Source organism: Lepus europaeus, chromosome 8 (assembly GCF_033115175.1).
Source record: "Lepus europaeus isolate LE1 chromosome 8, mLepTim1.pri, whole genome shotgun sequence".
Lineage (NCBI taxonomy): Eukaryota > Metazoa > Chordata > Mammalia > Lagomorpha > Leporidae > Lepus > Lepus europaeus.
The window spans coordinates 94,386,449-94,530,627 of NC_084834.1; the positions used below are offsets into that span (position 1 = coordinate 94,386,449).

The window sequence follows — 144,179 nt, forward strand, 5'->3', positions numbered from 1 at the left end:
AGTAAAACAATAAAAGTTGTTACCTATTTTACACATACACTAATCAATTATAGGTGAAACACTTTACTATGAAACACTTAATTGATCTTTAGAAGATACTAGAGGTAATTATGACGTTGGGATAGGAAAAAATTCTTCAGATAAAAAAAGGACTCATTTAGATATACTAAAATTAAGAATATTATTTATAGGGGCTGGCGCTGTGACTCACTTGGTTAATCCTCTGCTTACGGTGCCGGCATCCCATGTAGGCACCTGGTTCTAGTCCCGGTTGCTCCTCTTCCGGTCCAGTTCTCTGCTGTGGCCCAGGAAGGCAGTGGAGGATGGCCCAAGTGCTTGGGCACCTGCACCTGCATGGGAGACCAGGAAGAAGTGCCTGGCTCCTGGCATTGGTTCCACGCAGCGCCAGCCGCAGCAGCCATTTGGGGGGTGAACCAACGGAAGGAAGACCTTTCTCTCTCTCTCCCTCACCGTCTCTGTCAAATAAAATAAAATTTTTTAAAAAAGAATATTATTTATAATAAAAATCAAAGTGAAAAGACGGCCCACAGGGGTTGGCATCTGGTACCGCAGTGAAGACGACAGTGGGGATATCTACATTACCAGTTACAGTGTCTGGGTTCAAGTCTGGTTTTCACTCCCATTACAGCTTGCTGCTAATGGGCACTCTTGTGGCAGCCATGTTCGCTGAGCACCTGGTCCCTGTCACCCAAGTGGGAGACCCGGAGTGAGCTCACAGCTCCTGCTGTCAGCCTGGCCTCGTCCTGACTGCTGCAGGCATCTGGGGAGTGACCCTGTGGAATATTTTAAAGTACAAACTAGGAGAAGTTATGTGCAATAAAAAATGAAAAAATGAGTATGCTAAATACTATAATGAATTCTTATCAAGAGAAAAAAGACAAGTGAACAAAAGACGTATTTCACAGAAGAAACAGGGTGACTAATAAACAAACTGCATTCAACTTACTAATAATAAAGAAAATGTAAATTAAAGCCACAATAAAGATTTTTTTTTTTGACAGGCAGAGTGGACAGTGAGAGAGAGACAGAGAGAAAGGTCTTCCTTTGCCGTTGGTTCACCCTCCAATGGCCGCTGCGGCCACCGCGCTGCAGCCGGCACACCGCACTGATCCGATGGCAGGAGCCAGGTGCTTCTCCTGGTCTCCCATGGGGTGCAGGGCCCAAGGACCTGGGCCATCCTCCACTGCACTCCCGGGCCACAGTAGAGAGCTGGCCTGGAAGAGGGGCAACCGGGACAGAATCCGGCGCCCCGACCAGGACTAGAACCCGGTGTGCCGGCGCCGCAAGGCAGAGGATTAGCCTGTTGAGCCACGGCGCTGGCCAAAGATGCCGTTTTACACCTACCAGGTTGGTAAGAAGTAGACTCACACTAGCAAGTGAACAAAAATCCAGACTGTAAACTGGCACAACCATTTTGGAAAACCACCTGGAATCATCAATCAAAATTGTTATAAAGCTGACGCCACCCAAAACTTAGAAACCAATAGCTTTGTTTCTAAGGATGTACTCTAAAGAAACTCTTGGACATGTGCACCAAGGAGCCATATATGAAATATTTATTTCAACACTGTGAAAGCAAAAAAAAAAAAAAAAAAAAAAAAGTGAAAACTACATGCAACACATTAATGGTCAAAATGAACCTGCTGAATGAAAGTCAAATTACTTAATATGACACATCGTGTACTATATTTCAAAAACTCACAAACAAAAGTAAACAATGCATGGCTCAGGGATATATACATAAAAAACAAAAGGAAAAGAACAAAAGATGATGGATTCAAGACAGTGATTATCTTGAGGGAGAAGGGTAGGCTGGAGACTGGTACATGCGTGTTTATTATTTTGCTTTGTAATTTCCACATTGCCTTTCTTTTATATACATATCAAATTTAATATAGAAATACAGTGACCAGTAATACTTCTATTTTTATACTGTTAATGAGAGTACAACATAGAAAGTCATCTAAGGTTACCTTCAAAGATGCAATACAATTCCTTCACTGATGTTACTATACACAGTATTAGAAATCTTTCACTGGAACTGTTTATTTTTGAAGACATGTTTGCCAGTGAAGAAAATGCTCTACATGAATTCTTTGTGAGTAGATTTCACTCACTGAAATAGCCATAAAATATGAATCCTGAGTGAGTAAAGTACACTGGCCCATAATTTCAGATGCTGCTCAAAATGAATGAATGAATATAGTGAGACTAATTCTCAAGTGACTCCTCAAGCTATTTTTTTAATAAAAGATTTATTTATTTAAAAGTAGAGTTACAGAAAAAGGGAGAAGGGCCAGTGCTGGGGAATAGCGGTAAAGTCCCCGCCTGCAGTGATAGCATTCCATACGGACGCTGGTTCCAGCCCCAGCTGCTCCACTTCCAACCCAGCAGAAGATGGCCCCAGTCCTTGGGGGCCCTGCACCCATGTGGGAGACCTGGAAGAAGCTCCTGGCTCCTGGCTTCAGGTCAGCCCAGCTCTGGCTGTTGCAACCATATTTAGGGAGTGAAGCAGTGGATGGAAGATCAATTTCTCTGCCTCTGTCTCTCCCTCTCTATGTGTAACTCTGCCTTTCAAATAATCTGGAAAGAAAAGAAAGGGAGAGAGGGAAAGGTCTTTCATCCACTGGTTCACTCCCCAAATGGCTACAACTGCTGGGTCTGGACCAGGCTGAAACCGGGAGCCAGAACTACTTCTGGGTCTCCCATGTGGGTGGAGGGGCCTAAGCACTCTGCTGCTTTCCCAGGTGCATTAACAGGGAACTGGATCAGAAGTAGAGCAGCCAGGACACAAACCAGTGCCCACATTGCAGGCCGGCGGCTTAACATGCCATGCCACAATATCAGCCCCTCCTCAGGCTTATTTTTTTAAGATTTATTTATTCGGGCCAGCGCTGTGGCATATTGGGTAAAGCCATCGCCTGCAGTGCCAGCATCCCATATGGGCACCAGTTCAAGTCCCGGCTGCTCCACTTCTGATCCAGCTCTCTGTTGTAGCTTGGGAAAGCAGTAGAAGAGGGCCCAAATCCTTGGGCCCCTGCACCCACATGAGATTCCCAGAGGAAGCTCCTGGCTCCTGGCCTTAGACTGGTGCAGCTCCAGCAGTTGCGTCCAACTGGGGAGGGAACCAGCAGATGGAAGACCTCTCTCTGCCTCTCCTTCTCTCTCTGCATAACTCTTTCAGAGCTCCAGAGAGAGAGGCAGAGGCAGAGAGGGAGGGAGGGAGGGAGAGAGAGAGAGGTCTTCCATCCGCTGGTTCACTCCCCAAATGGCCGCAATGGCCAGAGCTGGGCCAATCTGATCTCTGGAGCCAGGAGTTTCTTCTGGGTCTCCCACATGAGTGCAAGGGCCTAAGGACTTGGGCCATCTTCTACTGCTTTACCAGGCCGCAGCAGAGAGCTGAATTGGAAGTGGAGCAGCTGGGAATCAAAGCGGCGCCCATATGGGATGCTGGCACTGCAAGTGGTGGCTTTACCCGCTACACCTCAGCATTGGCTTCAGATTATTTTCAAAGATGAGTTTTAGAAAAGGTTTTGGCAATGGTAACACTGCTTTAAAAGGGGGGGAGGGAGGGGCGCTGTGGCGCAGCAGGTTAAGGCCCTGGCCTGAAGTGCCAGAATCCCACATGGGCGCCAGTTCTAGTCCCAGCTGCTCCTCTTCCAATCCAGCTCTCTGCTATGGCCTGGGATAGCAGAAGACAGCCCAAGTCCTTGGGCCCCTGCACCCGCGTGGGAGATCCAGAGGAAGCTCCTGGCTTCTGGCTTCGGATCAGCACAGCTCCGGCCAGTGTGGCCATCTGGGGAGTGAACCAGGGGATGGAAGACCTCTATCTCTCCGCCTCCCTCTGTAACTCTGTTTTTCAAATAAATAAAATAAACCTTAAAAAAAAAAAAAGAAGAAAAAAACTCACCTTCACAAGGTTACACCTCAAAGGACAACATTCATCCCCACACATAAATTCATTTCTGTGCAGTACAAATCTGAAATTACTGAAGCGAAAATTCCTTAAGATTACTTAAAACTACCTACATATCAGTTGCCTTTGTTTTAAAAATTTGGTTATTTATTTGAGAGGCAGAGAACCAGAGAGTGAGACAGAGAGTATTCCCATCTGCTGGTTTACTCCCCAAATAACCTGCAAAGGCCAGGGCTGGACAGAAGCGGAAGCTGGAACCAGGAACTCAGTGAAGGTCTCCCGCATGGTGGCAAGAGTGCAAGCGCTTGAGCCATCACTGATCCTCCCAGGGTCTGCAACAGCAGGAAGCTGGGTATCAAACCCTGGCACTCTGAGAAGAGATGCGTGTGTCTTAACTGCTAGGCCAAGTCACCTGCTTCCAATATTTAATTTTTGTAAGAATAACAAAAAACTTTCTATTTTCAGTTAAACACAAGATCCCTTTTATAAGGAGAAAAATATAGCCAATCTATTAAATCAATTTTGTATTTGAGGGATGAGAATAAACAATTATGTACTTTGAGTAAGACTCTAAAGAAGCAATCAAATGAGAAACAAATTTACACAGACCTTATAGAAAGAAGTGCCTGTTAATAGATGCAATGTGTTTTGAATTAATAAATAGTACTGATGTGACCCCAACTCTTTGATGTAATAACACAGTAGTGGCCGGCACCGCGGCTCACTAGGCTAATCCTCCGCCTTGCGGCGCCGGCACACCGGGTTCTAGTCCCGGTCGGGGCACTGATCCTGTCCCGGTTGCCCCTCTTCCAGGCCAGCTCTCTGCTGTGGCCAGGGAGTGCAGTGGAGGATGGCCCAAGTCCTTGGGCCCTGCACCCCATGGGAGACCAGGAGAAGCACCTGGCTCCTGCCATCGGATCAGCGCGGTGCGCCGGCCGCAGCGTGCCTACCGCGGCGGCCACTGGAGGGTGAAACAACGGCAAAAGGAAGACCTTTCTCTCTGTCTCTCTCTCTCACTGTCCACTCTGCCTGTCAAAAAAAAAAAAAAAAAAAAAACCACAGTAGTATATATGATTATTACTTTAATGTCCCAAAGTATTATAATACAAATTAATAAATGGTTTTAATAAAATAGAGAAGTTATATTGGTATTTGTATTTTCACAGGAAGGAAAAGGGACATACTCAACAACATCCCAATAATTTCTTTAAAAAAAGTCTTGTATGACAAATCACAGAAACGTTCGCAAATGACAAAACACAAACTACATTTTGAAATCATCCTGTCCTTATTAAGGAAGACATAAAGAAGCAGGAAAGAAAATTCTCAAGTTTAAAATTAGTAAGAAGAGTTTATGCTATTTCAACAATCCCTTAATCTATACATTTAGCATCATTATCAAGAGAATAAATAATACTCTTTAGAGGAATACAAAGTTCATTCAAACATTTTAAAAATAATTAGTTACATAAATATAGTGAAAGTAGTTAAAAAGTGATTTGCTTTTAAAGTGGTAAAGTGATAGCATTAATGACTAAATGGGAGCAGAAGAACCTAGGAGTATTTCCTAAAAAAAATATACATTTCACAATTGAAGTATTTATCACTTTTTGATAGTGATAGTGCTATTAACATCTGAGGCTACAGTGGTAGACAGACCTCAGAGTAAATGAGCCATCCCTGAATATTTCAAATCTTCATTCTTATGCATCTAAGAATCTCAATTACATGATTCCTTCAGCCTGATTCTCATTTCATATCTCAAAGAATGTGTTTTTGCCTGTAAAGAGACTGCATATCGATTCTATCTTTTTATATTATGGTCAGGTTCTTCGAGGCTGTACTACTGTCTGCTCATAGAATGTAATAGTCACATGTTACCTTTACTTCTCTGGAAATCCCTTATGAGTTTTTCCTATTTTATGGGTGGCTAGAGAATAAGCTTAGATGACCACTGTACAGAAAAACCCAGAAATGTAAATGTAATACCCTATGTCCCCTAAACCCTCTATACATACAAAGGCAGAAATACGTTAAAGGGGTCGGTGCCGTGGCTCACTTGGCTAATCCTCCGCCCAGCGCCCCGGGTTCTAGTCCCGGTTGGGGCGCCGGGTACTAGTCCTGGTTGCTCCTCTTCCAGTCCAGCTCTCTGCTGTGGCCTGGGAGGGCAGCAGAGGATGGCCCAAGTGCTTGGGACCCTGCACCCGCATGGGAGACCGGGAAGAAATACCTGGCTCCTGGCTTCGGATTGGCGCAGCGCCAGCCATGGCGGCCATTGGAGGAGTGAACCAACGGAGGGAAGTCCTTTCTCTCTGTCTCTCTCTCTCTCATTGTCTATAACTCTCTCTCTGTCTCTCTCTGTCTAACTCTGCCTGGCAAAAAATTAAAAAACAAAAAAAGAAATATGTTAAAGGAAAGTTTTTAATAATCTTAGGAAAAAAGATCCTCCCGTTCCAAATAAACATATTAGTAGGGCCGGCGCTGCGGCTCAATTGGCTAATCCTCCACCTTGCAGCGCCGGCACACCAGGTTCTAGTCCCGGTCGGGGCGCCAGATTCTGTCCCGGTAGCCCCTCTTCCAGGCCAGCTCTCTGCTGTGGCCAGGGAGTGCAGTGGAGGATGGCCCAAGTGCTTGGGCCCTGCACCCCATGGGAGACCAGGAGAAGCACCTGGCTCCTGCCATAGGATCAGCGTGGTGCGCCGGCCACAGTGCGCTGGCCGCGGCGGCCATTGGAGGGTGAACCAACAGCAAAGGAAGACCTTTCTCTCTGTCTCTTTCTCTCACTGTCCACTCTGCCTGTCAAAAAACAAAACAAAACAAAACATATTAGTAACTGTAGCTAAACACACATTATAATACAAGAATTCCATTAGACATAAGAAACAACTGGGGTCAGGTTTTAAGACTTATTCTTCACACCCAGTCAACTGTAGCCAGTCTAGTCAGTGCTGTAAATTTCTTGGACTTCACTGAAATATGGCTACTATTACACGAGAGCATTTGTTTAGATGCAAAAATGATTTATGAACTTGCCAACAGGCTAATTAAAAAGAGTAGCATAATCTGGGAACTTTTAAATCTGCCAACTTGGGTTCTCTTAGATGTTTTCTTCTGCTTTCTTGGTTTTATATACTCAGTAGGCACTGACTTTAGTAATGTGGCTTTCTGCTCTACTATATTGACAAGCCCAGGATCCAGCTTAACGAGGACCATGCAAGCTATTTTGATGAACTTCAGGGCTCAAAGGATGAGGGAAGTGTTTTTTACAGCTTACTTGTGAACCAGATCTAAGCAGCAGTGAACTACAATAAATTCTGAAGCATGTATAAAGGAAAATTTAGAAAGAAAGATGCCAAACTACAATGAAAATACAGAATGGGATATTTTAATATTAATAAATACTTACAAAAATACATACATATGAAGAATAGGCCATTTATAGTGCTGGTTAAAATCATGAAGAGCTGCTAAATCAGTAGGTAGATCAATATCTCAGCTTCAAATTAATGTAAAGAAATATTTTCAACTAAATTTCAGTAAGAATACTACAGGGGATTAAAAATAATGAGAAAAATAATAGTTCCAGTGCTTCTTATTTTCATCAATGATTTATTAATTAACATGGATCTGAACTAATCAGCAAACAGCCTATACAGTGTTTTTATAAAAACGCATCATTTTCTGATAACAATTAAGTCCAGATTCTGCACAGTCAGGAAACCAGGACTGTGGCAGATAACAAAACAGAAGTAAACAAATCCTGGGCTCACAAACAACTAACCAGACCAAAGAAGAAAGGTCAAGGTGTGTTCAGATTCCTCTCAGGAGTCATGTCCTCTACAGCATTCCTGCTCGAGGGCTCTCAGCGGGACACTAGAATAAATCAAATTTAAAGCCTTCTCTAATATCTCCTCTGGCTCACTTTGTGTTTATCATGAAACAAACCCTTTTTACAAAAAATTAAAAAATGAAACTACAGACTCAGTTTGATGAAACTAACACAGCTAGGTCTTTTGATGTTCTAGTCAAACTGACATTAAGGGTTCTTACAGCACTCCTACAAGCTTCTGAAAGTGCAGACAAATGGCACTCAGAAAGACGAAACATTTTCTACTTCTGTAAATATCCAAGAAATCGAAAATTCAACACCTAGGAAAAAAAAATCAAGGCATAATTCATCAGCACCGAGTAGAAATGGGAGCAGGTCCTTATGTGTTCTTGTGTTGATGAATAGGTTCATATCTCCCTCTAGAAAAAAATCCACTGTCTGGGGTTAACACCTTTAGGTTAAAAAAAAAAAAGTAAAACTCAAAAAAAAAAAAAAATCACAATTTCAGTCTTTCAAATTTAAAAAAAAAGACTTCAAAGTTTTGGCACTACTTTAAACATTTTTCAAAGCAGGTCTTATTTCAAGTTTGACTGTCTTCCTTCCCTTCTCCATTATTTACTAAAGCAGAGAATATTAATAATTCTTCAGCTCTCATTCTTAAAGTTGTACTTGTCTTAATTCAACAGTTAACACTTAAATAAGACTCTAGTTATAGTTAAAACTTCAAAGGTGGTCCTATCAAAATCTTGGTTGTTTTTCTTGACCATCAGATAGGACTAAATTGTTGGTGGGTGGAACTCAAATCACATACAGTCAACCACATTACTGGACCCATGACCTACATCTCGGATTTGGCTAGTTAAACAAGCACACACAGCTACGCCTGCTCCAGCTCTGCAGTGAGACACAGATCCCACAAGCTCCCACCTGAAAAGAGGAGAAAGAATTTTATCTTAAAACAAAGCATGATTTATTTACTCAAAATCCTGATCAGAGACAAAAGCTCCCTATCATGGGACTGGCTTTAAAAGACAGCAAGCTTCCAGAGAAGACAAGCTATCCCAAAGCCTTGTGTTAACAGCCATGAGCGGCAGTCCAGTAGTTCACCTTCAGCTGCACTTTTGCTTTCCACAGTTTCAGTTACTGGCGGTCAACCACAGTCTGGAAAAATTAAATGGGGGATTCTAGAAATAATTCATAAATTTTAACTGAAGCCATTCTGAATAATGTGATACCTCAAGCTGTTCTGCTCCAACATACCCTGTACATAAGTCATCCCTTTGTCCTGAGGATCCATCCACATTGTATATGCTACCCAGTTAGTCACTTGGTAGCTGTCTACATTATCAGATTGTCTATTGAGGTATCATAGTGTTGTGTCCAAGTAACCCTTATTTTACTGAAAAATGGCTCCAAAGCATAAGAATAGAGATGCTGGCATATTTATTCAGTATACTGTTATAACTTCTATTGTATTAGTAGTATTGTTGTTCATCTCTTATTACACTTAATTTATAAATTAAACCTTATCACAGGTATTTATGCATAGGAAAAAACAGTGTATACATAGCATTTAGCACTATCTGTAGTTTTAGCCATCCACTGGGGGTCTCAGAAGGTATCCCCCTGCAGATAAGGGAGGGCTACTGTATTTTAACACCCTGGAGGAATGTATTACAAGAATATACCATCAAAGGATAGAGAAAACATGTAAATTACCTATTCAAAACTGGATCATATGCTTCTACTGTATTTAAGTATGCATTGCCATTATGACCACCAACTGCAAAGATTTTGCCCATCACTGTTGCGATCCCAACTCCACCTCTGGGAGTGGTAAGTGCAGCCACGTAATCCCACTTGTTGCTTCGAGGGTCATACCGCTCAACCGAACTCAGAGGTGAATTATCATCAAAACCACCTAAATGCAGAGAAGTATTTTTAAAACAGCAATATGTCGCAGAAATAACTACTACATTTCAGTAACTTCTACAACCCAATTTTAAAAAATCATTTTAGAATGGTTTAGAGAAAATGAGAAAAAAATTCATCCCAACACCTATCTAACATCATCATCAAACTACTACCAGACATTTTCTATAATTCAACTTAAGATAATTTTCTATTTCACTGCAATAGAATTAAAAACCTTACATTAAGGGGCCAGCACTGTGGCATAGTGGGTAAAGCTATGCCTGAGATGCCAGCATCCACGTGGGCGCCATTTCGTGTTCGGCTGCTCCATTTCTGATCCAGCTCCCTGCTAATGCGCCTTGGAAAGCAGCAGAAGATGGCCCAAGTGCTTAAGCCGCTGCCACTTGCATAGGAGACCCAGAAAAAACTTCTGGCTCCTGATTTCCGCCTGGCCCAGCCCTGGCTGTTGTGGACAATTTGGGGAGTGAACCAGCGGAAGGAACACATCTCTCTTGCAGTGCTGGCATCCCATACGGGTGCCGGTTCCGGTCCTGGCTGCTCCTCTTCCGATGCAGCTCTCTGCTATGGCCTGGGAAAGTAGTGTAAGATGACCCAAGTCCTTGGGCCCCTGCACCCACATGGGTGACCTGGATGAAGCTCCTGGCTTTGGATAGGCCCAGGTCCGGACATTGTGGCCAATTGGGGAGTGAACCAACGGGTGGAAGACCTTTCTCTCTCCCTCTGCCTCTTCTCTCACTGTGTAACCCTTTCAAATAAATAAATCTTTAAAAAAGAAAAAAAAAAAAAAAGAACTCAAAGCAGAGGAAGGAAAAAAGAAAAATGCAGTTAGGTTGTTACACATGCCCATACCTTTAATTTTTTTTAAATTCACTTTATTTATTTGAAAGGCAGAGTTAGATAGAGAGGGGGAGACAGAAAGAGGTCCTCCACCCACTGGTTCACTCCCTAAATGGCCCCAATGGCCAGGGTTGGGCCAGGCGAAAGCCAGGAGCCAGGAGCTTATTCTGGGTTTCCCACATGGATGCATGGGCCCAGGCACTGGGGCTGTCCTCCACTGCTCTCCCAGACACATTAGCAGGAAAGCTGGACTGGACTTTGAGCAGCTGGGACTCAAACTGGTGCCCATTTGGAATGCCAGCGCTGTAGGCATTGGCTTAACTCACTATGCCATAACACCTGCCCCTAAATTTTTTTTTTTTTTGACAGGCAGAGTGGACAGTGAGAGAAAGAGACAGAGAGAAAGGTTTTCCTTTGCCGTTGGTTCCAATGGCCACCGCGGCCAGCACATTGCGACCAGCGCACCTCGCTGATCCGAAGCGCCAGGTGCTTCTCCTGGTCTCCCATGGGGTGCAGGGCCCAAGGACTTGGGCCATCCTCCGCTGCACTCCCGGGCCACAGCAGAGAGCAGGGCCACAGCAGAGAGCTGGACAGGAAGAGGGGCAACCAGGACTAGAACCCGGGGTGCCGGTGTCCCGACCGGGACTAGAACCCGGTGTGCCAGCGCCACAAGGCGGAGGATTAGCCTATTGAGCCGCGGCGCCGGCCTCTAAATTCTTATTATTCAAATCAGTTGTGGTTGACTTAAGTAGGACTTACAGAACCAAAAGCATTAAAATGTTCAACTTGATTCATTCTTAATTTTATCATGTTTGTACTCACTATACAGGGCCAGAAGACTTAATACTATAATAGGGCTATTGACACAGGAGCATACGTTAGTCTCTATAGAAGACAGGGAGCTTTGAAAGGCAGCAACAGAATACTTTATGAATTTTGGATTTACATAGACCCAAATTCAAATTCCAGCTTTTTCACTTTTTACACATGTTACTATGAGTAAACTATTCACTCACTCTGAATATCTGACTACTTTATAGAGCTGCTGTGATAATCAGACAAAATCTAGATGTCAAACATGTTATTCCTCTTTTTCTGTACTACAGATGAGCACTGGAAAATTCAGCATTACTTCTAGTTGTATATACTTATATGCTAACAATACTCCCATACTCTTATTATCAAGAACTATATAAGCATAAGTAATATATGTAAGTGTAACATTCAAAGCTACTTCAAAACATTCATGAAAATGGTATTAGAAGCTTATTTTGGTGTGAAGAAATTTGAAATCCATGCAGTTTTTTTTTTTTTTGACAGGCAGAGTTAGTGAGAGGGAGAGACAGAGAGAAAGGTCTTCCCTCTGTTGGTTCACCCCCCAAATGGCCGCTATGACTGGCGCACTGTGCCAATCCAAAGTCAGAAGCCAGGTGCTTCTCCTGGTCTCCCATAGGGTGCAGGGCCCAAGCACTTGGACCATCCTCCACTGCACTCCTGGGCCACAGCAGAGAGCTGGCCTGGAAGAGGGGCAACCGGGACAGAATCCAGCGCCCCGACCAGGACTAGAACCTGGTGTGCCACCGCTGCAAGCGGAGGATTAGCCTAGTGAGCCATGGCACCGGCCCACAGTTCTTTCAAAATGCAAATTTTCTGTGAAATGTTGGAGACCCTGCATATGCTGCTGACAACCTCTCTGAACTAACTGCCTCCTCTGGAAAGGAAGGGGCTGCTAATCAAGACACATATCTGCATTTACTGAGTAACTGGAGATGCTTCACATATATAAAATACTTTTAAAGGTTCATGCAAAATGCATTTTATAAAAGAACTATGCCTAGGTTTCAAAGTTTTCTGGCATCAAATTAAGGCTACTTTTTAATTGCCTTTTTCCATAAGTTTCTTGAAGTACTCTCACATCATCTCTAATTCTTAAAGCAATTCTGAGAGACAGGTATTATAAACCCCACTTCATATCATTTAAAGCGCTGCTACAAATCCATGGGGCTGTTAAAAACAGAATATATGCCTATCCTTTGCAGTATAAGATTTCCAGATTATTCATCTGTATAATAAAGTTTAAGAAAGTATTACTCTGCTGTTCCTTTCAACCCATAATTAAGTAAAATAAAGTTTTGGGGTTTTTTTCGGCCGGCACAGGAGGCCGGAGCCGCAGCGCTCGGTGTAGACGCTGCACGGCTGGCCCTGGAACAGCACGAACGTCAGGCAGCAGCTGCAGCCCGGCTCGGGCACCAGCTCGGCACACGGGGGCGCGGTGGGCGGAGGCGCGCACTGGGCCAGCGCACCACCGGGCCCGCGCCCACTGAACCCATGCTACTAGCGGCCCGCGGAGCAGCGCCAGCGCAGTCAACACTGTGACCCAGAGCACGATGGCACGCGGAGTGGAGCTGCGAGATCAGGGAAGGTCACGGCCGGCTCTCCGCGGTGAGTGGCCGCACTCGTGTCTAAAATAAAAAGTATTAATAAAGACTGACACAGCCTTTATTCACATGAAATAATTACCAGCTTAAGTATTCAACCTAATTTCCTTTGAAATGAAGTTCAGAAAAACAAGTCTTAGACCTTTTAGGATTTACTATCACAAAGCACTTTTTTATAATTTGACAGGTAGAACTACAGACAGTGAGAGGAAGAGACAGAGAGAAAGGTCTTCCTTCCATTGGCTCACTCCCCTAATGGCCGCTATGGCTGGGGCTGCGCTGATCCGAAGCCAGGAGCCAGGTGCCTCCTCCTGGTCTCCCATGCAGGTGCAGGGCCCAAGCACTTGGGCCATCCTCCACTGCCTTCCCGGGCCACAGCAGAGAGCTGGCCTGGAAGAGGAGCAACTGGGACAAGAACCCGGCGCCCATATGGGGTGCCAGCGCCACAGGCAGAGGATTAACCAAGTGAGCCACGGCACCAGCCTCACAAAGCACAATTTGTGCCCATATGTTTTAAAACATGTGTGTTATTTAAATTTAATTCCCTATTTTAGATCTATTTACCACTCCTAGAAAAACACAGAGGTACAAGTTTTAAACATGAAAGATAAAGATTCAAACAAAAAAAGATGAATTCAAAGGCATGGAGTGGGCATTTGGATTAGTGGTTAAGACACCCAAGTCCTGGCTCTGGCTCCAGCTTCCTGGCAGTGCAGACCCTGGGAGGCAGTGGTGATAGCTCAAGTACTCGGGTTCTCATCACCCACAAGAGAGACACGGATTGTACTCCTGGCTTCCAGCTCCAATCACAGCAACAGCAAGCATGGGAGGAGTAAAGCAGGGGATGGGAGCTAGCTAGTACTCTCTCTACTTTCTTTCAAATATGTAAAAATTTAAAAAATCAATTCAAAGTCATATCTCAGCATTGATCCCACCTGAGGTTAAATGAATATACTTTTTGTTACTGTGTTATTTTTTGACACTTGTCATATATCTGATATACCAAATTAGAAAAGCACCATCCTGGGACCGGAGCTGTGGCATAGCAGGCAAGGCCGCCACTTGCAGCGCAGGTATCCCATATGGGCACCGGTTCAAGTCCTGGCTGCTCCACTTTGATCTAGCTCTCTGCTATGGCCTGGGGAAGCAGTGGAGGATGGCCCAAGTGCTTGGGTCGCTGCGCCTGCATGGGAGACCCAGAGGAAGCTCCTGGCTCCTGGATTCAGATTGGCCCAGCTCCGGCTGTTGCGGCCATTTTGGGAGTGAACCAGCAGATGGAGGTTTCCCCTCTCTCTCTCTCTCTCTCTCTCTCAGCCTCTGCTTCTCCGTAACTCTGCCTTTCAAATAAATAAATAAATCTTAAAAAAAAAAAAACGAGAGAAGCACCATCCACTCACCAACAACATATAAGCAACCATGAAGTTCACTAACTCCATTGCCTGCTCTTCGTTGACCCATTTCTTTAACTTCTATCCACTTGTCTAGATGTGGATCATACCTCTCCACACTAGATAAAGAAGCCACTCCATCATTGCCACCTACTGCATAAACATGGTTCTAAATGAAGAAAATCAGAAAACACATGACATTAGATTTTGAATGGATTTACATATTGTCCTAACGGTAGGTGACTATATGCAAGAAAGCAGTATTTCATGAAATAGTATGTTATACACTAGTATCTGCTTACTGGTGATATTAATATATCAGACCTTTATTTGGTTATAGATGAAATGCAATGCAATTCACTGGGCAAGGTGCCACGTAACTTTACCACTAGAGCCACAGAGCCAACTCCTCCACGGGGTGTATTCATTGGTGCCACTGTACTCCACTGATCTGATTCTATATCATATCTCTCCACATCACTGAAGCAAGTATTATCATCTAAACCTCCAATTGCATAAATTGGGCCTCCCAAGGAGGCCAAGGCAATTCCTCGCCTGCAAAGAAAAAAAAAAAAACAAAAAACAAAAAAACAACTCAGCACCTCAGTTTGTTTCTGGGAAAAAAGCAAAAATAACTGTGCCAATCCAAGTCATTTATTATCTTTACCATCAGATGGTACAGTTTGTTATTTTTAGACATATCAAAGCTTCTGGACAGTGTCACCAAACTGCAATTTTATGTGCTACTGTACCTTTACAGTTAATGGCATACACAGATTACTTAAAATCCAGATTAAACAGCACCTTGTAAAGTAAAACTCAACAATAGCACTAAGGAGGGGCCGGCACTGTGGTGCAGCAGGTAAAACCGCCAACTGAAGTACTGGCATCCCATATGGGCGCTGGTTTGAGTCCCGGCTGCTCCACTTCCAATCCAGCTCTCTGCTATGGTCTGGGAAAGTGGCAGAAAATGGCCCAAGTCCTTAGGCCCTGCACCCATGTGGGAGACCCGGAGGAAGCTCCTGGCTTCGGACTGGCGCAGCTCCAACCACTGCAGCCAATTGGGGAGTGAACCAGCGGATGGAAGACTCTCTGTCTCTCCTTCTCTGTTTAACTCTTTCAAATGAATAAATAAGACTTTTAAAAAAATAGTACTAAGGAGTTCAAAGTTTCAGTTAGTATCATACAGGTGTATATTGGAGAGGTCAATGAGTTGACAGAGAATGGTTTGCTGAAGTCAAAAGCTAATATCATTTCTGAATCCATGTAATCTATGCACAGCTTTTCCTGATAGGGTTTTGCTACACCAAGCAAAACAATCTCAATTTCTATATCATAAGCTTTATATTTCTGCAGCGCATTTATTTCTGTTATGGGAAAGGAAGACACTTAGACCTACTTAAAAGCTAATTAATTGTAACAGTAATTAGAAAAAGTTAATCCAATTTCTTACAAAACACACAGGAGTAGTCGAGTTGGACTACATACTTTAAAATCTGTCACTAACTTAGAAACTTAAGAAATGTATTTAATATGGGGTCAGCGCTATCGCGCAGCAGGTTAACACCCTGGTCTGAAATGCCAGCATCCCATGCGGGTGCCAGTTCAAGACCTGGCTGCTCCATTTCCAATCCAGCTCTCCACTATGGCCTGGGAAAGCAGTGGAGGATGGCCCGAGTCCTGGGGCCCCTGCACCCGTGTGGGAGATCTGGAGGAAGCTCCTGGCTCCTGGCTTCAGATTGGCCCAGCTCCGACTGTTGCAGCCAATTGGGGAGTGGGCCATCAGATGGAGGACCTCTCTCTTTCTGTGTAACTCTTTCAAATAAATAAATCTTAAAGAAATGTATTTTGTAAACCTTTACTAGCTTTCTTCACGTGAGATACAGCTCATATTAATGAGTTAACAAAGAGAAAGCACTTAGAAAAATGCCTCGCCCATATTTAGTGCTGTCCAAGTGTAAGTACTAGCTTTTATTATTACAGGAGGAATCCGTTGCTTTTCAAATTCTGACTCCAAGTTTATAAGACAACATCCTAGAAAAGAATTCCTAAGCATTAATGGTAACATTCATTTCCATTTTCATTTCCTTTACTTCTTTCTCCTGGGGATAGAGCTAGGAGATATAAAGTACTGTGACACAGTAGGTTAACTCACTGCTTGTAATGCCAGCATCTGATATCTGAGGGCTGGTTTGAGTCGTGGCTGCTTTGCTTTGGATCAGTTTCCTGATAATGTGCATGGGAAGGGAGCAGAAGATGGCCCAAGTGCTTAGGCCCCTGCCGCCCATTCAGGAGACCAGGTTGGGACTCCAGGCTTTGGCTGGCCTAGCCATGGCCATTTGCGGAGTGAACAAGCAGATGGACGATCTCTCTCTCAGTCTCCCTCACTCCCTGTCACTCTACCTTTCAAATAAGTAAAATGAATATTTTTTAAAATACTGTGGTTGTGGAAAGTATGTGTGAGCATGTGCATGTGCTCTCGATAAATTCCAGCACAAAGTAAAGTAAGCGTGCCTAATGATGATTCTCCCTCCTCTGCCAAGCCAGACGACGTTATCGGCTGTTTCCTGCTCCTCAAAATCTCTTGTCAGGATGATGTCACATCACACATTTGACGTCCCTCCCACATCTTTGGCTGGTGTTTCCCAGCCTCCTTTATCAGTGCATGCTTTAGTCCATAAAGTGCTTCATTAAGTTATGAAGTTCTCTGAGGACTCTTCAGATTCTCTTTCACAGAGCAGTCTCATTCCTTCCACGGGTTTATAACTCAAAGATATTCTTTCAGGCATATATCCAATTTCTACCTCAAATCTGCCTTGCTGATCCTTCCACCTTAATTTTAATATGAAATAAACTGTCCAGCTCTGTGTATGGAAGGCAGAACTTGAAGGTAACTCCTTCCCACAGGCTTCATCCCTTGGTTTTAGGCCTACAGTTATGCTACTTTATACGAGAAAAAGGAAACTACCTGGGTAAGGCCAATTGAATCACACAAACACTTTTAAAGTAGGGGGAGCCGCAGGAATTTGATGCAGCAGTTTCGATGTTGCTTGGGAAGCCCACATCTGGTATTGGGGTGCTTGGGTGGAGGCAGTTAGAGTACTGGCTCAGCTTCAGATTCCAGTTTTCTGCTAATGTGAACCACGGGAGGCAACAATGATGACTCAAGTACTTGGATGCCAGCCACCCTTGTGGGTGACCCATACTGAGTTCAGGGTTCCTGGCTTTGGCCTGGCTTGGCATGGGTTGTTGCAGGCATTTGGGGAGTGAACCAATGGATGGAAGAGCTCATTGCGCCTGTCTTTGTCTCTCTGCTTTTCAACTAGAACATATATTTCAAAATTTCAAAATAGGAACTGGTGCTATGGCACAGCAGGTAAAGCCACTGGCTGTGGCACCAGTATCCCATACGGGTTCCGGTTCGAGTTCTGGCTGTTCCACTTCCAATCCAGCTCCTTGAAGATGCACCTGGGCAAGCAGCACAGAAGGCCCAAGTCCTTGGGCCCCTACACCCACAAAGGAGACCCAGAAGCAGCTCCTGGCTCCGGACTTTGGCCCAACTCTGGCTGTTGCGGCCATCTGGGGCAGTGAACCAGCGGATGGAGGATTTTTGTCTCTCCCTCTCTCTTTCTGGAATTCTGACTTTTAAATAAATAAATCCATCTTTAAAAATAAATAGAAGCAGAGAGATTTCTCCAGTCAGTAGTCAGAATACAGTATATTCAGCACACTGTTGCTTGTTTAAAACTGTAAGGAGGCTGGCGCCGCAGCTCACTTGGCTAATCCTCTGCCTGCGGCACCAGTACTCCGGGTTCTAGACCCAGTTGCTCCTCTTCCAGTCCAGCTCTCTGCTGTGGCCCAGGAAGGCAGTGGAGGATGGCCCAAGTCCTTGGGCCCTGCCACCCGCATGGGAGACCAGGAGGAAGTACCTGGCTCCTGGCTTCGGATCGGTGCAGCATGCCGGCCGTGGTGGCCATTTGTGGGGTAAACCAACGGAAGGAAGACCTTTCTTTCTGTCTCTCTCTAACTCTGCCTGTCCAAAAAAAAAAAAAAAAAAAAAAAACCTAAGGAAAAAGGTGGAAAGGGCCAACTGCCTCTAAAAATCAGAAACTCAGTCCTATAACCACAAAAAATAAATTCTATCGATAACCCAAATAACCTTGGAAGCAGCTACTTCATCAGAGTTTTTGGTAAGATCCCAGCCCAGCCAACAGTCTGATTCAAGTCTTGTGAAACCCTAAACAGACCAAACCCTGAAAATTCACAGAAATTCTGTTCTGTGAGCTAATAAACAGGTGTCTGCTTTCTATTTATAAGGGCATTCTTTTTAGGAAAAATGTATTTAATTTTATTTATTTGAAAGGCAGAGTGGCATAAACAGAGAGAGGTTATCTATCCACTGTTTCATTCCCCCCAAATGCTCACAGTGATCCAGGCCAAAACCAGGAGCCCAAAACTCAATCCAAGTCTCCCACATGGGCGACAGGAATCTAAGTACCAAGTCCTCACCTACTGCCCCCCAAGGGTGTGCATTAGCACAAAGCTAGAACAGAAGCAGGGCCAGGACCTGAAGCCAGGCACTTGAATAATGGAATGCAGGCATTCCAGGTGGCGTCTTAACTGATGCACCAAACATCCTTCCGTAAGTGTTGACTTAAGCTGCTAAATCTGTGGTAATTTGTTATCTAGCAACAGAAAATTAATACACTCCCCATCACAAAACAAAAATTTTATTCTGTATAATATCATCTTACTTTTCCCATCTCAGAAAATAGCACCTCTCTCTCTCTAGTTACTTACGTCAGACACAAAAGAATCAACCTTGTCTCTACCTCCTTTTATTTTTTTCTTAAATTGTTTATCTGAAAGAAAGGGAGAGATCTTCCATCTACTGGTTTACTTCCCAGATAGCCACAACATCTGGCGCTGGGCCAGGCCAAAGTCAGCAGCTTTATCCGAGTCTTTAGAGTGGGTGGCAGGGTCCCAAACAGCTGGGCCATCATCCACAGCTTCCCAGGCTATCAGCAAGGAGCTGGATCAGAACTAGAGCAGCCAAGACACGAACCTGTGCCCATATGGGATACCAGCATTGCAGGTGGCGGCTTTACCTACTACACCACTACACCAGCCCCATCTCTACCTTGTTCTTTTTCTTTCTCAAATCTTTTTTTTTTGGACAGGCAGAGTGGACAGTGAGAGAAAGAGACAGAGAAAAAGGTCTTCCTTTGCCGTTGGTTCACCCTCCAATGGCTGCCGCGGCCGGTGTACCGCGCTGATCCGAAAGCAGGAGCCAGGTGCTTCTCCTGTTCTCCCATGGGGTGCAAGGCCCAAGCACTTGGGCCATCCTCCACTGCACTCCCGGGCCATAGCAGAGAGCTGGCCTGGAAGAGGGGCAACCAGGACAGAATCTGGCGCCCCGACCGGGACTAGAACCCGGTGTGCCGGCGCTGCAAGGCAGAGGATTAGCCTAGTGAGCCGTGGCGCCGGCCTCTTTCTCAAATCTAATCATCATGAAGTCTTATTAACAGTACACCTCTGAGACCGCTCTCAAATATGTCCTTTTCTCTATCTCTATTTCTACCCCTTTAGTTCAAGCTACCACTATTTGTTGACTGAACTAGCACAATAAATCCTTTTTGTTCTGCCAGACTGTTTTCACTGTGGTCATCCTCAACTCCCTCCTTCATTTTGTATGCAAAGGATCTCTAAAAAGAGAAATCTGACCCTATCAGCCCCCCTGCTATTTAAATAAAATATATATGGAAAGTGTATATTACACAAATGTACCCTGATAAAATATTCTTGGCACAACTAAAGGGTTTCATCATTTGCTTACTCTATCTGCCTCATTTCTTTTTTTATTTTTAAGATTTATTTATTTTCTTTCAAAGACAGAGTTAGAGAAAGAGAGACGCAGAAACAGAGAGAATCTTTCATCTGCTGGTTCATTCCCCAAATGGCCACAATGGCTGTAGCTGGGCCGATCCAAAGCCAGCAGCCAAGGGCTTCTTCCAGGACTCCCAGGTGGGTGCAGGGGCCCAAGGACTTGGGCCATTTTCTCCTGTTTTCCCAGGCGCATCAGTAGGGAGTTGGATTAGAAGTGGAGCAACCAGGACTCAAACCGGCCCATATATGGGATGCTGTTACCATAGCCGGTGGGGCTTTACTTACTACAGCACAGCTCTAGCCCCCTCTGCCTCACTTCTTGATACCTTTTCCCTTGCTATTGCATCCACAGTGGACTTCCATCATGCTCTTTCACCTCCAGGCTTTTGAAAGTTCATCTCTCTCCACCCATTTTACCCCATCTATAACACATAACCAGGTTAAATTGTGGGACTTCATTAAGATCTCTTCTCAAGCATCCTTTCCTTATCCTATGCTAACATTGAATATACTACTACTAGTAATGACATATAATTTGTGTCTTTATTTGTATCATTCCTTTTAGAAAGTAAGCTTTACAAAGGCAGAGACTTCGGATATATTATTTATTGGCAGTACAGGTTGAGCATCCCTAACGTGAAAATTCAAAATCTGGAACTTTCAAGCATCAAAATACAAGTGGGAGGTTCCACACCTGACCTCATGAGGGGTCATAATTAAAATGCAGAAACACTAAAAATATTGCATAAAATTACTTTTAGGCCAAGATATATGTAAAATAAAATATGTGTACAAGATATATGTAAAATAAAATGAAGTTTATGTTCAGACTTGGGATCCACCCCCAAGACATCTTAGTATTTAAATGCAAATATTCCTCACAGATCTGAAATTTGAAACATTTCTGGTCACAAGCAATTAAGATAAGGGATATTCAACCTGTAACAGCAAACAAAGTGCTTTCCTTCTTTACCACTTAATATACCTTAGGTGTTTTTTTTTTGACAGGCAGAGTTAGTGAGAAAGAGAGAAAAAGAGAGTTACAGAGAGACCGAGAGAAAGGTCCTTCCTTCCATTGGTTCACTCCCCAAATGGCCGCCATGGCTGGTGCTGCGCCAATCCGAGGCCAGGAGCCAGGTGCTTCCTCCTGGTCTCCCATGCAGGTACAGGGCCCAAACACTTGGGCCATCCTCCATTGCCCTCCTGGGCCACAGCAGAGAGCCGGACTGGAAAAGGACCAACCAAGACTAGTACCCAGCGCCCCAACCAGGACTAGAACCCAGGGCTCCGGCGCCACAGGTAGAGGATTAGCCAAGTGAGCCATGGCGCCTGCCCCTTAGGTGGGTTTTAACTTCTTTTGTTAAATAAATAAAGCAACTCCTAGACACGCTCTATTAGGATGATGTGTTTCAATGAAATGAAAGCTTGAACAAACACCAGCAGCTATTTTAGTAGAAGGATGAAAAGCAGAGGAGGGGACAGGCCGCACTGTAGCATATCACATTAAGCTGCCACCTGCAGCACCAGCATCCTGTACAGGCATCAATTTGAGTCCTGACTGCTCCACTTCCAATCCAGCTCCCTGCTAATACATCTGGAAAAGCAGTGGAAGATGGCCCAAGTGCTTGGGCCCCTGACCTAGATGATGCTTCTTGCTCTGATCTGGCCCAGCCCTGACCATACGGTCATTTGGGGAGTGAACCAGTGGACAAAAGACTTCTCTTCCTCTGCCTCTCCCTCTCTGCAAATTCTACCTTTCAAATAAATAAATAAATCTTAAAAAAAAAAAAAAGGAGTAGAGTGGGGGAGAACACTGGAAATCTTGCATATAAAGATGATCTTGATATGCATACTTAAAAGATTATTTATAGGAATCTAAATTATAAGCAAATAATATGACAAGATCATTACAACTGTTTTGTTTTATATAGTCAGCTAGCTTTTGGAATGTTTAGGACATATTTTAAATGATTAAAGAAGTTGAACTGCTATTTTGCTAGAGAAGTTTCATTCAATCCTTGACTAAAAACTAATTTAATAGTACTTTAAGAGGCAAGGGTGGGGATGAGCATTGGCAGAGTGGTTACTGACACCAGGTTTAGAAGTGTGTCCCGTATCAGTATGCCTGGATTAAATACTCAGCAACAGTTCAGAATTCAGCTTACTGCTAATGCAAATCCTGGAGGCTGTGGTAATTGCTCAATTGCTCAAGTCATTGGCTTCTTGTCACCACATGGGAGACATGGATTGATTTACGGTCTCCCAGCTTCAGTCCTGCCCCAGCCCAGGTCATCACCAGCATTTGTTGAATGAACCAGCAGATGGGAACTCTAATAAATTTTAATTCCTTTTTTTTTTTAATTAAAGAGGTAAAGGTATAAAGAGTTCTGATCTACTTCGGGATTCTGCCCCATTTTAATCCAAGTGTTAAAATTTAAACTACCTCCCGCCTAGTGGTGCCGGCACACCGGGTTCTAGTCCCGGTCAGGGCGCCGGATTCTGTCCCGGTTGCCCCTCTTCCAGGCCAGCTCTCTGCTGTGGCCCAGGAGTACAGTGGAGGATGGCCCAAGTGCTTGGGCCTTGCACCCCATGGGAGACCAGGATAAGCACCTGGCTCCTGCCATCGGATTAGCGCGGTGCGCCAGCCGCAGCGCGCCGGCCGCGGCGGCCATTGGAGGGTGAACCAACGGCAAAAGGAAGACCTTTCTCTCTGTCTCTCTCTCTCACTGTCCACTCTGCCTGTAAAAAAAAAAAAAAAAAAAAAAATTAAACTACCTCTATAGGTATAAATCAAGCCCATTAAAGTATTAAAATGTCACTTTTAGATAGAAGGCAATAGCACATTTTAAGACTAGCTTTTTTTCCCCCTAGGATTCTCACTCATGAGGAAAAAATGGCTAAAAAATCTCTTCAGCAGAACTCTCTCCACGTTTCTATATAATCTTTTATACTTTCACATATGAAGAATACACAGTTAAAAATACTTTACTGGGGGCTGGCATTGTGGCTCGGATTAAGCCACTGCCTGCAATGTCAGCATCCTATATGAGCATCAGTTCAAGTCCTGGCTGCTTCACTTTCCATCTAGCTCCTTGCTAATGTGCCTGGATAAGAAGAAAGGATGGCCCAAGTACTTGGGCCCCTGCCACCTAAGTGGAAGACTCAGATAAAGTTCTTAGGCTCCTGGCTTTGGTCTGGACCAGACCCAGCCACTGTAACCATTTGGTGAGTAAACCAGAAGAACAATCTCTGACTCTCCAACCTTGTAATTCTGCCTTTCAAATAAATAACCCATCTCCCCCAGATTAAGTTAATCAAGATTAGAAGGGGCCAGTACTGGACGGCGCCGTGGCTCAACAGGCTAATCCTCCGCCTAGCGGTGCCGGCACACCGGGTTCTAGTCCCGGTCGGGGCACCGGATTCTGTCCCGGTTGCCCCTCTTCCAGGCCAGCTCTCTGCTGTGGCCCGGGAAGGCAGTGGAGGATGGCCCAAGTGCTTGGGCCCTGCACCCCATGGGAGACCAGGAGAAGCACCTGGCTCCTGCCATCGGATCAGCGCAGTACACCGGCCGCGGCGGCCATCGGAGGGTGAACCAACGGCAAAGGAAGACCTTTCTCTCTGTCTCTCTTTCTCACTGTCCACTCTGCCTGTACTCTGCCTGTCAAAAATTAAAAAAAAAAAGGGGGGGGCAGTACTGTAATATAGCAGGTAAAGACACTTCCTGCAACACTAGCATCTCAAATGGGCACTGATTCATGCGCTGGCTGCTCCACTTCCCATCCTACTCCCTGCTAATGGCCTAGGAAAAGCAGTGGAAGATGGCCCAAGTGTCTGGGTCTCTGCCACCCACATGGGAAACCCAGATGAAGTTCCTGGCTTTGACTTTACCCAGTCCTAGCCATTGCAGCTACCTGGGAAGTGAACCAGAGGATGGAGGATCTTTCTTTCTAATAAATAAATCTTTATTAAGAAAAGACTAGAAAATTATGTAACAACGATATATCCCCGTGAGTTCAGTTTTAAAACTGTTCAGTTTAAGTAATTTTTTAAAATTTAATATTTATTTATTTGAAAAACAGAAAGAGACAGTCAGAGGAGAGATCTTTATCTGCTGGCTCACTCCCAAAATACCCACACAGCCAGGACTGGGTCAGGCAAAAGTCAGGGGTCTGAAACTCAATTTGGGTCTCCCACATAGGTGGCAGGGACCCAAATACTCATACTGTCACCTGCTGTCTCCCAGGGTGCAGCTTAGAAGGAAGCTGGAACTGGAAGTAGAGCAGGAATTTGAAACCAGGCACTCCACAGATGGGGGAAGCTGTGTACCCCAAAGGTTGTCTTAACCACTATGCTAAACCTCTGCTGCCTCAAAAGTCTTTTTTTTTTTTTTTTTTTTTTTTTGACAGGCAGAGTGGATAGTGAGAGAGAGAGACAGAGAGAAAGGTCTTCCTTTTTGCCGTTGGTTCACCCTCCAATGGCCGCTGCGGCCGTCGCATCTCGCTGATCCGAAGCCAGGAGCCAGGTGCTTCTCCTGATCTCCCACGCAGGTGCAGGGCCCAAGGACTTGGGCCATCCTCCACTGCCTTCCTGGGCCATAGCAGAGAGCTGGCCTGGAAGAGGGGCAACCGGGATAGAATCCGGTGCTCCAACTGGGACTAGAACTCGGTGTGCTGGCGCCGCAAGGTGGAGGATTAGCCTGTTAAGCCACGGCGCCGGCCAAAAGTCATTTTTAACTCTTATAGAATGTTGCTATAGTTTGCAAACCACATAAGCCACAATTTCTCAAGTCAGATTTTGTTAGTTTTTGCTTCTTCCAATAAAAGGGCAGTTTGATAGTCTAGCTTCTAGTTTCATGTAAATGATTAAACTAAATCTTTCAAATCCTCATCCTATTCACTGACATTTAAATTTGGAAAAAGCAGTAACATGGGACTTACACTGAGAGGAATTATAGTATGCTACATTGTTTTTATACCAGTTTTTTTTTTTTTTTTTTTTTTTTTTTTTTTTTTACAGGCAGAGTTAGAGAGAGAGAGAGAAAGGTCTTCCTTCCGTTGGTTCACCCCCTCAAATGGCTGCCACAGCTGGCGCGCTGTGCCGATCTGAAGCCAGGAGCCAGGTGCTTCCTCCTGGTCTTCCATGTGGGTGCAGGGCCCAAGCACTTGGGCCATCCTCCACTGCCTTCCTGGGCCACAGCAGAGAGCTAGACTGGAAGAGGAGCAACTGGGACAGAATCCAGTGCCCCAACCAGGACTAGAACCTGGGGTGCCAGCGCCGCAGGCAGAGGATTAGCCTAGTGAGTCACGGTGCCGGCCTGTTTTTATACCAATTTATAAAAAATATTTGTTCCTTCTCACTAAGCAATATATACATCTTAAAATACCTAGATTCTCCGTAAGGTCTCTCATTTCCAGATCAAAACCCTTCAGTGATGTTTCCTTACTTACATTCATCCCAGGTTATCACCCTCACTTTGTGAACAACATATTTTTGTACACCCTTCACTGCAAAGTCCTTATTTTCAACACTTATTAATGAACTAACAGGTAACATCCACTCAAAATAACTGGTTTTTAATGCATAAGAGCATAATTTTTATTCTCATACCCCAGATACGTCTCACACTTCTAAACCATGGCTATTAAAGAATACAATTAAAATCACCCTCTACCTAATGCTATACTACTTCTACTACTGGCAACTATAGCATATTTACTTTTTGCTTTTTCCTTTTTCATAAAGATGTGTTTCACATTGGTTTCACTTGTGTTTCATTTATTTCACATATAAAACATAATCACAAACCTGTTTTCCCACCATGTTGTACTGGTGTAACTGAGTCTTTTTTTTTTTTTTTTTTTTTTTTTTTGACAGGCAGAGTGGACAGTGAGAGAGAGAGACAGAGAGAAAGGTTTTCCTTTGCCGTTGGTTCACCCTCCAATGGCCGCCGCGGTTGGCGCGCTGCGGCCGGCGCACCGCGCTGATCCGATGGCAGGAGCCAGGTGCTTCTCCTGGTCTCCCATGGGGTGCAGGGCCCAAGCACTTGGGCCATCCTCCACTGCACTCCCTGGCCACAGCAAAGAGTTGGCCTGGAAGAGGGGCATCCGGGACAGGACCGGTGCCCCGACCGGGACTAGAACCCGGTGTGCTGGCGCCGCAAGGCGGAGGATTAGCCTAGTGAGCCGCGGCGCCGGCCGTAACTGAGTCTTTAAAATACTTAAAAGGCGGCCGGCGCCGTGGCTTAACAGGCTAATCCTCCGCCTTGCGGCGCCGGCACACCAGGTTCTAGTCCCGGTTGGGGCGCCGGATTCTGTCCCGGTTGCCCCTCTTCCAGGCCAGCTCTCTGCTGTGGCCCGGGAAGGCAGTGGAGGATGGCCCAAGTGCTTGGGCCCTGCACCCGCATGGGAGACCGGGTGAAGCACCTGGCTCCTGGCTTCGGATCAGCGCGATTCGCCAGCCGCAGCGGCCATTGGAGGATGAACCAACGGCAAAAAGGAAGACCCTCCTCTCTGTCTCTCTCTCAGTATCCACTCTGCCTGTCAAAAAAAAAAATAAATAAAATAAAATACTTACAAGGCAGGTTTAATCTATAACTCTAATTTTAATATTTTTAGGTTTCGTCTAGAGTATATTTGTCTACTCTCTTTTGAATCTTAATTTGTTCACATGATACTGGCTATCCTTTCATCTTAAAATATGTAAAAATTCAACAGTCATTAATAAAAAATGTGAGCAAGTTAGCATACTGAATCATGTTACCCAAAATTTTTAGTTTCTCTTTAGACTGATCCACTTATTATACATTTCAATTTATTATATGTGGGAATTTAAAACATTAATGATGAAATAACAAGAATGCAGAAAATTAAGGATATTTCTGAAACATGATAAAATATGAGAGATCTTCAAAAAGTTAATGGAAAATGCTATGAAAAACATGCATTTCAAAAATTTTTGCACCAAACTAATCCTTCAATTCTATTTTTTCCCATGAATTTTTGAACTCCCTTTGTGTACACATATGCCTTATTCCCAAAGTAAGTATTTTAATTAATAAACACCAGAGACATTTCTACGAAGATCAAGAACAAGATAAAAGCACCTACTGTCTTTGATATATTCATACCGTATTATATTGTTAGCCAATATAATACAATAAGAAAAATCCAGGTAAGAACATATAGGAAAATGGTAAAAACTGAATGTTCTACAGATTAGTAGTACTGTTATCAATGCTAATTTTAATCATTATATTTGGTTGTGTAAGATGTTAACATTATGGGAAGCTAAGCGGAGGGTGTATAGTAAGGTTTGTATACCCTGGCACTATTGTCAATTGGGGAAAGAATATTCTTTGTTGTGGGGTGCTGTCCCAGTGCACTGTAAGGTCTGTAGCAGCATCCCTGTCCTCAACCGAATTAGATACTAGCAACAACCTGCCTACCTTCAATCTGTGACAACCAAAAAGGTCTCCGGACACTGCAAGTGTCCTAGAGAAGACATAAAAATCACCTTCAATTGAGAACTACTGTACAGAGGAATTCTTAATTATTTGCTGCTTCTTTGAAAAACCTAAAATTTCAAAATGAAGAGTTAAAAAAAAAATCAATGCTCAGATAAGAGAAAACTACTATCATAATTTGTGATTTCACAAAAAAAGGTGATCCCATTTTCAATTAAAAAACAGAAAAAGGTATAACAATTCATCATTTTGTATGCTGTAACAAAATGTGTTTGACAAGGCATTATTGTCCATCGTTAATCCAAAACAGAGTTCCACGCTGATCTACCTCTTTGTGTTCATTGATGCCTTCATCATCCATTTATTAGTGAGAGGATCAAACATCTCCATGCTACCTAAATGTTCATTTCCATCATGTCCACCTACTGCATACACTTTACCTGTCAAATAGAGAAGTATTTTCATTTGATTCAAAATAATAGTAATGCTATTTATGTATAAACAATATATAAAACTTAAAGATCATAAATTAGTTTTCAACAACTGCTGTTCAGTATGATGATAAATGTTATTTCAGTTGTCAATAAAAAATCAATGTAATCTTTCACTAAACATGCTGTTCTACATAAAGTTGTTTAAATGCTCCAACACTATCCTCCATTTAGGTTCCCCAATTTTTAATTACTTAGTAGATTAAATCACTATAATTTTAAAGAACAATAAAGTGTTCTTCTTAATATGTTAACAAAGTACAAAAGTATTAACACAGTATTATTAAACTTTTTCTATGTCAAACGAAAATACATACAGGAAAATGGGAAATATTTCACTCTAGAATGTTAGCTGTGACTATTTATGGGTGTTTGGGTTACAGATGATTTTTAAAGTATGTTCATGCTGTGGCACAGTGGGTTAGCTTTGCCTGCAACTCCAGCATCCAAATCGGAGCAGCAGTTCCAGTCCTGGCTGCACTGCTTCCGATCCAGATCTTTGTTAATGTGCCTAGGAAAACAGCGGAAGATGGTCCAAGTGCTTCAGCCCCTGCCCCCCACAAGGGAGACCCAGATGGTGTTCTGAGCTCTTGGTTTTGGGCTGGCCCTGCCCAGTCAACCATGGAATGGAAGACACACTCTCTCATCTTTTCCTTCCTTTCCTTCCCTCCCTTTTCTCCCTTCCCTTCCCTGCCTTCCTTTTCTTTTTCTTTCTCTGCCTTTGAAATAAATATTTTTAAAATGTCTTTATACTTTCCAAAAAGAGCATTTGTATTTTACCAGAAAAATGAATTTTTAACATTTTCTAACAACTTATCTATGCTTTTGCAATTAATTTTCAGGAATGAATTTTTTAAAAATCTAATTTCAGCAATAATAATTACATGGGTAGAGAAAAAGCTGATACATACATTATGATTTGAGTTCAATAAACTTTTTTTTTTTTTTTGACAGGCAGAGTGGACAGTGGAGGGAGACAGAGAGAAAGGTCTTCCTTTTGCCATTGGTTCACCCTCCAATGGCTGCCACGGTAGGCGCGCTGCGGCCGGCGCACCGTGCTGTTCCGATGGCAGGAGCCAGGTGCTTCTCCTGGTCTCCCATGGGGTGCAGGGCCCAAGTACTTGGGCCATCCTCCACTGCACTCCCTGGCCACAGCAGAGAGCTGGCCTGGAAGAGGGGCAACCGGGACAGGATCGGTGCCCCGACCGGGACTAGAACCCGGTGCGCTGCGGCTCAACAAGGAGGATTAGCCTGTTGAGCCGCAGCGCCGGCCCAATAAACATTTTTTTAACTTGATTTTTTTTCAAACATGAAGGGTCGTCAAAAAGTTCATGGAAAACACACACTATCTTTTAATTCCATTTTTCCATGAAGTTTTTAGAAGTACCTCACATAACTCAGGACAGTTTAACTCTTCATCTTCCTTTTACCTGATACTCATCTTCAAATTGTACCTATGAGTATATGCAACACTGAACATCTGTGGCCACAATGCAAGTAACTAATCAATATCCAAATATTTTATTGACATATTATTAAAATTTTGCAATATTCAATGTTCCTACATAACAGAAGATGCTCAAAATTCAAATATTTTAAAAGAGCACTGTGATCATGTGATGTGATTTTAGACAATAGTGGACCCACCTTCCACAGAGATTACACCCACATGTCGCCTTCGGCTATTCATTTCTGGTCCAAAGAACCAACTGTCTTTGTTGATAGAATAGCATTCAATACTGCGAAAGGGGTCACCAGATCCTCCTCGACCACCTACACAAAACAGCACGCCTACAGGGAAAATCACAAAATAGAGTATATCTGCTGTGCCTGCTTGCAACATTTCTTTACAATATGGTGCTTCATAGTCTCACTCACTCTGTAAAATTGCTCGTCGTGACAAAATCAGTTACCTCCTATTTCCTATTAAACATAATTGCATTATTTGATATGGAGCTCATCCTGTTTTCTGAGAAATTCCTTAGTTGCTTGATTTCTGTAATATGAAATCTTTTGTCTCTAATCATTTTCATGTTTTTCATTTTCTATCATTAGTGAATTGCTTGCATACATTATACTCAACAGGAAAAGTTCATCCCTTTGTTTTAAATTCCTTCTGTGGCATACATTCCAATCCATATTTCCACATGATGTATCACAGGCACCTGAGAACCAACATGTTCCAAAGAATTTCCCTTCCTTACCTACCTAAACAATCTCTACTTTCCCCCCACTGTCCTATTTCTCCCTTTCTATTCCCACTGCCACTGTCTCAAGCCCTCATTAGTTATCACCCAATCATAGTACTACAAAATACTGTCCTCTTATTGCTTAATGATCTTTTTTGCTATTAAATTATCAACATAGTAACCTAATTAAAAGACTCTTTCGACAGCAATTACCTACATCAGTAGTTCTCAAAAACTTTAGGGAAAGCTGGGCAGGTGTTTGGACTAATGACTAAGATGCTGCTTGGAACACCCATTTCCCTCCTGAATCCAGCTTCCTGTTAGTGCAGATCCTGGGAGGAAGAATTGAGTTTCTGGCTCCAGGCTTTGGCCTGGCCCAGCACAGGTTGTTGCAGGCATTGGGGAATAAACCAACAAATCTGAGTTCTCTGTCTATTCCTATGCCTCTCGAATACATAAAAACTAATTAAAATTTAAGAAAATACTTTAGTGAATTCACTGAATCGGACACATAAAAATGATTAAAATGGCAAATTTTATGTTATACATCCCACAACTAAAAAAAAAAAAAAAGAAGAAGAAGAAAACACTACAGTGTGTGATTCAGGAGGGCCTGACTCCCAGATTTTTGACTCAGCAGGTCTGGAGCAGGTCTAAGAATTTATATTTCTAACAAGTTCCCAAGTGAATGCTGATGCTGCTGGTCCAGGGGTGAACACGTCCTTCACACTCTGAGAGGTACTGACTATCTTAAAAGGGAAAGCCCAAAAGCCCTAGCTTCCAGGATCTAATCTCCTCTCCTCTCTTTTTTTCTCTCAAACATGATTCATGTTCCTGCAGTATGCCCAAAACACTTATCCTTGGTGTTCCTATAGCACTTTTGGTAACCATCATTCACTTAGCACATAGAATTTTGCAACGATCTAGTATGCTGACATCTGTCACCAAAGTTTAAGCTAGTTCAAGACTGTGTTTGGGGCAAGTGTTGTGGCGCAGGTTAACTCCCCAGCCTGTGGCACTGGCATCCCATATGGGTGCCAGTTCTAGTCCTGGCTGCTCCTCTTCCAATACAGCTCTTTGCTATGGCCTGGGAAAGCAGTGGAAAATGGCCCAAGGGCTTGGGCCCCTGAACCCATGTGGGAGACCCAGAAGCAGCTCCTGGCTTCAGATGGGCTCAGCTGGACCCAGCTGTTGTGGCCATTTGGGGAGTAAACCAGCGGATGGAAGACCTTTCTCTCTGTCTTTCCCTCTCACTATCTGTAACTCTACCTCCCAAATAAACAAACAAAATCTTAAAAAAAAAAAAAAAAAACAACTGTGTGTTAAGCATTTATGTGGTAACAAAGGTTAACACAGTGCGTGGCATGTATTAGACATTCAATAAATATAAAATGTACTGAGTACTCCTTTTCCTAACTGGCACTCAGAAGAACATCTATTTATTATTCAAAACTAAGGCTGAGGTCTACTTTTTTTTTTTTTTTTTTTGGAAGATTTACTTATTTATTTGAGAGGCAGACTTACAGAGAGAGGGAGAGACAGAGCAGGAGGACTTCCACCTGCTGGTTCACTCCCCAAATGGCTGCAACAGCTAGAGCTGAGCCTATTCAAAGCCAGGAGTCAGGAGCTTTTTCCAGGTCTCCAACATGGGTGCAGGGGCCCAATCACGTGGGCCATCTTTTGCTGCTTTTCCCAGGCACATTAGCAAGGAGCTGCATTGAAAGTGGAGCAGCCAGTACTCAAATGATGTGATGCCCATATGTGATGCTAGCACATCACATATGTGTATATGTATATGTATATACACACATATATACACACACACAATTTTCATGGGAAAACATAGCCTAAAAATAGTGGCAAATTAAAGTGAAACTGCAGACTCCTTAAAAAAAAAAAAGAAAGAAAGAAAGAAAGAAAGAAAAAAGAGCCTTAGATTCTAAGAATTTAATATGGTTGATTATACAAATGTTAGGATATTTTAGTAACATTCTTTTGATCTGGAAAAATGCAAAAATATTTAGGGGCAAGCATGTGGTTCAACAGTTAAGGTGCCTCTTAGAACATCTGCATCCCATTTTCGAGTCCCTGCTTCCAGCCCTGACTCTGCTTCCAATCCAGCTTTCTGCTAACGCACCATATGACGGTTCAAGGACTTGGGTCTCCGGCAAGCACATGGCAGAACCAGCATGAGTTCCAGGTTCCCGATTTCTAGTGCAGCCCTGCCTATTGCAGGCATCTACAGATTGAACCAGTGGATGGAAGTCACCACTCTCTCTTTCTACCTCTCAAGTCCATACATAAGATTTAAAATAAATATTTAATCATGTAGTATGTATCAAACTCCAACACTTAGCATTAGGAATACAAACCTAAATCTAAATATACTTACCTGTGTTTGAAGAACTTAAGACACATCAAATAAGTACTAGAATACAATATAAGAAAACAGTTCAAACAAATTATTTTTTTTATTTTTTATTTATTTATTTATTTATTTATTTATTTATTTTTTGACAGGCAGAGTGGACAGTGAGAGAGAGAGAGACAGAGAGAAAGGTCTTCCTTTGCCGTTGGTTCACCCTCTAATGGCCGCCGCGGTAGCGCGCTGCGGCCGGCGCACCGCGCTGTTCCGATGGCAGGAGCCAGGTGCTTATCCTGGTCTCCCATGGGGTGCAGAGCCCAAACACTTGGGCCATCCTCCACTGCACTCCCTGGCCACAGCAGAGAGCTGGCCTGGAAGAGGGGCAACCGGGACAGGATCGGTGCCCCGACCGGGACTAGAACCCGGTGTGCCGGCGCCGCAAGGCGGAGGATTAGCCTGTTGAGCCACGTTCAAACAAATTATTATAAAAGCATAAATAAAAAGAGGAGTTAATTCTACCAAGAAGAATTGGGGAAGACCTCATACAGGTCCTGTTATGGCTTTCTAATAATGTGGCTTCTCATTAAAATAATCTAAATAATGTATAGTAAGAATTATGAATATATATAAAACCTTAATTGACAATTATTACTTTAAACCAATCTGATACTAATTATCCTACAAGTAAATTTGGGCACGCATAACTAATCCTCAAGTAAAACAAAGATTCTTCCAGCAAAGTCAATAAAATGAGTAATTACCAGCAGTATGCTTTCTTGGGGTAGTCCGAATGGAGTATTCAAAGTCGGGTACTGCTCTGCTACTCAAATGAAGGTGGTAATTTCTTGCTTCATCCAATAAATCTCTGCATTTTAGATTTTGCTTCACAATCTGTTCTTTTGCCACAACACCCATAAGAAAGTCAACCGGCAACAATGGCAGACGAACCTATGATCATGAATAGTTATGAGATAAAATCAAGGGGTAATAAAATAGTTTATTCTTTCACCAGAGTTAAGGTGTAGTGGGTAAGGCCACTGCCTGCAACATGGGCATCCCATATGAGCACTGATTCTAGTCCTGACTGCCCCACTTATTTACTTACTTACTTATGTATTTGAAAGTCAGTTACAGAGAGGTAGAGGCAGAGAAAGAGAGAGTGAGAGAGCAAGAGAGAGAGAGATCTTCCATGTGCTGGTTCACTCCTCAGATGGCTGCCAACGGCCAGAGCTGCACCAATCTGAAGCCAGGAGCCAGGAACTTCCTCCAGGTCTCCCACAAGGATGCAGGAGCCCAAGGACTTGGGCCATCTTCCAGTGCTTTCCCAGGCCATAGCAGAGAGCTGGATCAGAAGTGGAGCAGCCAAGACTTGAACCAGCGCCTAAACTCGATGGCGGCTTTATCTGCTACACCACAGCACTGGCTCCCTGCTCCACTTCTGATCTAGTTCTCTGATAACGGCCTAGGAAAAGTGCTTGGGCCCCTGCCACCAGAGTGAAAGACCTGAAAGAAACTCCTGGCTCCTGGTTGTGGCCTTGCCCAGCCCTGGCTGTTGTAGCCATCTGGGGAGTGATCCAATAGATGGAAGATCTCTCTCTCTCTCACCCTCTCTCTCTGTAATTCTGACTTTCAAATAAGTAAATAAATTAAAACAAAACAAAACAAAGAAACCTTGGTTGGCGCCACGGCTCACTTGGCTAATCCTCCGCCTGCGGTGCCAGCACCCTGGGTTCTAGTCCTAGGTTGGGATTCTGTCCCGGTTGCTCCTCTTCTAGTCCAGCTCTCTGCTGTAGCCCGGGAAGGCAGTGGAGGATGGCCCAAGTGCTTGGGCCCCTGCACCAGCATGGGAGACCAGGAGGAAGTACCTGGCTCCTGGCTTCAGACCAGCACAGCACGCCAGCTGTGGCAGCCATTTGGGGGAGTGAACCAACGGAAAGAAGACCTTTCTCTCTGTCTCTCTCTCTCTCTCTGTCTAACTCTGCCTGTCAAAAAAACCCAAAAAACAAAAAACCTATTCTCTACTTTCACTGCAGTATTTTCTTTTTAAAATGTACTTATTTCACACACACACTCTATTTTTATGATTCAAATATATAAATCTTAGAAAATATTTCATATTTTTTCTTTCTAATATGTTAATGAAATTCAATTTATCAATTTTAAAGCAATTTCCAGTACCAGTCTATATAATGAAATCAGACTATATGTTATGTACATTCACCAACTTTAAATATAGATTTACATTGGAGAGGGCATTTTGCTTAGCAGTTAAATCACTGGTTGCTATGACCATGTCCTGGATCAGAGTGTCTGGATTTGATACTGCCTCCAGCTCCTGACTCTAGCTTCTTGCTAACACAGACCCTGGAAGGCAGCAGCTCTGGCTCAAGTTCTTGGGTTCCTGCCACTCATATGTGAAATTCAGACAGAGTTTCCAGTTCCCAGCTTTGGTATAATTCCAGCTCTGGCCATTGTAGGCATTTAAGGAGTGGACTAGCAGACAGGAAAGCAGACTTGAGTGTTCTCTCTGCCTCTCAAATAAATAAAAAATAATTAAAAAAAATAGATTTAAGTATCACAAATAATTCAATTGTTTCTATTCAAATTACTCACTTCCAAAAACAGTACTAACATAATCATAAGGCCCCTTAGCTGCTAAAGGAAAGGGTCATTGATAAAACTGTTCTGCTTTGTTCTTTTGCCTTTTTCAGCTAATATAGAACATATGGAAATGTGATCTATTTTGCTTTAAAAATGCATTCATGGGGCTGTTTCGAGTCATGGCTGCTCCACTTCTAATCCAGCTTCCTGCTAATGTGCCTGGAAAAGCAGAAGATGGACCAAGTACTTGGGCCCCTGTACCCATGTGCAAGACCCAAAAGAAGCTCCAGGCTCCTGGCTTTGGATTGGCTCAGCTCCAGCTGTTGCAGTCACTTGGGGAGTGAACCAGAGAAATGGAAGACCTCTCTCTCTGCTTCTGGGTAACTCTTTCAAATAAATAAATAAATCTTTTTAAAAAATGCATTCACATATGAAATAAATGTTATTTTCTCCAAATCCATGCTCTTTGAAGGGTCATACAAGTATATTTCAGAAAGTTTGTGGGAAAATGGAATTAAAAGTTTTGTTTTGTTCAATTTTTATTTTCATTTCATTTGAAAAGTATAGAGATTCAGATCTTTCAGCCCCTGGTTCCCTCTCTAAATGCCCACAAAATTTAGGGTTAGGCCAGGTTGAAGCCATGAGCCCAGAACTGACTCTGAGCCTCCCAAAGAGGCGGCAGACACCCAAGTTCTTCAGCCATCACCTGCTGCCTCCCAGGGTCTTCATTAACAAGAAGCTAGATAGAAGTGGAAAAGCTGGGACTCGAAACAGGCACTCTGACATGGTTTTCAAAGTAATTCTGAGATCCAAAAGTGTTCTAAACTTTGACAGTCATATGAATGTACTCTGACATGGGATACAAGCACTCCGAGTTGCACTGCACCAAATATCTGCTCCAATAAGTTTAAGTGCAAAAAAATTATGAAACCCACAGAATTGTCATAGCATTTTCCATGAACTTTTTGAGAACCCCTACTATATAAAGGATGTATCTATTCTCTCAGTACAGGCACTCACCATTCTTCTCTTAAAGATGCACTGATTTCCTAGTGGATTAACGGGATGATCAAGGCAGATAGTACTGTTTTGAGTTAAAAGCACACATACATAGGAGGTTGAGTCTGACCTCTTTTCCCCACTGCAAGACCCCACTGCAGTGGTTCCCTTACCTATCACCATGGCCCCCTTGAATGAAGTCTCCCTATCCTAAAACAGGAAAAAAGAATACACATTCAAGTAAAATACAGCTGCAGGAAAATGAAACTATGGTTTTGTTAATAAACTGGTTTTCAAAGTAATTCTGAAATCCAAAAGTGTTCTGAACTTTGATAGTCATATGAATGCATAATTATTGCTATATGTGCTTTAAAAATAAATCAGACTCATTACAGTCATACTTTGAGTAAGTTTACATCATCTGAAAACACCAGCAATTAAAAACAATTTGAGGAGTTGGCACTGTGGAGTAATAGGTTAAGCATCCACCTGAGGCACCGGCATCCATATAGGTTTCAGTTCGAGTCCCGGATGCTCCACTTCCAGTCTACCTCCCTGCTGATGACCTGGGAAAGCAGCAGAAATGGCCCAAGTGCTTAGGCCCCTGTACCTGAGTGAGAGACCTGGAAGAAGCTCCTGGCTCCTGGCTTCAGATCATCTCAGCTCTGGCCATTGGGGAGTGAAGCAATGAATAGAAGCCCTCTCCCTCTTTCTGTAACTCTGCCTCTCAAGTAAATAAATAAATATTTTTTAAAAATTTGCATTCTTAGTATTTTAAAATTTTTGATACTATGAAACTACTTATATTATTGAAAATCAGCATAATTATCACCAATTCTATCAAGTACAGTTTTAACAAATCATTTAATTTTGAAAAGTTAAAAAGAATGATCCTTTTTATATTTTTAAAATATATATATATATAAAAAGAGAACACTAGATTCCATTTGCCATCTAATCCCCAAATGCCTGCAACAGTTGGGACTAGGTTAGAGCTGAAGATGGAAGCCAAGAGACCCATCCATGTCTCCCACGGTAGTGGCAAGAACCCAGTTACTTCAGTCATTACTGCTGCCTTCCCCAGTATTAGCGGAAAGCTGGAGTCAGAGGCAAGACCCAGGAATTAAACCCAGGCACTCCAATGAAGGATGCAAATGTTTTCATCAGCATCTTTTTTTTTTTTTATTTTTTTTTAAAATTTTTTTGACAGGCAGAGTGGACAGTGAGAGAGAGAGAGACAGAGAGAAAGGTCTTCCTTTTGCTGTTGGTTCACCCTCCAATGGCCGCCGCGGCTGGCGCGCTGCAACCGGTGCACCGCGCTGATCCGATGGCAGGAGCCAGGTGCTTCTCCTGGTCTCCCATGGGGTGCAGGGCCCAAGCACTTGGGCCATCCTCCACTGCCTTCCCGGGCCACAGCAGAGAGCTGGCCTGGAAGAGGGGCAACCGGGACAGAATCTGGCGCCCTGACCGGGACTAGAACCCGGTGTGCCAGCGCCGCAAGGCGGAGGATTAGCCTGTTGAGCCACGGCGCCGGCCTCATCAGCATCTTAATCCCTAGGTTAAATGCCTGCCCTTACTCCTCTTTTAAGTATCATAAAACTTCTCAAGAATACATGAAGAGTGGGAATGACATTGCAGCACAGTAGTTAAGCTGCCACCTGCAACACTGGCATCCCGTATGAGTGCAAGTTTGAGTCCTGGCTACTCCACTTCTGATCTATCTCCCTGCTAATGTTCCTGGGTAAGCAGGAGAAGATGGCCCAAGTATCTGGGCCCCTGCCCCCTACATGGGAGATCTGGATGGAGTTCTAGACTCCTGCCTTCAGCATGGCCCAACCCCAGCACTGCGGCCATTTGTGGAGTGAACCAGCAGATGGCAGACCTCTGTGTGTGTGTGTGTGTGTGTATCTTCCTCTCTGTAACTCTGTTTTTCAAATAAATAAATAAATAAATCTTAAAAAAAGAGAGAAGGAAGGGGAAGAAGAGGAAGAAAAACGAGAGGAAAATGAAAGATAGACTCCAAAGGGTGTATTTATTATCTCCCTATCCAAGTAGTCCCTGTTAACAGTCAAAAACATCAAAATAAATAATACAGAAACACACTTTTGATTTAAAAAAAAAAAAAAGTCAGACTCTGATGAGGGGAGAAATGGAAAGCAGTATCTTATGGTTCTTTCCAGAATAAATCTGTATGCATTAGCAAGCTGTACTTTCATTAACATTAAAATTTAGAACTTTATAAAACAATTAATATTATATTCATTTAGAGCTATTTCCTCAGGACCATGTTCTATCAGCATAAATAAAATACCCCTTGCTATTATATCAATGGAATACTGTAAATATCCAGGTTAAAAAGCAGACAATATTACTAATTCAAATGTGACAAATTTAAACTGACCCTCCTTATATAGAGTAACAATACAAAAGTAAAAGTTAAAGCCATTTTCATAATCGTACCATATCAATGACTTCCATAATCCTTAAAACGATTTCCACTTTTCATATAAATTCAACATGTTGATTCGCTTCCCTGTCATTTCATTCTGCACGTAATGCTATCTCAGCCCTACCTGTGCCAGTGTTTCATCCAACCATTTGGAATGATGCTGAGGATTAGCAAGAAGCCACTTGATGGCAGCACTGTAGACTTGCTTCTCATTCTCAATATTCAGGTCACTGGAGGACAAAAGCTTGTGCAGGTGCTGAGGGGACACACTTACGAAGTCTTCACACTCCACTACTTCAGGAAAGTGTTCACAGGCATACTGATCTGCCATGTCCATCAAGTCTATGCGGTTGTGACTTTCTGCAAAGGCTCTGACTGCCAGGCAGTTGGAGGGATGAAAATGTAACTTCATGTATTCACAACAAGCTCTGGCCACCAGCTCTACCTGCAGAATACAGGCTGCATATAAGAGAGGCTGGACGTTGTCAACAGTCAGAGTGAGCCGTGAAGAATAGACAAACTTTACCAAGTCCTCTATTGTGTCACCATCAAAATCTCTGATCTCAATCAACGTTTGCTTGGCTTCAGCCATTTCAGAGAGAAACATAGCTCTGAAATAGGGAATAACACAAGCCAATACCAGTCTGTGACAAGAGATGAGCTTTGAACCAACCTGTTCAAAACAAGACAGGACAGTTTAATATAAAAATCTGCTTTAGAACAGCACAGAGCATGTATCGAAGCAAGGACAAAAACTATATATATAGACAAATTTATAGAGCATTAATGTTTTAATAATTTAATCTTTTGGTCACTTACTTTTGGTCTAGGCCAGCTGCCTAAAAAAGGCCATTTTCATCTTCCAAATGAGCTACTTCTGTAATATATCAGGGTATTTCAAAGTTCACAGAAAAATGTAATTAAAAGATAAATTAATTTTGGTGCGAAAGCTTTTGAAATTCACAGTCTTTTCATATACGTATTTTCTAAGAACTTACTGAAGACCACCCCTCTATGCATGGCTTTCAAGATTTTTTTACATTAAAATGAACTTTTTAATTCCATTTACTATGATCTTTTTGAAGTACCTCTGTTATGTACAATGAACTATGATTTTTCTATATTACCTCATATTTCTGAAACATTTTATGAATTAATGAGAATAGCAACATACATTCTTTTGTAATTATTGTGTGCAGCCACTATTTTAAACAATTTTCATATCCTAATTCATTTAACTGCCCCAGTACCCCTACAAATAGGTACTAGAGGTTGAATATCCTTTATCTGAAATGCTGGAGCCAGAAATGTTTCAGAGTTGAGGTTTCTTTTTTCAAGATTTCAGAATATGCACAGACTTTTATCAGTTGAGAATCCTTAACCCAAAAGTCCCAAAGATGAAACTGAAACTTTTTGAGCACTGACATTATGCTCAAAAAGTTTCACATTTGGGGGCAGGCCTCTGGCACATTAGCTAAGCTGCCACTTAGGACACTCACATGGATCCAATATCAGAATGCCTGAGTTCAAGTTCTGGGTCTGCTTCCAATTCCAGCTTGCTGCTAATGCACACCCTGGGAGAAAGCAGATGATGGCTCATGTACTCGGATCCTTGCTACCCACGTGGGAGATCCAGATTGAGGTTCTGGGCTCCTGCTGTAGGCTTGGTCCAGCCTAGACCATTACAGGCATTTGGGGAGTGAACTAGCAGATGGAAGATCTCTATCTCTTTCTGCCTTTCAAACAAAATAATTTAAAAATATATATATTTTTTCAAGTTTCAGATTTGGAGCACTTCAGATTTTCTCATTAGAGATGCTCAATGTGTATTATTATCTGCAACTGACCAACTGAAAAACTAGGCACAGAGTAAATAAATCAATATTTAATATTTACTGAGTTTGAGGATTTTTCATTTTCTAGTTATTTTGAAATGATATACTTTGTATAATAAAAACATCTTGAAATCTCACAACCTTGGTGAAAAATCAAATTGCTTCCAACAACGTGCCATTACAAACAACACAGTAGTGAACTTTTTGTAACTTAATCTTTATTAAGTTTGTATAAATACAAATGCTCCTTCAAAGTTAGATACAATGCAGACAACACTGTCAGACTGTCCACTGCTGAATTACTTTTTTAAAATCTTGTTTTAATTTTTAAAAACATTTATTTTTAGAGAGAGCACACACGTGCAAGATCTTGTATCTGTGCATTCATTCCCGAAATGCCAGCAATAGCCAGGGTTGGGCCAAGCAAAAGCTAGGTACCCTGAACTCCATTCAGGCTTCCCACGTGGCTAGCAGGGACCCAAGTTCTTGAGCCACCATCTGTTGCCTCCCAGTGCGCACACCAGTACAAAGCTGGAATTGGATATAAGATGAGACTCAAACCATCACTCTAATATGGGATATGGGTGATCCAAGCAGAGGTTTAACCACTGTGTCATAATGACCACCTTTGCTGAGCTACCTCAAAGTTATCTCTACCAGATCCTGAATGTTAACTTCAGAAATTGTTGCCAATCTGATGAATAAAAATATTATATCATTGTATATCTTTTTTACTAGTCAGACTGAATCATTCATAAGTTCTGGGATTCTGATCTTCAGTGAACTATGGATTTTTCTAGGTTATTTGTAAGAACTCCTCACACATTCAGAATATTAGGCATTTGTCTATATATTTCACAAGTCTACTTTTTCTTTTATACTTTGCTTTTAAATTTTATTCTCTGTATAGATTTTTATGTAATTAAATCAATCTTTATGATTCCTGCTTTATGTAGACTGCTTGAAATAATTAATCTAATATTCCATAAATGTTTACTTCTCATATTTTTCTACTATTTTAATGGTTTTATGTTTTATACTATAATATCCTCTTTTGATATGATTATCTAGTTTTCCTGTTACTTTATATTTTGATTATATAATAAGCTTATATTTTAGTCTCATTATTAGAGATTTTAAAGTGAAAACTTCAGACATAAATGATTTTGCGTCTAAATGGCCCTGCTACTTTGTTTTTTCATTAATATAGAAGAAGAATAGCTGTTACATATTTCAACAAGTACAAGATGATCATTTCTGCCTGTTACACCTCAATAAGTTTAACAGAACTACATGGCAGGATTTAGATTCTATTGAGACTCAAGTTATAATGTAGACTACAACATAAGGCTTGGCCCATTTTCAAATTCACTTCGGCCCTAAAATGGGATCTGATCTCTAATACTAAATACTGTAAACACAGTTTAAAAACATCCTTTCAAAAATCATCTGCACATTCTACCACTATGATTCATTTTCTATGCCTATATTTGTAAAACTTTTGATATAAATTTCTTCAGTTAATAACCTGCCAATACTCTATTATATAATAGCACTATAAAATAGGGCTCCACAATTTCCAGATGATAATTATTTCACTATTGCCTTCCCCATCCAAGCTGTACAAACCAATGGCTAACAGGCTATTTTCATTTTGCTTTTAATGAAACTCTACTCCTCTACAACTCAATTTTTCTCTCTCAAATAAACTAAAATGTGGTTATTTAACAAACACTTTGATGTGTCCTCTTATAGTATATATTCATCTTAACTTTAAAACAATGTTTGACCCAATATATATGAAATATACACATTCAAAAATCTGTTTGGTATGTTTGATCCCATCTGAAAGGCCATAGCTTGCCTCATGTGCACTTTCTTAACTTACAAGAAAAGGCAGTGTCAGAGCATGCCCATGACTCTAGACTTCTAGTTCTAGCCACCTCTGATATTAGAAAAAGGCCCAAATAACAGTTGCTTTATGCAATGATCTGCCATTAAGGAGACCCAACAAGTCCAGTCCACCCCCAGATAGCAGCACCTCCTTTCTATGCAAAAAGCCAAAGCATTGGACAAACAGCTGTTGTGACAGAGGCTGGCTTCTCTGACCACTCTGCCAAAAAACCTGGCCACTGGGATCAGAATCCCAAAATCTGTTGGACCTTCACTCAGGCCAGCATTATCACTGAGGGATTGGTCCAGGGTCATTGTTGTGTTACAGGTAGGATCATAAATTATTGTACTCTTCTATTATAACCCCCTCTCCTGAGATTCCCCAACCTTTTATGACTTCCAGATACTTTTCTAGCCAGACAGACCCCCACCTCTAGGACACTCAGTATCCTTTGGTTGTCCTTCACCATACCCCCATAAAATATCCCTTAAGGACCGCTTTTCATTACAAATTAACCCAGGGGATTGGGTCTACATAAAAACCCTCCACCTAAAGCCACTCCAACTTCCACTCCAAACCTGTTGGAGTAGGCCTTGTTTGGTCCTTTCAACTAACTCCCACCACTCAGCTGCCAAACTGTTAGGCTTTCCCTCCTGGATTTATTCTTCCAGATTAAAGTTCACATGGACCCAGGAAGACAACAAGGGAGGGGCTCCAAGGAGTTGGTGGCAGTCACAAGCCCTCACCCCTCTACCTCCCTCTGTCTCAATGCCATTCCAGAGGATTTTGAAGAGGAAGACATGCCTGTTCACAAAACTGTAAGATCCTCACAATGTCTGATCCTGGACAATTTTATGATCTTGTCCTGACTCTTCTTAAAAGCTGCCATGCTCCTAACCAAAGGGAACAGAAACACTTCACTTTGTGTGGGACTATCTCCTCTAGGGTGACTTCGTTGATCACACTTTTGAGTGCCATTCTGTTTGAGCTCTAATAAGTCAAAAGGATTTTCTTGCTGTTTCTCCTGGCTACTGCCCTGTCTCCCTCCTGCCTAGTCCCCGTGCAGCATTTTCTTACTACATGTCTCTTAGAACACACACTCAGGGCCAGAGCTGTGGTGCAGTGGGCTAAGCCTCCACCTGTGATGCCTGCATCCTGTGTGGGTGCCAGTTTGTTTGTATCCTAGCTGCTCCTCTTCTGGTTCAACTCTCTGCTTATGGCCTGGGAAACCAGTGAAACATGGCCCAAGTGCTTGGGCCCCTGCACCACACGAGAGGCTTGGAGGAAGCTCCAGGCTCCTGGCTTCGGATTGGCTGGGCTCTGGCCACTGTGGCCATTTGCAGAGTGACCCAGCAGATGGAAAGATGGAAGACCTCTCCCTCTGTTAACTCTGCCTCTCAAATAAATAAATAAACCTTTTTTTTTAAAAAAGAACACTCAGTTTCCTCACGTTTAAGTAACACACACACAAATCTTGCTAACGACTGCTGGCTGTGCCTCTCCTTCCTCCTCTGCCTGAACTGCCTGCCTTGCCCCACAATCCACCTGAGTCAACACCACGCACACCTCTCAGTTAAAACTCTCAATGTCAATGTGGTTCCCCACAACCAATTTCTACCAATTCCTCTAACCACACATATTCACCATAAGAGCTGTCATGCCAAGGTTCCAGACCAAGTCAGTCAACTCCTTGGCAATCACACAAAATCAACAAGGCTCGAACCTGATAACAAGGGGAAACAAAACAAAACAAACAAACAAAACCCAGGAGGTCTCTATTTATTTATTCCTAGAGGAAGAATGCTGTTTTTATTTCAATCAGGTCTCATTCTGGACACTACTCAGATTGGCAGACAGGGCATCCAAAATTCAACAGCAGTTGTCTGAACCCTGGAGTAACTGGTTTCAGAAACCCTTCTGGATACTGTAGCTTGTGCCTCTTCTCACTCCACTCATAGTAATTTTCCTTCTTGTATCTTTAGGACCATGCCTTCTCCAGCTGCTGAGACAACTCATCCAATCAATGGTTCAAAACTTAACTCAAACCCATGTCGTTAATATTCTCCTGTTAAGGGATGTTCAGTATCAACCACTGCCCTAACTCTGCCAGCACTGGGACAGGGAGGAACCACTTCCCTAACTATGTCCCTTCTCAGCAGGAAGCAGCAAGTGAGACTGCCTCAGTCTCTGTTCCCCAGTCCCATCCCTGATCCAGGGACGCAGGACCCTTTTCCATTCAATATCCGAAGTTTTTTCCTTCTCTTTCTTTATACATACATACATACATACACACACACACACACACACATACACACGAGACTGGATATGTGAAGACTTGCTAGATTGCTGGGACACAGCTAACTTTACACCAGGCAAACTGAGCCCAATTAAAAACCCTGAAGTTGTCACCATGGAATTCTATGACTAAGATTCTGCTCTGTATCTCACAGCCCTAGCTAGGAACATCCAGAGCTAATAAGACCCCACTTCATAAATTGCTGTCTTTGATAAACACAAAGGGCATCCTGCCTGGTCAGGCCTGCCTTATTGCTGTGGACCCAGATATCTGCACGTCCACACGTCCCACTCCCAAGAAACAGCATAAATAGGTTGTTGCTCCCTGCCTAGGGATTCCAAATCTCTTCAAAGACCACCACCACCCCACCCCACCCGACCCCCACCCCAACCTTTCCTCTGCTATCCTGTTTTCGACTTATCAGGGCATAACACCCACTCTCACTCCCCCAAAACCTAACACTACATTCATTTAAAAACCTATACAATTGAAACAATCTAGCTAGGCATTTTCAGTGTTAAATAAACAGTGGCCTACAGATAGAAATATTTGAATACCCCATTCCGAGCAACATTAAAAAGATCAAAATACTGATTTCCCAGCTGAATGGATGAAAGCAAAGATGATCATCATTTAATGCCAAATCCTAAAGACTTTTTTTTTTAAGACTTATTTATTTGAAAGAGTGAAGTAGGGAGAGATGGAGTTGTGGGGGATGGGAGGGACACAGCTCTCTCATCTACTCGTTTACTCCCAAATGGCTGCAAAGACTGAGACAGGAACAGGCCGAAGCCAGAAATCCTGAACTCCCTCTGAGAGGGTCTCCCACATGGGTGACTGGGGCCCAAATACTTAGATCATTATCTGTTCCCTTCCCGGGGAGCTGGACAAGAAGTAGAACAGCTAAGACTCAGAAGGGTACTGCAATTTGAGATATCAGGGTTGCAAGCTGCAGCTTAACTTTCTGCACCTCAATGTTGGCCCCAAGACTAATTTTTTTTAACGTTAACGTTTTCTATTTATTTATTTCAAAAGCAGACTGAGACACAACACACGCACATACAGGATGAGAGAAATCTTTGATCTGGTTTGCTCCCCAAATGCCTATATCATCTGGGGCTGAGTATGGCTGAAGCACGGAGACTGGAACACTATGCAGGTCTCCTACATGGCTAGCAGGGACCCATGTACTACAGCTGTTATCTGCTGCCTACCAGGCAGCTGGGAAGGAAGCAGATGTGGAACTTGACCCTAGGCACACTATATGGACATGGGCATCCCAAGCAGGGGCTTAACCCACTGTGCCACAATGCCAGCCCCAGGACTTCTTAATATAGAATGTTTAGGTGTTAAATATAGGCTCATGTTCTCAATGATTTCTCTTGCATTAGATTATGACTGTGCTGGCCGGCGCCACGACTCAACAGGCTAATCCTCCGCCTGCGGCGCCAGCACACCGGGTTCTAGTCCCGGTCGGGGCGCCGGATTCTGTCCTGGTTGGCCCTCTTCCAGGCCAGCCCTCTGCTGTGGCCCGGGAATGCAGTGGAGGATGACCCAAGTCCTTGGGCCCTGCACCCGCATGGGAGACCAGGAGAAGCAGCTGGCTCCTGCCTTCGGATCAGCCATGGCGGCCATTGGAGGGTGAACCAACGGCAAAAAAAAAAAAAAAAAAAAAAAAAAGGAAGACCTTTCTGTCTCTCTGTCTCTCTCACTGTCCACTCTGCCTGTCAAAAAATTTTAAAAAAAAAATTAAAAAATAAAATAAAAAAGATCATTTCTGTGCTATAGTCTGGATATTCCCCCAATGTCATGTGTTGAGACTTACTTCCCAATATAGTGGTGTAGAGTTTAGGATGCAAAGAAATCATAAGGATCCAGTACTCATAAATGGATTAGTGCCTTATAAAAGGGCTGGAGAAAATTAAGGTCTTTTTGCCCTTCTGCTACATGAGGACTCATTTTAGGATGTAGCAACAAGGCACTACTTTGGAAGGAGACACTCCAGGCCTGCTGGTGCCTTGATCAGGGACTTCCCAGACTTTAGAATGGAAATTCACTGTTATTATAATTATTACTACTTATAAGTCACTTAGTCTGTGATATTTTGCTATGGAACCATAAATGGACTAAGTCTGCTTTCAGATGAGGAGTGAACTGTAGGGCCGGCGCTGTGGCACAGCAGGTTGAGCCTCTGCCTGCGGTGCAAGCATCCCATGTGGGCTCCAGTTCATGTCCCAGCTGCTCCTCTTCCAATTGGCTCTCTGCTTATGCCCTGGGAAAGCAGTGGAGGACGAGTTAAGTGCTTGGGCCCCTACACCCATGTTGAAGACCTGAGAGAAGCTCCTGGCTCCAGATCAGCTCTGCTCTGGCTGACATGGCCATTTGGGGAGTAAACCAGCAGATGGAAGATCTCTCTCCCTCTCTCTAACTCTGCCTCTCAATTAAATAAATAAACAAATAAATAAATAAATCTTTTAAAAAAAGGAGTTAACCATTATAAGGGTAATAATTTTTATAATTTCTACATCTTGGAAATATACTCTTACAATATAGTTCATACATTTTGTTTCTGTGTAATCGTTCTCAGCATTTATTCTTACCTGGTCATTTGTAAGTTTTAATGGTAAATAATTATGTCACTTAAATCTTGAAAGGTTTATTAGATCTATAAAAAAATCACAGAAATAGGCCAGCGCCACGGCTCAATAGGCTAATCCTCTGCCTGCGACGCCGGTACCCTGGGTTCTAGTTCTGGTTGCCCCTCTTCCAGTCCAGCTCTCTGCTATTGCCCGGGAGTGCATGGAGGATGGCCCAAGTCCTTGGGCCCTGTACCCGCATGGGAGACCAGGAGAAGCGCCTGGCTCCTGGCTTTGGATCAGCGCAATGTGCCGGCCATGGCGGCCATTGGAGGGTGAACCAACAGAAAAAGGAAGACCTTACTCTCTCTCTCTCTCTGTCCACTCTGCCTGTCAAAAAAAAAAAAAAGAAGCACTGCTCTGTGTCCGCTGGAACAAATTCTTTAAAAAAAAAAAAAAAATCACAGAAACACTTTCAAAAACTAAGCCAAATAATACAAATGAGATGTATTTAGTGGTGATATGAAGGAAATTTATGGGGGTTGTCCCTCTCTATTAACTTCTTCAAGTAAAATTAACTATGATCTTTAATAAGTACAATAACATTTCCTCAAATTACATAATGCATGAGTAAAAGCACTTTTGTAAATGCTATTTTTATTCATCTATAACATAAAATCTAAGCAGTGAGTACAGTACTCCTTAGGACAAACTCCTCTGCCTATTCCCCAAGCTGCTGCCGTTAAGAACCTGTCCCATATGTATTTTAAAGTTGCCATTGTAAATACTGTTTAAAATTTTTGGGGCCAGCGCTGTAGCGTAGCGGGTTAAGCACCGCCTGCAGCACCAGTTTGAGACCCGGCTGCTCCACTTCCAATCCAGCTTTCTGCTATGGCCTGGGAAAGCAGTAGAAGATGACTGAAGCACCTGTGTGGGAGACCCAGAGGAAGCTCGTGGCTCCTGGCTTCAGATCAGCACAGCTCCAGCAGTTGTGGCCATCTGGGGAGTGAACCAGTGGATAGAAGACTCTCTCTCTCTCTCTCTGCCCCTCCTCCTCTGTGTAATTCTGACTTTCAAATAAATAAATAAATCTTTAAAAAAGAAAATACTGTCACAAACAAGTTTGCTTCTCTTTGCAATGACCTCATGGTAATATGTGAGGGTGCTTCAAAAAGTTCATGAATTACAAGACAGGATTATCTTGATGGAAAAGAGTTTTGAAACCTGTACAGTTTTTTCATAAAATGCATTTCTCATGAATTTTTTGAAGTATCCTTATATGTGAAGCTTTTCCAATCATCTCTCAGACAGAATAGTCCTCTCCTATGCTTCCATAAAGATAACAATGGTAACCACTAAATTTTGTTACAATTAGCTGTGTCTGTGCTTATCTCTAGCTGAACTTCAAAGTCCTTCAAGGCAAGTACAATTATATTATTCAAATTTGTGTTCTCCATGCTCTAGGGTAAGACCTTGGTAAGTATCTCCTGAATGAATTATTTGCAGTTTCTAAAACAGGTCCTTACTATGGAATTAAAAAATAGGCTTATGACTTTATAATTTTAACAGTAAAACAACATTTTCAATAAGTATCCTTCTAAAATGTTTTTCCTAAGAGACAGATGTTTGGTCTGGCAGTAAGGATGCCCACATCCCACATCAGAGTACCCAGGTAACAAACCCGCTTTGGTTCCTGACTCCAGTTTCCAGCTAATATGGACCCTGGGAAGTAATGGTGATGCCTTGAGTAACTGCATTCCTGCTACACATTGGGAAACTTGGACTGAGTTCTCAGCCCCAAGCTTATGCCTTGGCCTGACAGCTGCTGTAGGCATTTGGGAAATGAACCAGTGAATGAGAATTCTCTTTCAAATAAATAAAAATGTAAAAAGAAAAGGATTTCTCTAATTGTTCCGTTAAAAAAATCTGAAAGTTGAAGAAACACGAAATCAGAATTAAGGAATGGGAAGGCATTTGGCCTTACATTTAAGCTGCTGGTTGAAACACCTACATCCCACATCAGAGTACCTGGCTTTGGCTCCTAATCCCAGCTTCCTCCTAATGTGGATCTGGGAGGCAGTGCGGATGGTTCAACAGCTGGGCCCAGTTCCTAGTTTGGCTCCAGGCTTCAGCCCCAACTGTGGACTGTTGTGGACATTTAAGAAATGAACCATCAGATAGAAGCTCTCTTTCTCTCTCACTCTGTCTCTCAAAACATTTTTTTTTTTTCAATAAAGAACTAATGAGGCCACCATTATGGTGCAGTGGTTTAAGCCATTGCCTATGAAGCTTCCTATATCAGAGAGTCAGAGTCCTGGCTCCTCTTCTTCCAACCCAAGTCCCTGCTAATATGCTTTGGGAAGGCAGCAGAAGATGGCCCAAGTACTTGGAACCGTGCCATTCACATGAGAGACCTGGATGGAGTTCTTGGCTCCTGGCTTCAGCCTGACCCAGTCCTGACCATTGAACCAGGGGATGTTAGATCTCTTTCTGTCTCTTCCTCTAAGTCTGCCTTTCAAATAAATAAATTTTTAAAAAAAGAATTAAGAAGTCTTGTATTTAAGCTGCCAGTTAGGACACCTCCACCCCATGTCAGAATACCTGAGTTCAATATACGGCTTTGGCTCCTGATTCCAGCCTTCTGTTAATTTGGATCCTGGGAAGCAGTGGTGATGGCTCAACAGTTGGGAAGACCTGGATTCTGTTCCTGAGTTGTCTCCAGGCTTTAGCCCCAACTATGGGCTACTGAAGGCATTTGGGAAGTGAACCATCGGACAGGAACTTTTTATCTATCTCATTCTGTCTCTTAAAACAAAATTTGGGGGCTGTTGCTGTGACACAGTGGGTTAAAGCCCCAGCCTACAGTGCCGGCATCCCATATGGGCATCAGTTCAAGTCCTGGCTGCTCCACTTCCAATCTAGCTCTCTGCTATGGCCTGGGAAAGCAGTAGAAGATGGCCCAAGTGCTTGGGCCCCTGTACCCATGTGGGAGACTCAGAAGAAGCTCCTGCCTTTGAATCAGCTCAGTTCTGGCTGTTGCGGCCATTTGGGGAGTGAAACAACAGATGGAAGACCTTTCTCTCTCTCTCTCTCTCTGGCTCTACCTCTCTATGTAACTCTTTCAAATAAATAAAATAAATCTTTTTTTTTTTTTTTTGACAGGCAGAGTGGATAGTGAGAGAGAGAGAGACAGAGAGAAAGGTCTTCCTTTTTGCCGTTGGTTCACCCTCCAATGGCTGCTGCGGCCAGCGCATCACGCTGATCCGAAGCCAGGAGCCAGGTGCTTCTCCTGGTCTCCCATGCGGGTGCAGGGCCCAAGCACCTCCACTGCCTTCCTGGGCCATAGCAGAGAGCTGGCCTGGAAGAGGGGCAACCGGGACAGAATCCGACACCCCGACCGGGACTAGAATGTGGTGTGCCGGCACCGCAAGGCGGAGGATTAGCCTGTTAAGCCACGGTGCCAGCCAATAAAATAAATCTTTAAAAGAAACTGGGAGACTAGTGCTGTGGCATAGAGGGTAAAGCCGCTACCTACAATGATAGCATCCTATATGGGTGCTGGTTTGAGATCCGCACTTCTGATCCAACTCCCTGTACATGTGCCTGGGAAAGAAGTAGAGGATAGCCTAAGTGCTTGGATAAACCAAGCCAGGATAGCTCCTGACTCCTTGCTTCAGCCTAGCCCAGCTCCAGCTGCTGTGGCATTTGGGGAGTGAACAAGTGGATGGAAGATCACTCTCTGTCTCTTTCTCCCACTCTGTGTCACTCTACCTTTCAAACAAAAATAAATCGCAAAAAGAAAAAGTAAGAAACGTTATAGATCTGAACTGCAATTATTTCTAAAGGATAGGAGAATATAACATAGAACTATCTGATATGTATCATGCAGTGGATATTTAATATATGCTAAATCAATCAATGGGACTTTACATGAATTTACTCATTTACTCTTCTCAAAAACAATCATCATCTTAATTTTACAGGTGAGGAAATAAAAATCATGGTCAATCCTTTTAAACCAGCCCTAGTGGAGTATTCTCACTCCTAAGGAACTGTCACTGCTTAAAACATGGTAATATTGAGTCTCCCACCAATGGTTCTACTAAAATTTTCATTCTAACCCACTGCTATATTATCCAAAAAAGCTAAAGTTATAAGTCTAGTCAATACTTTCCCTTGCATGGTGAGATCCTTATTTCTCACTGAAGAAATTTTACAAAAATTATCCTGAGAGCCTGTAAAATTATTCTAAAATTCAAGTAAAAATTTTACAAAATTGGGAATGTTGTATGTAAATATCTTCCATGTGTATTGGTTCACTGAACTGATCATTAAATTTAAATAACTTCTGTTACATTTAATTTTGCCTATTCCAGTGTGAGTCACTAAATTTCACACTAGGGTTGAAAACTGGAATAAGAGTATGAATCTAAGCATGGATCAAAGAGCCTCCTCTGTGTTCCTTCATTAACATCTATATGTGGCTACATTTCACACAGAGCTAGTACAGATCTGTAGGATGGTTTTCTTCTAAATACATTAGGATACAGAAATACTTAAGAACACTAAGAGTTCAAGGAAGAATAATTATAGGTCAATTATCCATAGTGCAACACTGCAGTACTACACACTCTGGGCATGAAATACAAAATCTGTTCTTTCAGTTTATGGATTTTTGCTCAGTGTCCCTTGATACTGGGAACTCTAAGAATTGCTATCAGGAATAGAAAGCAAAATCTACAATCTCTAAGTAGAAAATCTTATATGGAAAATGCTGCATAGATGTGTATAAATCTCAAAAAAAAAATTTCACTAAGAAAGTATTTTAAATGTACAATGGGAGATAATCAGAACATACACTCTTCCACACTGCTTTATTACTTTTCTAATCTTGTTAAAACTTTCTTCTGTAGCACAACATAATATTATAGACCAGAGGCTTAAAGACTTTTTCATCATACCTAAACAAACTCTTTCTCTATCAGGTATACATAAACAATCTCACTTAAGAAATGATAGTGGGGCCAGCGTTGTGGTGTAGTGAGTAAAGCCGCCACCTGCAACACTGGTGTCCCATTTGGGCACCAGTTCACATCCATATGCTTTGTTTCCGATCCAGGTCTTTGTTAACAGCTTGGGAAAAGCAACAGAAGGTGGCCCAAATGTTTAGGCCCCTGCCACCCACATGGGAGACCTGGATGAAGCACCTGTCCCCTGGCTTCAAACTGGCCCAGCACTGGCTGTTGTGGCCATTTGGGGAGTGAACCTGCAGATGGAAGCACTCTCTCTCTCTGTCTCGCCCTTTCTCCTGTATTTATTTCTTTCAAAAGAAATAAATATATCTACTTTCCCTTTTTCTATAATTCTTTCAAAAGAAATAAATACATCCTTTTAAAAAAAATGATAGCAATGATGTAGCGACTACCAAAACTGGGACACAACAGTAAAATCTGCACATAAGTAAATGACCAAGAATTCCTGACTTTTAAGCTCTGGTAAGGAAATACATCAAGACTTTTTCATTCACAAGTTAAAAGTTTATTTCAGCAGTGGTAACAATAATTTAACTAATCATACCTATTTGTTGTCCTGCAGTTCTAGAATTGTTACAATTAAGAAATAAAGAACGTCAATATTAAATCAGTAATTTTATCTTAGCTAACTTTTCTTCATTTACCCTTCCCTAAGTTCCTTCCCCTTCAATAAAAAAGGATTAAGACTAAGACCATTCTTACAAATAAGTGTATCACCAAAAATTTGCCTGTATGGTTATAGGAATCTTCATTTATTATAATACGCAGAACTTGGGGAAAGTAAGAAAAAAATGTAGTCTAACCTTTAGTGTGACATCACAAAGTTCTCCATTTTCATAAAATCGAAGAAGAGAGCCATGAAAATCTTTCCAAGCTTCATTTGCTTCAAAAATAAAGGAGTCTTCTCCATCACCATCACCAACTGAAGATCTGTTCTTTATCTGCTGCTGCTGTTGCTTTTTTCCCTTTGTGAAGTGATTCCTTGCTTGCTTTCCATTCACAGATTCTGAAGCCATTTGCAAGACTCTTTTTAAATGTAGCTCTTTCCTCGGACATCACATTTATTCTTTCTTAAAAGATGGAGACCAGGTAGGAGGTAGATGCAACCACTAAACTTCAGACATTTTTCAAAATCTACACAACTGGCACTGTACAGTTTGCCGATACTGGAAAAAATACAACACAACACAAAGACAAACCAAAAGAAAAATAAATTTTACTGTAAATAACTATAAATTAATACTACATATGTAAAATAACCACATCTATTTTACTGAAGAAAAGTTTACTATTTAATATTGGAAAAAGAATAACTAGTTCTTATGTTATATATCACATAATTCACTTCAACTGATTATTGTGTCTCAGTACAGGAACTCTTAAATTCCATTGAGAACTCAGTAGTATATGATTTTTATGATGCAGAATGCATTAGTTTCAGAAAGAGAGCTATGAGCCATAAATCCTAAGTTCAGAGACTTTACCCAACTATGTAAGGAAAAAACATAAGGTTATTTCAACTGAGTTACTTTCATCCTAGATTAAAAAGTCAGATCATGGTTCTACCACTTAGCAACTGTATTACTTTAGTCAAATGACAACCTGCTCAAACCTCAGTTATCTCTACTGTGAAATAGAGATATCACTAACAGGAATATTTTGAGGATACAAAAATTATACTACTAGGCATAGGAATTGCTGAATTGTTAAAAAGATCTCCTTTTGTCTGTATTTTCACAGTCTATTCATATTTACATGTAAAACCAGTTAATTTCATTATCAAAGCATATCTGATGAATGTCCATACCATGAAGAGTTTTGTGGTACAAATAAACAGCACAGGGAGTAAAGTCACTGCCTGCAATGCAGGCATCCCATATAGGCATTGGTTCCTGTCCTGGCTGCTCCACTTCCAATCCAGCTCCCTGCTACTGGTCTCAGAAAAGCAACAGAAGATGGCCCAAGTATTTGAGCCCCTGCTACCCATGTTGAAGACCTGGAAGGAGCTCCTGGCTCCTGGCTTCGGCCTGGCCCATCCTTGGTCATTGTGGCCATCTAAGGGTGAACCAGCAGATGGAAGATCTCTCTCTCTCTCTGCGACTCTGACTTTCAAATAAATGAATAAATCTTGAAAAAACAAAAACAGGGGTTGGCGCTGTGGTATAGTGCGCTAAGCCTCCACCTTTGGTGCCAGTATCCCATATGGGTACCTGTTCATGTCCCTTTTCCAATCTAGCTCTCTGCTATGGCCTGGGAAAGCAGTGGAAGACGGCCCAAGTGCTTGAGCCCCTGCAACTACGTGGGAGATCTGGAAGAAGCCTCTGGCTCCCAGCTTCGAATCAGCCCAGCCTCAGCCACTGCAATCATTTGAGGAGTGAACCACCGATGGAAGACCTTTCTGTCTCTCCCTCTCTCTGTCTATAACACTATCTCTCAAATAAATGAATAAATAAATCTTAAAAAAAATTACAGAGACTGGAACATAGATTTTTTTTTAAGTAAAAACATCTATTCTACTATTTATTGGCTGTAAGAATGTTTTTTAAGGCTTTACCAACCTTCCATTTCATCTATCAACAGGGATACCTATCTACCTTATACTAAGAATTACATCAAATGCAATAATGGATTTACAAGTGTTTATAAAATTATAAGCCATTTTGCAAAAATTTGCATAGAAAGCCATACTTATTATGAAATTTCGGAAAATTATAGACACCTTAGCCAGAATATTAGCTGAGTTAGGTTCTTGTGAATCTCATCACTTTCAGCTTCTGACAGGAACCAAAATGACAACATAAGACTACAAATTATGGCTATTAATATCTTGTTAAAGTTTCTGTGGCAGACACACACAACACTAACCGCCAACAAGTCAGGTCCTCATATAATCTCTTTATGTGTGGGTAGAACCTGTGACTTGCCTCTAATCACAAGAACTTGGGAAGACAGTGAGACACCACTCATTTGATTAGGTTGCTTAACACTGAGTGAGCACATTGCAAAGAGAGGCTACTGTGCAGACCTTGAAGAACAAACTACTGCAGAACAGCCATATCACAGAGAACTACATGCAGCTCCTAGGACCTGAAGGTCTATACCTCATAGTCAGTAAAAAGCAAAGGCTCATAGTCAGATGAAGGTACTTCAGGAAGTTTGTGGAAAACCAGAGTTAAAAACCTAAGTGTATTTTTGTGCAATCTACAAATAGCTTTTATAATACTATGTATTTTCTGGGGACAGTGCTATGGCATAGTGGGTTAAGCCACTGTCTGCAGGGTCAGCATCCCACATGGGAGCCAGTTTATGTCCCGGCTGCTCTATTTCCAACCCAGCTCCCTGCTAATGGCTTGGGAAAGGCAGCAGAAGATAGCACAAGTACTTAGGCCCCTACCACTCACGTAAGAGACCAGAATGAAGCTCCTGGCTTCAACCTGGACCAGCCCTGACCATTGCAGCCATTTGGAGAATGAACCAGTGGATGGAAGATCTCTCCCTGCCTTCCTCTCTCTGTAACTCCCCCTTTCAAATAAATAAATATTTTTCTTTAAAAATTATATATCTTCCATGAACTTTTTCAAATACCTTTATTGAGCTCCAGGAAAATAAAAAACCCTGCCAATGATTCAAATAAGAGTAGAAGCAGATTTCCCCACAATTGAACCTCATATTAAGAATGCAACCTGGTCAACACCTATATTGCTGCCTTATGAGATCCTAACCAAAAGACCAATTAAACTGTGTCCAGACTCCTGACCTACAGAAAATGTGAGATAATACATGTCTGCATTTTTTCAACTTTATTTATTTGAGAGGCAAAGATACAGAAGAGAGAGAGGTACAGAGCATTCTCATCTACTGGTTCACTCCCCAAATGCTTGCAATGGCCACGGACAAAGCTGGGAACCAGAACTAAATACAGGTCACCCATGAGGGAAGCATTAGACAAGAAAAAGAAATCAAAGGGATACAAATGGGAAAGGAAGAAGTCAAATTAGCTCTATTTTCAGATGATATGATCCTCTCCACAGGAGAACGAAAAGACTCCACTAAGAGATTATTGGGACTCGTAAGAGAGTTTGGTAAAGCTGTAGGATATAAAATCAACATACAAAAATCAACAGCTTTGGGACCAGTGCTGTGGCATAGCGGGTAGGCTGCTGCCTGCAGTGCTGGCATCCCATATGGGTGCCAGTTCGAGTCCTGGCTGCTCCACTTCCGATCCCGCTCTCTGCTACGGCCTTGGAAAGCAGTAGAAGATGACCCAAGGCCTTGGGCCCCTGTACCTGTGTGGGAAACTGGGAAGAAGCTCCTGGCTTTGGATCAGCTCAGATCCAGTCATTGCGGCTAACTGGGGAGTAAACCAGCAGATGGAAGACCTCTCTCTTTCTGCTTCTCCTTCTCTCTGTTTAACTCTAATTTTCAAATAAATAAATAAATAAATAAATCTTTAAAAAATAGTCTTTGTGGCTGGTGCCACGGCTCAACAGGCTAATCCTCCGCCTGTGGCGCCAGCACACCAGGTTCTAGTACTGGTCGGGGATTCTGTCCCGGTTGCTCCTCTTCCAGTCCAGCTCTCTGCTGTGGCCCGGGAAGGCAGTGGAGGATGGCCCAGGTCCTTGGGCTCTGCACCTGCATGGGAGACCAGGAGGAGGCACCGCGCTCCTGGCTTTGGATCAGCGCGGTGCGCCGGCTGCAGCAGCCACTGAGGGGTGAACCAACAGAAAAGGAAGACCTTTCTCTCTGTCTCTCTCACTGTCCACTCTGCCTGTCGAAAAAAAAAAAATTATCTTTGTATACATAAATAATACCATGGCTGGGAAAGAACTTGTAAGATCAGTCCCATTCACAATAGCTACAAAAAAATTTAAGTACCTTACCTTGGGATAAATTTAACGAATGATGTGAAAGATTTCTAAAATGAAAATTACAAAACATTGAGGAAATAAATAAATCACACACACACACACACACACAAAAGAACCAGGGCAAGATGGCGGAATAGGAAGGGAGCACACTGATAGTCCAGGAAGAGACAGTTTAATAAAAGTGGAGATACTGCAGGTTCAAGGAAGAGTAGGGGAAGAAACAGCAGAGGAAACTCTTCTGGAACTAGTGATTCACAGTGGACCTGCGTGGAGAGCGTGGGAGCCCAAGTTCAGGACACCAGCGGCAGACTCAACATACCAGTGCTGGAAGGTGAGGTGAGCCGAACCTCAATAGCCAGAGACACCAACGGGCAAGCAGAAAGAGGAGACTAGAGGGAATGAGGCTTGAAACTCCGTGGGGAAAAGTTCACCAGGCCAACTAGAAGAGAGAGAGGAAAAAAAAAAAAGTGACCGACACGGATACGAGTTTCTCTCTCTCCGCTCACCCCTCAAAGGCGAGCAAGACAAAGAGCAGGCGCCATTTTGGACATACATCATAAGCAGGGCGATCTCAGGTCTGCACCGGCCCTCAGCCTAGCAGAAAAACCTGATTCTGAGGGGGGTGAAATAACAGGAGATTAGGATCTAACTTGGCAACCCAGTGGGAGACTGCAGGAGAATTGGAGCCCACACTGAGGGCAGCAGAGATTCCCTGTGTGGTCCTTGGGAAAGAGCTTCTGATCTCTGGCTCCTGTGGGTATGTCATTCGCCTGCTAACTACCTCCAATTCTGTTCAGCTGTGTGGAATTACTTCCCTTTTGAATTAAAAAAAAAAAAAAAAGAATGAAAGAAAGAGAGATTTACCACACCTAACCTGGGAGTGTCACCTTTGGCACACCCTCAACCCTGAGGAACCAAACAGAGCTCTCAGGCCACACCCATCAAGCCCCTAAGGCTCAATTGAAAGCAGACAGTCCACTTAATCTAGAGCCATAGTATAACAAGAAAAAACACCACAGTGAAGAAATCAAATATCTCCAACATGCCAAACAAACGCAAAAACCAAGGTAACAAGAACAAGGAAGAAACTATGACGCCCCCAAATGAAAAAGACACCCCAATTCAAGATTATGAAGATGATGAGATCGAAGAAATGCAAGAAGCGGATCTCAAAAAATTGATAAGAACATTAAGAAGTTCTCAAAAACAAATTCTTGAACTACAGAAATCCTTAATGGACAAGATAGAAAATCTCTCTCATGAAAATGAAATATTAAGGAGGAATCAAAATGAAATGAAACAACTAGTAGAACAGGAAACTGTGATAGTGACGAGAAATCATAATGAAATGAAGAATTCAATAGATCAAATGACAAACACATTAGAGAGCCTTAAAAACAGAATGGGCGAAGCAGAAGAGAGAATATCGAACTTAGAAGACAGAGAACAGGAAAGGAAACAGACAAACCAAAGAAAAGAAGAGGAAATTAGAAATCTAAAAAATATTGTCGGGAATCTACAGGATACTATTAAAAAACCTAATATTCGGGTTCTAGGAGTTCCTGAAGGCATGGAGAGGGAGAAAGGATTAGAAGGCCTTTTCAGTGAGATACTAGCAGAAAATTTCCCAGGTTTGGAGAAGGACAGAGACATCTTAGTACAGGAAGCTTATAGAACCCCTAATAAACATGACCAAAAGAGATCCTCACCACGACATGTTGTAATCAAACTCACCACAGTGAAACATAAAGAAAAGATCCTAAAATGTGCAAGAGAGAAACATCAGATTACTCTCAGAGGATCTCCAATTAGACTCACAGCAGACTTCTCATCAGAAACCCTACAAGCTAGAAGGGAATGGCGAGACACAGCCCAGGTACTAAGAGAGAAAAACTGCCAGCCCAGAATATTATATCCTGCAAAGCTCTCATTTGTGAATGAAGGTGAAATAAAGACTTTTCATAGCAAACAGAAATTGAAAGAATTTGTTGCCACTCGTCCTGCCCTGCAAAAGATGCGTTACACACAGAAACACAGAAACATGGTCATCAATATGAAAGAAGGTAAAGGAAGGAAACCTCACAGCAAAAGATCACAGGAAGCTCAATTTCTCTTTGACATAGAATTAAACTCTGATGCTCTGTTAAAGCAATGTGTTAAAGTAATCTATTATGTTCTCTTGATGTCTGTTAAATTCTAATTGTTCAAAAACAGCTGAATTTTTATTAAGAGCTATGGGTTATTTAAATATGTGCTTATTTTCAAAGATTTGAATAATCACCTTGTAACAATAATCAAATTTGGTCTATGTTATGTCATGATTTTAAGGAATCTTATTTCAACCAGATATTTTGGATTTTGAGCCTTCTTAGCATTCTTGACAGGCATTCAAAAAATCAAAGTTTCAAACAATCTGGACTCTAAAATTTCCAGTAAATCCTGGACTTTGGTTTTTCCAGTTTGGGCCCAACTGAAAAAATCGAAGGACCTATGTCTCTCATCTTATAGAGACACCAACTAATCAGTCTATTTGGAGTATATTAGAAGGACTGTCAAGATGTGATGTGGTACCAGACTTTAAGTTTCTATAATGGAAAATGCTATTAATACAAATGTTTGAGAATTAAAAAGTCTAGTGATCTTGTGTTACTAGACATGATAGTTATCTTAATGAGAAAGCCCCAGAGGCCTAAAGGGTTAAATACTTGTAAAATCCTACAGGTGCTTTCAAAAATACTGTGAAGTAAGCAAGTGCCTCTTGTTGGTTGATGAGTTTATAATTTTAAACATGGCAACTTAAAGTCTTTTGTCATCCACAGTTATATATGATTTGCTGCTCATAAAACTAAAGCATTGTTGGTTCTGTGTTTAGCTGTCCTCCTATAGGTTCCTATGGACTTTTTCCAGCCACTTCTATTGTATTCAGTACTTTGGGATGGCTCTGTAAACAGATGAAGCCAATAATGTATTAACAGTACCAACTGAGAGAAAGTATGGTTAACTGAGGTTACTAAAAACAAAAAGCAATTCAAATCAATTGGCAATCTACAAAAAGAGTTAAAGATTTTTAAAGCTATTATTAAAATTGCTATATTGGTCTATTATGTTATGTTTTATGTGTGTACATATTGTATGTCCACATGGGAAAATTTTATTAAGAATTTTATTTTAATTGGCTTATAGATAAGATTGTCCATAAATTTAAGCTGCTAAAATTAATCAAAGATACATTTTAATTCGTGTGACCTGAATCTCTGCATCATATGTTTTATACTTGTTGGTAGAAAGAAACTAAAAACATTTTATATGGTTGTGCTTAAGTTTACTGGTTAAACAAACTACACCATGTTAGATATTTAAGAGGTGTTTTCAAATACATGATTCTTAAAATCTATAGAAGGCATTGGACCTTCTGGTAAATGTTTTCTTAAGTTGTTATCTAATGGTTGAAACTGTTTGCTAAGTATTCATGTAATATTATTATTGTCAGCAAGTGATCTAGGACTTGCTCCCTCATTTCTCTATTCTAAGCCTAACTTGTTCTTTCATTTCTCTATTCTCTTCAAGGTAGGAAACTAATTCTACAATGAAGGAATCTGTAGGACGCACAATTTAATCTTTAGACCTTATAAAAGAGATGGCTAACATTTTTCTGTAATAGCATAGCCAAAATAAGAGCTTAAATTATAATCTCATAGCTAGATTTACTTCACCATCAGCGAAGTAAACAGTAAGTAGAAAAAACCTCCCTTTCAGACCAAAGGGAAAGAAACTTTTTAAGTGAGAATATAATTTTCCTCATGGGCATTGTCTACCTTAGAAAAACTACTACAGAACATGCCTGTGACTATAGACTTGTAGTTCAGGCCACCGAAGATTAGAGATGGGACTTGGGCACTCCCTTGACTTGCATCCTCTGGTCTGCTTTAACAAAAACCAGAAGGAAAAGAAAGCTAGGCATCAGAAGCAATGGGTGGCAGGCCTATTAATGGCTGATCTGTACAGTGATCTGCCCTCAAGGAGACCCATCAGGCCAGTCCACTGCAGTGGCTTTCAATGTGGTAAGCCTGGGCTTCAGCAGAAGTCAGCTTGTGAAGAGCCCTGGCAGCTCTGCCAAGAGTTGGATCACTGGAAATGGACCTGCCCTGGAGTCGAAGGATGCCCAGGTCAGAGCCACAGATCTTATTGGCTCTAAGCTGAAAAGCCCTTCACTCAGCCCAACTTCCAAAGTGACCACTGCAGCTGAGGGGACGGCCAAGTAGGGTCAGCAACATTGCAGGCAGAACTGTAAATTTCTTGTTAGAGATGCCCCCTGCCTTTACCTGGCCAGCTCTCCTCCCAGGCCAGCCAAGTAATGAAAGTCAACAGAGTGCCTTCCCCTAGGAGGTTCACACCTCCCTTAGGATGAACTCCATGTGAAGAGATAGATAGGTCTGGGCCTCTTAACTTACAAGGCCTAAAGCCCAACAGATTATTATCAAGTCCCTTCTGTCAGGTTCTATTTGCCTCTCAATCAGAAAACTTAATTGTAGCTGAGACAGAACCTTTCTTAGCTCCTCTAATAATGACTCTGTCCTTTGTTCTAGACCCTGTCTAGCGCACTTGGGCCTCATTCCTTTGTAATCATAACCTCTACTCTACCACCAATGGCTCTACTCCCAACCTGTGTGTACTGATGGTCCTCTTCCCCACTTAATGCTGTATAATTGTTCAGACCTGGTTCATGCCACTCTTAGGATCACTGGTTACTATCCTCACCCTGTCTTTTATGACCTTGTCTAAATATGATCAGAGTCGGCGAACTTGGAAGGCTTCCACAGCCTTGGCAACTCATGACGACAGCCTAGGGTGGTTACTGGTGCCATAAACTAGAGTGTCAATTTGTTGGGTCAACAACAGGAGTCACTGTGCACTTGAACCTCATGTGGGAACTCTGTCCTTAATGTGCTGTACATTGTGATTTAATGCTATAACTAATACTCAAACAGTATGTTTCACTTTGTGTTTCTATGTGGGTGCAAACTGTTGAAATCTTAATATATACTAAATTGATCTTCTGTATATAAAGAGAATTGAAAATGAATCTTGGCCGGCGCCGTGGCTTAACAGGCTAATCCTCCACCTTGCAGCGCCGGCACACCAGGCTCTAGTCCTGGTTGGGGCGCCGGATTCTATCACGGTTGCCCCTCTTCCAGGCCAGCTCTCTGCTATGGCCCAGGAAGGCAGTGGAGGATGGCCCAAGTCCTTGGGCCCTGCACCTGCGTGGGAGATCAGGAGAAGCACCTGGCTCCTGGCTTCGGATCAGCGAGATGCGACGGCCGCAGCGGCCATTGGAGGGTGAACCAACGGCAAAAAGGAAGACCTTTCTCTCTGTCTCTCTCTCTCTCACTACCCACTCTGCCTGTTTCAAAAAAAGAAGAAGAAGAAGAAAGAAAATGAATCTTGATGTGAATGGAAGGGGAGAGGGAGCGGGAGAGGGGAGGGTTGTGGGTGGGAGGGATGTTATGGGACGGGGAAGCCACTGTAATCCATAAGCTGTACATTGGAAATTTATATTCATTAAATAAAAGTTAAAAAAAAATAAAAAAGAAAGATCATGGGTTGGAAGAATATTCTCAAAATATACATACCACCCAAAGCAATTTACAGATTGAGTGCAATCCCAATCAAAACACCAATGATGTTCTCAGATCTAGAAAAAAAATGATCCTAAAATTCATATGGAATCACGAGACCTAGAATAACTAAAGAAATGCTAAAAAATAAAAATAAAGCTGGAAGCATCACAATACTAGATTTAAAGACATACTACAGAGCAGCTACAATCAAAACAGCTTTTTACTGGCATAATACACATGTCAACCAATGGAACAGACCAGAGACCCTAGAAATTAATACAGGTAACTACAACCAACTATCTTTGAGACAGGCGCTAAAATCACTCCCTGGAGAAAAGAGAGTCTCTTCAACAAATAGTGTTGGGAAAATTGGATCTCTGTATGCAAAAGTATAAAACAAGACAATAAATGCAAAAAAAAGACAAAAATGATTATATCAGGCTACGAGGCTTCTGCACTGCAAAGGAAGCACTCGACAAAGTGAAGAGGTAACTGATAGAAGGGGAGAAAATATTCACAAATTATACATTTGATACAGGTCTAATATCTAGGATATAAACAGAGCTCAAGAAACTAAACAACAATAAAATAAGCAATCCAGTTAAGAAATGGGCTAAGGATATGAACAGGTATTTTTTCAAAGGAGGAAATACCAATGGCCAACAGATGCTTTGGATGACTAGCCATCAGGGAAATGCAAATTAAAGCCACAATGAGGTTTCACCTCACCACAGTAAAACTATCATCCAAAAACAAAAATAAACAAAAAGTGCTGGTGATGATGTGGGAATGTAAATTAGGGCAACCATGAGGGAAGACAGTGTGGAGATTCCTCAGAAATCTGAAAATAGACCTACCATATGATCCAGCCATTCCACTCCTGGGAATTTACCCAAAAGAAATGAAATCAGCATATGAAAGAGCTATCTGTACCCCCATGTTTACAGGAGCTCAACTCACAATAGCTAAGATATGGAATCAACCCAGATGTCCATCAACTGATACTGGATGAAGAAACTGGTATATATACACAATAGAATACTCTTCAGGTTTAAAAAAAAAGAATGAAAATCCTGTCTTTCACAACATAACAGATGCAACTGGAGACCATTATATTAGTGAAATATGCCAGTCCCCAAAAAAACAAACATCATATGTTTTCCCTGATTTGTGGTAACTGACATACAGAGCACCAAAAAAAAGTAATGTATATCAAAGAAATTGACATTCTGAAGTTTGATAATTGTTTATAGCCCTTGTCTATACTCTTGAGCAACAGCGATTTTTCTGCTTACTACTTGTTGAATCCTTTTTTCTAATGGAGATTTAAGCTTGTCATTACAAAGAAAACTGGGTTTATGTCATTATAAAAATAAAACAAAAGAAGGAAGGACAATGGAAGAAACAGGATTGGAGGGATGGAGGAAGGGAGGATAGATGGGAAGTATCACTATGCTCTTAAAACTGTACATATGGAATACATTAAATTTGCTCCTTTTACATAAATAAAAGACAAAGAAAGAAAAGAAATGGGCAGGTGTTGGTTCTGTGGCATAGAAGGTAAATCTGCCATCTGCAGCCTGAGCATCCCATATGAGAACTGGTTCAGCCCCGGCTGCTCCACTTCTGATCCAGCTCCCTGCTAATGTGCCTAGGAAAGCAGTGGAAAAATGGAACAAGTACTTGGGCCCCTGCATCCCCGTGGGAGAGCTGGAAGAAGCTGCGGTCCCCTGCTCTGCCACTGCCTAGCCCTGGCTTTTGCAGCCATTTGGGAAGATATTTCTCTCTCTTTCTCTCTGTCTCTCCTCCTCTCTCTCAAACTCTGCCTTTCAAATAAATCTTTAAAAATAAATCTTTAAAAAATGATCACTAGCCATCAGGGAAATGAAATAAAAATAAAAAGCAGCTATCATGTCACTCCACTTAGAATGACTATTATCCAGGACTGGCACTGCAGCCAGCAGTTTGAGTCCTGGTTGTTCCACTTCCGATTCAGCTCCCTGCTAATACTCCTGGGAAAGCAGCAGAAGACTGCCTAAGTACTTGGATCCCTGCACCCACTTTGGAGACCTGGAAGAAGCTCCTGGCTCCTGCCTTAGGCTTGGCCTAGCCCCAGCTGTTGTGGCCATCTGGTATAGTAAACCAGCAGATTAAACATCCATATCTCTCTATCTGTCTCTCTCTCTGCCTCTATCTCTAATTTTCAAATAAATAAATAAATCTTTAAAAAATTAGCTATTATCCAAATATCAAAAAATAACAAATGCTGGCAAGATTATTCAGAAAAAGGTTGTGCAAAAACCTTTGGTGGCTTTGCAAATTGGTACAACCATTATGGAAAACAGCATGAAGATTCAGAAAACTAAAAAATAGATCTACCACATGACCCAGGTATCCCACTCCTGGGAATAGTTCCAAAGCAAATGAAATCAGCATATGAAAGAGATAATTGCACTCCCAGTTTTATAGCTGCTCAATTCACAATAGCTAAGATATGAATCAACCTAGATATCCATCAACTGATACCTATATAAAAATATGTGGTATACAAACACAACAGAATATTACTCAACCATTAAAAAAGAATGACATTTTGACTTTCTAATTTTTTAAGATTTACTTATTTATTTGAAAGTCAGAGTTATGGAGAGAGAGGCAGAGATAGATCTTCCATCAGCTGGTTCAAGTCCCCAAAGAACAGCAATGGCCAGGGCTGGGCCAGGCAGAAGCCAGGAGCTTCTTCTAGGTCTCCCATCTGGGTGGCAGGGGCCCAAACACTTGAGCCATCTTCAGCTGCTTTCCCAGGACATTAGCAGGGAGCTGAATTGGAAGTGGAGCAGCCAGGACATGAACCAGAGCCCATATTGGCTGTTAGCATTGCTTTTATCTGCTATGCCACTATGCCAGCCCCCTAAATCCTGACATATGCAACAAAATACTTCCAACTGGAGATCATTATGCTAAGTTAAATAAGCCAGACTCAGAAAGACAAAAATCACATTTTCTCTTATTTGTGGAAGTTATTACATACAGTATAAAAATCATGTGGCTGTCATATCAGTTGGTATTTAGTTATAAATATTGCTTCACTGAATTCTACAATGTAAATGACAAAATAATGTTCTTTCTCACATTGAAAAAAAAAAAGAGAGGAGCACATAGTGAGGACTCATAGTTCTAGTAATGCTTTATTCTTAATTTTGGTGTTGGTGATGAGCATGCTCACAGGACAAAAACTCATTTATCTTTACATTTATGTGCATTCTGGGGTATGTATACTGAATTTAAACAAAGCATTGAAAAATAAACCACTAATCTTCATAAAACCAAAAGCATTCCCATGGGTAAAATCTTAGCTGAGATAGTTCACCTTTGTTTTCAATACACAATTAAATTAAGTCAGACTTGATTTTTGTTGTTGTTGTTGAGATGGAGTTACAGACGGAAGGAGAGAGAGAAAAGTCACTCCTCAAATGACTGCAATGGCTGGAGCTGGGCCAATCTGAAGCCAGGAGCCAGGAGCTTCCTCTGGGTCTCCCACATGGGTACAGGTGCCCAAGTACTTAGGCCATCCTCCACTGCTTTTCCAGGCCACAAGCAGAAAGCTAGATGGGAAGAGCAGCAGCCGGGACTAGAACCGGCACCCATATGGGATGCTGGTACTGCAGGCAAAAGCTTAGCCTACCATGCCACAGTGTGGGCCCCAGACTTTGATTATTAAAGTGAAATAATCGGCTGCATAAGAAAAAAAAAAGATGCAGTATAATGACCCATATGGTGTCAGCTGAGTCCAGGCTGTTCCACTTTCAATTCAGTTCCCTGTGAATGTACTTGGGAAAAAGACCCAAGTACTTGGCCCCTATACCCACATGGGAGACCTATATGAAACTACTAACTGGCCCAGCACCTTCCATTGCGGTCATTTGGGGAATGCACCAGCAGATGGAAGATCTCTCTCTCTCTCTTTCTCTCTCTCTCTCTCTCTAACTCTGCCTTTCAAATAATAAATCTTAAAAAAATTGAGGTCCCTGCCACTTATATGAAAAACCTGGATTTAGTTCCAGCTGTTGCAGGCTTTGGTCAGTGAACCAACTGGTGGAAAATCAATCTTTCTGCCTTTCAAATAAATAAAAAGCTGTAAAAACATGCAAAATTTCTAGAAACCCCTAAATAATTGAAGCTAGTGGTTCTTACAAGCCTTGGGGAAAGGAGGATTATGAATCTCTGTTAGTATCTGTTGAAAGTTACAGGTCTTTGCTTCAGAAAAGTACAAATACACCTGGTATTCACAGACCCTTGGAAGATAATCTATGAGAAGCACAATAGATACATATTATAAATCAGAGAGAGAGAGGCCGGTGCTGCGGTTCACTAGGCTAATCCTCTGCCTGCGGCGCTGGCACCCCGGGTTCTAGTCCCAGTCGGGGCACTGGATTCTGTCCCGGTTGCTCCTCTTCCAGGCCAGCTCTCTGCTGCGGCCCGGGAAGGCAGTGGAGGATGGCCCAAGTGCTTGGGCCCTGCACCTGCATGGGAGACCAGGAGGAAGTACCTGGCTCCTGGCTTCGGATAGGTGCAGCGCGCTGGCCATAGTGGCCATTTAGGGGGTGAACCAACAGAAGGAAGACCTTTCTCTCTGTCTCTCTCTCACTGTCTAACTCTGCCTGTCTAAAAAAAAAAAAAAAAAATCAGAGAGATAAAGTGAAAAATCTCCCAAGTTCCTTCCATCTCTTACCTCTGACTCCCAAGAATCAAATAAATCATTCATAACAAAACAATATACTCTTTTGTACAGCTAACCCTTAAAAAGAAGTTGAGAGGGCCAGCCTTGTGGCTTGGTGGGTAAGGCCGCCGCTCATGATGCCAGGCATCCCATATGGGCAGCAGTTTGGGTCCTGGCTGCTCCATTTCTGATCTTTCTCCCTGCTAATATGCCTAGGAAGGCAGCAGAGAATGGTCCAAGAACTTGGACCCCTAAACCTACATGGAAGACCTGGAGGAAGCTACTGGTTCCTGGGTTCAGACCAGCCCAGTTTCGGCAGTTGTGGCCATTTGAGGAGTTAACCAGTGGATGGAAGATTTCTCTGTCTCTCCCTCTCCCTCTCCAACTCAAATAAATAAATAAATCCTTAAAAAAATAAAAAATAGATAAAAGTTCATAGTATTTACACAAGCAATATTCACCAGAAAATAAATTATATTGGCAGCATTTTAGAACACAGCTCATGACTAACAATGCCAATAAATATTAGTTATGATTCATAAGATGCTTTAACATAAAATAACAATCCTCACAATTCTGGGAAGACAGAAGCCTGTATTTTTTTTTTTTTAAGATTTATTTATTTGATACGAGAGATTGGTGGGGAGAGATAGGGGAGGAGAGAGGGAAAGACGGAAAGAGTGAGAGGGGGAAAGAGTGAGAGAGGGGGAGAGAGATATCTTCTATCCACTGGTTCACTCCCAAATGGCTGCGAAGGCCAGAGCTGGTCTGATCTGAAGCCAAGACCCAGGAGCTTCTTCCAAGTCTCCCACAAGGCTGAGGAGCCCAAGAACTTGGGCCATCTTCTACTGCTTTCCCAGGCCATAGCAGAGATCTGGATTGGAAATGGAGAAGCCAGGACCTGAATCAGCACCCATGTGGGATGACGGCACTGCAGGCAGCAGCTTTACCTGCTACACCACAGTGCTAGCCTCATCTGTATTATTTTTATTTTCCAACCACAGCTAAGGAAACAGAGATTCAGAAAACAATTTGCCATGGTCACAGAGCAAATGAGTGCACAGCTGGGATTCTAGTCCAGGACTGTGTAATTCCAGAACTGAGTATTACATATTATTATATCCTGATACTTCCACAAAAGCCCCTCAACACTGAGAAAATAAACAGATTTAAAAAAAAACAACAAAAACAAAAAACAAAGGGGCAGCATTGTGGCATGGTGAGCTAAATCAAAGCTTGTGAGGCTGGCATCCCATATTGGAGTGCTGGGAGTCCCAGGTGCTCCACTTCCAATTCAGCTTCCCACTAACATACCTGGGAAGGCAGCAGATGATTCAAATGATTGGGCTCCTGCCACCCAAATGGGAGACCAGGATGGAGTCCTGGCTTTGGCCTGGCCTCGAATGGCTGTTGCAGCCATCTGGGAAGTAAACCAGCAGATGGAAGATCTTGCCTTCTTCCTCTGATGCTCTGCCATACATATAAATAAATAAATTTTTTTAAAATGTAGGGGGAGGACTAATGGGTAACATTTTATTGTAGACATATCTTGTCATCAGTTAAAAAAAATTAATATGTCTTAAATGTTTAATTTCCTCTTGCTTCCTGGGTTAACTTCAAAGATTTTTTTCCCTGAAGAAAGAAGACACTGTTAATTTCATGTTTTAAGATGAACAAGCAAGGCATTGTTATCCTATATAACATTTCTTCTCAATCATTCTTTACTTCATAATAAATAAAAACATACAACTCTGTGTTAAGAATTCAAAGAAATCAAAACTTGGGACAGGCATCTGATCTAACAGTTCAGATACAGGTTCAGACATCCAAGTTCTACCTCAGAATACCCAGGTTGGATACCTTGCACCAACTCTTGACTCCAGCTTCCTGTAGTTGGAGACCCGAGGAAGGAGTGGTGCTGATGCAAGTGGTTGAGATTTTACAACCTTCATTGGAGACCAGATTTCGTTCCTGGCTATGGCTTCAACCTCCCCTCCTGCCCCACCAGAGGCATTTACAGGGTGAGTCAGTGGATGGGAACCTCTGCTCTCTCTTCCTCTATCTTGAATAAAAGTTTTTAAAAAAAATCTTTTATGGGGGGGCTGACACTGTGGCGCAGTGGGTTAACGCCCTGAAGTGCCAGCATCCCATATGGGTGCCAGTTCTAGTCCCAGCTGCTCCTCTTCTGATCCAGCTCTCTGCTATGGCCTGGGAAAGCAGTAGAAGATAGCCCAAGTCCTTGGGCCCCTGCACCCGCATGGGAGACCCAGAAGAAGCTCCTGGCTCCTGGCTTCAGATCAGCACAGCTCTGGCCATTACGGCCAATTGGGGAGTGAACCATCAGATGGAAGATTTTCTCTCTCTCTCTCTCTCTCTCTGCCTCTCCTCTAACTCTTTCAAATAAATAAATAAATCTTTAAAAAAAATCTTTTATATCTAATATCCCACACTTGATGTCACAAGAGAATGTCAATTCAAAGAAAATTCAATAGATAAGTGCCCAATTTTTAAAATACAGAAGTTATTTGAAATTACTATTTAAGATGTTCAAAATATTCCCTTTAATTTTTTTATGACAATGCCCATTTCAGTTCCTTACAACTCAAAAGAATCTGATAAACAGAATAAAGTTCATAGACTGTACAAGAGTACAAATGACATCTGTTGGACACTATGCACTTCAGGTGATAATGGTATGTCAAAATAGGTTAAATGACTGTAACACAAATGAGGGATTTTGATCATAGAGGAGGTTGTGGGGGCAAAGGATGCATGGGAAATTGCTATACCTTCCACTCAATTTTGCTGTGAGCTTAAAGCTCCTTTAAAAATAAAATCTATTTCTGGGGGCTGGCAGTTTAAGCTGCTGCTTGCAATGCTGGCATCCCATATAGGCACCAGTTCGAGTTCCAGCTTAAGAAAATACATTGTTGGGGCTGGTGCTTTGACATAATAGGTAAAGACACCACCCGTGACACCAACATCCCATATGGGTACCAGTTCAAGTCCCAGATGCTCCTGTTCCAATCCCTGATAATGTGCCTGGAAAGGTGGTGGAGGATGGCCCAAGTGCTCCTGTCTTTGGAACTGGCCTAATTCTCGCCCTTGCAGCCATTTGGGGAATGAACCAGCAGATAGAAGGTCTCTCTCCGTTTTTGGCCCCCCTGCCTCCCCCAACTCTGCCTTTCAAATAAGTAAATAAATAAATTAATGTTTAAAAAAAAAATGGGGCTGGTGCTGTGGTGCAGCAGAATTAAAGCCCCAGCCTGCAGTGCCGGCATCCCATATGGGCAAGAGTTTGAATCTTGGCTGCTCCACTTCCAATCCAACTCCCTGCTAATGTGCCTGGGAAAGCAGCAGAGGATGGCTTGAACCCCTGCATCCCCGTGGGAGACCTGAAAGAATCTCCTGGCTCTAGATCAGCTCAGCTCTGGCCATTGTGGCCATCTGGAGAGTGAACCAGAGGATGGAAGACCTCTCCCTCCCCCTCCCTGTATATATATATATATATATATATATATATATATATATATCTTTCAAATAAATAAATCTAGAAACAAAACAAAACAAAAACAAAACTGTTACTAAAAAATTATTCTGTGCACTGATTTTCCTTGTCAGGATACAAAACTTACTATTACAGAATATACCATCTCACAAAAGAGTAACTTATTCTATAAAAAAACAAACACACCAGTAACTGCAATATTACCGAATGCTAAAATCATTACCAGATTTAAATGTTAAAATGATGATGCTTAGTGCAACACAGAATCCCTGGCTGGCTACTGTGTATAGAGCAGCCCTACGTTCTGAGTGGCCGCAGACCACACCGCAGCGGCTGAGTTTCGGTCAGATTTCTCCCTCCTCCTAATGCACACCCTGGGAGGCAACAGGTGAGGATGGCCCAAATCCAGTTCCAGGCTCCCAGCTCGGAAAGGGCTCAGCTCCAGCTGTTGCCAACATTTGGAGAGTGAACCCGAGACGCTAGATCGCTGTCTCTCTGCCTTTCACATTTAAAATCGCCGATAAATTAAAAGTGGTGCCAGAAGGAAAGAGGAAAAGCAGCAGCTAAAGGCAAAGCCACCTCCAACAGCTTTCCAGGAGCCAGTATTGGCAAGGCTTCTCTGCTCACCCTGCTGTACCATCTGTGGAGCCAGCAGGCCAGGGAAACAAGGCAAGCCCCCAAACGTGCAACAATGCACGCAACACTTGCACCAAACCAGGTTCCGAGAACCTTCTCCTCAAGAGGCAACACAAGCTTCCGGAAAAGAGCCAAAACCCGAAACAAATGCAAATTAAAAGGAACACGAATGAACGTTTTCTATAAAAAAAAGCCATCGGATTTAAAAAGCTTTCCCAACCCCGGTGCCCCAAGGCTAGGACGGTGCCAGGCCAGTCAGGGACGAGGCGGGAGCTGCAACAGGGCAGAGCCCGCACACAAATCGGCCTCCCTCAACACAGCAGCCGCGCACCGAGCCCAGAGCCCAGGGACGGAGGGGACAGCTGCCGTCGGGGACACGCTCCCACAACAGCCTCGAGCGGCTGCGGGCTGGGCAGAGGCTGCGGCTCCGGAGCCGCCCTTCCCGAGGCGCCGCACCCCGCGCCAGCCAAGGTGCCCAGCGAACCCCGCAAGCCCCCCAGGATGGGCCAGTCCCGACCAGCGGCGAGCCCCGGAGCCGACAAGCCCCCAGCGGGAGGCTCCCCCGCGGGCGGGCTCCGAGCCCCTTAGCCTTGGCCGGGCAGGCCGCGAACCCTGGGAGCCCCCGGCCGCCCTCCCCGGGCCCGAACCTACGCAGCCGCGGTCGCCCGGCACCCCGGGAAGCACCTGCCCGCCCGTCTCCGAGACCCGGGGAAGAAGCGACCAAGCAGCCGCCGGCGGGGCTGACAGCACCAGACGTGGGCTTCCCCGCGGCGAGCAGGGCCAACGGGGCCGCCAGGGGCCGCCGGGCAGTGGGGTCGGAAGGTCGGCCGGCCGGGGTTCGAGCCCTCTCGGCGGCTGTGCAGTTCGCGCGGCCGTTCGAGGGCTCGAGACCGAGCGCCCGCGGGGCGAGCACGGGCGGCGCTCCGAGTCGCAGCCGGGGTGAGGGAGGGACCCGCGCGAGCGGCCGCCCAACGCGGAGAAAGAGGGCGTGGGGGGGAGGACGAGCGTCCGCGCACCTGAACCCCCGCTCCCCCGCCGGCTCCTCTCCGTGCAGCCCAGGCTGTCGCCGTGAAACCCAGTCCCAGGGCCTCGGCGCCTCCCGGCCGGCCGGCCGCAGCGAGTCCGAACCAGCCCCGCTGGCGCACCGGCGAACGCGCACCTACTGCGCAGCCCCCGCCGAGCCCGGGCAGGCGCCTGGCGTTCCCTTTCGTCAGACCCGGTGAGTGGCGGCCTCCGGGGACGCCGTGGGCGGGGCGGGGAGCGCGCGCAGGGGTCCGCGCACAGCACTCTGGGAAGTGTAGTTTTCGGTGACCTCCCGGAGGCCCCGGCCTCACGCCTCCGTTTAGGGTTTGCTGGAGGGCGGCCCGGGGCCTCCCTCGGGGCGCTGAGGGGAACACTCGGCCGGTAAGGGCAAGCAGAGCCCAGCAAACGTCTCCGAATAAATTCTTAGAGAGGACTCCGCGTCGTCAGAGCCTCTGAAGTTGTCGGTGGCTTCACTTCCGGGACTTAGAACACTTGGCTTCCCAGCGCGCCGATCACCTGCGCCTTCCTGGTGTTTTTCGCACCTGTAAAAGGCGAAGGGGCGGGGCAGGGCTCCGGCTTCTGTTCCGGTCACTTTCACCGCGGGTCCCACACCGGATACACAGGGCAGCCTGGGTTTGTAGATAGAGACCCGCAGCGCATAAACCTAGGGTTGGCCTAAGTTCTGGCAGCTGAACCCCTGCCAGTGGCAGTGATGCCCAAGGACACCTGTGTAAGGAGAGAGGGCGCGGCTCAAGGGGGAGCAGAGAACCACAGCTTCGAAGGAGGATATTCCTCAGGGTATACCTGAGCAGTCTTACGAATCCTAGGACTCTGTCAAATACATTTAATTGTAGAACATTTATTGATATTTACACATTAGTTTGTATTGATTTTGCTAGGAGTGAGCATACATGTATGGATCTGATTTAAGAACCCAAAAATTACTATTTGACTTTTAATTTTTTAAAATTGTTTTCAAAAGATTATCTATCTATTTATTTATTTATTTGAAAAGCAGAGTTACAGAGAGGCAGCGCCAGAGAGGGGGCGGAGAGATGTATTCCATCTGCTAGTTCACTCCCCAAATGGCTCCAACAGCCAGAGCTAGGCCAAACTGAAGCTGGGAGCCAGGAGCTTCTTTGGGGTCTCCCACAGGGGTGCAGGGGCCCAAGCACTTGGATCATATTCAGCTGCTTTCCCAGGCATATTAACAGGGAGCTGGATCGGAAGTGGAGCAGCCAGGACTCGAACCAGCGCCCATGTAGGAGGCCAACACTGCAGGTGGTGGGTTTACCCACTATGCCACAGTGTTGGCCCCATTGAAATTTCATTTCTAGAAAAAAAAATCACTTTTCCTTTTTACATAGAAATAAGTTATTCTTGATTTTTCAAAATGCTGTTCTCTCAGGCATTGATATTTTGTAACTTTATCATAAATGCTCTTAAAAGCGTACTGCAAGAAATTTCAAAGAAAGATATAGTGATGAAAATTAAAATGGGTCTGGAACATAAGGTAATACTTGTATGTAAAAGGGAACTTCAGAAAGTTTCTGGAAACATGGAATTAAAAGATAAGCTTCTCTGGATGCAAAACACTTGAACTTCATGCATTTTTAAAAGATTTATTTATTTATTTCATTTGAAAGGCAGAGTTACAGAGAGGCAGAGAGAGGTTTTCATTCACTGGTTCACTTCCCAGATGGCAACAACGGCCGGAGCTGGGCCGACCCAAAGCCAGGAACCAGGAGCTTCTTCCAGATCTCCCTCATGAGTGCAGGGGGCCAAGCACTTGGGCCATCCTCCACTGCCTTCCCAGGCCATAGTAGAGAGCAGATCAGAAGTGGAGCAGCGGGACTAGAACCAGCACTGTAGGTGGCGACTTTATCTGCTACCCATAGAGCCAGCCCCAATGCATAGTTTTTTCATAATACTTATTTTGCCTCATCTTTTAAGGACCTTTGTATTTAGTAACAGCTTATTCTAATAAAAATTTTGTTATTTATAGTCTTTTTTTTTTAATCAGGTTGCATTGTCTCCTGAAAAACACCTGTAGAGCAAAGCAGTCTTTTTTTTTCTGTTAACATGTACAAAATCAATTTCTTGTAATTACTAAAAAACCAGAAACATATATAATTCAACGTAGTTATCTCATTCATTTCTTCATTAAAGGGTATTTACTTAGCATCTACTACATGTCAGACACTGGGCTAGAAACTGGAAAATGCACAAAATGAACAAAACTGAGTAGTTCCCACCCTTTGTGGAGACTTGATGTCTAGTTAGTGAGACAGAGAACTAAACAATGAGTGATGAGGGATGCACAGAGTGACCAGGAGAGTGAGGAGCACATAAAATCCACCACATCTGGAATGTTAATACTAAAGACTTCTCAAGTTGCCTGAGTGTGGGGGCAGCATTGTGTGCAGCAGGTTAAGCTCTTGATTGATTAAGGTGGCGTTCTTATCGTCGTACTGGTTTGAATCCCAGCCACTCTATTTCCAATCCAGCTGCCTGCTAACGTGCAGCAGGAAGGGCCCAAGTACTTGGGCTGCTGCCACCCTTGCAGGAGACCTAGATGGAATTCCTGTCTTCTGTCTTCAGATGGACCCGGTCCAGGCTGTTGAGGCCATTTGGGGAGTGAAGCAGCAAATGGAAGATTTCCTCTCTTCCTCTTGCTCTACCTTTCAACAAAATAATACATCTTTTTTAAAAATTGCATGATGCCATTTGAGACCCAGCTGCTCCACTTCTGAACCAGCTCTCTGCTGTGGCCTGGGAAAGCAGTAGAAGATGGCCTAGGCCAGCGCCGTGGCTCACTAGGCTAATCCTCTGCCTGCGGCACCGGCACCCTGGGTTCTAGTCCTGGTTGGGGCGCCGGATTCTGTCCTGGTTGCTCCTCTTCCAGGCCAGCTCTCTGCTGTGGCCCGGGAAGGCAGTGGAGGGTGGCCCAAGTGCTTGGGCCCTGCACCTGCATGGGAGACCAGGAGGAAGCACCTGGCTCCAGGCTTCAGATTGGCGCAGTGCGTCAGCTGCAACAGGCCGGCTGTAGTGAACCAGCAGATAGAAGACTTCTCTTTATCTCTCTGTGCCTCTGCTTCTCAATTTAACTCTGACTTGCAAATAAATAAATCTTTTAAAAAATAAAAAGTAGGGGCAGGTGCTGTGGCAAGGCTGGTTAACGCCCTGGCTTGAATCTCTGGCATCCTATATGGGCACCGGTTCTAGTCCTGGCTGCTCCACTGCCGATCCAGCTCTCTGCTATGGACTGGGAAAGCAGTAGAAGATAGCCCACGTGCTTGGGCCCCTGCACCCACATGGGAGACTGGGAAAAAGCTCCTGGCTCCTGACTTTGGATCAGCACAGCTCCGGCCATTGCATCCATTTGGGGAATGAACCAGCAGATGGAAGACCTCTCTCTCTCTCTCTTTCTTTATGCTTCTCCTCTCCTCTCTCTCTATGTAACTCTGACTTTCAAATAAATAAATAAATATTTAAAGAATAAAAAAATAATAAAAAATACAAATTGCCTGAATGTGCCATGTTTTCTGCCAGCAGCCTGAGTGAGTGTTGGAAATGGACTCAATGAGAGTAAACAAAAACGTTTGGCAAAACTTGAGGAAATTGTTGGGTTGGGTAGAGGAGTGTAAAATGGATATTTTAATAATTTTCTAAGGAACAATGATGGTATGTTTCAGATATCATTTAAGTGTGTCCTCCAAGGGTTTGTGCATTGAAATTTAACCCCCACCATCAGAATAGAGCTCCTGTGATTGAATACAGTGGCTTTATATAACATATTTTAAAATTTATCATTTATTTTCATTTTAGCTAAAAGTCAGAGAGAGTGAGAGACAAAGAAAGATCTTGCATCTGCTGATTCATTTCCCAAATGCCCACAAAAGCAAGGGCTGGACTAGCTGAAGGTCTCTCATGTAGATAGCAGGGGCTCAAGGACCAGGGCCACCTCCCACTGCCCTCCTTGGCTCACTAACAGGAAGCTGGATCAGAAGTGAAGAAGTCAAGACTTGAACTGGCACCCTGACATGGGATGCAGTCCTTGCAAGGGGTGTTAACTCGCTGAACCACAACGCCAGCCCCTACTGATGGCTTTTCTTTTTTTTTTTTTTTTTAAGAAAGCTTTTCTCTAGGTGCTGGTGTGGTGGTGCAGTAGATTAATTCTCCATCTGCAGCGCCGGCATCTCATATGGGCGCTGGTTCGAGTCCCGGCTGCTCTACTTCCAATCCAGCTCTCTGCTGTGGTCTGGGAAGACAGTGGAGGATGGCCCACGTGCTTGGCCCCTGACCCGCATGGGAGACCTGGAAGGAGCGCCTGGGCTCTGGCTTTGGATTGGCACAGCTCCAGCCATTGCAGCCATTTGGGGAGTGAAACAACAGAAGGAAAACCTTTCTTTCTCTCTCTCTCACTGTCTGTAACTCTACCTCTCAAATAAAATAAATAAAATCTTTTAAAAAAAGAAAGCTTTTATCTAATAAATACAAATTTCATAGGTACAGCTTTAGGAATATAGTGGTTCTTCCCCACCACTGATGGCTTTTTAAGATGAGGGAGAGAGACAACACACACCTGTGTGTTTGTGCACACACTCCTTGTCTCTCATCAGGTGATGTCCTGAACCTCCTTAACTCTGCCAGCAAGAAGACCATCCCTATATGTGGCCCCTCAGCTTTTGGCCTCTAAAACCATGAGCCAAAATAAGCCTCTTCTTTTTGTAAAGTCATTGAGTATCACATATTTCATTATAGTAACACAAAATGGACTCATACAAATGGTATTCCAGATTTGAGGATGATATTCTGAGCTGATTTTTTTTAAGTTATTAGAGAGAGAATAGCATTAACATCCACTGGTTCACTCCCCATTTGCCCAAAAGGGCCCAGGCTGGGCCAAAGCCAAAGCCACGAGTCAGGAATTCAATCCAGGTTTTCAACATGGTGGCAAAGACCCAATCACTTGAGCCATCACTGCTGCCTCCCAGGATCAGATCTGCATTAGCAAGAAGCCGGAGATAGGAGTTGGAGCCAGGTATCAAGCCCATGTACTCTGATATGGGATGTGGATATCATAACCACAAGGCCAAATGCCTGTGGGTGAACTTCTAAGAGTCCTTACTGACGTGTAAATACTACTTGCTAATGAACATGCAGCAAAGGTGATCACAGTCTTCTGTCCTGAGCTCTCTGCAGCCTCAGCTGTTTTCTATTCAACAGCTGGGAGCATAAAGAAGAGTCTGCCCTAAGGTTGTAACTGAAATGGATGGAGTTTGTAACTGTAAAGCAGTATAGTCCTGCATACATTCCTATGGGCTTACTTCTAAGGGTACAGCTTAAGAACTTGCCATGGGACCCCAAATCCTCTTAAGCTGGGTGGTAAAAATAGCATTCTAAGTGTTACAGAGATCATGTGGATATGATTAAGTGTTAAAGTGATCATATAGATGGGTTCAAGTGTTAAGGTGATCATATAAATAGGATTAAGGGGCTGGCAGTGCTGTGGCACAGTGGTGTAGTAGATTAAAGCCCTGGCCTGAAGCGCCAGCATCCCATATGGGTGCCGGTTCTAGTCCCGGCTGCTTCTCTTCTGATCCAGCTCTCTGCTATGGCCTGGGAAAGCAGTGGAAGATGGCCCAAGTCCTTGGGCCCCTGTACCCATGTGTACCCTGGCTCCTGGCTTCGGATCGGCACAGCTCTGGCCATTGCAGCCATTTGGGGAGTGAACCAGCGGATGGAAGACCCTTCTCTCTGTAACTCTGTATTTCAAATAAATAAAACAAATCTTAAAAAAAATAATATTAAGTGTTTGGTAATAATAATAGACAGAATTAAAAAAGAGTGAATGCTGCAATATGAGAAGCAGGCCACACATCAGACTCATAGAATGACAATCACCTTAAGTAGCATTCTGACCTCAGAATCAACCCTTAAGGCATTTTGATTTGGCTGAAAAGCCCACGAGAGCATTTCAGGCATGGAAAGCCAAGACACTGTGGCAAAAACTGTTCTACACTGTGGACGAGACCCCAGTGAAAACAAGCAGTCACCAAAGAAGGATGAACTTTCCTCTGAAGGGAGGAGAGAGTGTCCACTTTGCCTATGGCCTTGTCAAAATACTGAAGGAATTTGTGGATCCAAAAGGCTTCCGTAGCCTAGGCAGCTCAAATCAAGAGCCTCAGGTGATCACTGACATCATATATAAGAATGTTATTTGTTAAATTAACAATTTACTGTGCACTAACTTCCCATGCAGGACCTCTGTCCTCAAAGGGTTGTATTATGAGACTTCATGGTAAACCTTGTTCTCAAAGAATTAATTTGTTTTAGTGTATTAGTGGAGGATATCCTTATGTCACATAAATTATAGTTACATCTAAGTGTTCACAAAAGATGTATCATTCTTGGATTTCTCTTTAAAAATAATTAAGTTTCTAAAAAAAAAAAGTTATCGTCGAGATTCAATGACTTTGAATAGCCCTTTTCTGGACTATTGAGGAACAGTTTTTGTTCTTGTTTTTTTTTTTTTTAATGTTTTTGTTTTAGTTTTTTTGTTTGTTTTGTTTTTCTTTCTCTCTTTTTCTTCCTCATACAAACTGCTAAACTGTTTACCTAGAATAGAGTTAATCTTCTGTGTATAAAGGTAAATGAAAGTAGATCTTAGTAAAAACAAGACTGGAACAGGAGAGGGAAGGGGAAGAGGGGAAGGAGTGTAGATGGGAGGGCGCATATGGTTGGAAGAGTTACTATGTTCCTAAAATTGTATTTATGAAATGCATGCAAATAAATAAAAAAAGAGTCTTTGTGTGGTACTTCTGTCAGGTAGATGTATATCCAGTTACCCTCTGGGTTTCTATAAATTGAGTCTTGGTTTATGGTAAAGAGCTGAGAACTTCCATATTGGTGGAACAACAGGTTGTTTTATTCTAGTAATCTGCTTTTGCCTGTGAGGGATCAAGCTGAACCTTTTTCTTCTGATTCTCTTCTTGCGAAAGAAATGCAATTACAACTTCCCTTTGTCAAAGTTTGCTTATGACCACCCAAAAGGAATCACTTAGAGGATTGGGAATTTGAGTTGCTTCTGTACCTCTGAGCATGGGTTATGGGTACATGATGTCTAGATATGGATTCCTGACCACCAATTACAGGAATGAATAATATCATCTATAAAAGGTTGTGATGCAATCTGTAACACAATCCTCTCATCATATTGTCTTGAAGTTTCTAGGCAAAATGCTTAAGGCCCAGTGAAGTAAATTCACATACTCTGATGACTCCACCCTGGTTTATCGCTCCATCACTGGTTTTCATCAGTTCCTCTCCTTGTGCCTCCTGACTGTTAGACCTTCTTTTTCCACTGACCCAGTGAAAGAGCAGTCCTAACTTGCTCATTAAATAGGAAACATAGTCTGACAGCCTGAGAAAGCCACTTGGCCATTTGGAAGTAATCACATTTTGAGTATCAGAAGCAAATATTATCCTTCATTTGTTTTTCCCAAAGAAACGTTTTGTTTAAGGAATACAAACTTCATGCATTTCGTAAGTACAACTTTAGGAATATGGTGATTCTTCCCACATACCTGCCCTCCCAGCCACACTCCCAAATATTATCCTTTTTGCAGCTGGAACTTCCAGGGCCTCAAGGTCTTAATGAATTCTGTTTTGGTGGAAGCCACCACTCAGACGCAATCAGACACTACCCAAGGTGAGGGTAGACCTCACAGGGTAAGGGCACCACTCTTAAGAAAACTGCCTTCCTTTTAGGTGTCAACAGCAAGTTTGGAGGCCCTCAGGTCACCCATACTTCTTACCAACTGGCTACATAATGGACCCCTTAATACTAGTAATTCATTAGAAAAACTCAGAGAAGGGGCCAACACTGTGGTACAGAAGGCTAAGCTTGCAGCGCTGGCATCCCATATCGGCACTGGTTAATGTTCCAGCTGCTCTTCCAATCCAGCTCTTTGTTTATGGCCTGAGAAAGCAATGGAAGATGGCCCAAATCCTTGGATGAAACTCCTTGCTCCTAGCTTGGGATCGGCCCAACTCTGAGGAGTGAACCAGCAGATTGAAGACCTTTCTCTCTGTCCCTCTCCCTCTCTGTAACTCTACCTCTCAAATAAAGAAGATCCTTAAGAGAGAGGGAGGGAGGGAGGAACGGGGAGAAGTCATAGCAGGCACAAATCAAGACCAGCCAAATGAAGACATATAGTTGAGGTCTGGGAGGGTCTCAGATGCAGAACTTCCATGCCCTTTCCTCATGGAATCAGGATGTATCCTCTACTGCACGCCCATGTGTTCACCATTGAGGAGGAGCTTTGGTGTCTAGAGGTTTTACAGGGGTTTCATTGTGTACGCATGATTGCTTGAGTCATTAACCACACAACTGAACTCAAACTCCATCCCTCCTCATCCTCAGAGGCCAGGAGGTCAGGCTGATATCATATGGTAGAGAAGATAGAGGGTTGCATAATTTACCATACCTTAAAACCCAATAAATGCTCCCTTGGATATGTTTTTTTTTTTTAAGACTTATTTTATTTACTTGAAAGAGTTACAGAGAGAGGTAGAGACAGACAGAGAGAGAGGTCTTCCATCCACTGGTTCACTCCCTAAATGGCCACATCAGCTGGAGCTGAGCCTATCTGAAGCCAAGAGCCAGCACCTTCTTTCAGATCTCCTATGTGGGTGCAGGGGCCCAAGGACTTGAGCCATCCTCTGCTGCTTTCCCAGGCACATTAGCAGGGAGCTGGATCAGAAGTGGAGCAGCCGGGACACAAACCAGCACCCATATGAAATGCCGGAGCTGCAGGCCAGGGCTTTAACCTGCTATGTCACAGCGCCAGCCTCCCTGCATGTTTTTATATTTAATATCTATTTATTTATTTATTTAAAAGGCAGAGTTACAGAGAGAGAGAGAGAGAGAGAGAGAGAGAGAGAGAGGGATGGCGCCGCGGCTCACTAGGCTAATCCTCTGCCTGAGGCGCCGGCACTCCGGGTTCTAGTCCCGGTTGGGGCGCTGGTTCTGTCTCGGTTGCTCTTCTTCCTGTCCAGCTCTCTGCTGTGGCCCGGGAGTGCAATGGAGAATGGCCCAGGTCCTTGGGCCCTGCATCTGCGTGGGAGACCAGGAGGAAGCACCTGGTTCCTGGCTTCGGATCAGCGCGGTGCACCGGCCGTAGCGGCCATTTTGGGGGTGAACCAACGAAAGGAAGACCTTTCTCTCTGTCTCTCTCTGTCTAACTCTGCCTGTCAAAAAAAAAAAAAAAAAAAAAGAGAGAGAGAGAGAGAGAGAAAGAGAGGGAGAGACAGAGAGATCTTCCCATTCTCTGATTTATTCCCCAAATGATCACAACAGCCAGAGCTGGGCTAGTTTAAAGCCAGGAGTCTAAAACTCCATCCAGGTCTCCTACATGGGTGTCACAGGCCCAAGTACTTGGACCATCTTCTGCTGCCTTCCCAGGTGCATTAGCAGGGAGCTGAATGAGAAGTGGAACATCTGGGACTCAAACCAGTGCTCATATGGGATGCTGGTGTTGCAGGCAGCAGCTTAACCCACTTGGCCACAACAGTGGCCCATGCATATATTCGTACACTTGCAACTCCATATGCTCTGAAGCCAGGGTTAAATCTGGCTGGATAAAACAAACAGTCCTAAACACAATAGGATAAACAAGATGCAAGTTTGTTTTCATTGTACAAAGGTTAGGTGATCCAGGGCTGAGATGATGATTCAATGGTCATTAAGGGATCAGGCTATCTTTCTGTCATCATATACATGACTTCCACATGCAAGAAACTTGGTAATCCAAGACAGCTGCAGTTTGTTCCAAGTAAAGTTCAAATGGACAATGAGTCAACAGCTATCAACAGATTCTCCCCAGTGTCATTGTCACGGGACTGCGGGAAAGGGAAGGAGTCTTGAGGTCCCTTGTTTATTATGGGCTAGTCTTGTTCATTCTCAAATGAAGCTGGGAGAATGGCTCCAAGCTAAAAAGATACTCTGTCAGGTTTAGAACATGTCCATTTTGTTTCATTTCTATTTTTAGGACTATATATATATGTAATTTTATGTTTACTTTTTATGAGAGAGAGGGGAGGGAGGGAAGGAGGAAGACAGAGAGAGAGAGAGAAACTGTGGTCTGCTGCTTTACTCTCCGAATGTCCACAACAGTGAAGACTAGATTGGGCGGAAGACAGGAACTCAATCCAGGTCTCTCCGTGGGCGGCAGGGACCCAATCACTTAAGGCATCACTGAAGCATCCCAGGGTCTGTGTTAGGGGGAGGTGGAGTCGGGAGCCAGAGCCAGAAACAGACGCTGAGTGCTCCAGTGTGACACATGGACATCTTATCCAGCGCCTTAACTGCTCTGACAAACCCCTGCCACTAAGATACATATTTTTAAAATAATGAAGAGCTTTGTCATGGGCACATCACATTTAAGGGAGGATTTCACACACACACACACACAGTTTAATGTCATTTGGATCTAATCCTGATCCTCTGGTCCATTAAAAATCTTCAAATACAGTGGATTTTATGTTCTCTCTACAGCCCTGATCGCACTAGGCATCCCTCCTCACCACTCAATTATCTTTAGTTCTCTGACTTCCTGACAAGACCTCCATGCTCCACAAAAGGCTGGGATGATTCCATTTTGTTCATTTTATGCATTTTCCAGTTCCTAGCTCAGTATCTGAATATGGTAGATCCAATGCTCTCGACAAATACTCTCAGATAAATGGCAATGACAATAATGTAATGACTATATTAAAACATTATGAAAAATGTTCTTCAATTTGCTAGTAATTACAAGTGGCCTATTGTGTTTTACATGTTAATTAGATAGGAAAAGGGCCTGGATAGGGTTCCTGGGTTCAGGCTTCAGGCTGGCCCAGCTCTGTGTGTTCCAGCCCTTTTGGGAGTGAACCAGCAGGTGGAAAGTCTCTGTCTTTCCGTCTTGCCCTCATTCTCTCTGCCTTTCAAGTAAATAAATAAATACAAGAGGCCTTTGAAAATTCATGAAAAATGGGAATTTTGAAAAAACTGTGCATGGATTTCAAGTTTTTCGCACCAAATAAGCAAATATTTTAATTTCATATTTCTGTACATATCTTTTCATTTCATATTTCTGAAGTTCCTTTTATATTCAAGTATTTTACATCATGTTTGTGACAAATTTCACTTCACCTCAGTGTATCCTTCTTTTTTTTAAAATATTTATTTATTTATTTGAAAGGCAGAGTTAGAGACAGGCAGAGGCCAAGAGAGAGAGGTCTTCCATCCGCTGGTTCACACCCCAAATAACCCTAATGGCCAGAGCTGAGCCTATCCAAATCCAAGAACCTGAAGCTTCTTCCAGGTCTCTCACAGGGTGCAGGGACCCAAGCACTTGATCCAATGGCTAGAGCTGGGCCCATCTGGAGCCAGGAGCTTCCTGCAGGTCTCCCATATGGGGGCCGGGGCCCAAGGACTTGTCCCATCTTCCACTGCTTTTCCAGGCCATAGCAGAGAGCTGGATTGGAAGCAGCTGAGACTTGAACTGGTGCCCATATGGGATGCCGGCGCCACAGGCAGTGGCGTTACCCGCTATGCCACAGCACCTGGCCAGTCTGAAATTTTAAAAATTATTTATATTTCTATATAAAAATTAAAAATAATTTTTAGAAATGAAATTTCAAATGCAAATAGTCATTTTGGGGTTAAACAAGATGCATATTAAATACTTCTTCCTCTCAAAGTCAATACAAACCTAAGTGTTAAAAAAATTCCTGTTATTAAATTTATTTAAAAAATTATTCAGGGTGCCGGCACTGTGGCATAGCAGGTAAATCCACTGTCTGTGACACCAGCCACCGCCTGTGGACACTGGTTTGAGTCCTGGCTGCTCCACTTCTAATCCAGCTCCCTGTTGATGCACCTTGGAAAGCAATGGAAGATGGCCAAAGGCCTTAAGGCCCCTGCACTTCCCGTGGGGACCTGGGAAAAGCTCCTGGCTCCTGGCTTTGGATAGACTCAGCTCCCGCCGTTTTGGCCATCTGGGGAGTGAACCAGAAGATGGAAGAGCTCGCTCTCTCTGACTCTCTGTAACTCTGCCTTTCAAATAAAATAAATAAGTTTTTTTTAAGTTCATGGAAAATGGAATTAAAATTTTTTTTTCTGAAAATGGAGTCCTAGGATTATTAAAACTCGAGTTTGTTCTGGCAAAAGACCCGGTTAGAGGAATATCCTTCGAAGCTGTGGTTCTCTGCTCCCCCTTGAGCCGCGCCCTCTCTCCTCACACAGGTGTCCTTGGGCATCACTGCCACTGGCAGGGGCTCAGCTGCCAGAACTTAGGCCAACCCCAGGTTTATGCGCTGTGGGTCTCTATCTACAAACCCAGGCTGCCCTGTGTATCCGGTGTGGGACCCGCGGTGAAAGTGACCGGAACAGAAGCCGGAGCCCTGCCCCGCCCCTTCGCCTGTTAAAGCCAGGAGCCCTAAGAACATCAACATGGCGCAGCTGGGGATTTGACGGACAGAGGAGGAAACTTAAGTTTTTGTGTGGCCAGGAAGTGAAGCAAGGGATAACTTCAGAAAGGCACGGATGACGCGGAGTCCTCTCTAAAAGTCTGTCAGGAAACGTGTGCTAGGCCTAGGTCCCCGGCCTACACCGGGCAGGGCCCCTGGGAGAAGCCAGGCGGTCCTGGAAGAAGCTCCGCGTAGACGACAAAAACTACACTTCCCAGAGTGCTGTGCGCGGGCCCTGGGCGCGCTCGTCCCCCACCCGCCCGGACCATGGCCCCGGAGGCCCCGCTTGCCAGGGCTGAGGTGCGAGGATGCCGGGCACCACCTCGAGTTCGGCTGGGTCGCGCAGGACCACTGCAGGGTCGCTGGGGCTGCGGAAAGGCGCCGAGGCCGCGGGAGCGGGTTTTGCAGCCTCTGCTTCGGCAGCTCGGGGAGGAGCCCGGATCCAGGTGGGCAGCCGCTGGTCCTGCCACGCCCCCTCCCTCGGTGGGATACCGTCCCTCTGGCCGAGCTGACCCTCAACCCAGCCCCGACTGAGTACGCCGCCTGGTCAGCCTCTCCGGCGGCTCCTGGACTGGCTCCTCCCAGCGTCCTGAAAGAGAAGGGCAGGCAGGTGCTGCTCCGGGTGCCGGCGATCGCGGGCGCGCGGCAGGTGCGTGGGCTCGGGGCCTGGGGTCCGGGGAGCGCGGCCAGATGTCCCCCGGATCCGTGACCTGCGGGCCGCCAGGAGCTGCAGTCTCTGCCCAGCCCGCAGCCGCTCTGGGCGGCTGTGCGAGCGTCCTCCCCACGGCAGCCAGACCTTCCATCCGTCCCTGGGCTCTGGGCTCGGTGCGCGGCTGCTGTGTTGAGGGAGGCCGATTTGTGTGCGGGCTCTGCCTGTTGCAGCTCCCGCCTCGTCCCTGACTGGCCTTGCACCGTCCTAGCCTTGGGGCGCCCGGGTTGGGAAAGCTTTTTAAATCTGATTTTTTTAAAAAAAAGATTTTATTTATTTTTTTGAAAGTCAGAGTTACACAGAGAGGAGAGAGAGTGAGAGTGAGAGAGAGAGAGAGTCTTCCATTTGCTGGTCCACTCCCCGGATGGCCGCAATGGCCAGAGCTGCGCTGATCCCATCCGAAGTCAGGAACCAGGATCTTCTTCTGGGTCTCCCATGCAGGTGCAGGGGCCCAAGGACTTGGGCCATCCTCTACTGCTTTCCCAGGCCATAGCAGAGCTGGAGCAGCCAGGACTTGAACCGGCGCCCATACGGGATGCTGGCACTGCAGGCGGCGGTTTCACCCACTATGCCACAGCACCGGCCCCCTAATGGCTTTTTATTGGTATTTTTTCCTGGATCCACCAGCTCATTGTAAGTGCTCCATGGATATTTGTTTGATCAAATGCACGGAATTTTACTTACGGTTTAAAAGGATGTGATAGTATCAGCGATAAAAGAAGTTCCCTAAAAGAGGCCATATTTCTTTAAAAGCCTGGAAGACGTAGTAGGTGCTTAGTAAATATTTGATTAATAAGTAGATAAATTTTAGACTCCTAAGATATTTAAGTGAGAAAGAAAGGAGGGCTGTATTAACTCTTCATCACTGTTACTAAATGCAAGACAAGCCACCTATGAAAGGAAACAGGCTTCTTTTGGCTTACAGTTTTGGAGGTTCACAGTCTGCTATCAGGCAGGCCCCGTGGAATAGCCAATCTGATGTGGCTGGAGAGTGACAATGGCAAAACGTGTGCAGAGATGATCACATGGTGAAGCCTGAAGCTGGAAGTGGCTAGGGGGTGGGCGTTTTTCTGGTGGTTAAGGTACAGGTTAAGTCACCCACCGTCCATTTTGGGATGCCTGGGCTCAGTACATGCCTCAGCTCCTGCAGCTCCTGCTAGTACAGATGCTGGGAGACAGTGGGGGTGGCTCAAGTGATTGGGCTTTTGCCAGCCACATAAGAAACCTGGATTGAGTTGTGAGCGCCCAGGTTCTGCCTCATTGCAGGCATCTGAGGGAGGGTGTGGCAACAGTGAACCAGTGCATGGGAGTTTTCTCTCTGTTGCAAATATATATATTTTTTAAAAGGGCTAGGCCTGACTCAGGCTTTTCTAATCGAGTTTTGTGCAGCAGCCACTTTCTGGGGGTATTCCCTGATGACCTAAGGATCTCCCACTAGGCCCATCTCCTAGACACCATAATTGGACTGCTTCCACCAAGCCAGTGCCAACAACATAAAGCTCTTGTGTTTAAACATTCAAACTTTAAACATCTGCAGTTCAGGAGTAATCCTGTTCAAACCATAGCAGGGGCTTGGGGAAGAGACCCCAGGGGCCTGACTCCATCAAATGTGTACAACAAACTTGATGGGAACAAAGCTCCATTGCTTCCCAGTGGCTCCTCTAAGCTCAGCTGTCTATTAAATCCCCTTAGTCAACGAACATGTGGAATGCTGATAGAAAATTTGCTGGGACCTCTTTGATGAGGTGGACAAGGCCAAACTTTTTTTTTTTTTTTAAAGACTTATTTATTTATTTAAGACTTATTTATTGTCATCCAGGGCTGGGCCAGACTGAAGCCAGGAGACCAGGAGCTTCTTCCTCATCTCAAACATGGGTGCAGGGGCCCAAGGACTTGGGCCATCTTCTACTGCTTTCCCAGGCACATTAGCAGGGAGCTGGATTGAAAGTGGAGCAGCTGAGACTCGAACCGGCACCCAAATGGGATGCCGACGCTGCAGGCAACGGCTTAACCTGCTGCATGACAGCACCGGCCCCCAAGGCCAAGGTTTAACCTTGAGTAACTCTTTTTTTTTTCCTCTCAAGATTGATTTATTTGAAAGGCATAGATACATAGGGAGGGAAACAGAGCTCCTCCATCCACTGGTTCACTGTGTAAATGGCAAAAACGACTGGGGCTGAGCCAGGCCAGAGCCAGGAGGCTATAGCTTCATCTGGGTCTCCCATGCTGGTAGCAGGGACCCAAGCAACTAGACCATCTTTCACTGTTTTCCCAGGTACTTTATGTTTTTTAAAAATTTTTTTTAAATATTTATTTTTAAAGTTTTTAAAAGATTTATTTATTCATTTGAAAGTCAGAGTTACACAGAGAGAGAAGGAGAGGCAAAGAAAGAGAGGTCTCCCATCTGCTGGTTTACTTCCCAATTGGCTGCAATGGTCGGAGCTGTGCCGATCTGAAGCCAGGAGCCAGGAGCATGTTCCGGGTCTCCCATGTGGGTGCAGGGGCCCAAGCACTTGTGTCGTCCTCCAATGTCTTTCTTGGCACATGAACAAGGAGCTGGATTGGAAGTGGAGTAGCCGGGATGTATGGGATGCCAGCACCTCAGGCAGCAGCTTTATCTGCTACACACAGCTCCATCCTTCCCCTTCCAGGCACTTTAAAGGGAGCTGGATTGAAAGTGGAGCAGCTGGGACACTAACTGGAGCCCATATAGGATGCCAGCATCACAGGTGCCAGTTTAACCTACTACACCACAATGCTGGCCCCAAGTATCTCGTATTCAGTTTCCCTTCAACCTCCTTCAAATAATCCTGAACACAAGCAAGAAGTGGTAGGTGCTAGCATTAACAGTATGCTTCAGATGATGAATTTATGAGAATTTTGGACTGAAATGACCCATGTGGCTCCTGCAAGGCAAGGTTTATGTGACAAACTGTAAAGCCTTGTTTCAAGGTTAGTTTTATTATTGTTAGTAGTTTTGAAAAAAGCAAAAGAGGAAATCCCATCAGATCAGTGCTGGTTCTCAATCATCAGTCTCCAGATTCTTTCCTCTCCTTTCCATTTTGTCCAAGAGCAAATCTTAGAGTGTCTGTGCTCTAAACCCCCTCATCTGGTGGGCATGGTAGGCATTCATATGGAATTTTTAATCATTTATGAAGGTTCTTTTTTTTTTTTTTTAATTTTTGACAGGCAGAGTGGACAGTGAGAGAGAGACAGAGAGAAAGGTCTTCCTTTTGCCGTTGATTCACCCTCCAATGGCCACCGCGGTAGCGCGCTGCGGCCGGCGCACCGCGCTGTTCCGATGGCAGGAGCCAGGTGCTTATCCTGGTCTCCCATGGGGTGCAGGGCCCAAGCACTTGGGCCATCCTCCACTGCATTCCCTGGCCACAGCAGAGAGCTGGCCTGGAAGAGGGGCAACCGGGACAGGATCGGTGCCCCGACCGGGACTAGAACCCGGTGTGCCGGCGCCGCAAGGTGGAGGATTAGCCTGTTGAGCCACGGCGCCGGCCTTCTTTTTTTTTTTTTTTTTTAAAGATTTATTTATTTATTTGAAAGTCAGAGTTACACAGAGAGAGAAGGAGAGGCAGAGAGAGAGGTCTTTCATCTGCTGGTTCACTTCCCCAATTGGCTGCAACGGCTGGAGCTGTACTGATCCAAAGCCAGGAGCTTCTTCAGTGTCTACCATGTGGGTGCAGCGGCCCAAGGACGTGGGCTATCTTCTGCTGCTTTCCCAGCCCATAGCAGAGAGCTGGTTTGGGAGTGTAGCAGCCAGGACTTGAACCAGTGCCCATATGGGATGCCAGCACTGCAGGTGGCGGCTTTAACCGCTATGCCACAGCACCGGCTCCTGTGACGGTTCTAATAATTTCCTCTCTGATCTTCCACATACGTGTGTTGTGGGCTAGGTTGGGCCTAAATTCCTAATCCAGGCTCTTGCCTCTTACTTAGAGAAGCATTCTAACTACAGGTACAAACACAATGTACAAAGTGATAAAGTTTATTTACAAGGTAAGGAACACACACACACACATGCACACGTGCACACACGCACACAGGGGCATTGTTCAGGGAGAGTGGGCCAGGAAAGGAAAAGAAAGAGATTTCCATACCCTGTGTGGGGAGAGAGCGAGCCCTTCCCTTTCCTAGGCTTCTTAGGAGCTTAGAAGCTGGTACCTGATACCACCCCCAAGTCCCAGGTAAGGGGAAGTACACCCTGGGGAAGGGGTCATCTGATTGACAGGTGGGTGGATAAGATTACATGGGTCAGGGGAGGTGTGCCTTCCAGCTGGTGACCCCATCTAGCTACCTGCCTTATCCTGTATCAGGTGAACCACAGGTATTTGTTTTACCCAACAGCACTTTGAGAAAACTTCCTTCAAGCAGCTTGGAGAAGACACAGGTGCATCCTGCCCCTAAAAGTGGCACCCAGGCCAGGAACTCTGTCTTTTAATTCCATAGGTCAAACAGAGTTCCATCATCTGCTTCACAGACAGTTTTATCTCAGTGCTGGGTTAAGCAGTTGTTAGATAACGAAGCCAAGTCCATATACCTCCTATGAGTTGTAGGTTGTAGACACGTTTGCTTTGGCTTCTCCTCAAATTGACAACATTCAAAGAAGAATCATCAGGAAAACAATGGCAGCTTTGTCTTTCAAGTACCACGTTGTACTTAATAAGTACCTTTTCCATTTGTTGCCCTTATAATTTTAAGTCTTTCACTTATTCGTCTATTAGACTGTAGGTTCCCAGCCCTTCCAGTTCAGGAGTTCTCTTTCTTTCGACTCCATCTTACTCCTCTGGTGGTGTTAAATGAGCTGAAATGAAATCATCCTGGAAACATATACCCCAAATCATGTGACCCTGACAACAACATCCTTTTTCTTTTCAGGGTACTAAAAAGCTAAATTGTTTGTAAGGCTCTTTGATAACGAAAGCTGATTTAATGGCAAGAATCCATATCGGGTTTTTTCTCCAATTTCCTCTCATAATCTGAAATAGCCAATTAACTACTGTGTAAGGCTGATATAAATCATGACTGTTGAAGAAATAAAAGTTGGTTCTTGTTTCTAAATTTTCAGCCTTTTAAGAGATGCTCCTAGAAATTTGTCTCAAAACACTAATTAAAATAATAATAGTGTACAAACTTATTTATTACAGCTTCATGTTTGTTCCTTTTCCTCTGCCAACAGCCAACGTATACAGTGGCATTAAGTTTTTCAGAAAACCTGTACGACTCTTCCCCAAAGTGTAGGAATTGTCCTTGAAACATCCTATATTTACTGATCAAAAATGAATAGAATTAGCCTTTTTTAAATGGTGAACTAAAGACCTCCATAAAAATACTCTCCTTCAGAAAAAATAGCAAGAAGCCTTTTGGAATTTTAACTAGCTAAATTTCTCAGCTGCCGCCTGGAAACTGATCACCTTATTATCACAGTAACCATGAAAACCAGCAACCTAGCATTCTCTGGAGGTGGACAGAATGCACTTAAAACTCCCATAAGGCCTCATTTCCAGAGAATTAATTTCATTTGACTTATTTGGCAGTTTCTCGGAAACCCAGTTACAAGGTTTATCCTTACTTGATTTGACAGAGCTCACTCACTGTGAGCAGCTTTACCCAGGGTACTTGTTTATTATTACATCTGCCTGATTTGATAGGAACAGTTGGGACAAACAAGAAGCTGGGAGAAAATTTAAAAAGAAAAGCTAGAGTGAGGTGTTCTCAAGGGAACTTGTGAAAGGTCTGGTATATTCCCAGGAATCAGAAGACCATGCACATGATGGTGCAGTATGCATTAGAAGCTGGAAATACCTGGGAAGGCCCTGATAGCTCCTCTGACTGACCTTGAAACTGCATAGGTAGAAAGTAAAGGCTAAGGCAGAGTTGTAAAATGCCTGGCAGAGGCAGAGCATTGAAAGCCTGCCACAGTATGCTCTCAGAGTCCCCTGCAAGGCTGGAGACTTGTACGTTTGAAATGTTTTTTTTTTTTTTTTAAATCTTGGTTGAAAAATCTTGTCAAATAAGCTCACCAAGCATAGATTTCAAAAGGCCACATTTGACAGGTAATACAGCTTGTACATAATCAGTGCAGGTAAGCCGCAAATAGCATCGTGCGAAGTGGAACATCTGATTTCAAGAGTTGCCACATTAAATTGTTGGACATGTTCAATTTTCAGCAAAAAATCATGAAGCATATAGAGACAGAAACGTATGGTGAATACAGAATAGAAAGCACCAAGTAGAAACTTCCAATAAAAAAGCTAACATATTGAATTTACTGGACATAGACTTTACATCACCTATTTTTAAAATGTAGAAATAACAGAAAGAAACCACGTCTATAAAGAACGAAAAGAAAGGAAAGTATGAGAACAGTGTCTCACCAAATAGAGAAAATCCATGGAGATAGAAATTACAAAAACAAGTAGAAGTTCTGGAGGTGAAAAGTACAACAGCTGAAATGAAAAAGTTCACTGGCCTGGCTCAGCCGTAGCTTTGAGCAGGGGATAAAGGAATCAGCAAATCTGAAGATAGGTCATTTGAGATGATCCACTCTGAGAACAGAGAGAAAAAAGAAAACTGAACAGAGCCTCAAGAGACCTATGGGACATTATTATGTGTAACAGTACCAAAAAGTTTTTGAAACCTGGGGCCGGCGCTGTGGCGCAGTGGGTTAAAGCCCTGGCCTGAAGTGCCAGCATCCCAAATGGGCGCCGGTTCTAGTCCAGGCTGCTCCTCTTCCAATCCAACTCTCTGCTGTGGCCCGGGATAGTAGTAGAAGACGGTCAAGTCCTTAGGCCCCCTGCACCCATGTGGGAGACCCAGAGGAAGCTCCTGGCTTCGGATCAGCGCAGCTCCGGCCATTGTGGCCATCTGGGGAGTGATCCAATGGATGGAAGACTCTCTCAGCCTCTCCTCTCTAAATTTTTTTTTTTTTTTTTGACAGGCAGAGTGGACAGTGAGAGAGAGAGGCAGAGAGAAAGGTCTTCCTTTGCCATTGGTTCACCCTCTGCTGCGCTGCGGCTGGTGCACCGCGCTGATCTGAAGCCAGGAGCCAGGTGCTTCTCCTGGTCCCAAGGACTTGGGCCATCCTCCATGCACTCCCGGGCCACAGCAGAGAGCTGGCCTGGAAGAGGGGCAACCGGGACAGAATCCGGCGCCCCGACTGGGACTAGAACCCGGTGTGCCGGCGCCGCAAGGCGGAGGATTAGCCTGTTGAGCCACGGCGCCGGCCCAGCCTCTCCTCTCTGTGTGCCAACTCTGACTTTCAAATAAAGTAATTAAAACATAAAAATTAAAAATTAGCATAAAAATAAAAGTTTTTGAAATCTGAACATTGATTTTTCATGGACTTTTTCAAGACCCTGTGTATCACGGATTTCAGTTTTTTGTCTCAAAGTAAACTTACCTTTGAATTCCATTTTCCACAAATTTTATGAAGTACCTTTGTATATAGTATCCATTTGTATATACAGTATAGGAAAGGGAGAAAATATTTCAATTAGTAATGGCTGGCGGAGTTGGGGGGAGGGACAGTGCTATGGCGTAGATGGTTAAAGCCCTGGCCTGCAATCCTGGCATCCCATATGGGCACTAGTTCAAGTCTCAGCTGCTCCACTTCCCATCCAGTTCTCTGCTATGGCCTGGGAAAGCAGTAGAAGATGGCCCAAGTCCTTGGTCCCCTGCCACCCACATGGGAGACCCAGAAGAAGCTCCTCGCTCCTGGCTTCAGATCAGTGCAGCTCCAGCTGTTGTGGCCATCTGGGGAGTGAACCAGTAGATGGAAAACCTCTCTTTCTCTGCCTTTGTCTCTCTGTACTCTGCCTTTCAAATAAATAAACTAAATCTTAAAAACATGGCTGAATTCTTTTTAATTTGATTTTTAAGTTAATACATTCAAGCAGTTCCATGAATTTTTAAAAAAAAACATTTATTTATTTAAAAGGCAGAGTTAGAGAGAGGGAGAGAGAGAGACAGAGAGCTCCTCCATCCACTGGTTCACTCCCCAAATGGCCACAATGGTCCAGGCTGGACTAGGCCAAAGCCAGGAGCTTCTTCCGGATCTACCATGTGGGTGGCAGGGGCCCAAGCCACCCACAGGACTCAAACTGGTACTCATATAGGATGGCAGTATTGCAGGCAGCAGCGACAGTCCCAGTTCCATGAATTTTCTGACAAAAATATGATATGTCTTTAGGACATCAACATTGAGACAAATTATAACCAAACTGTCAGAAGTCAAAAGTAGAATCTTGACAAAAAAGGAGAGTAACAAGTCATCACATGTGAGAGTCCTCAGTATGATTAACGATCAGTTTCTCACATAAATCTTGGAACCCAGAAGGCGCTGGCATGACGTATTCAAAGTGGTGAAAGAAAAAGACTCAAATTCTGTGTCCAGCAAAACAGTCCTTCAACAATGAAGATGAAATTAGTACCTTTCCATCAACACAATCTGAAAATATTCTTTGCTATCAGGTCTGCCATGCAACAAATGCTAAAGGAATTCTTTCAGGCTGAAAGAAAATGATGCTAGACATCATGTTGGAGAGCACTATATTGTTTAGCTTTAGAAAGGAATAACAGAGGGGAGTTGTGGCAGTGGTTAAGCTTCTGCTTGTCATGCCTGCATCCCATATTGGAGTGCCCAGGTTTGAGTTCCAGTTCAGCTTCTTGCTAATGCACACCCTGGGAGGCAGCAGGCTTTGGCCAAGTCCTTGTGTCTCAGCCACCTAGCGGGAGACCCAGATGAGATCCAGGCTCCTGCGTTGGCCTGGCCTAGCTCCAGCTGTTGTGAGCATTTGGAGGGTGCACCAGAGCTAGAATCTCTTTTTCCCCCTTTTTCTCCCCTGCCCTTTTTCTCTTTCCCTCCTCCCTATTTCTATCACTTTGCCCTTACATAGACAAATGAATAACATAAATAACATGTGACATGCTACAACATGGATGAAACTTGAAAACTTATTCTTAAAGAAGCCAGACACAAAATACCACATATTCTGTACTTTTTTAGAGGAGGAAACCTGATTTCTGAATTTGCCTATGCTAACAAAAGTAAGAACAGAACAGAGTTGGGATTTGAACCCCAGTGATCTCACATGAAAGTCTATTTAACTAATACATTATTTAACTCGTCATTGTGACAACTGCTACAAAGGCCAAAGGGAGGGTAAACAAAAAATCACTTTCAAAAATAATTCTTGGTGACAAAAGTACTTTCTACAGGATTTTGCAGAATCCGATCTTGTTAAACAGGAGAGGGGTTGGCATTGTGGCAGAGTGGATTAGGCTGCTGTGTGCAACACTGACATCCATATCAAGCACAGATTTGAGTGGTGGCTGCTCCACTTCTGATTCAGCTCCCTGCTAATGTGCCTGGAAAATCTGGACAAGATGGCCCAAGGAGTTGGGCCTCTGCCACCCACTTGGGAGTTCCAGGATTCTGGCTTCAGCTTGGCCCAGCCCTGGCATTGTGGCCATTTGGGGACTGAAGCAGCACGTGAAAGATCTCTTTTTGTCTCTCTCCCTCTCTTTGTCACTCTGCCTCTGAAATAAATAAATAAATAGATCTTAAAAAGAAAGAAAAAAAAAAAAACAGGAGAATAAGACAATCTGTAATCAGTTATCCCGAGTTCAGAAAAGCCTTAAGTGGCTCTTACATGTCAGTGTGCAAGCCCAAAAACTTCCATTTTAATTCTCTTCAAAAGGTATGTTTTACTAAATCCTTGAGTCCTATTTGCACACATGGAGTCAGAAATACTCACTTAATTCTGAAGGGGAAGCTGGGAGAAGCATGATGGGGCATTGGCTCTGATACATAATGTGGGGGAAGCTGGGAGAAGCATGATGGGGCACTTGGCTCTGATACATAATGTGGGGGAAGCTTTTTTTTTTTTTTTTTTTTTTTTTTTTAATGCTGCCAACTCAAGTGGAGTCAGTGAGCTTGTGTTGCAAGCTGTTGGTAACAGTGGAGTTCAGTTCATACTGAGTCTGGCCGGGGTCCACTTTGTCTCTGCCCAGCAGGGAGCTCTTCAGAGCGAGTGCTTCTGCCATGCTGAGGTTAATTTACTGTATGCACACTCATGTTTATGATCTAGAATCCTGAAAATAAAGTTGTTTCTTGTCCCCAAAAGGGCTGGTTAGTAGGAAATGTGGTTAGTTATGTGTAGTTCCAATGTAGTTATTAATTATCCCGAGAATAGGAATATCTTCAAACTGAATTGTAACTGAGGGACACAAGATTAAGGCCAGTGCTTATGTGCTGTGCACGGCAATGGTTGCTTGTTTCCACTCTTTCTTACTGTATTCTGTTTTTTCACACAGTAGCCAAATGAGAATGAGGCTAAAGAAAATTGAGATCACAATATTTCAACATCCTAATGGTTTTCTGTTTACACTCACAATCCGAGGTCATTTACAGTGGCCTAAGAAGTCCTACAAAATCTGGCCCTGGCTCCGTGTCTGACACTGTCTACTTCTCATTTTTTCAGAAGCAAATCGTAAAGGGAGCTGTAGAGAGAATTATGTAAATGTAAAGAAACTTCAAAGACCTATAAACCCATGCAATGTGTGGCTCCTAGTTGGTTTCTGAATTGAACAAGAAACAGTAAAAACAATTATGAGACAGAGTAATGAACGCAGATTGGACCTTTGTATTAAGAATTACTGTTAATTTGTAAGTGTAATAATTGTATGGTAATTGAGCATTTGAAGAAAATCCTTATCTTGTAGAATACAGATGAAATAATTCAATAGCTAGGATTTGCTACAAAATAATCTAGTGGGTAGAAGGAGATGTGGGAAGGTGCAAATGAAATAGGATTGGCTATGATGAGATAATTTTTTTTAGATTTTTAAAAATTATTTATTTGAAAGGCAGCATTAAAGAGAGAGAGAAGGGGAGAGAGAGAGAGAGAGTCCTTTCATCCACTGGTTCACTCCTCAAATGGCTGCAACGGCTAGGGCTGGGCCAGGCTGAAGCTAGGAGCATCATCTGGGTCTCCCATGTGGGTGCAGGGGCCCAAGGACCTGAGCCATCCTCCTCTACCCTCCCCTGGTGCCCATAAGGGATTCTGCGAACAGCTGCTTAACTTGCTGTGCTACAGCACTAGCTCCCATAAGCTTGTTACACTATTTACACCTGGGAGTTTTCAAATTCTATTCTGTCTACTTTCTCTTGGGTCCTTGACTCTGCTCACCCCCCGTTAAAAAAAAAATTCAGTAGTTATCTGCAAACACTCAGTAGGAAAATATTATCAGTTTACACGTGAATTTAAGACTTATTTTAAACTTGTTTCCATATTGATTTAATAGTCCTATTTCCACTCAAGTTGTGTATTTTAAACTTTTTATTTATTTCATAGAGAGAGAACACTCCCATTCCCTGGTTCACTCCCCAGATGTTGGCAAAGGCTGGGAGTATCAATCCTAGGAGCTGGGAACTCAATTCAGGTCTCCCACATGGTGGCAGGAATCCACCTTCTTGACCATCTCTGCTGCCTCCTAGGGTCTGCATTAGCAGGAAGCTGGAATCAGGAGCTGAAGATGGGATTTGAACTCAGATATCCAATGTGGGGTGCATATATCCTAACCAGTGGCTTAACCTCTAGGGCAAACTCTCTCCATCAAGTTGGCTGTTTTTTTTTGTTTTTTTTTTTAAGATTTTATGTATTTATTTGAGAGATAGAGTTACAGACAGTGAGAGGGGAGAGACAGAGAGAAAGATCTTCCATCCACTAGTTCACTCTCCAGGTGGCTGCAACAGCTGGAGCTGCGACAATCCAAAGTCAGGAGCCAGGAGCCTCCTCCAGGTCTCCCAGGCGGGTGCAGGGGCTCAGGGACTTTGGCTATCTTCCACTGCTATCCCAGGCCACAGCAGATAGTTGGATTGGAAGAGGAGCAGCTGGGACTAGAACCGGCACCCATATGGGGTGCTGGCACTGCAGGTGGAGGGAGGATTAACCTACTGCGCCACGGCGCCAGCCCCAAGTTGGGTATTTTTAAATTTCTCTAACCTCATGTGACAACTGGCCTTTCTCTGGTGAAAGGAAATGGAAGTAAGGCTGTAACTTGTTTTACATTCACTTTTGTATTCCTTACTAATGCTTAGAATGTAATAGATGTTCAGTTAAACAGCATTAGCTGAATTAGTTTATGACCAACTTAAATATTTACTGTCACCTTCTTTTATTCATTTAAAAATACTTACAAATATCCCAGGATCACTTAGGGGAAGTGTTGGAGCCAGACGGAAATGTGTATTTAAAGGCCTGGTGCTGTGAAGAAACTCCTAAAGTCATCTTTTATTCTCTGCACGTGTACAGAATGCAGATTTTCCTGAGAAATTTGTATTTCAAATTGTGAGACCACTTTTCCTCTCGTAAAACAAAACGTCCAGTCATTCACACATTTCAGTCTCCACGCTGCTTCTCCTAAACATCTCTGTAGCTGTGCGAAGACGCACGAATGTGCTTCCTAGGTTTGTAAGCAGGAGATGGCCTCTGGAAAGAATGTATGTAATCTCTGAAGTCAGACATCAGATTCTAATTCTGCCCTCTGCTAATGGCATTGCCCTGACTACTGCTTTGAGCATGTTTTCTGTATAACGAGGGATGCTAAAGCCTGATTTGAAGCAACACTGTGAGAACTAAAATAAATAATATACATGAACCACCTACTCTAGTATCTGGCACATAGAAGATGCTTCATAAACGGCATCTTTTGTTATTTATCAAGAAACAGTAGTAGCAATGTCAGTGTTTACTGTCATCAGTCATTCAGTTTTTATTTCTCTGTATTTTTATTTGGCTTCTTATATGTGTGCGTCAGTTCTTGTGGACCAGAATGCAAACTGCTCAAGGCTTTTTTTTTAAAATATTGTGTCCAGCACACTGATGGGCGTAATAAATCATTACTGACTTAAGTAAACTGAGATGTTTGGCCTCTGAATTTAGGCGTCAGGAATATTTTTAGGGCTGGGCATTTGGTGCAGCAGTTAAGATGCTGCTTGGGACACCTGCATCCCACATTGGTTACCTGAGTTTGAGTCCTGGCTCAGCTTCCAGTGCCAACTTCTTGGTAATGTGCACCCTGCGAGGCAGCAGGTCAAGCATTTGAGTCCCTGCCATCCACATGGGATAACCTGAATCGAGTTCTGGGCTTCTAGCATGGACCTGGCCCAGCTGTGGCTGTTGTGGACATTTGGGGAGTAAACCAAAGATCTCTGTGTCTGTCTCTTTCTGACACTCAAATAAAATAAAAGTAGATAAATAAAAATTAACCTAAAAGAACTAATATTGCAGCTCTAACATAAATAATGCCTATGGAATGACAATGGGTATATTATCAGAGTCATTACACTTTTTTTTTTAAAGGTTTATTCTATTTATTTGAAAGGCAGAGTTACAGAGAGAGGTAGAGACAGACAGAGCTCTTCTAACCGGTGGTTCACTCCCCAACTGGCCATAACTAACATAACATAGCTGGGTCAGGCCAGAGCCAGCAGCCAGGAGCTTCTTCCAGGTCTCCCACATGGGTGCAGGGGCCCAACCACTTGGGCCGTCCTCTGCTGCTTTCCCAGGCCATAGCAAAGAGCTGGACTGGAAGTGGAGCAGCTAGGACTCTAACCAGCACCCATATGGGATGCCCGTGCTGCAGGCCAGGGCTTTAATCTGCTGTGCCATAGGGCCGGCCCCATCATTATACTTCTTGAGTTCCCAACATGTACAAAGCCCTCTTCTAGGAGTAGGTGCAAGTAAGAAAGGAGAAAATTTTCAAACACTGCGTGACTATTAAATTCTCTATATATTTTTCTATTGTTTTTGCTAATGTGAATAGTAGCACTTTTATTCATTTGCTGCAGTTCTGTCATGTTTTATATTAAGGCCAATTTACTTGACATTGTATGTGCTTGGCATTAAAAACAGGGAAAGAATTCTGTTTTCAAAAGGGGCATAGTTAAATGTTGGACTCTTTGCCCAAACAAGTTTCGCTGTCTTCCTTTAACCTCCTAAGAGGACAATTGGTTACATTCTAAGCAGATGCTAGCTCAGAGAGTGGGCAGCAAGTGTGGGCAGCCAGCTCCTTTAATTTTAAGCAAGATCTTTGTGCTTTTTATTATATTAATTAGTGTCTTGGCAAGGTCAAATGGGATTTTTAAACCAGCAGGGGTTTTGCTGTTCTCTTAATTTGCAGTTTGTGATGGCTCTTTTGTTTTTGTTTAATTTTTCCACTCATTAAAAACTTGAATGTAGCTTCAGCTGTTAACTCCCTGTAATGCTTGATGTTGAGGGAGTAATACATGAAGACAAGTGGTGGCCTTGGTGAGGGGGACAAAATGTACTTTCTCTTTGGTATTGAATTGAAGGTGAGCTGCTACCCTTATTCTATCCATGCAGGTAGACACTGGGCTGTAGGAGTGAGCTCGAGATAGAAGCCACATTGTAGGAGTTTGTGTGTGTGTGTGTGTGTTGTGATGTGTATAAAAATGCTTCAGGGGCCACTGCTGTGGCAGAGAGGGTAAAGCCACCACCTGCAGTGCTAGCATCCCATATGAGCGCCATTTCGAGTCCCAGCTACTCCACTTCCGATCCAGCTCTCTACAGTGGCCTGAGAAAGCAGTGGAAGATGATCCAAGTCCTTGGGACCCTGTACCCACTTGGGAGACCTAGAAAAAGCTCCTGGCTTCAGATTGGCACAGTTCCGGTTGTTGCAGCCATTTGGAGAGCAAACCAGTGGATGGGAGACTTTCTTTCTCTCTCTCGCTCTCTCTTTCAAGTAAATAAATAAATCTTTTTTAAAAAATGCTTCAGTCTTTGATTCAACCTTTAGTTTATGCAAGTTAACCACTTGAGCTGGACATCTGGGGCTTGTGAAGAGAAGCCTGGAGAAGCGTTAAGAAAGGAGTTATTTGAGTAGCTGAATGTTGAGGTAGGTTTTTCTGTTGCTCTTGAATTAACCACTGGTCGTCTCACCACTGGCAGGGGAAAAAATGGTCCATGTGTTACCTCAGCTCATCCTCGCTATAACCATCTTAGTTAATAATGCTCAGTCTTACCCAGTCCATTGCTTCATTCCCAAATTCAACATAAATCTTATTTCTTCCTCTACCCTCAGTGCAGACTTGACCCATAGCTTGAAGAGAAAACTGCACAGGCAGCTCTTGTACTCTCTTTTCTAGCAATTATAACTAAGTGAAGCTGGACCTTAGGTTAAAAACTAGATTTTATTGAGCTTTTAAACATTTTTTAACCACGGGGCCTAGCAGTGGTGGTGGGGGAGGCAAATACAAATAGATTCTTGCTGAGGAAGATTTGAGAATTAAGGAGCAGTGACCTAGTGAGCAAATGCCTCTGGGTTCACTTGGCAGTGTAACAGAACCTCCTGCATTGAAACAGGTTTCTTTCCTGTTTTCTTGAATGTTTTAATAAATTCCCAGTGGAACAAGAAAAGTTCATATAAATAAAACAGTGACTTTTAAAGAAGTGCTTGCAAAATGAATGGAGCTTTTTTCTTCTTTTTTAAAGATTTGTTTGAGAGGCAGGGTGACAGAGACGAGAGAGGGTAACAGTTTTATTGTTGCCTTAAAGCAAGTCAATATTTAGATTTTTGTGGTAGCCTAATATGAAGTGAATCTCAGAAGAAATGCCTGTGACACCCACCCAAGGTCCACTTTTACAATTTTGTCATCTCTCCTACTTCTTGGCTCTTTTTCTCAAACAGCGTTCTTATTTTGATTCATTTACTTGCAGGGCAGTGATTTAGTCATTTATCTTTATAAAACTTTTTTGGTATGGCGTAGCAGGCATCCCATATGGGCTCTAACTGGTTTTAGTCCTGGCTGCTCTACTTCCAATCCAGCTCTCTGCTATGGCCTGGGAAAGCAGTAGAAGATGGCCCAGTCCTTGGGCCCCTGCACCCGTGTGGGAAACCTAGAATAAGCTCTTGGCTCCTGGCTTCTGACTGGCTCAGCTCCAGCCATTGTGGCCATTTGGGGAAGGAACCAGCACATGGAAGACTTCTCTCCCTCTCTCTGCCTCTGCCTCTCCGTAACTCCACATTTCAAATAAATAAATAAATCTTTTTTTTTTTTTTAACTTTTTGGATTGTGAGCTTGGTTTGTTGGAATAATTTGGTGCTCAGCTCCAGTGCTTTCATCAGCATTTTTGGGATGGAACACAAGATATAGGGCAGTGGTGGAAGACTTGGCCTTGGAGGGTTTTTGTTTGTTTTTAAAAATTCCTCCAGCTCAGATGAGCAGAGTCACTATATACAGAATATGCTTGCTGGACCAAAACTGGTGTTTAGCCCCACCCCCAAATGTACTGGCCTGATTTTAAAACTGGGAACTTCCTTTGCGTGAGGTTGTGGCAGATTTTACTTGGCAGCAGAAAGCTTTTATTCTTGGTGATGATCCACCTGTTGCTCCTTGTGCGTCACTGTAGTTGGCTCTGAAGTAGCGTTTAGGGAGATGTGTGTCCTCAGTTTTTCTCTTGGAAGTAGTTTATTGGAGCCTGAAGCAGTTTAATTCCTTTTTTTTTTAAAATTTATTTGACAGGTAGTTATAGACAGTGAGAGAAAGAGAGACAGAGACAGAGAGAAAGGTCTTCCTTTCATTGGTTCACCCCCCAAATGGCTGCTACAGCCGGCGCACTGCACCGATCTGAAGCCAGGAGCCAGGTTCTTCTTCCTGGTCTCCCATGCAGGTGCAGGGCCCAAGCACTTGGGCCATCCTCCACTGCCCTCTCAGGCCACAGCAGAGAGCTGGACTGGAAGAGGAGCAACCGGGACTAGAACCCAGCACCCATATGGGATGCCGGTGCCACAGGCAGAGGATTAACCAAGTGAGCCATGGCGCCGGCCCCTAATTCCTTTTTTTTTTTTTTTTAATATGGGATTAGCTGGAATTACAAACTTCATTTTTCTTATGTATAAACAATTTATTTTGCTAAAATCTAGTTTTTATTAATTAGTTACTATACCAAATAATTTCAAGCTCAGTAACTGTAAAAAACAATCTCATTGATTGATAAGGAAGTTTCTCATCTAGCATTCATTTTTACACAGGGTTATGAGACCATAAGAATGACTATGCAAGCTGAAACCATGTAAAAGGATCTTAATAATTGAAGAGGGAAATTGTCCTGGGATTTTTTGTAAAGGTATTAGAAATCATCTTACTGTTAATTATGAATTAACATAATTAATGGAAATTAAAAATATAGTAAAATTAATATTTGTTTACTGCACTGGAATTTTAAGCAGACACATCAAGAATTAAAGTATTTTATTTGTGAAATAAACTCACCACAAGTAATTTCAGTAGTGCTGCCGCTTTCTTGTGGTACAGCTTATGATGCAGAGAAAGCATTTTCTATGCCTTGGCTAATTCTCACACTCTTTCTAGGTTTGAAAGAGCTTTTGCCTTCAATATCTCTGCGAACTGTTTGAATGTCTTTTGGTTTTGTTTGTTTGTTTTCTGTTGTCCTTACACTGGGTTATCTTCATTTTGGTTGTTAACACTGCTTCCTCAAAGGCTCAGGTTCTAGCCCAGGTCTACTGAATCTGAAACTCTGTAGCTGAGACCCAGAAATCCGTCCCAACAAGCCCCACACTACCAGTGGCAAAGACCAGGATGCTTACTGTCTTATTCTCGGTGATTTTCTATATGTTTAAAATTAAAAATTGAACAACACCAGAAGCAAGCTCAGGAGGCCTAATTTGATTCTCCCTTCTCCTAAATAAGGGCCTTGTGAAGCACAGACGCGAGTCCTGGTCTCTTGGAATTCCTCACTGGGGAGGTTTTCTTAATGTGAGTGTGCACGTAGCTGTGTCTGGATTGATAGCGATGCAGATGTCGGTGCAGATGGCTGTATCCATGAAATGCTCACGCATGGCTAGCAGGGTGTTCATCCCTCCACCCATCTGTTGAACACCTCTGATGTGACAGGCAGCCGATTCTGTGCTTGGTATGGAAGAGATAAAACCACAAACATGGCCCTGGTTTTCAGGAAGCTTATAGTCTATTAGAGAAGACAGACATTAAAGAAAAAAAAAAAAAGGCAGGATGTTTCTGTCAGAGGAAACAGCACACAACACTGTGTGGTGAGTGTGAGCGAGTGAACTAAAGGGTAAGAGTGCATGCTTAGTGGTGAGGCTGGAGGAATGGACAGTGGCCAGGTCGGGAAGGGCTTCTAAGCACTTGAAAGGATTTGGACTTCACTCTGAAGACAGTGGGACACAGCCAGGGGATGTGAGCAGGGCCTTAGCACCATCAGATTTGAGGCTCTCGCCTCAGTGTGAAGCACGGATTGGAAAGAGGCCGAGCAGAAGCCCTTGCAGGGCCGGGCCGGAGAGAGTAAGCTCTGGAGTGAGGTGTAGACATGGGGAGGAGCCAAGGGAATGGCTTCAAGAAGGGGCATGTGGTGCTGTCACCAGGATGCACAGACGTTGCATTGTGGGGAGACACACAGAAAAGACCTAGAACAAGGTGTTGATGGTGGTCTGAAACTTGTAGATCTAGCTGTGGTAGAGCCAAACCAGGGTATCCTGCTTGGAACACAGCCAGTATTTTCGTCACTGTGGTGCCTTGTCATCTTAGGTCTCCATCTGGATAACAGACACATCAAGAATTCTCACAACGAGGATGACTCAGTGCTGTTCTATTAATGAGCAAACACTATCTTCACTTCACACGTGGAAACAATAGTTTGTGAAAAAGGTATTTCTTTTTTATTTGACAGAGTTAGAGAGAGACAGAGAGAAAGGTCTTCCTTCTGTTGGTTCACTCCCCAAATGGCTGCCACGGCCGGCACTGCGCCGATCCGAAGCCAGGAGCCAGGTGCTTCTCCTGGTCTCCCATGCGGGTGCAGGGCCCAAGCACTTGGGCCATCCTCCACTGCCCTCCCGGCCACAGCAGAGAGCTGGCCTGGAAGAGAAGCAACCGGGACTAGTACCCGGGCCCCAACCAGAACTAGAACCCGGAGTGCTGGCGCCACAGGCAGAGGATTGGCCTAGTGAGCCACAGCACTGTGCTTCCTTTCTTTAGCCTCATCTGAGTATTTTTTGAGGACTATGAATAATAGAAAGTGAGACTCAATTTCCAAATGAGTATGTTTTCCTCACATTCTCGTTTATCATTAAAATTATTTTGTTTTGCTACTCAGTCTGGGTGGTAGAAGTTTGGGATCTTACCAAGATCATAGAAATACACGATTTTAGGGGCCAGTTCTGTGGTGTAGCGGGTGAAGTAGTGCTGGCATCCCATATGAGTGCTGATTTGAGTCCTGGCTGCTCCATTTCTGATCTGTCTCTCTGCTGTGGCCTGGAGGCAGTGGAGGATGGCCCAGGTCCTTGGGCCCCAGCACCTGCGTGAGAGACCCAAAAGAAGCTCCTGGCTTCTGGCTTCAGATCGGCTCAGCTCCGGAATTGTGGCCATTTGGGGAGTCAACCAGCGGATGGAAGACCTAGCTCTCTCTCTGCCTCTGCCTCTCTGTGACTCTGCCTTTCAAATAAATAAATAATTCTTCAAATATATATATATATATATAATTTTAAAATCCAGTGAGTAGAATGTCATAGTATATTTAGCTGGTTAGTAGTCATGTTCTTAGCATCATAAAAGCTGAAATTGATGAGAAGCCAGCAGAGCACATTTCAAAAGCTAGTAAAATCCACGGCCGGCGCTGCGGCTTACTAGGCTAATCCTCCACCTGTGGCGCTGGCACTCCAGGTTCTAGTCCTGGTCAGGGCGCCGGTTCTGTCCCGGTTGCCCCTCTTCTAGTCCACCTCTCTGCTGTGGCCCGGGAGTGCATGGAGGATGGCCCAAGTGCTTGGGCCCTGCACCTGCGTGGGAGACCCGCTTTGGATTGGCGCAGTGCGCCAGCCGTAGCGGCCACTTGGGGAGTGAACCAATGGAAAGAAGACCTTTCTCTCTGTCTCTCTCTCTCTCTCACTGTCTAACTTTGCCTGTCAAAAAAAAAAAAAAAAAAAGCTAGTAAAATCCAGTCTAATAACTTTATGTCCACATCTAAAACTTGAAAATTAGCCCCATGAGATCAGTAGAGTGTCAATGAGAAGAAGACTTGATGTGACCCCACAATTCATACTCATTAATAGGAAAAAGTAGCACTTCAGATGAGTGGGAGTAAAAGTCCCAATAGGTCAGATGCCTTTAGCACATTATATGTAGAAAAATAAATTGCAAGAGTGATAGCTGCCTCATCAACAACTGAATTTCTTTTAAAAATATATAAAAAGCACTGTTCAGATGGCTCCATGATGTCTATTCGTTTTTTTTTGAAAAGGTTTTATTTATTTAGGAGGTAAAGTTACATGAGAGGGAGAGACATAGAGGTCTTCCATCTACTGATTCACTCCCCAAATGGTCACAACGGCCGGAGCTGCATTGATCTGAAGCCAGGAGCCAGGAGCTTCTTCCAGGTCTCCCACGCGGGTGCAGGGGCCCAAGGACCTGGGCCATCCTCCACTGCCTTCCCTGGCCATAGCAGAGAGCTGGATCAGAGGAGGAGCAGCTGGGACTAGAACCAGCGGCCATATGGGATGCCGGCAGCATAGGTGGAGGATTAACCTACAGAGCCAGCCCCCACATCAATTAATTCTAAAGACGTCATTGTAAGAATCTATTTAGTTGTGGTACGCCTCAGAATTAAGTCCCTGTCTCATAGGAGAGGGGGAAAGGTGAATGTGGAGAAGGGCCACATGGTGAGTGCTTTCTCTTTTCTGCAGTGCGGATTCATCAGTTATTTACATAGTGAAACCAGAAAGGAATAAAATTTAGTACAGTGTCCTCAAAATGGCACGCACACACAGCAAAAACAAACCAAGCAAGTTGTTTTAGTGTTGTATCTAGAGGAGACTACATAAAAACAGATTGTCAAGACAACTGGCTAAATGGGCAAAGATGGATATTGTTCAGAGCTGACTTTGAATGTGGCAGAATATGGATTAGCAGGTTAAACGAACTGAAATACACACAGACGTGCATGGCTGCATGCTCTGACCACCACGTACTCTTGTGTTACCTAATCTTTTAAACTAAAATATTTAACTTTCTGTTCCTATCATTTAACACATGGGGCATTTGTAATTTTTCTTGAATCAGCTCAGGATCATATCCCCGGTTGTTTTTATGCAGGTGGAGAAAGCACACGTCAAGAAGAGCAGTGCCACCTGCACAAGGGCCACCAGCCTGCGGAGCAGGAGTGAGAGAGGGCAGCGATCTGCTTCTCTTGGGAAGACCTCAAGCTTCTTTGTCTCCCAGAAACCTGTGATGTCGAGCTCTTCTTTCCCAGGACTGTCCTTTGAGTACCACCTACTGCAAGCCAAGCTTCCAAAGTGTTACTAGTACTGATGAGTGTGTTCACCAAGAACTAGCTCAGTTTAACTTTAGTGCTGGCAGAACAGCAGAGGAGGACATGATGTCAACTACCTCATCCGGAGAAAAAGGGGGTTGCAGAGGAAGGAGGAAGAGTAGGAATGGAGGTGGGGGGTGGGAGGAAGCAACCAAAAGAAATAAAGATCCACAAAAGTCTAAGTTGTCTGTGAGAGAGTGAAGGTAAACTAGTTTGGTCTCATAAGGTCAGAATGCTTAAAGTCTCCCCAGTGATAATCACAGTGAAATCTTTTTTATTATTTTTTTAAAAAGATTTATTTATTTTGCTTTAAAGAGTTACAGAGAGAGGAGGAGAGACAGAGAGAAATCTTCCATCTGCTGGTTCACTCTCCAAATGGCTGCCACAGCCAGGGCTGGCCCAGGAGGAAGCCAGAAGCCAGGAGCCAGCTGCCTCATCCAGGTCTCCCATGTGGGTGCAGGAACCCAAGTACTTGGACCGTCTTTCACTGCTTTCCCAGGCACATTAGCAGGGAGCTGGATCAGAAGTGGAATAGCCAGGATTTGAACTGGTGCCCAGCATGGTGGGTGGTGGCTTTACCTGCTGCACCACAATGCTAGCCCTCGTAGTGAACTCTTAATGGCACTAACCTATGCCAGGCATTGTTCTAAAGGTTCTTCATATATTAGCTCTGAGGTGCTATGAATATGCCCACTTTAGAGCTGAGGTTATTGAGACAGAGAGGTAAGTTGCCCAGAATTAGAAAGCAGTGGGAGGAGGATCTGAAATAGGCAGCTCTAGCTCTAGAGTCTAGTTGCTATGGAATTCATCTTTATTTTACAGCTTCTCTGTAGATACAGTCAACTCAAAGTGATGAAATGTGTGTTACTGGTCCACAGTGACGTGAGGTGCATGCACCAGACTGTAACAATGAGGGCATTAAATACACTGTTCTTTTAGCTGACTTTTTTTTTTTTTATGGTAGGCTTCCTGTATGGAAGCAGTAGTGCACCTGATTTATAGCATGGCTGACATGCTAATCTTGTCTCCAACTTGCCACTAACAACCTATGCACCAGAAGCAATCCTTGAATCACCCTTTAGCACAGTGCTAAAATATTACCTTCCCTGGTTCCAGAAGAGGCAAGGGAAGTAACAATTTTTTAAGAAGACTTACTTATTTGAAAGTTTAAGATACTGGGGGCGGGGGGCGGGGAGAGGGCGTGGAGAGAAAGCGCTTTCATCCGCCTGTTCACTCCCCAAATGGCCACAACGGCTGGGGCTAGGCCAGGCAAAGCCGGAGCCAGAAACTGCATCTGGGTCTCCCACATGGATGGCAGGGGCCCAGGGACTTGGCCATCTTGTATTGCTTTCCCAGGTGCATTGGCAGGGAGCATCTGGGACTTGAACTAGTGCCATACCAGCTGCTGGCACTGCAGGCAGCTGCTTAATCCATGGTGCCCCAGCACCAGCCCCAAGGGGACTAACATTTTTGAGCAACAAAACCAAACCTGGCTTTGTCTATATAACCTCCATAAGATCATGAAAACACCCCTTGAGGCAGACGCTGAGGGGCATTCTGATGTGCAGGCTCAGACGGCAAGGAAATGTCCAGCAGTCTCCTGACCAGCAAGTGGAACACACAGGCTTTGCCCTCACATCAGACTATGCTATGCTGACTCTCCCTGGCCCGGAAGTCACTCAGACCAACAGTAAGAAAGGAAAAAGCTGTGACATGGGCAGGTTCGGGGTTTGGAGCTCTCAGCTTCTACTCTTGCTCCAGGGCCACCCCTCTACCCTTTTCCCACCCACTCGGCCTCCAGAGAGGCCCTCTTTGAGACACATCTTGTACTAAGTGCCTCCTCAAGTTCTTTGCACATTAAGCCACATAGTTGTTCTAATAGATATGCTTCAGCCCAGCAAGTTTTCCTTTGAGTACAGTTAACATATGTCCTGCTTTCCAATCAGGGCAACATATGATATGCTGTGAGTTTAGTATCATTGCATTCATATTGGGAGCACAACTTTATACTTACGAAACAGAAAGGACTCCTCTCCCATCCATATCCTGGCTGCCTGTGGAACAGAGATGGTGTGTGTGGGAATGCATTGCTGCTCTTTCCTACGCTAGCAGACACTTTTGGTCTCGTCCTGCTCCTCAGCGTCTAAGTAAGCTACCAGGTAAACCGTAGGACCCGCCATGTGGAAAGTCAGGTCTCTGCTTCCACCTAAAGAACTTTATGCCCAGGAGATGGTCATCCAAGTTCTGCATAAACTTTTTGGGAAGAAAAATAAGTAGCCACATTGAATAGCAGAGCATATTAATTTTGTACAGTCTGACAGTTAAACTGTTCCTGCCATCAAGCTAAATTCTGTATTGCCTGTATTGCAAGTTCTAGGTTTTCCTTTCTAAAGCAATTTAAGAATCTCATCCTTCTCTGACTTCATACCTTCACACATGGTTCTCCATCCCTCTAACCTTTAACCTCTGACCTCTAATCATGGTGTCATACAGCATGGTTTCCATAACCGAATTATTTTGTTCTTGATTCACATCAGCCTTTGTGAGATGCTTCAGGTATGTGTGCTAGAGTCAATTGCCGGAGTTTGAATCCTGCTTCTACCAGTTGTTAGCTGTGTGAATGTGGAGATTTGTTTAACTTTTCTGTCTCATTTTCTTCAATGACAGAACAGTGTGCCTATCTTAATTGTGAATGGTCAGTGGTATAATATGTATAAAGTGCATAGTAAATGCTCAGAAGTGGAATAGTAAAACTATACATTTTTAGTTTGGAAATTTTGATTCTCCTAAAGTAACCTACTTTCTTTTGAGCCGTTCTTCATTCTCTCACCCAGTAGGGGTGCCTCCCAGGCCTCCTGTGAGCCTGTGGAGGGGCAGGTGAGTGGGGGGCCAAGAAGGTGCTGTATTAAATAGACTCATCAGGAGAGGCCTCATCAAAGAGGTGACAGTTGAGCAAAGACTTGAAGCAAGGGAGTTAACTATGGGCATTTCAAGAAAAACAGTATTCCAGTGGCACATGCACTAAGGTGGGACCCACGCTGCGTGTTCCCAGGAGTGAGAGGAGGCCGCTGTGGATGGGCCTAGGGGATAAAGGCAGCAGTAGAGAGGGAGGCAGAGAGGAACCAGGCAGATGCTTTGGAGTGGGGTCAGCCCATGAGGGTTGAGAACCACAGTGATGTGACTGGGATTTCAATGGGTCACTCCCCAGGCAAAGCGCCAAGCAAGTTAGGCACAGTAGCAGCCAGACCAGGGTGATGGCCCTCATGTGGAAGAAGTGTAGTCAGCCCCTGGGCATGTGTTGAGGGCAGAGTCAAGAGGATTTCCTAGCTGATGAGACATGAGGTGTAAGAAAGAAAGGAGTGAAAAATGATTGCGTCGTTTGTGTCCTGAACCCCTGGTGCAGTGGAGCTGGTGTCAGAGCCGTGGATGGCGTGGGTGTGGCAGGCTTACAGGGGAGCAGAACTGGACTGGGAGCACACTGAGTGTTAGTGATCCACTGTGCAGGGGATTGGAGCGGTCAAGGAGGAGGCTGAATGCAGGTGTCTGAGCGGGGGAGAGGCAGGCTGCAGCAGGCTTTGGGTCCATCCCAGACTGGAGGAGGCTTCCGAGGAGTGAGTGCTGAGTGGGTAAGTGGGAACCAAGGACTAAGCCATGAGACACTCAAGTGTTCAGAGGTTGAGCAGGAAAGAGAGAGAGGGGGAGGGAGAGGGAGAAGAAGAGGGAGAGGCAGAGGGAGGGAGAAAAGTGAAATAGGTAAAAGGAAATAAATATGTAAACAACTCAAAAAGAAAAAAGGGGCAGGGTTGGGAAGTCATGGAGGCCAAGGCAGTGCAAGAGTTCAGAGAGCAGTAGAGCAGAGCCAAGGGGACCAGAGAATGACAAGGCCTGGAGAGCTGCAAGGGTACCCCCAGAGGGACTCCAGCCAAGGACTGATGGGCACAGACCTGGGGAAATGAGATGGCCCAGGGCCAAGGAAGGAGCCATGGAGAAGCAGGGAGAGCAGTAATTCCTGGAGTTCCACAGGCCTGAAGACAGCTCTCAGGAGAGTCACAGTGCATTTTGGTGCCTGATGGGAACAACTGATGAGGCAGGAGAGGAACAGGAGAACTGCTCAAGCGGTGTCTCTAGGGAGGGTGGGATCTAGTGCTCAAATAGAGAGAGGTACATGCCGGAGAGCCTTCGGTCCCAGGCAAAATGGTGATGGATGTGAGCGGAGGTGCTGAGGAGTACGTTGATGGTGCATATCCTCTGCCCTCTTCAGTTTTTTTTCAGCTAAGTGGGAAGCAGGAGCAACCTCTAAGGAGGAGGATAGGGCAGGAGATGCTGAGGATTTGAGGAGGGAGGAGAATGTGTGAAGTATTCACTAAGCCGTGGGATGCAGGGGAAAGCCCCAGAGCAGCCCAGAGTGCTCTCTGATGGGGCTGTGAGGGGCATGAATTTAAAGTGAGGACTCCTCAGGGCCGGCACTGTGGCGTAGTGAGTTAAACCTCTTCCTGCAGTGCAGGCATCCCATACAGGTGCCAGTTCAAGCCCTGGCTGCTCCACTTCCAATCCAGCTCCCTGCTAATAGCCTAGGAAAGAGAAGATGACCCAAGTGCTTGGGCCCCTGCACTCACGTGGGAGACTCGAAAGAGGCTCCTGGCTTCAGATCGTTTTAGCTCCAGCCATTGCAGCCATTTGGGGAGTGAATCAGTGGATGGAATACCTTTCTCTATATATATCCCTCTCTGTAACTCTGCCTCTTAAATAAATCTTTAAAAAAAAAAAAAAAGTAAGAACTCCTCATGTGGTTGTTTTTACTTCCTCACCCATCATTAGCGGCTATCCTCTCAACCTTGGATCAGTGAACTTCTCTCTCTTCTTCCTAGTGACCACCAGAATTGTTGAACAGGACAAAGTCCAAGGCAGAGTCTATTGGTTCACCTTGAAAGATCTCTTATTGGGGTCAACGTTATGGTGAAGCGAGTAAAGACACTCCCACGTGGGAGACCCAGAAGAAGCTCCTAGCTCTTGGCTTTGACCTGACCCAGTCCTGGCTACTGTGGCTATCTGGGGAGTGAACCAGTAGATGGAAGATTTCTCTATCTCTCTACCCCCCCCCAACATTCTTAAGTAAATAAATAAATCTGTAAGAAAAAAAAGACATTGGGGCCGGTGCTGTGGTATAGTGGGTAAAGCCACCGTCTGTAGTACCAGTATCCCAGTTCAAGTCCCAACTGCTCCACTTCTGATCCAGTTCTCTACTATGGCATGGGAAACGCACTAGGGGATGGCCCAAGTCCTTGGGCCCCTGCACCCACATGGGAGACCCGGAAGAAGCTCCTGGCTCCTGGACCTTTGCGTCCGTTCTGGCGAGTGAACCAGCAGATGCAAGACATCTCTCCTCTCTCTGCCTCTGCCTCTCTGTAACTCTGCCTTTCAAATAAATAAATAAATCTTTAAAAAAAAAAGACAGCTTGGCATTGACATTAATTTGTCAACATAGTTGGTTAAATATATTTAACCAGCTTACTATTCAGATAAATCTACCATCAAGTTAAATTACCCTACCTTTTTGCGGTGCCATCAGGAGAGTTTAACCCTTGCTGAAATCATGACACTTCATATCTGCAGCATTTCCCTACCTTTTTGTATAATTTTTAATGAAGTAAATTTGGGATGATTTCTTAACAAGTCCACATTTGCTATGCTAGTAATGTTTTTTTAAATTTATCTTTTAATTCTATTTTTCCATATGGAAATATTGTTTTAAAACATCTATTCATTTATTTGAAAGAGAAAGAGAAGGAAAGAGATCTTCCATCTGCTGGTTCATTCCCCAGATGCCTCCAGCAGTTAGGGATGGTCCAGTCCAAAGCCAGGAGCCAGAAATTCCACCCAGGTCTCCCATGTGGATGACAGGGATCAAAGTGCTTGAGTCACATTTGTTGCTTCTCCAGGGCACACAGTAGGAAGCTGGACTGGAATGGCGGAGTAGCTGGGACTCAAAACAAGCACTCTGATAAGGGATGCTGGTATCCCAAAAAGTGGCCTGACCCAGTGTGCCACAATACCTACTTGCTTGGGGTTTTTAAAAATGTATTCATGTATGTCTTTGAGAAGGTGGTGGTGGGGGAGATAGAGCTAGAGCTAGAGCTAGAGCTAGAGCTAGAGCTAGAGCTAGAGATGAGAGAGAGACCCCTGTGCTTGCATACTCCCTAAATGCCTGCAATGACTGGGGCTAGAGCCCGGCAGTCATAATCGAAACCCAGGTCTCCCATGTGGTTGGCAAGAATCCCGTGATTGAGCCATCATTGCTGCCTCCCAGGGTCTGTATTAGCAAGAAACTGAAGTCAGGAACTGAAGCTGGTAACCAAACCCAGGCACCCTGATGTGAGACATGGGTATCTCAACTGCTAGGGCAAAAATGGGTTGCTTTTTTTTTTTTTAAGTGTTAAAACAAGATAGCATGCTCTGGGCAAGCCAGCTGTACTGACTCTAGGTGGGAGACAGTGGAATTATGAAGGCTAATAGCCAGATTACCTCCTCCTGTGCTAACCTCCCTGCTGGTTCTAAATCTGCTCAAGACTCACTCAAGTTACCCAAGTGGTCGGGGTATAGCTACTAGTATACTGGGCATCCATTGCTAGTTGTTCACCAGTCTTCCCTTCTTTATTAACTGGATTCCCAACTTTATCCTAGGCAGCAATGTGCAAAACTAAGAAAAGGAAATGGGAGGAGTATAGAGAGACGGAAAGGACACTATTTCTTAGTCTTTTTGCTGCTAGCCCACATCACTGTTTGCATTAAGAAAACCACAGCAGAATCGTCAGGGGGAATTTTTATATCACTGATACTTATCAGAGGGGTCTTCAAAGACTTCATGGAAATGCATATTATAAAAAATTATGCAAGGATTTAAAAAATTTTGCACTAAAATAAAATTATCTTTCAATTCCATTTTACATGAACTTTTTGAAGTGCCCTTGTATGCAGAAAATATATTTCAGCATTTTCTTCTTCTTTTGGCATGGAAATAGAGGTGAGGATGGAGGCCAGGTGATGACCATCAGGAGGCTAAAGCTTCAGGCCACAGGTGGTGAAGGGGAAGCCAGAGCAGCTAGGTCTGCCCTTGACCCTGAGGAGCTGCTGCTGTAGCCCTGAACTACTTGTCTGCTTCTAGCTGTGTGAAGACTACACCCCTGCTTCGGGTTAAGTCATTGATGCAGAGTTCTTGTCTCACGCAGCAGAACTCGCACACACAAGCATGGATAGAAACTGGAAAGCTGGTCACCAGAGCAAGCCCAGGAACTGCCTACTGTCTCCTCCTCCTCTCGCACTAGCTACATGGTCTGTCTCTCATGATGTGCATTTCTTTTCCCTAGCCATTTGTTTTCCTTTCTGTAACTACTTTCTAATCTAATCACTAGATGTGTTCTTTAAGTTGAGCCTTCTACTTACTAGTACTTTCCCTTATAATGTTAGCTGATTCCACACTCACCATGGCATTTCCAGTGTTTCTTTTTATTTATTTTTTTATAGAGAGACAGAGAGAAAGGTCTTCCTTGTTGGTTCACCCCCCAAATGGCTGCTACGGCCAGCGCTGCGCCAATCTGAAGCCAGGAGCCAGGTGCTTCCTCCTGGTCTCCCATGCGGGTGTAGGGCCCAAGCACTTGGGCCATCCTCCACTGCCTTCCCGAGCCACAGCAGAGAGCGGGGCTGGAAGAAGAGCAACCGAGACAGAACCGGTGCTTCAACCAGGACTAGAACCGGAGTGCCGGTGCCGCAGGCGATGGATTAGCCTAGTGAGCCGCGGCGCCCAGTATTTCTTTTCTTTTTTTTTTTTAAAGATTTATTTATTTTACTTGAAAGAGTTTCACAGAGAGAGGAGAGGCAGAAAGACAGAGACAGAGAGAGAATGAGAGGTCTTCCATCCGCTGGTCCACTCCCCAATTGGCTGAAACGGGGGTGAAGGGTCTCAAACCGGCACCCATATGGGATGCTGGCACCCCAGGCCAGGGCATTAACCCACTGCGCCACAACGCCGGCCCCTCCAGATTTTCAATTCTCACATTGATTTTTTTTTCATTGTTCGTTACTCCAAATTCTGGAGAAGAGTATGATTTTCCAATTATGTTTGAGCCATATTTCAGTCTATTAATTGTCTACTGCTAGGCCTGATGTCCACCTCTAAACCAAGTGGCTGTAGTTTGGAGAAATGGATGTTTTTAGGTTGCTTGGTCTTCTAAGGGCCCTTTAGGGACTCTGGGCAGTTCAGGGCTGGCAAGAAGGGATAGGACAAGCTTCATCATTAACCTCAGGCCTGGTATGTTGTAGCCAATTGAAAACATAGCCATTCCTGGCCAGCGCCGTGGCTCAACAGGCTAATCCTCCGCCTTGTGGCGCCGGCACACTGGGTTCTAGTCCCGGTTGGGGCGCCAGATTCTATCACGGTTGCCCCTCTTCCAGGCCAGCTCTCTGCTATGGCCCAGGAAGGCAGTGGAGGATGGCCCAAGTGCTTGGGCCCTGCACCCCATGGGAGACCAGGAGAAGCACCTGGCTCCTGGCTTCGGATCAGCGAGATGCGCCGGCCGCAGCGGCCATTGGAGGGTGAACCAACGGCAAAAAGGAAGACCTTTCTCTCTGTCTCTCTCTCACTGTCCACTCTGCCTGTCAAAACAAACAAACAAAAAAAACCCATAGCCATTCCTGCATAACAAAGCCAATTAAAATCTCATTTAAAATGAGCCACATTTCAGAAAGCATAAACTAATCAACTTTGGGAAATTTGCAAGCTCAAGTTCCTATCCAAGTTTGTTTCTTTTCTTTCTTTCTTTCTTCTTCTTTTTTTTAAATACACTCTATGAAAGTTTGAAGATCTTTTCGTGCTTGATTTTCTTCATATGTGAAAATAGAGAACTCAAGGCCAGCACTGTGGCATAGCAGGTTGAGATGCTGCTTGTGACGATGGCATCCATCACAGACTCTAGTTTGAGTCCTGGCTGCCCCACTTCTGATCCACCTCCCTGCTAATGCACTGAGAAGCCAGCAGAAGATGACCCAAGTGCTTGTGCCCCCACACCCATGTGGCAGACCCAAAAGAAGCTCCTGGCTCCTGACTTTGTACTGGCCCAGCTCTGGCTGTTGTGGCCATTTGGGTAGTGGACCAGTGGATGGGAAGTTTCTCTCTCTCCCTCTCTCTCTCTCTCTCTCTCTGACTCTGCCTTTCAAATAAATAAATATGAAACAAAAAAATGAGGGAACTCATATCTATTACCTCTTGAGGTTTTAGGGAGGAGCAATAAAACTGATTTGCAAAGTGTTATTTTTAAGGATTTATTTATTTGAAAGAGTGACAGAGAGATCTTCCATCACTGGATTACTTCCCAAATACCTGAAACAGCCAAGGCTGGGCCATGCTGAAACCAGGAGCCAGAAACTCCACCTGGATCTCCCACAGTGATGTCGGGAACCCAGCTACTTGGAGCATCATCCACTGCCTCCCAGGAGCATTAGCAGGAAGCTGGATCAGAAGTACTGAGTAGCTGGAACTTGAACTTGAACCAGCACTCTGATACAGGGTCTAGATGTTCAAGCAGTGGCTTGATCTGCTGCACCACAGTGCCTGGCCCTGTAAAGTGTTCTATTGCTATAAAGTGCTTTGTTGAAAATAGTCTGGATTTGAATAGTTTGATTTTTTGCAGTATGTAATAAAGAGTGCTAGTCAAAGAATATATTCTAAATAAATGCATGTCTAAGTTTTCTTTCAGTTGTTACATTTGTGAAAGTTCTTAAAATTCAGAAAGAATGGTATGAGATGTTAAAGGGTTCATTCCCACTAAAACTTTCCTCACCCTGAAAATAGAATTCTAGCCTCGTTCTTCGTTTATTCTTTCCCAAGTCATTCGGTTGACAGTTAACTATGATAACTGTGTCCTGGACTTTGTGCTTCAGTGTATGAGGTCAGAATTAAAGGGCAGAGCAGTGCTGACTGCACAGTTGACTGTGCTCATCTCTTCCTGATTCCACAACTCTTTTCCTGCTCCATTTTCACTGGTGTCAGTAGCTTAAAATAAGCTACGCTGGGAGTATTTACACCACAGCAATGAGCAAGTCTATAAATGAGGTCTTGTCTTTCTCCTCTTTTCCAGAGAGCTGGATTTCAAACATCTACTAGCACACCACAGGATTGGGTGCACCTAGAACTGAAGAACATGTACAGGTGACAGCACACAGCATCAACATCACCATCATCATCATCATCAACAGCTAAAAGAGGCCTAATAGGTGTTGAAACAGAGTTTTTAAAATAATAATTCTGGGGCTGGCACTGTGGTATAGTAGTAGGTTAAGCCTCTGCCTACTATGCCAGCATCCTCAGTTTCCCCAGAGCAGATTCTGAGACAAAAGTTTTGAATGCTACAGTTTATTTGGGTGTCATCCCAAAGAGGGAATAAAGAAGCGAAACAGGACAAAGAAGTCACCTAAAGGTGTTTTCACACCAGTTATTACAATGGGTGACTGGCACTTAATTATTCAGTAAAACCATGTGAGTCAAATCTCAGTTCTCCTACCAGATGAGTGAAGGAACTGGGATATTTGCATAGATATTCCCGTCAATTATTGGTAGGGCTGGAGGGCTGGGAAGGAGGTATTAGATTTCTGGCATATCTAGCTTGCCCACAATGCCAGAGATAATTGTCAGATTGCTGAAAGTTGGCCTTTGCACTGAAATACGATGATAAAGTGGACAGACGGGCCAGGTACTGACAGTGATTGTTGCAAACCCTCTTCCCCCTTGAGGACGTGCCTGATAATTTCATTGCCCCAGAGTTTTGGAATTCCAAGAGTCAATTTAACTCTTATTTCATTCCTTAATTCTCTGATCCTTAACATTCATACCCAACAACTGGACTATCACAATCCCTCTCCCCAGAAATTTTAGCAGTAGTACAGCTGCCAACCTCCTGTACAACCTCCTAACAAAAAGTCCAAAGGTGCAAAAATCATTATAGCCACTACTGCACAGTAACATAGTTTCTGCTTACTTGCACACCAACCAAAACTCCCTTGTGACCCATGAACATTCCCACTGTGAACTCTTTTCAGCCTTCTCTGTTACTCTTTTTTTTTTTTTAAGATTTATTTATTTATTTGAAGGGCAGAGTAACAGAGAGGAAGAGAGAAAGAGAGAGAAGTCTTCCATATACTGGTTCACTCCCCAGATGGTTGCAATGGCTGGAGCTGTGCTGATCAAGGAGCCAGAACTTCATCCTGGTCTCTCCCACGTGGATGCAGGGGTCCAACCGGTTGGGGCATCTTCTATTGCTTTCCCAGGCCATATCAGAGAACTGGATCAGAAAAATGGAGCTGTCGAGTCTTGAACTGGCACCCATACAGGATGCTGGCACTGCAGGCATCAGCTTTTACCTGCTACACCACAGCACTGGCCCCATGTTACTCATTTTTAAATCGTCACCATCTAGAACAGTATTGGGTAAACAAGTGGCACTCAGTAAGTGTTTCTTGAATTGTCTAAATTGACCAACCTAATTTGGACCCATGGAATCATGAAATCTGTTCTCATAACCTCACACATGCCCTTTTGACCATTTAGTTCCAAAACAGCATGTTGACTATGTAGGTAGGGACTAACTACTTCAAGCATTAATCTGCAAATTTAAGCAATATTTCTTTTTAAAAAAATATTTATTTATTTATTTGAAAGGCAGAGTTACAGAAAGGAAGAGGCAGAGAGAGAGAAAGAGAGAGAGAGAGAGAGAGAAGTCTTCCAAATGCTAGCTCACTCCCCAAATGGCCACAATGGCCCCAGTGGACAGGGCTGGGCCAGACCAAAGCCAGGTGCCAGGAGCTTCATCCAGACCTCCCTCATGGTACAGAAGCCCAAGCACTTGGGTCATATTCTGCTGCTTCCCAGAAGCATTAGCAGGGAGCTGGATCAGAAGTGGAGCACCCAGGGCTTGAATTGGCGGCCATATGGGATGCCAGCACTATAGGCAGTGGCTTAAGCTGCTTTGCCACAGTGCTGGCCCCTCAAGCATTATTTCTGACACCTGAGAACATTACTGTGTCTCAGTCAAAGCTGTGTTGCATATTTTACTAATAAGAACTGTGATGGGGGCAACACTGTGGCACAGCAAGGAAAGCCATCACCTTCAGTGCCAGCATCCCATATGGATGCCGGTTTGAGACCCGGCTGCTCCACTTCTGATCCAGTTCACTGCTGTGGCCTGGGAAAGCAGTAGAAGATGGCCCAAGTGCTTGGGCCCCTGCACCTGTTGGGGAGATCCAGCAGAAGCTCCTGGCTTCGGATTGGCCCAGCTCCAGCTGTTGCAGCCATGTAGGGAGTGAACTTGGAGATAGAAGACTCTCTCTCTCTCTCTCTCTCTCTCTCTCTGTTTCTCTCTCTGCCTCTGCCTCGCTAGCTATGCCGTCAATTAAATAATAAATCTTTAAAAAAAAAAAAACTGTGATACTAGTGTTACCATTTTTAGGACAACAGAGGAAAAAGCAGTAAGAAAGCTTATTTCCCGAACACCAATGGCATCTGCTAGTAGTGCCCTTGACACAGGAGTAACACATGTGTTACCAAGAGCAGCAAGCATACTTTAGGAAAAATGAAGAGGCCTGCGTTTCAGCCTGTCTGTTATATGTGCAGGTCTCTACTTCTCCGTGCTGTCTCTGGTTCTTGGGGACCTGCAATTGAATGAGTGTGTCTTCTGGTTTAGTAATTCTCCAGAGGACACAGTGGTGTCCTTGGCACTTGGAGGACCGTCAATAAGCCATGCTGACATTTAGAATCGCCCTCCTGCACAGTGGAACAGTCCTAAGCAAACGAATTGCTAGGATTTCTTGAGCCCTGAAAGTGGCCATTGTCTAAAGGTGGTAAACAGGTTGTACTGGCCACACCTGGTGTCCAGGAACGACTAAACATTTCATTTCTGCAGCCAGCTGAGCTGGCTTTTTCAAAGTCATCTCCAACAACAAGTGAACATACGGTGACCTTCGTCTTTCACTTTGGGACCCTAAGGTAAACCCAGGGTTCAACAAGAGATGGCATAAGAGCTTTCATTCTAAATGTAGGAGCTAAGAGACTCAAGCTGTTCTGAGAATGCCTAGTAGTTAGCACAAGTGAGGCTTCAGTGGAGACGTAGCACTCAAATGCATGAACTATTAGGGTCTTTCCTTTTCAGGATTTCTGTGTTACCATGAGTAAAATCAGAAGCAAATGTGCAGAGTGAAATAAAAATGAGGAAGTCTAACTCTTTAGGAATAACCTCTGAGTTGCGATTGGTATAGCAGCAGGAGCTGGGAGGAGGAATTCAATTGTCATGGACTCAGCTCATCCCTGCAGCCAGCCGCGAGTTCCATCTGGCAACCCTGTTTCCCACAGGACAGTGGTTCTCTCCCTGCCTTCCATGACCATTTCTCCACCTCACACAGCACCCCTGCACACGATGAGGCACTGGTGGGAACTGCAGCCAGCATGGGCAGTCATCTTTAGCTGGAAGGCTCAATATCAGATGAGAACTGATCAGTAAAGGGTCTCCCAAGGGACAGATACAAAATGCAGGCAAAAAAGAATTCTCTGCTACAAAAACCTACTCACACATAAAACTGCAACATGGCACCCAAACTTTCCTTGCACCCTTTGTCGTACTGAGTTCTGTTTTCAGCAGGTACAGTTTTCTCTTCACCTGTAGAACTCCTGCTGAAGTAGACACCAGCAGCGTGAACCTCCACGTGGCTCATGACTGAGAACGCCCTGCTGAGCACACACATCACAGCTGGCTCTGAGACGCTGTCTGCAAAATGTCCGGGCCTCACTGTCAGGCTCAGCAGGCTCCCCGCTACCTTACTCTCTGATACTCTTAAGTGTGTGCGCTTCACACAATGCCCTGGTTTGCTTTCACGTTGCAGCTTGTGTTTCTGGGAAATGATTAAAATGAGGTGGAAGAAATTCTGCAGCCCAAAACACAGAACTTCCCCTTTTCCCTTAGGAAACCACCTGGGACAATAAAGAACCTCACTGGCCATCTGTCGGAGGAGACCCTAGAAGGAGGCCTGTTGTTCTCCCAAATCAGCAAGTCTGTGATTTCCATGTGCTGGGCAAAGTGCTTCTACAATGCTTTCCTACAAAATGGCCAGATGGAAGAACATCTGATTCACACAGGTAAGGGCTGATACAGTGGGTATCTTTTCTGTTCAAACAGGAAGAGAAGAGAGGAACGATTCCACGGAACTAGAAAGCAGAGTAATTCATTCAGGCAGTGACGGGCCTGCCTCACAGCTTCACATCTGCAGTTCTCTCATCACAGGGCTGAGCTGCAGTTTCTGTTGTTGGTGTCATATTCAGAGCTTTGTAATCCGTGCCAAACTTGAAATGACTGACTTCATCCTGGGAAAAATATTCCCGGGAAAGACTAGGAAACTTATTTTACCAACTGGCTTTTGAGAACACAGAACCAATAGAAAAATGAAAAGCATATGTATGATTTTTCATTGCAAGAAACGTCTTTACCATATCTTGTCTCATTACCATTCTATGTGCATTTAGGCCACATTTTCTTTTCTTTTTTTTAAAGATTCATTTATTGATGTATTTGAAAGTCAGAGTTACAGAGTAGGAAAGGCAGAGAGAGAGAGAGGGAGGGAGGGAGGGAGGGAGAGGGAGGAGAGATCTTCCATCCGCTGGTTCACTCCCCAGATAGCCGCAACGGCTGGAGCTGCACTGATCTGAAGCCAGGAGCCAGGAACTTCCTCTGGATCTTCCCATGTGGGTGCAGGGGCCCAAGGACTTAGACCATCTTCCACTGCTTTCCCAGGCCACAGCAGAGAGCTGGATTGGAAGTGGAGCAGCTGGGACTACAACCAGTGCCCATGTGGGATGCCGGCACTGCAGGCAGTGGCTTTATCCACTACTCCACAGTGCTGGCTCCTACATTTTCAATTAAGAAAGGAGCAGTGGAGGAGTCCAAGATGGCAGAATAGGGAGGGAGCTTATTGCTCTAGTCTAGGGGAAGATAGTTTAAAAAAAAAAAAAAAGTGGAGCGAGTACAATCTCAAGGAAGAGTTAGGGAAAAAATTCCAGCAGAAATTCCACGCAAACTTAAAGGGTAACCATGGACTATTTTATATTGTCTCAGATTATTTTAGCACTTGTTGAGAGGATCTGCTGTCTCATTCTGTAGTGATGCTTCTGACTACCTGTTCATAGCACAGTCTTGGACAATTTCACGGTTGAAAGTATTTGTCAACATAATCTATGGGGCATTGACACCCATCGCATATTTCCACATACATCTTCTGTCATCCTGAAGAGCACTTAACCATACCAGACAGTCGAATAATTGATGTTATCACTCCCATTACATGGATGAGGAATCTGAAGGAAGATCTCTTAACCTGTCTAGGCCCTACTGCCAGTATTGACTGATACGGATCTGGAGCTTCATTGACAGATCCCCATGAAGAAAGCCTCCCGATCACTTCTCCTGTCAGAAGGGACATTCAGCACATACTCTGTTTTGTCACCCATGGGAGGGATGTGTCTGCATTCTGCTGGAGGGCACTGTTTCTAAATTAATAGAGACTACTTCTCCTAACTAAAATCAATGACTAAAACGTTAAAAGTCTAAACATTGGATATCAATGTATTAAAAGAGTTGCAGGGCAGGCACTGGTGCATTGGTTAAGATGCCTCTTGGGGGGCCAGCGATGTGGCATAGTAGGCTAAGCTCCTGCCTGTGGCATCGGCATCCCATATGGGTGCCAGTTCAAGTCCTGGCTGCTCCTCTTCCAATCCAGCTCTCTACTATGGCCTGGGAAAGCAGTGGAAGACGCCCCAAGTGTTTGGGCCCTTGCACCTGCATGGAGACCTAGAAGAAGCTCCTGGTTCCTGGCCTTGGATAGGCTCAGCTCTGGCTCTTATGGCCATTTGGGGAGTGAACTAGTAGATCGAAGACCTTTCTCTCTGTCTCTCTTTCTCTCTCTGTAACTCAACCTCGCAAATAAATAAATCACTTTTTTTTTTTTTTAAAGATGCCTCTTGGGATACCCACATCCCATATTGGAATGTTTGGGTTTGGGTCGTGGCTACTCTCCTTTTGATTCCAGCTTCCTGCTGCTGCATGTCCTAGGAAGCAGCAAGTGATGACTCAAGTCCTTGGGTTCCTGACACCCACATGGGAGATCTGGATTGAGTTCCTGGCCTCAGCTGCTGTGGACAAATGGGGAGTGAACTAGTGGATGGGAAATTGGGCTCTTTCTGTCCCTGTTTTTCTGCCTTTTAAAACAATAAAAGTAAATAAATAAATAAATAAATTTTAAACCAGTTTCTCATCTGGCTATGGAGGCTTTTCTAATGGCAGGATGGAGGTTTTGCAGAGCACAAAGAGCCTTTTAATTTTACTAATATGTTTTGAGGATTAGTCCTTAAAGAAAAACCTTCCTGGTGAAGACTGATTTGTTTGCTAATGAGATTAAACAAGGGGCCAGCACTGTGGTACAGCAGGTTAGAGCCTTGGCCTGAAGCGCCGGCATCCCATATGGGCGCCGGTTCTAGTCCTGGCTGCTCCTCTTCCAATCCAGATCTCTGCTGTGGCTTGGGAAAGCAGTGGAAGATGGCCCAAGTCCTTGGGCCCCTGCACCTACATGGGAGACCTGGAAGAAGCTCCAGTCTCCTGGCTTTGGATAGGCTCAGCTCCAGCCACTGCAGCCATTTGGGGAGTGAACTAGCGGATAGAAGACCTCTCCCTCTGTCTCTTTCAAACAAATAAAAATAAATCTTTAAAAAAAGAGAGATTAAACAAATACATTGAAAATTGTATGGCCACCACATGGGGCCAGCGCTGTGGCACAGTGAGTTAAAGCCCTGGCCTGAAGCGCTGGCATCCCATATGGGCACTGGTTCTAGTCCCGGCTGTTCCTCTTCCGATCCAGCTCTCTGCTGTGACCTGGGAAAGCAGTGGAAGATGGCCCAGGTCCTTGGGCCCCTGCACCCACGTGGGAGACCAGGAAGAAGCTCCTAGCTCCTGGCTCCTGGCTTCAGATCGTCACAGCTCCAGTTGTTGTGGCCATCTGGAGAGTGAACCAGTGGATGGAAGACCTCTCTCTCTGTCTCTACTTCTCTCTGTAACTCTTTCAAATAAATAAAATAAAAATATTTTTTAAAAATACAGAAGAAAACCTAAAACAAACTGTTTGGGCTTCCCAAGAGCTATCCAGAAGAAATTCATTAAGTGATCAGACAGATCACAGCTGGAGTCATTTCTGCCACTGTTGGGAGTTTCTTGTATTACACAGTTTGTCATTGATCTGAACTTACTGGGGAAACAACCAAGCCGCTGCTTTAGGAATCATCTCTGTACTCAGTGTTTTCTTAATGATCAGTACCATGAGTTATAAATGGGAGATAAAGCCCCACATTCTGAATAGAGAAATTATTTGTTTTAAAGACATTTTTGAGCCTTTGATGGCCAAAATATCTTATGTCTACAGTGCAGTTCTTGGATCATGGAATTTGCAGTGGTAAAAGCAGTGTAGTTCTGTCAAAGCAGACAGCAGAGCAGAGAGCCTCCAGATCTGAGAAAGGAGCTGCATGGGCTCTGATCACCATATGCCAGGCTCCAGTGAGCTGCCTCACACCTGCCAGCTGGCTCCTTCTGAGTGAGTCGGGGCTGGGTTTGCAGGGGAAGTAGGAGGCTTGGGCTGCAGGTTGTGGTCTTGGAGACTGGTAATGGGACATGAAGAGAGCCATGAGGTGAAGGAATGAAAAAGTCTGAATCCTAAAGGATGAGTCCTTTGGAGCAAGGAGCAGCCAGAAGGGCTGCTTTTTTTTCATGCTTATTTTATATGATTTTTATTTTTTTAGGATTTCATTTATTTAAAAGGCAGAGCAACAGAAAAGAGAGAGGGAGGGAGAGACAGAGACTTCTTCCATCTGCCAGTTCATTCTCCAAATGCCCTCAATAACTGGGGTAGGACCAGGCTGAAGCCAGAAGCCAACAATTCACTCCCACGTTTCTCACATAAGAAGGACCCAAGTACTTCCTGTTGCCTCCCATGAATTTTTTGAAGGCCCTGGTATATGAATGCTTCATTGCATGGATGGGGCTGGGAGTAGTGCACAAAGGTTAAGATGCTCCCCGTTCACTCGGCAGCTTATCTTGGAGACATTTTCACAGCAGCCCATGAAGATCTGCATCCTGCAACTGCCACCATTCAGAGCCATGAAGGGAGAAGGGTGTGGTGAGGGAGGCCTGGATCCAGAAGGAAGGTTTTACAGCTCTTCTGATGCCCAGTGAGTCCCAGAGGAGAATCTCCCAGCAGAACCATGAAGCAGCACCGTCTAGACCAGAGGGAGTGCTGGTGGGCATCTTGAGCTCACTGTGTGGGCTGGAGGGCCTCAGGCATGGGATTAGCTTATGTGCATTATCTCCATCTTTACACAACCTTTTGAGAGTTATTGCCCCCATTTTACCAACCTGAGAAGTGACATTTAGAAAGATTCAGTTAACTGCCCAAGTTCAAACATCCAGTATCCACTCCAGGCCCAATTCCAAGCTCATGTTCTTTTACTCTCTCTCCTTGATTCTCAGAGGCTGGTGGACAGGGGAGGGTCCTCTGCCCCAGCACACTCAGACTTAACCTAAGGGAGGGCTGAATACCCTGGAACTCTCAGTTGGAGAAATGAGAACTTGTGGTCTTAGCATTTGAGTATCTTAGTATGAGTATTGTGTGAACTTCTTTGTTTCCTAAAAATGCCTCCTTTTTCCTAAGCTACCTCAAATAGTTTGAGGGTGTTTAATTTTCTTCCATCACTTTGTCTTTTGTCATGCTTCCACATGGTTTTGTAACCGAATAATAGGTTGGAATTTGTGCTTACTATATTATCCTAATCCCTCTGCTCTAGCTCTTTAAACCAATTAGAAAAGTAGACCTAGGAAGCAGAAAGAGATTAGGTAGAATGAATACATTATCCTTGCAACTCCAGAGTTCTCTAGTAAAGCTGAATAGGACCTAGAGGCTTGGAGCTAGGACAGAAAGTTTCTCTTCCTCCTTCTGCGAGCTAAGCAGCCCATAGAGTCACAGGCGGAATGACTGGACAAGCACAGTCTCTCTTCCCCATCCTGGGAATGAGCCCAGCATGCTGAACTGCCCATGGAAGGAGTGGACAGCACTGTGTTTAAGTGTCACAAATTGTAGCAAGATTTGTTTTTGTCTTTTTTTTTAAAAGATTTATTTATTTATTTGAAAGAGTTACAGCAAGAGAGGGAGAGACAGAGAGAGAGAAAAAAGAGAGTTCTTTCATTTGCTGGTTCACTCCCCAAATGGCCACAATAACCAGGGCTGAGCCAGGATGAAGCCAGGAGCCAGGAGCTTCATCCATGTCTCCCATGTGGGTGCAGGTGCCCAAGTACTTGAGCCATCCTCCACTGCTTTCCCAGGCACATTAGCAGGGAGCTAAATCAGAAGTGGAGCAGCCAGGACTGGAACCAGTGCCCATATGGGATGCCAGAGCATAAGGCGGCAGCTTAGCCCATCGTGCCACAGCGCTGGCTACCCCTTGCTTCTTGAGGTGGAATAGAGGGTAGGCGACAGAAGCCTGCAGCGACAGTCTCACACTTGTACACAGTCTATACTCAGAATATTTCATTGCTTGTTTTGCATTTGCTTAGGTTGTCTATATCTTCTTGATTTAATCGTGGTAGGTTAAATGAATCCAAGAATGTATCCATTTCTTCAAGGTTTTCCAGCTTATTAGAATATAGTTCTTCACTGTAGTTTCTTATGACTCTGTTTCAATGGTGTCAGTTGTAATGCCTCCTTTTTCATCTCTAATTTTGAGTTTTTTCTTTTTTTGTTATTCTGGCTAGAGGTTTATCTTGTTTATCTTCTCAAAAAATCAACTTTTTGGTTTGTTGAAATTTTGTGTTGCTTCTTTAGTTTCTTTCTTTTTTTATGATTTATTTTATTTATTTGAAAGACAGAGTTATTGGCAGGCGACGTGGTTCACTAGGCTAATCCTCTGCCTGCGGCGCCGGTACTCCTGGTTCTAGTCCCGGTTGGGGCACCAGTTCTGTCCCGGTTGCTCCTCTTCCAGTCCAGCTCTCTGCTGTGGCCCGGGAAGGCAGTGGAGGATGGCCCAAGTGCTTGGGCCCTGCATCCGCATGGGAGACCAGGAGGAAGCACCTGGCTGCTAGCTTTGGATGAACCAACGGAAGAAAGACTCTCTCTCACTGTCTAACTCTGCCTGAGAAAGAAAGAGAGAAAGAGAGAGAAAAAGAGAAAGAGAGAGAGAGAGAAAGAGAGAGAGAGAGAGAAAGAAAGAGTTACAGAGAGGTAGAGACAGAGAGAGGTCTTCCATCCGCTGGTTCACTCCCCAGATGGCCGCAATGGCTGGAACTGCTCCAATCTGAAGCCAGGAGCCAGGAAACTCCTCTGGGAAATGTGGAGTTATAGAGTCGCAGAGGCAGAGAGGCGGAGAGAAGTCTTCCATGTACTGGTTCATTCCCCAGATGGCCGCAACGGCTGGAGCTGAGCCAATCAGAATCCAGGAGCCAAGAGCTTCTTCCCGGTCTCCCATATGGGTACAGGGGACCAAGGACTTGGGCCATCTTCCACTGTTTTCCCAGGCCATAGCAGAGAGCTGGATCGGAAGAGGAGCAGCCGGGACTTCAGGCCAGGGCTTTAACTCGCTGTGCCACAGCGCTGTCCCCACTTTAGTTTCAATTTCATTTATTTCTGCTGTGATCCTTATTATTGCTTGCCTCATGCTGATTTGGGGTTTGGTTTGTTGTTGTTTTTCTAAGTTTTCAAGATGCATCATTAGATCTTTGAGACACTTCTCTCTTTTTTTTTAATGTAAGCACTTAATGCTATAAACTTCCCTTGCTTGACAGGAAATATAGCCATGCAAGTTGTTCATTGATTTTTCTAAACAGACATCTGAAATTCTTTGATTTCACATTCTGCTAATTGTGAAAATGCATCTCAGTACCCAACAGCAGAACTCGAGTCACCTAAACTCAGGGATGTCAGGAGCTCTTATGATAAAATATCTGGAAAGGTGCAAGCACAAGGCTTTGGTTTCAAACTTAACTGGAAGGAAATGTTCTGCTATTTGGTGAAAGGTCTGAAAGTCCTTCCATGGGGTTTTAATACTGGATCATAAACATATTTAAAAAGATAAAAAGGTCCTTACAGCCTTGTCTCTAGTGTTGAGAAACAGTAGTTCTTGTTATTTGGATTTTTTTTTCTTTTTTCTTCTCACTATTTGTTGAATTCTTAGTGCAGAGTTAAGCGTATGATTATAAAAAAAACTGAAAGTATGTAATTGTAAAAATTAAAAAAAAAAACTAAGAAGGGAGGAGGAGGGAAGGTAGGAGTGTGGGTGGGAAGGATCACTATGTTCCTAAATCTGTATATATGAAATTTGTTCACCTTCTATAAATAAAAAATTATTTAAAAAAGATAAAAAGGAACATCTTTTGAAATGCTCACAATTGTTTCCTAATTTATGTGGTCTGTAAACAGTGGGTTTTCATGGTTTTATAAAACCTACGGAATTTTTAAAAAAATCATAACAAGAGCGTGCACATTTCTTCCTGATCCTGTTTTCTCCTTGTAAACAAAATAAATTCCAGTAGATAAAACTTAGTAAGGAAAAGCTTAAAAAAAAAAAATCAAACTATCCAATAAAAAAAGTGGAAATGTGACACTTTTTTCTCCATGAGATGGTGTTATTTGGTATATGAAGTCCCAGGAAAACCCATTTCTCAAGAGTTGACAGCAACCTCAAGATAATCTAGATGTTCAAATTATGAGACAACTGCAGCTAGTATTATTATGTTGTATACATGTTCATAATAAAAAAAAAGTAGGCGATCACAGCAGCACAGAATTATAAGTTATAATGGGAATTTTAGCTCTGAAAAATATCAAAAATTTAGTGGCTGGGTTGAAAAACACAATTGAGATGACAAATGGAAGACTGGTGAGTTTGAAAATAGATCAAGATTGGATTTAATGTCTGAAAAGGAAGTGAAAACAAACTGAAAATATTAACAGGGCCTAGGAGTTGTGGACAACCTCAAAAGGTTTTATTTCAAAATTCAAGGAGTCCTTGAATGACAGAAGACAGACAATGGGGAAGAAAAAAAAGTAGGAAGTAACAATAGCTGAAATATTTATAGATTTGCCAAACAAAAAATGTCCAGATTCAAGAAGTTCAGAAAATGCCAAACAGAACAGATGCAAAGAAAACCCTGCTTTGACACATTATACTCAAACTTTCAAAATTCAATAACAAGGAAAATTTTGAAAGCAGTGAAAAGGAAAGGAAAAATGACATGCAAGTAGCTGAGCAATAAGGAATGATTACAGACAACTCAGAAATCACACAGATCAGAAAACAGAGCGATACCCTTACAGTGCTGAAAGGAAAGCATTAGCGCCCCCCCCCCCCCAAAAAAAAAATCCATGTTCAGTGATAATCGACGACAGCTTTGAAAATTGACAGGAGGGGCCTGTGCCATGGCACACTAGGTTAATCATCCGCCTACGGCGCCAGCATCCCATATGGGCACAGGAATCTAGTCCCGGCTGCTCCTCTTCCAGTCCAGCTCTCTGCTGTGGCCTGGGATAGCAATGGAGGATTGCTTGGGCCCCTACACCCGCATGGGAGACCAGGAAGAAATTCCTGGCTTTGGATCAGCGCAGCTCTGGCCATTATGGCCATTTGGAGAATGAACCAACGGAAGGAAGACCTTTCTCTGTCTCTCTCTGTCTCTAAACTCTACCTGTCAAATAAAAAATAAATTTAAAAAATTAAAAAAAAAGAAAATTGACAGGAAATATAGATCACTTCAGATAAAATAAGAAAATGTGTTAGGACCAGTGAGATGAAATAAAACAGCATTAGAGTGAAACTTAGATTTTCAAAAGTGAATGAAAAGATTTAGGTATGTTTATGTCATGTGGAAATACCTAAATGCATTTGACTTTCTAAAATGTCAAGGTGATCTTCCTTAAAGTTTTCTGAATGTCACCATTTGCCACAACTGATAACAAAGCAGGCAGAGACAGGAGAGTGCTTCCCAACAGGAGAACTGCTCTCATTTCCTTCAAGCAATGCACCTGGCCCCTGCACAGGAGTCGGCAGCCTTTGCCCGGCTCTGGCTAGTTCCTAGGAAATAACTGTTTTGTATGACTTGCTTTTCGTCCCACAGCGCAGCTGTGGGTGAAACAGGGGTGCTGTGAAGGATAACGTACTGGGGGCAGGTTGTGGTCACCATTATGAACATCTCGCCTACTCCACCGCAGTGTCAGGAACCACAGCAGTGGAAGCCGTTCTTCCTAATGGCACAGAAGGATGACACAGGTGTCTACACAGTGATCTCTTCGAAGGGCTGTCCCTCCAGGCTCAATTCAGTTCTGACATTTCGGGGAAGGGAAGACCTTTCCAAAATCCTCTGTAGTTGATGTAACAGCTCAGTGCAATACCTGACCCTGGGGTGGATCGTGTCCTAGAAAGGGAGCACAACTATATTCAACACATAAAACTAGAACACGGATGGTGGTCCTACAGGAAGCATCCCGATTCTTAGGAAATACCTGGGTATTTAAGATAAAGGGCCAGAATACATGTAACTGAAAATCGGTATTCTCATACTCATATCTACAGAGAGACACAGACAGAGAAAAGAAATGATAAGGCCCGTGGTTAACATGGTACCAGCCAGGTAAATCCGGTACAGGGCCCATGGTAAATGGCATTCCCTGTACTATTCTGTAACTTTATATGTGTTGACAGTTCCTCCCATAGACCAAAAAAAAAAAAAAAAAAATTATTAAAATAACATCAATTTTGAAAAACCTGAAAACCACAAAAACTACTGTGTTGCAAAGTAGTGAGAACTGGATAAAGTAAATTCCAAAAAGAATTACCAGCTTGTGAAAACCACTTTCTTAAAATGAAACACCACAGGTATGAATATTTGAGAGAGCTAAGTATTGAAACTAATATGGTTTCCTCTTGCTTCATATTCTGCAGTACTTACTTTTTATAAATAAAAGACATACAGGGATATTAAAAAATTTTCAAACATAGTATTTATTTTATTTTATTATTATTTTTTATTTGACAGGCAGAGTTAGACAGTGAGAGAGAGAGAGAGAGAGAGAGAGACAGAGAGAAAGGTCTTCCTTCTGTTGGTTCACCCCCCAAAATGGCCGCTAAGGCTGGCGTGCTGAGCCAATCCGAAGCCAGGAGCCAGGAGCTTCCTCCTGGTCTCCCATGCGGGTGCAGGGCCCAAGCACTTGGGCCATCCTCCACTGCACTCCCGGGCCATAGCAGAGAGCTGAGCTGGAAGAGGGGCAACCGGGACACGGGACTAGAACCCGGTGCCCATAAGGGATGCTGGGGCTGCAGGCAGAGGATTAACCAAGTGAGCCTCGGTACTGACCCCCGAACATAGTGTTTTTTAAGTACTTTCCTTCTCCCTCTCTCTGTCTCCTTTGTTTTCCCTTCCAGCTTCTGTCTCTCTGTCGGTATCCATATGTGTACCTCTACCTCAGTCTGTCTCTCTTTTTCATTTTGCCTAAGTTATGAAATGGAAGCTTAATTTTAAGCCCACAAACACACTGGCACAGCTGATGAGCTCCTTGGTGAAGATATGGAGGAGGATGTTTTTGGAGTAGGCCTCCTCTTTGGCCAGATTAATGTATCTAATCAAATTAAATGATAGCCCAAAATAGATCAATTAGCCAATAGTTCATTTCAAATCAACCAATGCAGCTAAATTTTCAATATTCTTCCTATTTTTCTCAAGGTATTTGGATAGATTCAGCAGCATCAAAATATGAGCTGGAAAGATACAGAAAAACAATGCAAGAAAATAAGGCACAGCACAGCAAACAACAGGTGGCTCTGTGATATGCAGTTTGGGAAGCAGACATACTCCCCAAAGTATTCCTGCCTGGTTTTTTGAAAAAATAAACAAAAATTGACACATCATTGGCTCACCTATTCAAAAAAGGAGAGAGAAGATCCAAATCAATAAAATTAGATGTGAAAAAATCTAATGATAGACACCACAGAAATAAAAAGAATCATCAGAAACTACTATAAAGAGCTGTATCCCAACAAAATGGGAAACCTAGAAGAAATGGACAGATTCCTGGACACATACAAACTATTTAAATTGAGCCATGAAGACACAGAAAACCTAAACAGACCCATAACCAAGATGGAAATTGAATCAGTAATAAAGGCCCTCCCATAAAAGAAAAGCCCAGGACCAGATGGATTCACTGCTGAATTCTACCAGACATTTAAAGAACTAACTCCAATTCTTCTCAAGCTATTCAAAATAATTGAAAGGGAGGGAATTCTCCCAAATTCTTTCTACAAAGCCAGCATCACCTTAATTCCTAAACCTGAAAAAGATGCAACAGAAAAAGAGAATTACAGATCAATTTCCCTGATGAACATAGATGCAAAAATCCTCAATAAAATTCTAGCCAATCAAATCCAACAACGTATCAGAAAGATCACCCACCCAGACCAAGTGGGATTTATCCCTGGTATGCAGAGATGGTTCAACATTCTCAAATCAATCAATGTGATACACCACATTAACAGACTGCAGAAGAAAAAACATATTATCTCAACAGATGCAGAGAAAGCATTTGATAAAACACAACACCCTTTCATGATGAAAACTCTAAGCAAATTGGGTATAGAAGGAACATTCCTCAACATAATCAAGGCAATTTATGACAAACCCACAGCCAGCATCCTATTGAATGGGGAAAAATTGGAAGCATTCCCACTGAGTTCCAGCACTAGACAGGGATGCCCACTCCCATCATTGCTATTCAGTATAGTCCTGAAAATTTTAGCCAGAGCCATTAGGCAAGAAAAAGAAATCAAGGGGATACAAACTGGGGAGGAAGAAGTTAAACTAACCCTATCTGCAGATAACATGATTCTATACATAGAGGATCCAAAAAACTCCACTAAAAGACTATTGGAACTCATAGAAGAGTTTGGTAAAGTGGCAGGATATAAGGTCAATAAAAAAAAAATCAACAGCCTTTGTATACACAGACAACACCACAGCTGAGAAAGAACTTCTTAGATTAATCTCATTCACAACAGCTACAAAAAAATCAAATACATTGGAATAAATTTAACCAAGGATGTCAAAGAGCTCTATGATGAGAATTAGAAAACAGTAAAGATAGAAACAGAAGAAAATACAAAAAAATGGAAAAATATTCTATGTTCATGGAGTGGAAGAATCAATATCAAAATGTCTATTCTCCCAAAAGCAATTTAGAGATTTAATGTGATACCAGTCAAAATACCAAAGACATTCTTCTCAGATCTAGAAAAAATGATGAAATTCATATGGAGGCATAGGAGACCTTGAATAGCTAAAGCAATCTTATACAACAGCTGGCGCCGTGGCTTAACAGGCTAATCCTCCACCTTGCGGCGCCAGCACATCAGGTTCTAGTCCCGGTTGGGGCGCCGGATTCTATCCAGGTTGCCCCTCTTCCAGGCTAGCTCTCTGCTATGGCCCGGGAGTGCAGTGGAGGATGGCCCAAGTCCTTGGGCCCTGCACCCGCATGGGAGACCAGGAGAAGCACCTGGCTCCTGGCTTCAGATCAGCAAGATGCGCCGGCCACAGTGGCCATTGGAGGGTGAACCAACGGCAAAAAGGAAGACCTTTCTCTCTGTATCTCTCTCTTACTATCCACTCTGTCTGTCAAAAAAAAAAAAATCTTATAAAACAAAAACAAAGCCAGAAGCATCACAATATCAGATTTCAAGACATACTACAAGGCATTTATAATCAAAAAAGCCTGGTACTGGTATAAAAACAGATGGATAGCCCAATGGAACAGAATAGAAACACCAGAAATCAACCCAAACTTCTACAACCAACTTATATTTGATCAAGGAGCTAAAACTAATCACTGGAGCAAGTCTCTTCAACAAATGGTGCTGGGAAAACTGGATTTCCACATGCAGAAGCATGAAGCAAGACCCCTACCTTACACCTTACACAAAAATCCACTCAACATGGATTAAAGATCTAAATCCATGATCCGATACTATCGGATTATTAGAGAATATTGGAGAAACCCTGCAAGACATTGGCACAGGCAAAGACTTATTGGAAAAGACCCCAGAGGCACAAGCAGTCAAAGCCAAAATTAACAAATGGGATTACATCAAATTGAGAAGTTTCTGTACTACAAAAGAAACTGTCAGGAAAATGAAGAGGCAACCAACAGAATGGGAGAAATTATTTGCAAATTATGTAACTGATAAAGGATTAATAACCAAAATCTACAAACAAATCAAGAAACTCCACAACAACAAAACAAACAACCCAGTTTAGAGATGGGCCAAGGACTTAAACAGACATTTTTCAAAAGAGGAAATCCAAATGGCCAACAGAAACATGAAACAATGTTCAGGATCACTAGCCATCAGAGAAAGGGAAATCAAAACCACCATGAGGTTTCACCTCACCCCGGTGAGAAACGGCTTTCATACAGAAACCAACAAACAACAAATGCTGGCAAGGATGTGGGGAAAAAGGTATCCTAACTCATGGTTGGTGGGAATGCAAACTGGTAAAGGCATTATGAAAGACAGTTTGGAGATACCTCAGAAATCTGAATATAGTCCTACCATATGACTCAGACATCCCACTCCTCAGAATTTACCCAAGGAAATTAAATTGGCAAATAAAAGAACTATCTGTACTTCCATGTTTATTGCAGTTCAGTTCACTTAGCTAAGACATGGAGTCAACCTAAATGCTCATTAACAGAAGACTGGATAAAGAAATTATGGAATATGTACTCTATGGAATACGATACAGCGGAAAAAAAATTAATGAATCTGGAAAACACCATACTTAGTGAAATAAGCCAGTTCCATAGGGGCAAATATCATATGTTCTCCCTGATCTGTGACAACTAAGAGAACACCTAAAAGGAAACCTGTAGAAGTGAAATTGATGCTATGAGAAGCAATGACTTGAACAGCCCTAGTCTTGATTGTTGAAGAATGGTTTATTATTTTATTTTTTATTATTTTCTTTTTCTACTTAATACCATTGGTTGAATTCTTTACTTAACACAGAATTATTCATAGGTGTTTAAATATATTTGAAAATAGATCCCAGTAAAAAATAAGAGTGGGAATAAGAGAGGAGCTGTATAGCTCGGCACACATTCCCATGGACTTACCCTTAAGGGTAAAGCTAAAAACTTGCTATGGGACTCCAAATCACATTAAGCTGGGTGGTACTGATGCCATCTTACATGTTAAAGTGATCATTTTAAGTGTGTAACTGATCATATAGATAGGATTAAGTGTCAAAGGGATCACACAAATAAGACAAAGTGTCTGGTAATAACAATAGATAGAATTAAAAAGGAGAGAACATCCAACATGGGAAGCAGGCCACACAGCAGACTCATAGAATGACAAATTCCTTAAACAGCACTCTGACCTAGAATCAGCCCCTAAGGCATTCGGATCTGGCTGAAAAGCCCATGAGAACATTCAGGCATGGAAAGCAAAGACACTGTGGCGAAAAATGATCCACATGAAGGATCTCTGAGAGTGAGAAAGGGACCATCAAAGAAGGATGTACTTTTCTCAGAAGGGAGGAGAGAACTTCCACTTTGAATATGGCCTCATCTAAATAAGATTGGAGTTTGTGAACTCAAGAGGCTTCCATAGCCTTGGCAGCTCATGACAACAGCTGACGTCATAAATAAGAGTGCTAATTGTTAAATCAACAACAGAAGTCACTGTGCACTTGTTCCCCATGAGGGACCTCTGTCCTTCATGAGTTGTACTATGAAAACTGATGGTAAAACTTGTCTTCGAACAGTACTTTATACTTTGTGTGTCTGTGTGGGTGCAAACTGTTGAAATCTTTATTTAGTATACAGTTGGTCTTCTGTATATAAAGATAATTAAAAATGAATCTTAATGAAGAATGGGATGGGAGAGGGAGTGGGAGGTGGGACAGGAATGGGGGTGGGAGGGTGGGTATGGGAGAAAAACCACTATATTCCTAAAGCTGTACCTATGAAATTTGTATTCATTAAATAAAAGCTTTCTTTTTTTATTTTTTTGAAGGTAGAGTGGACAGTGAGAGAGAGAGAGAGACAGAGAGAAAGGTCTTCCTTTTCCGTTGGTTCACCCCCCAATGGCCGCTGCGGCGGGTGCGCTGCGGCCAGTGCACCGTCCTCCACTGCACTCCTGGGCCACAGCAGAGAGCTGGACTGGAAGAGGAGCAACCGGGACAGAATCCGGCACCCCGACTGGGACTAGAACCCCGGGGTGCCAGCATCGCAGGCGGAAGATTAGCCTATTGAGCCATGGCGCCTAAATAAAAGCTTTCTAAAAAAAAAAAACAGTAGTGCTAAGGAGGCTAGAAGTCCATCATCAGGCAACCCCCCTGTTTCAGCCTTTCTTCCTGGCTTGTGGACAATATCTTCTTACTGTGCCACTGCATGAGAGAAAGAGGAACAGGTCAGGGCTTCAACATGGGAGCCTGGTGAGTACACAATTCAGTCCATAGCAGTCTATTTTCATTTATTTCCTTGAATACTACCCTTTCCACCTTAAACATCCAATAGAAGAGAGAGTATAAATTGATGCTATGTTAGTGATACCAATACTTAAGCCCTTCAAAAACACAAAATTATTTTCTTCATTTCTTCCCTCAAATTTCTAAAAGGTCTATATGGAAAAAAAGGTTGTGTAGTGGCAAAGGCAGGAGCTATGGAATCAAACTATGTGCTTTTGGATCCCTCTTCATTATTTCCTATGGATATGACCTGGAAAAATCAATTATTCTAATAAAGCCTCCATGTCTTCATCTGCAAAACAGAGATGATGGCCAAAGTACCTCAGAGGGTTGTCCTGACTCTTACTGAGCTAACAGTACCAAAAAACTCCGTCTGGTCCCACCTTGATCTGGCTGGGTGGGAATGAACAGTCTATGGCAGAGTGATGACAGGTACTATCATCACAGGAAGTAATGTGATCTACGAAGTTAACACAGTGCTGAGGGGGGACCAGGGTCATCATGATTCCCTTCCTAATGTTTCCAGTGACCTCCGCTGGGGGAAGCTGAGAAAGGAGAAGACCATCATGTGGTTCCAAAGGGAAACACACTGTTGTTGTTATTGATGCAGTCTCAACATTCATTTCGGACAGCCTGCTGAGCTATTTTAGACAACGTAACTGGGTGTGATTGGAGATAATACTAGAATAGGCATGGGCTATCAGCTAAGCTTGCTACATGTCATCTTGTCTAACTGTGTTCCTAGAGTGTTCTTTGGGCTAAAAGCAAAATGCCCTCAGCAGCTGCAGAGAGAATCAGTGCAGGAGACACAGGGCTCAGGAAAGGGAGAAGACAACAGTGCTGGGAGAGTGCAGACTGCCCTGTGGGAGGATCAGCACCCCAGCTCCCATGATTGCCGGTGGGGTCCAAGGGCTATAATGTTTCTTCCCAACCTTCCTACATGGTTTTCTGCATCTGCCTAGCCCATGTGTACTTCTTAAACTTTCTGAGTGTGTACTGTTGAAATCTTTGGGACAATATGTTAAAATGTTTTAGTTAGGTTTTTCTGAATAGACTATGGATGAGACTGCTGCTGCAGTCTCCTGTCTCTTCCTTCCCTCTGGTCCATCTCAAGAAGCCAAAGGTGGCCACAGCTATGGTGCAGAGGATTAAGCCACCATCTGCAGTGCCGTATCCCATATGAGTTCAAGTCTCAGCTGCTCTACTTCCAATGCAGTTCCTTGCTAATGTGCCTGAGAAAGCAGCAGATGATGGTCTAAGTGTGTGGATTACATGGGAGACCCGGATGAAGCTCCTGGCTCCTGGCTTCAGCCTGTCCCAGCCTTTGTCATTGTAGGCATTTGGGAAGTGAACCAGCCAAAGAAAGATTCTCTCTCTTTGTCTCTCCCTCTCTTACTGTAACTCTTTCAAATAAATAAATAAATCCTTAAAAAAAAAAAAGAAGCAGCAAAGATCTTGCTACAATTTTTTGAGGTTGAAGCACAGTGCTGTCTACCCCTTCCATGGGCAGTTCAGCATACAGCAGTGAATACTGTTGGCTTTCAAAGACATAACCACGTAGAATGGAAAGATTTTCAGAGATCTGATTTTAGAAAATACAAACAATAGAATTTAAAACAGAAAGGACAGTTTCCATTCTACAGTAATTCCAACATAAATGTTATCATACTCACATTGAATAAAATGACATCTAATACAGCTTAATAATTCAATAAAATTGAGCAAAAATAATTATTTACAACTTAAACCAAAAATTAATTCCTCAAAATCTCTGTAAACTGAACTTGATTACTGAACACTTTTTCTGAGTAGTTGGAAAATTATGTTTCACTACTGTGCAGATTCATACTTGATTTCTTCTTTAGACAACATATAGAAAAGGTACTGGAGAGTCTTCCATCTTTGAGTCCCTCCATTCATTCATCTGTCATCTGAGGAAGATGTAAATACAGTCACTCAGTGAGAAACTCTCAAGTTTTGCAAAGCCCATGAAGGGAAACCACTGGACCCTCCACTGCTAAAAGATTGCAAAAGGTGAGAGGAAAAGGCTAAGGAAACACTCTAGTCCATGTGCCTGTTGGGGAGTCATGGAGTGAGCTTCCTTGTCTGGGGACAGAAGGAAGAAATCATCTGAACTTTAAACAAGAGCACAGTTGTTTTATCCATGAAGCCCACAGTTCAACTTCCTTACTAATATTACAGTCACAGAGCCTGAAGAAGATGAAGGAAAAAAAAAAAAAAAAAGTCACCTTAACTTGAACATTGCAGCATTAGTGACACCTAGTGGAAAATGGAGGAGTTACAATAAAGCATAATATGGCTATTCTGATCTTTCATGTGTAGTAAATTTAAGAAAAAAATGTACGAGCTAAGTAATCAAATAAAAACACAAAGTGGGGGCCGGTGCTGTGGCTTAGCGGGAAAGCCTCTGTCTGCAGTACAGTATCCCATATGGGCACTGGTTTGAGTCCCGCTTGCCCCACTTCCGATCCAGCTCTCTGCTATGGCCTGGGAAAGCAGTGGAAGATGGCCCACGTCCTTGGGCCCCTAAACTCACATGGGAGACCTAGAAAAAGCTCCTGGCTCCTGGCTTTGGATAGGCTCAGTTCTGGCCACTGCAACCATCTGGGGAGTGAACCAGTGAATGGAAGACTTCTCTCATTCTCTCTTCCTCTGCATCTCTGTAACTCTTTCAAATTAATAAATAAATCTTAAAGAAAAAAAAAACACAAAGTGTAAAAAATGTCCATGAGGATATATGGCTTTTGAACCTATAGCTTAAAATATATGGGACAGGGGCTAGTGCTGTGGCACAGCAGGTAAAGCTATCGCCTGCTGTGCCAACATCCCATATGGGTGCCAGTTGAAGACCTGGCTACTGCACTTCTGATCCAGCTCTCTGCTTTGGCTGAGGAAAGCAGTGGAAGATGGCTCAAGTGCTTGGGCCCTTGTACCCATGTGGGTGACCCAGAAGAAGCTCCTGGCTCCTGGCTTTGGATCAGGCCAGCTCCAGCCATTGAGTACATTTGGGAAGTGAACCAGCAGATAGAAGAACTTTTTGTCTGTCTCTCCCTCTCTTTGTTTCTCTACCTCTCAAATAAATAACATTTTTTTTTTTTGACAGGCAGAGTGGACAGTGAGAGAGAGAGACAGAGAGAAAGGTCTTCCTTTTGCCGTTGGTTCACCCTCCAATGGCTGCTGCGGCCGGCACACTGTGGCCAGCGCACCACGCTGATCCGATGGCAGGAGCCAGGTGCTTCTCCTGGTCTCCCATGTGGTGCAGGGCCCAAGCACTTGGGCCATCCTCCACTGCACTCCCGGGCCACAGCAGAGAGCTGGCCTGGAAGAGGGACAACCGGGACAGAATCTGGTGCCCCGACTGGGACTAGAACCTGGTGTGCCGGCGCCGCAAGGCGGAGGATTAGCCTATTGAGCTGCGGCGCCGGCCTAAATAACATTTTTTTAAAAAGAAGATAATGATGTTTCTTTCCTCCCTCCCTTCCTCCATGTCCCTCCCCCTCACTCCCGCCTTCTCTTTCTTCCTTTCTTTTTTCTCCTTCCTTTCCTTCCTCCTTTCCTTCTTTCATTTTTTTTTTAAATTTGACAGGTAGAGTTATAGACAGTGAGAGAGACAGAGAGAAAGATCTTCTTTCCATTGGTTCACCCCCCAAATGGCAGCTATAGCCGACACTGTGCCGATCCGAAGCCAGGAGCCAGGTGCTTTCTCCCGGTCTCCCATGTGGACGCAGGGGCCCAAACACTTGGGCCATCTTCCACTGCCCTCCCTGGCCACAGCAGAGAGCTGGACTGGAAGAGGAGTAACCGGGACTAGAACCTGGCGCCCATATGGGATGCTGGTACCGCAGGCAGAGGATTAACCAAATAAGCCACGGCACCAGCCCCTCTTTCTTTCATTTTTGAGATAACATATTTTTAATTTACATTACAGCCAAGGGCTTAATGTTGTACCAAATAAAAAGTTAACAAGTAAAAAAAGCAAAAAGACATAGTTTAGTGGCAATATTGGCAAGGGATATAAACAATAATTAAATGCAAAAATGACCCTTTTACCCATATACAGTAAATTTTAAAGTAACCACAGATCATTAAAACTATAGTAGTACAATATTCTTAATGACTGGTTTGACAAAGATATAAAACAATGTTTGACAAAACTATATTTGCAGCAATAAAGATTCACACATGCATTTGGGTTTTTTCCCCCCCAAAGAAATGTTTTATTTAAGGAATACAAACTTCATGCATTTCCTAAGTACAACTTTAGGAATACAGTGATTCTTCCCACCATACCTGCCCTCCCACCCACACTCCCAACCCTCTTCCTCCTCCCTCTCCCATTCCCTGTCTCAATCTCCCACTAAGATCCATTTTCAATTTACTTTATAAACAGAAGACCAACTTTATACTAAGCAAAGAGTTCAACAATTTGCAGGAAACAAAACAAAACAAGAAAACAACACAAAAATTTGATAGTTGAGACAAAGACTGTTCGAAGTCATTGCATCTCAAAGTTCCTTTCACTTCTTTTCTTTTTTAGAAACTTAATTAACTTTAAAGAAGTATGCAAGAATGATACATCTTTTGGGGCCGGCGCTGTGGTGCAGTGGGTTAACACCCTGGCCTGAAGCGCCGGTATCCCGAGACCTGGCTGCTCCACTTCCTGTCCAGCTCTCTGCTATGGCCCGGGAAAGCAGTAGAAATGGCCCAAGTCCTTGGGCCCCTGCACCCACATGGGAGACCCAGAAGAAGCTCCTGGCTCCTGGCTTCAGATCAGCACAGCTCCGGCTGTTGCGGCCATCAGGGGAGTGAACCAGCAGATGTAAGACCTCTCTCTCTCTCTCTGCCTCTCCTCTCTGTGTAACTCTGACTTTCAAATAAATAATTAAATCTTTAAAAAAAAAAAGAATGATACATCTTTTGCTAGCACTTAGACATAACTATAACTTGTGAGACATAAGAATATCCTCCACTTAATACATTAAAAGCAAGTAAGTCCTTGAGAATGAGTTTTATCATTAAGGAAATACCTAAGAAAACAAGCAATGGAGTTGGAAACTTAGGCATAACTAAAATTTATGAGACATAAGAACATCCTCCACTTAATACTCTAAAAAAACCAAATCTTTGAGAACAAGTTTTACTTTATTTATTTGAAAATCAGAGTTACACAGAGAAAGGAGAGGCAGAGAGAAAGAAAGGTCTTCCATAGGATGGTTCATTCCCCAATTGGCTGCAATGGCCAGAGCTGCGCTGATCCAAAGGCAGGAGCCAGGAGCTTCTTCTGGGTCTCCTATGTGGGTGCAGGGGCCCGAGGACTTGGGCCATCTTCTACTGCTGTCCCAGACCATAGCAGAGAGCTGAATGGGAAGTGAAGCAGCCGGGTCTCGAAATGGCACCCATTTGGGATGCCAGCACTTCAAGCCAGGGCATTAACCTGCTGTGCCACAGCACTGGCCCCAAGTTTTACTGTTAACTCTCATAATACAACTCTTTGAAGACAGAGGTCCTGCATGGGAAGCTAGTGCACAGTGACTCCTGTTGTTAATTTAACAATTAACACTCCTATGTATGATGTAGTGATAACCCGAGGTGCTTGTCATGAGCTGCCTAGGCTATGGAAGCCTTTTGAATCCACAAAATCCTTCAGTATTTATACAGGGCCATAAGCAAAGTGGAAATTCTCTCCTCCTTTTAGAGAAAAGTATCTCTTTCTTTGATGACCACTTCTTTCCACTGAGGTCTCACTAACCAACATCCTTCATATAGGACATTTTTTGCCACAGTGTCTTGGCTTTCCATGCCTGAAATGCTCTCATGGCCTTTTTAGCCAGACCAGAATGACAGGCATTTGTTTTCATTTTTGACATCTAATTTTAGCTCCCACATATAAGGAAGAACATGTGGTATCTTTCTGTGTCTGGCTTATCTCACACACCATGATGTCTTCCAGTTGCATCCATTTTGTTTCAAATGGTAAAATTCCATATTTTTTTAAAAGATTTATTTATTTGAAAGGCAGAATTACAGAGGCACAGAGGCAGAGAGAGAGAGTGAGGTATTTGATCTGCTGGTTCACTTCTCATTCAGCCACAATGACTGGAGCTGCACCGATCCGAAGCCAGGAATGAGGAGCTTCTTCTGGGTCTCCCACGTGGGTGCAAGGGCACAAGGATTTGGGCCATCTTCTGTGGGCTTTACCCACTATGCCACAATGCTGACCCCGAATTCCATTTTTTAATAGCTGAATAATATCCCATCATGTGTATATACATTTTCTTTATCTATTCATCTGATGATGGACACCTTGGTTGGTTCCATATTTTGGCTATTAGAAACAGTGCTACTATAAATGTGGTAGTGCATGTTTCTCTTTGATACAACATGTTCATGTCATTTGGGTATATACCCAGAAGTGGGATTGTGTGATCATATGGCAAGTCCCTTTCTAGCTTTAAAGAAATCTTCATACTATTTTTCACAGTGGATGCACTAATTTACATTCCCACTAACACCATATAAGAGTTCCCCTTTCTCCACATCTTGTCAGCATTTGTTATTGTCTTGGATTTTAATCATTCTGACAGGGGTCAGGTGATAGCTGACTGTAGTTTTTATTTGCATTTCCCTGATGGATAGCAATGTTGAGCATTTTTTCACATATTTGTTGGCCACTTGTGTTTCTTCTTTTCAGAACTGTCAATTAAGGTCTTTTGCCCATTCTTAACTGGATTGGCTGGTTTTTTGTTGTTTTTAAGCTGCAGACATTCTGGATATTAATCCTTTGTTGGATAGGTAGCATGCTAATATTTTTTCCCATTCTATTGGACGTCTCTTCACTCTACTGATCATTTCCTTTGCCATGCAGAAGCTTCCGAGCTTGATATAATCCCACTTCTTTTTGCTTTTGTTGGCTGTGCTTTGGAGGTCTTGTCCAAGAAGCTGTCTCCTACACCAATGTTTTGGAGTGTTTCTCCTACATTTTCTTCCAGCAACTGCACTGTCTCAAGTCTTAAATTTAGGTCTTTGATCCACCTTGAGTTGATTTTTTATATGGTTAGAGTTAAGGATCTAATTTCATTTTTGCCAACACCATTTATTGAAGAGATTACCCTT

The 144,179-nt window shown here is 43.7% G+C and overlaps 1 protein-coding gene across 4 annotated transcripts; it reads right to left on the reverse strand.

The window, feature by feature from the left end:
* Positions 1-7,306: 7,306 nt before the first annotated feature.
* Positions 7,307-72,965, reverse strand: KLHL8 (kelch like family member 8). Of its 4 annotated transcripts, XM_062198556.1 has the most exons (11): positions 72,807-72,965; positions 53,244-53,606; positions 38,931-39,479; positions 33,519-33,705; positions 29,851-29,994; positions 28,041-28,152; positions 14,751-14,919; positions 14,374-14,533; positions 9,486-9,687; positions 8,609-8,693; positions 7,344-7,810 (listed from the first exon to the last, which is right to left on the reverse strand). In XM_062198556.1, exons 2-11 carry the CDS (start codon positions 53,454-53,456, stop codon positions 7,775-7,777), a joined length of 1,857 nt encoding a protein of 618 aa, XP_062054540.1. In that variant the 5' UTR covers positions 53,457-53,606; positions 72,807-72,965; the 3' UTR covers positions 7,344-7,774. The 4 variants fall into 4 exon arrangements, with proteins under 4 accessions (XP_062054537.1, XP_062054540.1, XP_062054538.1 ...); XM_062198553.1 differs by having other exon boundaries at positions 7,307-8,693; positions 72,807-72,964; XM_062198554.1 differs by lacking the exons at positions 7,344-7,810; positions 72,807-72,965 and adding an exon at positions 62,939-62,995 and having other exon boundaries at positions 8,167-8,693.
* Positions 72,966-144,179: the final 71,214 nt, after the last annotated feature.

Coding starts and splice junctions, on each gene's coding strand:
- KLHL8 (XM_062198553.1), bottom strand. CDS start 53,456: ATGGCTTCAGAATCTGTGAATGGAAAGCAAGCAAGGAATCACTTCACA. Junction 28,153..29,850: donor GGGTGTAATCTCTGTGGAAG/GTGGGTCCACTA, acceptor TCTATTTGACAG/GTAAAGTGTATGCAGTAGGT. Junction 8,694..9,485: donor TATGATCCAGTTTTGAATAG/GTAATTTACATG, acceptor TCCTCTTTTCAG/GTGGGAGCTTGTGGGATCTG.